The 143,445-nt window shown below is 44.3% G+C and overlaps 3 protein-coding genes and 1 long non-coding RNA gene across 11 annotated transcripts in view; 2 read left to right on the forward strand and 2 right to left on the reverse strand.

Moving 5' to 3' along the window:
- Nucleotides 1–7,621: 7,621 nt before the first annotated feature.
- On the reverse strand, nt 7,622–15,777 carry LOC129052111 (uncharacterized). The gene is made up of 2 exons (XR_008516898.1): nt 15,645–15,777; nt 7,622–7,792 (listed from the first exon to the last, which is right to left on the reverse strand). It is a non-coding gene; the product is annotated as an uncharacterized LOC129052111 (long non-coding RNA).
- On the forward strand, nt 15,712–76,957 carry CSNK2A1 (casein kinase 2 alpha 1). 2 transcript variants are annotated; one of them, XM_054541466.2, is made up of 14 exons: nt 15,712–15,849; nt 31,616–31,732; nt 50,938–51,147; nt 54,332–54,443; nt 59,623–59,724; nt 60,251–60,301; nt 61,782–61,841; nt 63,763–63,846; nt 67,181–67,291; nt 69,677–69,778; nt 70,781–70,881; nt 71,996–72,144; nt 73,120–73,206; nt 75,574–76,957. In XM_054541466.2, exons 3-14 carry the CDS (start codon nt 51,047–51,049, stop codon nt 75,687–75,689), a joined length of 1,176 nt encoding a protein of 391 aa, XP_054397441.1. In that variant the 5' UTR covers nt 15,712–15,849; nt 31,616–31,732; nt 50,938–51,046; the 3' UTR covers nt 75,690–76,957.
- A 20,123-nt stretch (nt 76,958–97,080) lies between these two features.
- Nucleotides 97,081–123,856, forward strand: TBC1D20 (TBC1 domain family member 20). Of its 2 annotated transcripts, XM_009233450.4 has the most exons (9): nt 97,206–97,311; nt 111,562–111,747; nt 114,515–114,595; nt 117,615–117,801; nt 117,969–118,070; nt 119,266–119,407; nt 120,359–120,546; nt 120,813–121,104; nt 123,787–123,856. In XM_009233450.4, the coding sequence occupies exons 1-8, from the start codon at nt 97,242–97,244 to the stop codon at nt 121,066–121,068; spliced, it is 1,212 nt and encodes a 403-aa protein (XP_009231725.1). In that variant the 5' UTR covers nt 97,206–97,241; the 3' UTR covers nt 121,069–121,104; nt 123,787–123,856. The 2 variants fall into 2 exon arrangements, with proteins under 2 accessions (XP_002830203.1, XP_009231725.1); XM_002830157.6 differs by lacking the exon at nt 123,787–123,856 and having other exon boundaries at nt 97,081–97,311; nt 120,813–123,383.
- A 4,836-nt stretch (nt 123,857–128,692) lies between these two features.
- The window catches only part of RBCK1 (RANBP2-type and C3HC4-type zinc finger containing 1), a 23,352-nt gene continuing 8,599 nt past the window's right edge, over nt 128,693–143,445 (reverse strand). For 3 of the 6 annotated variants that reach the window (XM_002830158.6, XM_063720762.1, XM_024238728.3), the window contains 10 exons: nt 141,776–141,869; nt 141,465–141,663; nt 139,914–140,035; nt 139,651–139,824; nt 138,432–138,592; nt 137,215–137,326; nt 132,219–132,398; nt 131,125–131,223; nt 130,621–130,764; nt 128,693–129,370 (listed from right to left, as the gene is read on the reverse strand). In XM_002830158.6, coding sequence (XP_002830204.4) covers nt 129,290–129,370; nt 130,621–130,764; nt 131,125–131,223; nt 132,219–132,398; nt 137,215–137,326; nt 138,432–138,592; nt 139,651–139,824; nt 139,914–140,035; nt 141,465–141,663; nt 141,776–141,869 — 1,366 coding nt within the window. In that variant the 3' untranslated portion in view covers nt 128,693–129,289. Of the gene's footprint in view, nt 129,371–130,620; nt 130,765–131,124; nt 131,396–132,218; nt 132,399–137,214; nt 137,327–138,431; nt 138,593–139,650; nt 139,825–139,913; nt 140,036–141,464; nt 141,664–141,775; nt 141,870–143,445 lie in introns of those variants that run through there. The other 3 variants (XM_063720763.1, XM_054541734.2, XM_063720764.1) reach the window with 3 other exon arrangements.

Genomic DNA, 143,445 nt, shown 5'->3' on the forward strand with positions numbered 1-143,445 from the left:
ACTCTGCCAGGAAAGCAAACTTCACATAAATTGGTGTCTTAGTCAGTTCGGGCCACTGTAACAAATTACCACAGACTGGTGGCTTATAAGCAACAGAAATTTATTTCTTACAGATCCGAAGCCTGGCAAGTCCAACGTCCAGGAGCTGGCAGATTCCATGTCTGGTGAAGACCGCTTCCTGGTTCATAGATGGCTTCTCACCGTGTCCTCACATGGTACAAGGGGCAGGAGAGCTCTCTGGGACCTCTTTTATAAGGGCACTAATCCCACTTATGAGGGCTCTGCACTCATAACCTAACCACCTCCAAAAGGCCCCATCTCCTAATACCATCACGCTGGGGATTAGGCTTTGACGCAATAGTTTGGAGGAGACAAACATTTAGTCTGTAGCGACTGGGAACAGAATGGATTGTGTTTGGTTCAGAACTTTACCTAGAACTGCTCACATTTCAGACTATCACAGCCATGCAGTCATAGTGCATGTGTTGCCAGTGCGGCGTTACCAATTCAGCCTGCAGATTCTCAATGATTACACCCAGAGCAGCGCCCACCCAACTACTTTGTGATGTTTTCTACACATTGTCCTGGAACATTTACATATTAATTTATTCTAAATTATTTTCATTTTATTTTCTTTTAAATTACAACTAGGACATTATTTATGTTTAAAACTATGTGTGGCTGGGCATGATAGCTCATGCCTGTAATCCCAGCACTTTGGGAGGCCAAGGCGGAAGGATCATGAGGTCAAGAGATCGAGACCATCCTGGCCAACATGGTGAAACCCCGTCTCTACTAAAAATACAAAAATTAGCTGGGCATGGTGGCACGCGCCTGTAATCTTACCTACTCGGGAGGCTGAGGCAGGATAATCACTTGAACCCAGGAGGCGGAGGTTGCAGTGAGCTGAGATTGCGCCACTGCACTCCAGCCTGGATGACAGAGTGAGACTCAGTCTCAAAAAAAAAATTATGTGCAACAGCAGGTTATGTTATTCATGTATTTTATTTTAGAAAAGAAGCATTATAACTACTATTAAAGGGAGCCTTGGGCCTCTAGGGTTTCAAGCCATAATCCAATGGCATGATAATAACAGCAACAGCAAACAATGATGGGTGCCAGCCACTCCAAAGGCTTGTAAATGACTCACATACACAAATCATTACATCTGTACGGTTCCCCTACCAGGTGGCTACAAGGGTATGCACTGTTAGCCCTGTTTTGCAGAGGAGAAAACCAAGGTTCAGACAGAATAAGGCCCCTTGGTGGGGCTGGAAATTGAATCCAAGCAGCCCATACCCCTAACCACTGAACTAACCAATCCTGGATTCCCTGGGCTTGAAACACAATGTTAGGTGAGTTAAGCATCCCCAGGACTGACGAGCCCAGGAAAGGTATGGGAGGCAGATGATGAAGCAGAAAGGTCAACAGGCCAGGCTCTGGCCTGGGTGCTAGTCTTGGCCGTGTCTTTACTCCTATATGACCCTAAAGAGCCACTTCCCTTCACTGAGGCTCAGTTGTCTCATCTGTTTTCTTTTGGGTTTTTTTTGTTGTGGCGATGGTGGTGGTTTTGTTTTTGTTTTTGTTTTTTGAGACAAAGTCTCACTCTGTCTCCCAGGCTGGAGTGTAGTGGTGGATCTCAGCTCACTGTAACCTCCACCTCCTGGGCTCAAGTGATCCTCCTACCTCAGTCTCCCAAGTAGCTGGGACTGCAGGCGCATGCCACCACACCCAGTTAATCTTCGTATTTTCTGTAGATTCAGAGTTTTGCCATGTTTTCCAGGCTGGTCTCAAATGCGTGGGCTCAAGTGATCTGCCTGCCTCAGCCTCCCACAGTGCTAGAATTACAGGCATGAGCCACTGTACCTGGCCTAGTTGTCTCATCTGTAAGAAGGGGGTGATGTCGCCAAAGTGGGTACTGTCCCTCTTCATGTTACAAGTGTGAGAACTATGGCTCAGAGAGCAGAAGAGACCTGCAGGGTTACGTGGGGATGATGGGATGATCCTCTAAGGACATGATCCACTTGCCCAGCAAGGTACCCATGGCTCCTTCAAAGCCCAATCTGAGACTCACGCATCACTAGACAAAAGTCAGAGGTCACCTGTCCTGGCCACTCATTCCCCAATGCAACCACCCACAAGTGTGACCCCACAGTGCAGAAGTATCTAAAAGCTTCCATTGGGCTAGGAGAGCTGGAGAGCTATCTTTGAAAGTACTGGGCCTCAGTTTCCCTGTGGTGAACTCCAGTTCCAAAATATGTCCCACATCAATCCACCTCTCTTTATCTGCACTGCTTCCATCTTAGCCTGTGCCACATCACCCCTCTCCTGGCCCACCCACTCCCTCCCCTGCTCCCACACCTCCACTCCTCTCCTGCTTCCCCTACTCCCACACCTCCACTCCTACCCCTGCCTCCCGTCCTCCCTGCTCCTGGCCCAGCAGCCAAAGAGGTCTTTTATAAATGTAAAATACTTTTTTTGTTGTTGTTGAGACAGGATCTCGCTTTGTCTTTGAGGCTAGAGTGCAGTGGGGTAATCTCAGCTCACTGCAGCCTCAACTCCTTGGGTTCATGCAATCCTCCTGCCTCAGCCCCCCAAGTAGCTGGGAATACAGGTGCATGATGCCACTCTCTGCTAATTTTTGTATTTTATATATATATATATATATTTTTTTTTTTTTTTTTTTTGAGACAGAGTCTCGCTCTGTCACCCAAGCTGGAGTGCAGTGGCACAATCTCAGCTCACTGCAAGTTCTGTCTCCTGGTTCACACCATTCTCCTGCCTCAGCCTCCCGAGTAGCTGGGACTACAGGCGCCTGCCACCACGGCCGGCTAATTTTTTTGTATTTTTAGTACAGATGGGGTTTCACCATGTTAGCCAGGATGGTCTCGATCTCCTGACCTTGTGATCTGCCCTCCTCAGCCTCCCAAAGTGCTGGGATTACCGGCGTCAGCCACCGTGCCCAGCCTAATTTTTGTATATTTTTTAGAAATGGGGTTTCCCCATGTTGAACTCCTGAGCTCAAGCAATCTGCCCATCTCGGCCTCCCAAAGTGCTGGGACTACAAGCGTGAGCCACCGCACCAGGCTGATAAATGTAAAACCTTACGAAATCATTCCCCTGCTTAAACCCTATTGTTCTTAAATCAGATTCCTCTACAGGGTGTACTGGATCCTGCCAACCTCTCCCATCTCATTTCCCACAATGTTCCCTCCCACCCTTCAGCCTCTCCATGTACGTCTGGACAACATTGGCCTCCTTGATATGCCATTAACAGTCATGTTCCTATCTTAGGACCTTTGCCCATGCTGTTTCTCCTCTTTGGTCAGCCCCATGGGCCACCCCCTCCTGACCTTCCTTGGGTAAACTCTTCTTCCCTCCCTCCACTAGGTCAGCTTTACTCTCATGCACTCTGATGCCCCGCCCACTAGTCTCTCCTGGCGATGATCCCAGTTTGCAATGCTAGATTTGTCTGCTTATCTTCTCCCCACTTGACTGAGCTCCACCAGGCCGGGAACACTGACGTGTTTCCTGCTGTGTACTGAGAACCTGAGAAAGTGTCTGTCCCGGAGTAGTATGTGCTGAGAATGACCTGCTGAAAGCCAGACTGCAGGCATGAACCAATGGCCACCTAAAGGAGACTGAAGGCCCATCTCCCTCATTGTGCGCACTAAGACATCAAAAACAGCTTGAAGGCAAGGAAGAAGCTAGGTTTTTTTGTTGTTGTTGTTTTATTTTATTTTATTTTATTTAGTATTCTTCGGAGGCGTAGAATGAAAGGCAGAGAGAACCCCAGGTACAATTTAATTCACTTGTTAGCAGAGGCTACATGTGCCAAATGCCATGCTACACACTGGGGACAGCCTATGTATGCTGGGTTGGTGAGAGAATAAGCTTTGAGCCACACTGCCTGGATGCAGAGACCAACTCATTACTCACTAGCTGTGCAAGCTTGGGTAAGTCAATAAACCTCTCTGAACCTTGGTGTTTCCTTGTCCTCACTTCCTTCTTTGTGGATTACAGCCACGGTATAACTTTATCCCCATTGTGCTGCATACTCCCAAGATCCCCCTGCCCCTCTCTGACTAAACATCTGTTAGTTGGTGCCAACTCCATATCCCTCTGTGTTTGTCCCCCTGCGGTGGAATGTGGCTGGAGAAAAACACACCACCATGTAGACTGGCCTCACTTTACTTGAATGATGATAGCTTCAGTGGTGTCTTTTGTTCTGCCTGACAATCACAGTAGATCCATTCATTTTCCCTAAGCACTTCCTTCCTATCTTTTCAAACCTCCATCACCTTCTCCCCCATTCTCATTCTTAGCCGAGGACCTTGCTTCCTATTTCACAGGGAAAATGGTAGCAATCAGAAAGCATTTCCACACATTTCCACGGCACAGCTACCTACCTACCAATCTGGTACCCAAATACTCTGCCCTCCCTTCTGTGACCATGGATGAGCCATCTGTGCTCCAAGGTCAAAGCCCCCATTTGTATACTAGATCCCATCCTTCTCTCCAGAGACACCATTCTAGCCACTTTCTTCTCTCTCTCTCTGCATTATTACTTTTTTTCCAATCTACTGAAGCTCTCTCATCAGCATAAAAACATGCTACAATTTCTGCCTTTGAACAACTTATCTTGACCCCATTTTGCTCTTCACCTGCCACCTGTCCTCAGTTCTACAGCAAAACTCCTCAAAAAGTTACCTGGACTCACTGCCTCCATGTCTCTACTTCCTTTCCTTCTATTCTCTCTTGTTAGAATTTATTTTGACATAATGTCAGTTACAGAAAAGTTACAAAGTAGTACAAAGAACACTCAAATATCACCAGCCACAATGGCTAACACCTGAAATCCCAGCATTTTGGAAGGCTGAGATGGGAGGATTGCTTGAACCTATGAATTTGAGAACAGCCTGGGCAACACAGGGAGACCCCATCTCTACAAAATATTTAAAAATTAGTCAGGTGTGGTGGTGAGAAATTGTGGTCCCAGCTACTCAGGAGGTTGAGGTGGGAGCATTGCTTGAGCCTGGGAGGTTGAGGCTGCAGTGAGCTATGATCACACCACTGCACTCCAGCCTGGGTAACAGAGTGAGACCCTGTCTCCAAAACAAAAACAGAATAGCCAAATACCCGTTATCCAGATTTTACCGTCTTTGCTTTATCATTTATTTCTCTTTGCTCCAACCCTGAACTGTTTTATGGTAAGTTACAGGCCTAAAAACCAGTACACGTTTCCTAAAAGGAGGGACATTCTCTTATAATAACCAAAATCGGGACGTTTTACACTGATGCAAAACCATTATCTAATCTACAGATCTTATTCAAATTTCACCACTCATCTAGTTAATATATTTTGTAGTAAGTGAAAATGATTTTTTCTTAATCTAGGATCTCACATTGCATTCAGTAGTTGTAATTACTTTATTCTCCTTCATCTAAAACTATTCCTCAGTCTTTCTTTGTCTTTTATCACTTCAACATTTTTAAAGAGCAAGGTTCTCTTGCAAAGATATCCTCACTTTGGCCTTTTTTTTTTTTTTTTTTTTTTAGACGGAGTCTTGCTCTGTTGCCCAGGCTAGAGTGCAGTGGCACAATCTCGGCTCACTGCAACCTCTGCCTCCCGGGTTCAAGTGATTTTCTTGCCTCAGCCTCCTGAGTAGTTGGGACTACAGGCGCATGCCACCATGCCCAGCTAATTTTTGTATTTTTAGTAGAAACAGGGTTTCACCATGTTGATCAGGCTTGTCTCGAATTCCTGACCTCGTGATCTGCCCGCCTCAGCCTCCCAAAGTGCTGGGATTACAGGCGTGAGTCACTGTGCCTGGCCACTTTGGGCTTTTCTAATGCTCCCTCATGAGTCAATTATGCCTCTTTGGCAGAAATATCACTGACGTGACGCTATGTCCCACTCAGTGCATCATCCCGGAAGCCACATGATGTCAATTTGCCCTGCTACTGGTGATGTTCACTTTATCACTTGGTCAAGTGGTGTTGGCTGTGTTTCTCCACGTAAAGTTACTATTTTACCCTTTGTAATTAATAAGTATCTTGGGGGGAGATATTCTCAGGCTGTGCAAATGCCCTATTTCTCATCAAACTTTAATCCACTACTGCAATGTCCATTAATGATTCTCTCCTATGGTGGTTGCCAACTCCTATTCTACATTTAGTCATTGGCTTTCTACTCTTTTTTTTTTTTTTTTTTTTTTTTTTGAGACGGAGTTTCACTCTTATTGCCCAGGCTGGAGTGCAATGGCACTATCTCAGCTCACTGAAACCTCTGCCTCCCAGATTCAAGCGATTCTCCTAGCTCAGTCTCCCGAGGAGCTGGGATTACAGGCGTGCGCCACCACACCTGGCTAACTTTTTGTATTTTTAGTAGAGACTGGGTTTCACCATGTTGGCCAGGCTGGTCTCGAACTCCTGATCTCAGGTGATCCGCCCGCCTCAGCCTCCCAAAGTGCTGGGATTACAGGCATGAGCCACTGCGCCTGGCCCAGCTTTCTACTCTTAAAAAGAGCTCTCCAGGCCAAGTGCGGTGGCTCACACCTCTAATCCCAGCACTTTGGGAGGCCGAGGCAGGCAGATCACCTGAGATCAGGAGTTTGAGACTAGCCTGGCCAACATGGCAAAATCCCATCTCTACTAAAAATACAAAAATTAGCCAGAGGTGGTGGCACGCACCTGTAATCCCAGCTACTCCGGAGGCTGAGGCAGGAGAATCGCTTGAACCCGGGAGGCGGAGGTTGCAGTGAGCCGAGATCACACTACTGCACTCCAGCCTGGGCAACAGAATGAGAATCCATCTCAAAAAGAAAAAGAAAAAAAGAGCCCTCCTTCCTTCCTTCCTTTTTTCCTTCCTTTCTATATCTATATTTATATTTTCTCCGATTCTCTCTTAATCCCACTCCAATCAGACTTTTGTTCCCACCAATCTACCTACACTCTCTCCTGTCAAAACAATGCCCTCCACTTTGTAAATCAGCCCTTTGTTCTTTTCTTTTCTTACCCCTCAGCAGCATCTGACACAGGGGATCAGGGGATCAACACTCCTTCCATGAAATACGTTTTTCACTTGGTCCCTAGGACACTTACCCCACTGGCTGCTCCTTCTCAGGCTCCTTTGCTGGTTGCTTGTCTCTTACTGTTGGATGCCCCAGGGTGCAGTCCTTGGTCCTCCTTCTCTGTCTACACTCATTCCCTGGGCAATTTCACCCAGACTTATGGCTATTTACTTATTTATTTATTTTTGAAACAGTTTCGCCCTTGTCGCCCAGGCTGGAGTGCAGTGGCTCGATCTCAGCTCACTGCAACCTCCGCCTCCCGGGTTCAAGCAATTCTCCTGCCTCAGCCTCCTGGGTAGCTGGGATTACAGGTGCACACCGCCACACCCAGCTAATTTTTGTATTTTTAATAGAGACGGGGTTTCACCATGTTGGCCAGGCTGGTCTCAGACTCCTGACTTCAAGTGATCTGCCTACCTCAGCCTCCCAAAGTGCTGGGATTACAGGTGTGAGCCACCATGCCTGGCCCCTCATGGCTTTAAAAACCATTTCTCTGTTGCTGACTCAGTAGTAGTCTGCTCGAACTACCATAACAAAATGCCACAGACTGAGAGGATTAAACAACAGTAATTTATTTTCTCACAGTTCAGCCTCTCACTGAGAGGCTGGAAATCTGAGATCAAGGTGCTGTCAGGGAGGGTTTCTGGTGAAGGCTCTCTGCCTGGCTTGTAAACGGCTGCCTTCTTGCTGTGTCCTCACACAGCCTTTCCTCTGAGCACCTGCATGGGGAGAGAATGAGCTCTGTTATCTCTTCATCTTCCTGTAAGGACAATAGTCCTGTTGAATTAAGGCCCACTCTATGATCTCTTTTAACCTCCTTAAAGGCCCTACCTCCAAATAGTGTCACATTGGGTGTTAGGGTTTCAATATATAAATTTGGGGAGGACACAATTTAGTATATAGTAACTCCCAAAAATTACGTCTCCAGCTTGGACCTCTCTCCTGGGCTCAGATTCATACATCTAACTTCTGATTAGTCATCTGCACTTGGAAGTCTCATAGCTCACTTAAATTTAACAAATCCCAAATGGAACTGCTAATTCCTCCTCTCTTTCTCCACCTGCCCCCAGAAGTTCTCTTCTATAGCCTTCTTCATCTCAGTTACTGGCACATTCCTTCTTTCGGTTCCTCAGGCCAGAAGCCTTGGAGTCATCCTCAATTCTTTTTTTCCTCAAACACCCCATACCAAACCTATCAGTAAATTCTTTTGATTTTACTTTGAAAAGAACCTCAGAGTCCAACTTTGGTTCAAACCAACACCATCTCTTATCTGGCTTGTGGCAGTAGCTTCTTATCTTTTCTCCCTGCCCTCATTCCAGGTCCATCTAGTCCACACTTAGCAGCTGGACAAATCCTATAAAAATGCATAGCAGAGCCTGCCCTCCATCTGGTCAAAACCCTCCCATAGCTCCCCACCTCATTCAGACCAGAAGCAAGTCCTCACGATAGCCCTACATGGCTGTGCACAATCCAGTCCCTTGTGAACCTCTGAGACATTGTCTTCCCCTTCTGTCCAAACCTCCTGCATCAAACAGGCTGGTCCCAGAAGAATAAAAGACACATGCAGTAGACCTGAATTTGAGTCAACCCCAGCAGAGCCGAGACGAGATCAGCCACTCACTTGGCTCAGCTGCCCTATCTACTGACCATTCCTGAAATTCACCAGGCATGAGCCTACTTCACGGTCTTTGCCCATCCTAATTCCCTCTGCTTGGGACAATCTTCTCCCACATACTTTCTGGCTCCCCACCTCACTTCCTCCGGGCATTTGGTCAAGTTTCACCTTCGGTTGAAGTTTTGTTGATAATCACATTTGAAATTTTAACCCAGCACTCCCTCTCCTTCCCTGCTTTATTTTCCTCCATAACACTCATCACCAGCCGCCATTCCATACATCTCTCCACAGAACATAAGATCCATGAGAACAGGGTCTTGTTTTGTTCACAGTTGCACCCCCAATAATCGTAGTTCACATGCATTACACCCTTGCTATATGCCAGTGTATTTTTAAGGCGTTTCCTGTATTCATTTATTTAACCCTGAAAAAAGCCCTATGATGTGAATCTGTTAGTTGGCTATTCCTATAATAATGTTGCATATCAAACTACCCCAAGACTCTGTGCTGACAGAAGCAAACATTGATTTCTCCCTCTCTCATATGTAGTCATTTGAGTTTGGCTGATCTTGGCTGGGCTCTGCTGGGGTTGACTCAATTTCAGATCTACTATGTGTGTCCTTTATTCTTCTAGGACTAGCCTGTTTGATGCTGGACATTTGGACAGAAGCTACTGCTTTCCCAAATTGAGACACAGCATTCTCTTCCCACCTCTTTAGCTTCCACTCATTCAAAAATACGGAGTTCACGAAAAACTATAAATTATAATTTAATTAATGCAAACTAAAACTAAAGAGTAAAGAACTATTCTTATCTCAGACTTGCCTACCACAACCTTGATTGGAAGTCTGTTTCAAAAGATCTAAGGCACCAATGACAGCTCGCCCTTCAAGGCAGAGGTGAAAATTCTAAGACAGCCAATTGAAAACGAGAGACCTCTTAAGGCCTAGGCTGGAATTTGCACATTGTCACTGATATGTATATTCCACTAACCAAAGCAAACCATATGGCCAAGCCTAATATTAATGGGGCAGGAAAATATCAATTGCCCCTGGCTGGGGGAGAAAGTGAACAGTCACTGAACAGTAATCTAATTTGCCACAAAATATGTAATGCTATATCGTTTTCTTTCTTTTCTCTTTCTTTTCTTTCTCTCTCTTTCTCTTTCTTTCCTTCTTTCTTTTTTTCTTTCTTTCTTTCCTTTGAGACAGAGTTTTGCTCTGTCACCCAGGCTGGAGTGCAGTGGCACAATGTCGGCTCACTGCAACCTCCACTTTCCAGGTTCAAGTAATTCTCCCTGCCTCAGCCTCCTGAGTAGCTAGGATTACAGGCATGTGCCACCATGCCCGGCTAATTTTTGTATTTTTACTAGAGACAGGGTTTCTCCGTGTTGGCCAGGCTGGTCTCAAACTCCTGACCTCAGGTGATCCACCCACCTTGGCCTCTCAAAGTGCTGGAATTACAGGCATGAGCCACCGCACCTGGTCTTTTCTTTCATTTTTTTTTAAAAAAAGATGTGGAAATTGAGGCTCAGAGAGATCTAATAACTTATCCAACTATATACTGCTAGTAAGTGACAGAGCTGGAATCCAACCAAGTTGGAGTCAAACTTACAAACACCCAATGTACTAGGCCAAAGGGTTTGGACTTTCTGTGTAGACAATGCAATACCATTGAAAACTCTTAGACAAAAATGGAACATGATGGTTAATCAGCTTTCCCCCAGCAGCAAGCAGGATGCACTGCAGAGGGAGAGAGGAAGGGCCCTCAAGGTGGCCACAAAACTTCGGGTCAGAATTGATAAGGGGTTGGGCTGGGGTGGTATCAAAAAAGAAAACAAAAAACAATAAAAATAAAACCAAATAGAAAAAGACATAGGTGAGAATCAAGTTGAAGGACATTTTAAAAGCATTTTCTTCTTTATAAGGTATTGAAATAAAAATTTATGATTGCTGTAAAAAAATTCAAAGAAGGCCAGGCTTCGTGCCAGCACTTTGCGAGGCCAAGGCGGGAGGATCACTTGAACCCAGGAGTTTGTGACCAGCATGGCCAACATGGGGAGACCTTATCTCTACAAAATATAAAAATAAATTAGCCAGGCATTATGGCACACACTTGTGGTCTCAACTACTTGGGAGACTGAGGTGCAAGGACTACTTCAGCCCTGGAGGTTGAGGCTGCAGCAAACTGTGACCATTGCCACTGCACTTCAGCCTGGGCAACAGAGCAAGAACCTGTCTCAAAAAACAAAACAAAAAAAATTCAAGCAATACAAACAGAGGTATTTAAATTAAGTTTTCTCCTTTTCTCCTCTTCAAAGATAAGCTCCATTAGTAGTTTGTAGTAAATTCTTCCTGAATTTATCTAAAACTATAAGACATACAGATCTACTAATTTATTTTATTTATTTATTTTTTTGGAGACAGAGTCTCGCTCTATCACCCAGGCTGGAGTGCAGTGGTGCCATCTCGGCTCACTGCAAGCTCTGCTTCCCGGGTTCATGCCATTCTCCTGCCTCAGCCTCCTGAGTAGCTGGGACTACAGGCACCCACCACCATGCCCGGCTAATTTTTGTACTTTTAGTAGAGACAGGTTTTCACCGTGTTAGCCAGGATGGTCTCGATCTCCTGACCTTGTGATCCACCCGCCTCGGCCTCCCAAAGTGCTGGGATTACAGGGGTGAGCCCCCGTGCCCAGACTACTAATTTTTATAAGACATAAAAGTTTTTATTCTACTAATTTTTATAAGACATACATCTCCAGCTGGGCGCAGTGGCTCATGCCTGTAATCCCAGCACTTTGGGAGGCCAAGACAGGCAATCACCTGAGGTCAGGAGTTCAAGACTAGCCTGGCCAACATGGTGAAATCCCATCTCTACTAAAAATACAAAAATTAGCTGGGCATGGTGGGCACCTGTAATCCCAGCTACTCGGGAGTTTGAGGCAGGAGAATCACTTGAACCCAGAAGGTGGAGGTTGCAGTGAGCAAAGATCGCATCATTGCACTCCAGGCTGGGCAACAAGAGTGAAACTCCATCTCAAAAAAAAAAAAAAAAGACACACATCTCCTAATTATTTAAATGTGCTTTCTAAATGTTTTCTGATCAAACTACTGTTTGTCTCTTGCTTTATATTGTGTAACAGAATGTCAGGGCCAGATTTCTATGTCAGGACATAATACTGTCCTCATTCTTTTCAATGGCTTTGTCAGTTGCTGTGTGACATTGGACTAGTTGTTTAACCTCTCTGAGACTTGGTGTACTTAATCTCTGAAATGGAGATTAAAAATGTACTAGCCACAGAGAGCTGTTTTGAGGATTAAATGAGTTAATAGATGTAAAGCATCTTGTACAGTGTCTGACACACATTAAGTGCTCGAAAATGTTAATTCTCATTGCTGTGAATAGCCCCATGTCTGGCTGTACCATAATTTCTTTAACCAGTTCCATGCCTATGGTTACTTATGTGATATAATGTTTGCAAAGGTGGCCACAACAATTTCACCCTCCTTATACACATGACTCCTTGCAGTATGATTTGATGTTTTTCTCATGAAGAGATGGAATCTATTTCTACTCTCCTTGAATCTGAGCTGGCCATATGACTGCCTTTGATTGATATAATACAGTGAAAATGAGGCTATATCATTTCTAAGCCTAGATCTGAAGAGATCTTGCTGCTTTTGTTTTCTTTCTTCTGGGGGCCATCATGTAAGGAAGCCTGAGTTAGCTTACTGAAGAAGCAACATGGAGGAGAACCAAAGCACTCAAGCCAACAACGCCAACCAACTGCCAGACGTGTGAATGAGGCCATAGAGTTCTAACCAGTTTGCTGACCTGTTCACTGACGGCAAATGTAAGAGTAAGCCAGGAAAGACCACTTGGAGCAGAAAAGAGCTGTCCTGGCTGAGACATGTCCAAACTGCCAATCCACACAAACACAAAATATTGTTGTTTTAAGCCACTATATTTTGGGGTTAAGCAGCAATAGAAAGCGAATACACTTAGGTTCTTAGTGCATGATTAAAACTTTTGCCTGTAATCCTAGCACTTTGGGAGGCCAAGGCAGGAGAACTGCTTGAGCCTAGGAGTTCAAGACCAGCCCTGGCAACATATCGAGACCCCATCTGTACAATAATAATAATAGTAATAAAAATACTACTAAATTAAAAATGAGCCAGGCATGGTGGTGCATGTCTGTAGTCCTAGCTACTCAGGAGGCTAAGGTGGGAGGATCGCTTAAGCACAGGAGTTCAAGCTTATAATGAGCTATGATCATGCCACTGCAGTCCAGCCTGGACAACAGAGCAAGATCCTGTCTCAAAAGAGACAGAGAGGGAGAGAGTGTCACTCTAATGGCCCAGGTTGAAATGCAAGCTCCATCTCCGGCATGTGACCTTGGGCATGGCCTGTGATCTCTGTGAACCTGAGTCTCCTCATCTGTACAGCGAGATACTTTTGGTTTCTACCTCATCAGGTTGACATGAGGATTAAGTGAGATGATGAACATTCAGTGTGTGGCACAGTGCAAGTACTCTCAACATCTTAACTCTTGCTTCTGCTGCTGTTGTTTGCAGAAAGACTAGCCTGAGAGGTGTGATGTGGGAGATCAGAGACAGTAAGAGTTAAGTATAAATGTTAAGTCCACAACTAGGTGAACACTCGGGATGGGAAGCCTCTTGAGATGGGAGACCTACATGAGGCTGGCGTAGTAGATGGCAGGAGTTGGGTTTCAATTATGTCCTGCATGAGTATGAGGGTTGTATATGTGTGCCCAGGTGAGCCCTCTGAATGAAGTCATGGATAGAGGCCAGAACTAGGAAGAAGAATGAAGAACTAATGCTGTGAGAGAGGCTGAGATCAGAAAGGCATGAAGACTAAGCAATGGGAAATATTCTCACTACACTCAGATGAAAACCCAGCTTCCTTATCATGACCTGAATGCCCTGCCCACCTCTCCCACCATATTTCTTCCTCTTCTTCCCTTTATTTGCAGTGCTTCAGCCACCATGGCCTCCTTCTTCAAACTTGTGATGCTCTTTCCTGCCTTGGGACGTTTGCACTTACTGTTTCCTTCTCAAAGAGACCTTCTGAACCACTCAAGCTAAAGCTCTATACTTCACAGCTACTTATCTTTTCTTTTCGTAGCACTTATTGCTACCTGAAATTACTTTGTTCATGCATTTGTTTACCTGTGCATTACTTGCTTCTCACTTTAGAAGGTAAGCTCCACCAGTGAGCAACTGGTGTATGTCTTGCTCATAACACATCCCCAGTACCTAGCACAGTCTCTGGCTCATAGCAAATGATGAATTGTTGTGAGTTAAACAAATGTGAATACAGTTGGGAAAAACAAAGCCACGAGAGCCAAAAAGATACGTTCAAGAGGTAGGTAGAAGGGTATCATTTCCCGGAAGATGGCTTCGCAGAAACTTTGGGATTATCTTGTATAACCTCCTCAGTCCACAAGTGGGGAAACTGAGGCCCAGTTACAGGATACTGAGAGAAAAACTGTTGTGGGTTCCCAGGCAATTGGGATCAGATGTCATAAGCTGTCTAGCAGATGAGGTCCAGAGAAGGCCACAGCCACCTCCCTGAGGCCATCAATATAAGTCTGCAGCCACCACCAGCCCTAACCCCACGTGGGGAGGAGGTGCCTCTTTGGGAGCAGAGGTACTAGTCAGCTGACAAACTGTGAAAGCAGGGCTGTGGAGGGTGGAGAGGCCCATTCCTGAGACAACCAGCTATTCTGAGACAGCTAGGGATAATGGTTGTACCGAAATAACCTGGCCTCCTCACCCTCGTTCCAGTGCTCACACCTCTGTCCCACCAGAGGTGAGACTAACACTTGAACTCCTTTCAGCAACTCTTAGACGCTTCAGCTTTTAGCAGGGCCTGCAAAGGAGAGGCTGATCATCAGACGGAGCCCTGTCCACTGAGGGCTCACAGTCTGATGGAGGAGACAGACTGAGGTCCTCAGGTTACTGACTGATAGTGGCTGGGTTGGAGGGAGTTAAACAGAGAGAAGACCCCTAGAGGAAAGGATCCCTGAATTAGTTCAATCGGCATACAGAAATTATCCAGTCCATGAGGTGACAGTAAGAGAAGTAACTGCCAGTGTAAAGAGAGGGAGGCAACACAGCTAAGTTCCAGGAATTGTTTGCAGTCTTAGTGGGTGGAATCTTCCGGAATTTGAGAAGAGAGTGGCAGAATAGGAGCTGGAAAGGAGGGTTTGGCCAAATTATGGAGGACTTTGAATGTCAAGTGAAGAGTTTGGGCTATCTTTGGTGCATAAAGAGGTCCATGGGAGATTTTTGACCATAAGGAGACCATGATGAGCTCTGCATGGTAGAAAGTGCTTTGTGGCTGTTTTGGGGAGGTAGCTCGGGCAAGGAGAGCGAGGGTGGGAGGCAGATAGAAGGAAAAAAAACACTGTATTTTGGACGCACAGCTCTTGGCAGGACTCCTGTAGGAGGAAGGAATTGGGCCTTGGTCTCTTGAGAGCTAGTATCCTCACTTCCCAGACTCCTGCGCCATGCCCCTCCTAGGGTCCAACTTTCATTCACTTCTTCCGAACTCCAAGTTTGAATAGAAAGTGTTGCTGAAACCCTAATTTTAAACGAGGGGTCAGAGCAAAAGAGACTTCAGCTCCCAGAATGCTTGGCTCTACAGCTCTGCAGGTCGCGCATGGTTCTTTTCAAGAAAGGAGGGGCCAGTTGGGTGAAGTGCGGGAAACCTGGGTACCGCCATCTTAACTTGGGTCAAACCAACTGTTCACCTAGTGGGAGGTTCGTGTTCTCTCTGTTGTCACTTGTTAACACTATTGAAATAAAATGCGCTTAACTATTGCAAGTCTCCTTATTCTGTTTTGCGTTGGGAATTCCTTCCATTTTGCACCCTAGGCCAGAACTGAATCCCTAAGGCTACAATAGGACATCCCAGCATGGCCGCACTCACAGAGATTCCTCTGGGGGCGGAGTCGGAAGCTGTCTCGCCCCGCCTCCTGGTGGGAGGGGGTTTCCGCTTCCGGTAGCAGCGGCTGCAGCCTCGCTCTGGTCCCTGCGGCTGGCGGCCGAGCCGTGTGTCTCCTCCTCCATCGCCGCCATATTGTCTGTGTGAGCAGAGGGGAGAGCGGCCACCGCCGCTGCCGCTTCCACCACAGGTACCTTGGGAGCCGCCAGGCGAGGTCGTTGGAGGGTGGGGTGGGCCCAGGATAGGGCAGCGGAACGCGGCCGACCCTCACGCTTCCAGCGGACTCCTGAGCGGCCCGTCGCCTTCCCCTGCCCCCACCTTCACACATAAACCAACTGAGGCCCCTGCAGCCCATCGGGGAGGCCCAGGGCCACCCCCCAGGGCGGAGGGCGAGGTTTGGGGGCAGAGGCCGATGTGAGGGTGGGAACCGGCTGCCGGAGTCCAGCTTATTGCAGAGGAGAGGGCTGGACTGGGTGGGGACTAGGGGACAACTTGGAGGAGGGGGTCGTCAGAGGGGGAAGGGAACTTGAGGGGTGGGGCCGCAGGGGGGTGCTGGGGGAGGGTGCGGAGGGAGTGGTGCCTGCTGGGTAGTGTGCAGTGAACCCTCCCGCGGAACTGGGCAGCTGGAGTAGGGGCCTTCTTAGGGTCCCTCTGGGCGGGGCTGAGCTTCCCACCTGCAGAGTGGGTGCGAGGTGGAGAGAACCCCAGGCGGGATTGCTGGGGAGAAAGGGGGAAGGGACCAAGATGTGGGGCAGAACGTCTGGAGTTGGAGTTAAGGACTAGTTAGGAGCCTGGATAGAAAAAGAGGTATGGAGAGAAAGCTTGGCTAAGAGTATACATATGTTGGTGACCTTTTGAAAGAGTAGGACTTTTCAATTTTGTTTTTCGTTGTATGTTTTTTGCAGTGTTGGAACATTGCTAGATTAAGCAGGTGATGGGTGGAGCTTCTGTAGTTTGTTTTGGGGAAGCAGAGTCAGGGTCAGGAGAAGTTGCATCTTGGCTGTTGCTTTGTGTGGAGGAAAGAGTTCTGAAAAGAAGGTGGCAAATTATTTGGGAAGACTTGATTACTTTTCAGTTGTTTAATTCTACGAGAATGGGACATGGGGAGAGGAAATGAAAACTAAGAAGAGAGGCCGGGCGTGGTGGCTCACGCCTGTAATCCCAGCACTTTGGGAGGCCGAGGCGGGTGGATCACGAGGTCAGGAGTTCGAGACCAGCCTGACCAACACGGTGAAACCTCGTCTCTACTAAAAATGCAAATATCAGCCGGGCTTGGTGGCGCGCGCCTGTAATCCCAGCTACTCGGGAGGCTGAGGCAGGAGAATCGCTTGAACCTGGGAGGCGGAGGTGGCAGTGAGCTGAGATCTGCCACTGCACTCCAGCCTGGGCGACAGAGCGAGACTCCACCTCAAAAAGAAAAAAGAAAAGAAAACTAAGAAGGGAAGATTTTTCCAAGAATTGGAGACTTCATTCCATCTGAGGAGTGCAGTATAGGCCCAGTGGTTAAAAACCACACTGCCTAGGTTCTCAAATATCAGGGCCATTGCTACTTAGCTGTGTGACCTAAACTCTCTAAGCCTCAGTTTTCCCGTCTGTAAAAGGGAGAGGTTGGTATTTTCTAGCTTGTGAGTTTATGGAGAAGAGTAAATAAGACAATTTGTGTCAAGTGCTTACTACAGTGTCTGGCAGGTAGTAAGTGTAGTAAGTAGCTTTTACCTGTCACTGTAAAGGGACTAGCTGGTATATTTGGGGCTCTTCTGTTGTAAGTAAAATTTATAGTAAAGAATTTGACTGTAGACAGGGCGTTAGAGTATTATCTTTGTAGTTGTTGTAGGGTTTTGTTGTAAGTCATTTGGCTTTACTGGCTTGGTGGACCTGGGGCTGAAAGTCCAGTACCAATACTAATTCTCCTCCGTGGTATTCTCAAAAGTTCACCTGCAGTCTTAGCAGGGCATGTTTTTGTCCTTCTGTGACTTTGAAATACTTGGCTTTGGTTTGCTATTGGGGGAGGGTGTATGACTTGAAGAAAGAATGCAAGATTGGAAATTTGCTTAGATTGAGTAATCAACTGATTATAAAGTTAGGTCCCCGTGAGGTGACTTTTCTTTAAAAAAAAAAAACAAAAACAATGCCTAGTTATGTACTCTTTTGTGGAATACAGAGAAGAGAAATACACATTTAAGGAGGAGCATGGGTTAGTTTCTAAATAGTTATGGGTGAAGTGCCTTGCAATTTGAGGATGAAACAGGTGGCAACTCGTTTTCCATACTGCGCGTTTAGTTCCTTTGCCTACTCACTTATCCAGAGTGAGTCCTTGTTTTTACTGTTGTCTCTATTTCTGAACATACATCTTTGTGTCACATAAGTAAAGACGTATGTATGTATATATACTTTACTTCACATAAGTAAAGTATATACATCTTTACTTCACACTCTGTTAAAGAAAGGGATGATTTTCTTTAGGAAGTGAGTTTAAACCCTTCCATAGGACTTGGATTTGTAGTAGGCAGAATTACATCTCCCTCTTCCCAAAGTGTCCGTACCTTGATCCCCAGAATCTGTAGCTATCCTATGTTACATGGCAAAAGGAACTTGGCAGGTGTAATTAAGGTTAGGAGTCTTAAAATAGAAAAATTATCCTGGATTTTCTGGGTGGGCCGAATCTAATCACATGAGTCCTTAAAAGCAGAGAACTTTCTCCAACTGGGGTCAGAGAAATGGGCAGAAAAGGAAATCAGAGATTTGAAGCATGAGAAGGACTTCATCTGCCTTTGCTAGAGAGGACCACATGGAAAGTTATCAGAAGGAATGTGGGCAGCCTCTAGTGGCAGAGGCCAGTCCCTGGCTGACAACCAGCAAGAAATGGGGACCTCAGTCCTGCAACCAGAAGGAACCTGAATTTGGCCAACAACCTGATTGAGCTTGGAAGTGAATTTCCCAGAGTTTCCACCAAGGAATGCAACCTTGAGACACCTTGATTTTTGCCCTTGTGAGACCCTAAGCAGAAGACCTAGCTAGCCAAGCCCACCCAACTTCTGACCTACAATAAGTGTGAGATAACAAATTTGTGTCATTTTTAGCCACTACATTTGTGGTAATTTGTTATGGCAGCAGTAGAACACTAGTATAGATTTTGGTACCAGGAGTGGGGTACTATTACCTAAAAATGAAAGTGGCAGTAGATAAAGGTTAGAATTGTTTTGAAGGGCATGATAGAAAAGGCCTAGAACACAGGAGGATCGCTTGAGCCCAGGAAGTCAAGGCTGCAGTGAGCGGTAATGGCACCACTGCACTCCAGCCTGGGTGGCAGAGTAAGACCCTGTCAAAAAAGAAAAAAGAAAAGGCCTAGGACAGACTTTTAGTAGCAATATGGATGTTAATGACTCTGCTAGTGAGGGCCCAGACAGAAGTGAGGTCTTTCTTATTGGAAACTGGCAGGAAGGGGATCCTTGTTACATAGTAGCAACTAAGTTTAGCAGAATTGTATCCTATGGTTATATGGAAAGCCAAATTTGCAAGTGATGAACTTGTATATTTAGCTGAGATTTCCAAGCAAAGTATTAAATGTGCAGCCTGGTTTATTTGTGAATGTGAACTTTAATGGAGTGAACCCCTGTGGAATACTTCCACAGCCCATTAGGTTCTTGAGAATTTTATGGCAACATAAACAATTCTAGTTTGGATTGAAAGAGACAGTAATAGGGCTGTTGGACCCCCCACATTCTACTGATAGGAAGCAGGCTGATAAAACTACTCACATGTGAATGTGTTGCTTTTCATAAAAAAAAAGCAGGGTGACTCAGACGGAGATAGGAGAGCCCAGAGGGGTGGAGCTAAAAGCTGGAGAGGATTTTTCCCAGGCTTTGAAATGGAATGGAGATTCCCTAGATTTTGAAACTGCTTTGGACCCGAGGCTCTGTTTTCTTTTACATTTTGCCCATTTGAACTGGAATGTCTATAACTGTTATTCTATACATGTCTCATAATGGTATGTTGGGAGTAGAGAACTTGTTTTCTTTAGGAATTGTGCCCCAGGAATTGGACTTACTGTTTTATCCCCAGAACCTCATCCACACCTGAATAGATGAATGAGATTTGGGACTTTGGAAATGATAAGCTTTAGATGGGAAACCTTTGGGACCTTGGGATGGGATGGATGTATTTTGCATTTGGGAGAGAGATGAATCCTTGGAAACCAGAAGGCAGACTGCGGTAAGCAGAATGGCTCCCCTACGATTTCCATACTATAAACCCTGTAACTTGAATATGTTAAGTAGATGTAATTAAAGTTAAGGATCTTAGGTAGATTATCTTGGATTTTCTGGGTGGGTTTATTCTACTCACATAAGCACTTAAAAGCCGAGAACTTTTTCTGGCTGGTGTCAGAGATGAGGCAGAAGGGGAAGTCAGATTTGAAGCATGAGAAGGACTCAGCCTGCCGTTACTGGAGGGGACCAGATTGAAAGCGTGAGATGGGGAATGCAGGCAGCCTCTAGTAGGAAAGGCCAGTCTCAGCTGACAACCAGCAAGGAAGTGGGAACCTCAGTCCTACAGCTGCAAGGAACTAAATTCAGCCAATAGCTTGAATGAATGTGGAAGCAAATTTTCCCCAGAGTTTCCAGCAGGGAACCCACCCACTGGTTACCCTCATTTAGCCCTTGTGAGACCCAGTCAAGCTCACTGACTTCTCTAAGATAATCAATTTGTGTTGTTTTGTTTGTGATAATTTGTTATGACACAATGGAAAACAAATACAGGGGTTTTGCTGGTTTTATTTCGGAGTCTTTGGGATATCATTTTCTAGAGAACAAAGATAGCAAAGATTCTATAAAATGATTTAGTCCTGGAAGACTCCACGGAATAATGGTGTTGAGTGGAACCTGTGCCTCTTTCTTGATGTTTGAATATTATTATTGTCCTTAGATGCAATTTGAAGGGTCTTGATGATCAGCTTAGTGAAATGTAGTTTCTGAAGATCTAGGACATTGGTAGGATTTCTGTAAATAGGTGGTTCTTCCATATCTTGGGTAAATGACATAATTTCTTCATTAGTTTTTATTGGCTTAATAATGGGTTTCTATGACAGCCTTTTAAGGCTTATTTCATATTTTTTTAGAGGAGATGGAAATGGGTGATACATTTTTGTGAATTTGTAACTGTCTCTCTGTTCTCTCACACCTCCCACCCCACCCCAGCTCAGCTCAAAGTTGTAAGATCTTTTCTCCCTGTCATTGTCTGTTGAGGTTGTTGAGTTTAAGAGTCAGATCTGGGAATCATCACTACAGAATGGAGTTTCTAGCTTTTAAGAAAAGTCTTTTGTTTTTGTTCTTTAACAGTATCCTATTAATTGGATTCATAAAATATGGACTAACTAAACTTTAGTAAGAGGGTGAAGGAAATGAGACCATTTCTTTTGTAATCACCTGAATAGAAAGGTGATTACAAGATTAGCATTTCAGGGTATGAAAGACTTTAGAGATTATGTTCGACTTTGGGTTTAGAGTAAGGGAAATTGGCCACATGAATGTTAACTGGTCTACTAAGATATCTCAGCCCTAGAGCTAGTCTAGAATCCTGGTCCAGCCAATAGAGAGTCATGACTTTTGAACTATGTTCCCTGAATACCCTTTTCTACTGTTGGCCAGGCATGGTGGCTCACACCTGTAATCCCAGCTCTTTGAGAGGCCGAGGTGGGCAGATGACTTGAGGTCAGGAGTTCAAGACCAGCCTGGCCAACATGGTAAAACCCCATCTCTACTAAAATTAGCTGAGTGTGGTGGCGCGTGCCTGTGGTCCTGGCTACTCAGGAGGCTGAGAATCACTTGAACCTGGGAGACAGAGGTTGGTTGCAGTGAGTCAAGATCACGCCACTGCACTCCAGCCTGGGGGACAGAGCGAGACTCCGACTCAAAAAAAAAAAAAAAAAGATGTTAACTGTCTGTAATATTCAACTATATGACAACTTTTGCATAAATATTACAGTATGATTTGTACAAGTTCAGAAACTGAAAACCAATATGATTTGCCATTGAATTAGGTAAGGGCTTAGTATTTTAAGGTAATAAATAATGTGATACTTGATTTGAAATGAGAAACTGGGTTTTGATCTGTCACAATTCGTGGGTAACCTGGATAAGGTTTGTTTCATGAGAGTGTTAATGTGTTCTTATACCTAAATTTCTTTGAACTTCTGAGACGGATAATTTCGAAAGTAGCATGTCATTTAGTTTATAGAGAAATCTAGGCCAGCCAGCTTTTCAAATGAAGAAATTCCTCTAGGATTATTAAGGAAAAGTAGCTGCTGTCATTGTAACAAAGGATGTATTTTCATTGGGTTACAGACAATTGGTAGTTTTCTTACGTTGAGTGCTCCCAGATGTACTTTTTTTTTCACATGTAGAAGTCAAAGATTGAGTCTTTTAAAAAGTTTAAGGTGAAAGCATTCACAGTATCACAAGATACTGCTAGGAGTGGCATTTTAACTGGTTTCTACAAATTCTGTCTTTCAGTCTTAGACATTAAAAAACCCTACGTAGCAACAGTTGCTATGGTGGGCAAGCTTCTTTACATTCGTGGTGATAATGTTTTCTTGCATAGAAAATATTGTGTTATCTGAGGTGACAGTTTTAGGGTTAAATACCAAGGTACAAGTTAGATTAATGTTTTATAATTTTTTATGTGTGACATCTTAAATGCCCTTATATTGGCTGCTCTTTTCTTTTTATACTTTCTTGTCTTGTGGGTTTTTCTGACAGGTTTTTATTAGCTGAAACATTTTAATTTGCTTGGAAAAGTGAACACTTGGCATTTTCCTGAAGTTATGACTAACGCTTTAATGGGCATTTCTCAGTTTAGCTATCTCATCAATGTTCTATAAATTTTAAGAAAGCTACCCTGTTTAAAATGAATGGGTAAATTATTTTCCAAAAAATGGTATCGTGTCATATCCAGAAGTACAAGATGGTCATTTTGGGTTATTGAATTCATAACCACTCAAAAGATGTTGTTCATTCAGCAGATCCTGAGTGCCTGCTACATTTCTGGCAGGTATTGTGCTAAAGATCTCCAAACTATCACTGCCCTCCAAGCTCAAAATTGAGTGACATTTTCTAATAATAGGCATATCATACCACAACTTAGTAGCTTTTGGAGGTGTTTTCTTATAATAACTCCTATTTGCTTTGTATCTTAGGTATAGTTTTTGAAACAGCTACAGAAATGAGAAGGGGGTAGAATAGAGAATTAATTGAGATTGCGGGTAGGGAGGGGAAGGCAACAGGTTAGTGGGAAAGAACTCCCACTTTGAGTTTGGGGAAGTTTACTTAACCTCTTCAAGTCTGGGAGTTCTTGTCTCTACAGTTCAGATAACAACTACCTTGGGCAACTTACTAACTTTCGGTTTCTTCACCTGTAACATGGGAATTAGTAGTCAGGATTTTTGTGAGGATTAATAACTAGAGTACTAGCTAGTATTATCATCTCAGGATTACTGAGGATTAAAGGAGAAAATTTATAAAATGTCTGGCATATAGGTGCCCAACATTAGTTATTTCCCTTCCCTTTCAGAGAAAAGAATATGTTTATTGCCAGTGCTGTCATTCTTCGTTCTTTATTTTCATTTTCTGCTGCCAAGAGTTATTTTTTTAATGAGACTTTTGACCTGTACTTCCTGTTTCTAATGTAGCCTGTTGGGTGGGTGAGGTATGAATTGCTGCCTAGGGGTGGATCAGTATGTAAGTCACGCCCAGTGTAGATTACCTCAATTACTTGTGTACAGTGTCTATTATCTAGTCTTGGTGAGTCTAGGATTCTTTTGCTTCTAGATAGAGAAGGTAATATTCCCATCTCAGACTCAGGAAAAGGTCTGCCTTTGCTCACCTATAGACTTGTGAATATAGATCAGAGGTCTTACTCCCAGTGGTTCTCTGATCACAGTTTGGGAATTGCTTGAATATTGTGTGTTAGGGATATGTTTGGAGAAGGCCAGCTCCCTGCATTAACATTTTCTCTATGTCTTGCTCTCAGGTAATCCACTAACTTGCTTTCTCGTTTGCTTTGTATTATTAAGTGATAAACTGTAGGCAGACCAGGAACTTGTATTTATCGGCACTTTAAAACTTTTTTTTTTTTTTTTTTTTTTTTTTTTTTTGAGATGGAGTCTCGCTCTGTCGCCCAAGCTGGAGTGCAGTGGCGCAATCTCTGCCTCCTGGGTTCAAGTGATTCTCCTCTCTCAGCCTCCTAAGTAACTGGGATTACAGGCACGTGCCACCCCACCGGGCTAATTTTTGTATTTTTAGTAGAGGCGGGGTGTCGCCATGTTAGCCACGCTGGTCTCAAACTCCTGACCTCAGGTGATCCACCCACCTCAGCCTCCCAAAGTGCTGGGGTTACAGGCGTGAGCCACCGCGCCCGGCCAGTGTTTAGTGTATTTATGATTATATAGAATGGCTACAAATGGCCAACTGCTTTGGAGTTGTCTACCTTTTGTAAAAAAATGAAAATAGACTATTGCCTGGCAATTAAAAGTATTCAAACATGTATTTTGCTACAAAATTTATTGTGAGAAGGTTATCAATGTCAAATAAAATGCTTTCATTATTTGCTTCTATTTGTCTGTCTTCCTGACCAGTTCATTTTTCCTTCCAGTGAAGCCATCTTGAGCTAGGGTTTTCTTTGTGGGTAGTTTTTAATTTTTTTTTGTAGAGACAAGGTCTCACCATGTTGCCTAGGCTGGTCTCAAACTCCTGGGCTCAAGCAGTCCTCTTACCTCAGCCTCCCAAAGTGCTGAGATTACACTCATGAGCCACCGCACTGGTCTGAAGAATTTTTTTTTTTTTTTTTTTTTTTTTTTGGGAGATGGCATCTCGCTCTGTTGCCAGGCTGGAGTGCAGTGGCACGACCTTGGATCACTGCAACCTCCACCTCCCAGGTTCAAGCAATTCCCCTGCCTCAGCCTCCCAAGTAGCTGGGACTACAGGCGCACGCTGCCACACCTGGCTTTTTTGTATTTTAGTAGAGATGGGGTTTCACTGTGTTGCCCAGGCTGGTCTCTAACACCTGAGCTCAGGCAATTCACCCATCTTGGCCTCCCAAAGTGCTGGGATTGCAGGTGTGAGCCACTGCACCCGGCCTGGTCTGAAGAATTTTTAAACACCACAGCTAAGGACCTGAGCATTCATCTGCAGCTACCTATATGCTCTTGTTACATACAGTTGTTATACTAGTGGGTTTTTCACAGCCATCTTTTATGACTGTTTGGAAAACATCACATTGACCTTCATACCTATTCAAAACTTTAGGCTTTGTTGCATCTGGAGTCCAACGCTGAGGCCCACAGATGTCACCAGCCCCCAGCCAACATGGTGGGGCATGTCTCAGTTGTCTTCCTTTCTCCTTTCAGCAGCCACACAGAAAAGCTTTTCCATCGTTTAAAATCTGATTTTTATACAATTGTGGCCTGGTGGCCAGCCCATTCAGGTAGAAGAATAATGAAGAACCCTGATTATTGAAACTCAGTATCCCACCCCCACCTTGCCTCCAAATTTAAAGCAGTTCATTTTATTATAGTGTTTTGGATAGGCTGTTAATAAATCAGTTTGGAGAACTAAGGAAATCGTATTAAATTTAATGAAAAGAACCTGTTTAGGCTTTGGATCCTAAACAGATCTGGCTTCCACCACTTAGTAATCCTGTTGTTTTTGGCAGATTATTTAACCTCTGAATCTGTTTATTTCTAAAATCAGAATATGCATCTGATACTGTGCCTGGTTTGTAAGAGGCATTCAAATGGTAGCAGTAGTTATTACATTCATAAGTGCTGAATTTTTCTTTAGATTACTGTATATCCCAAATGAAGTTTTCCATCTTTTGGTTCCAGCGGGTCATAGCCAGTGGAATAAAGTTTCACATTGTGACTTTATTTTGCTTATGTGGCATGGTAAAAAGGTGTATAGATGATGATTATATTATAGGAGACAGTACTGGAGTTCCGATTTCTCTTAGGTGTTTGGGGTAGAACTGTTAATCCAAATCAAACTGCTTGGATTTTCTTCTAATACCTCCCTTCATTGGAAGACCTCACACTTGTTGCTATGTCATTTATGTCACATTGACACTCAGATCCCTTTTCTGGGTTGAAGGTGGAGAAATGTAATTCACACAAAAGGCCCAAATGCTAATGTTTTTGTTTTACTGTACTTCCTGGTTGGTTTTATGGAAGTAATAGTTCCATGTATTGCTTTAATTTTTTTGTATGTATGTATGTATTTATTTTGAGACAGCATCTCGCTCTGTCACCCAGGCTGGAGTGCAATGACATGATCTCGGCTCACTGCAACCTCTGCCTCCTGGGTTCAACCTCTGCCTCCTGATGCTTCTGCCTCAGCCTCCCAAGTAGCTGGGACTACAGGTGTGTGCCACCACACCTACACCTGGCTAATTTTTGTATTTTTAGTAGAGATGAGGTTTTGCCATGTTGGCCAGACTGGTCTCAAACTCCTGACCTCAAGTGATCCACCCGCCTTGGCCTCCCAAAGTGCTGGGATTACAGGCGTGAGCCACCGCACCTGGCCTACGTGCATTGTTTTTAAAAACAAAAATGTTGTATGTTTTGTATGCAGGAATGAAAGCAGAAGGCCCCCAGGGGCATGTTAGGATTTATAATCTCCTGAAGTTAAATATTCTGCAAGTTTACACAAGCAATAACTTCATGAATTACCAAGTATTACTGAGAGTATTTATGTTCCAAATTCGAAGCCTTAATCAAACCAGAAAAAAAACATATTCTGTTGGGTTTGAACAGGTAGTTTTCTTATTCATTGTATACTTAGAACCTTGAGATTTGAATGAAGGTCAGAGAGTCAAGGGAACTGCCAAGGAGTTAGTTGCTAGATACTTTTTTATTTTTTTGAGCTGTATATATTTCCCCACTTGAAAAAACAAAAACACTACTACTTATATGGCATTAGTATGATAGGTGAGAGAGAATGTTGTTGGCCATGGTTACCACCTTAAATTGACATGGGAAAAGAGAATCAATATGAAGTGGAGGAAAAAAACAATAACTTCATTTAATCATACATTTTTACCATTAACCTGTTTTCTTTTGGCTTATCCTTCTGAGCTAGGGTAAGGAGGCTTGTTTTGTCTTTGTTGTTTTTGTTTTTCTGTGTCAGTGACCTCCAAATAGATGATCTTCCAGACGAAATGGTTGCCTGTTAGTACATCTGGTCTGTACTTGAAAGCTGCAAAAGGTGATTGCGTATCTCTTGAAATAAGGGGAATTGTGAAATAGTTGTTCTCAACCTGCTGCATGGATTTTGACTATTCAGGTCGTGATCTCCACAAGTTATTTAAACTAGAATTTCTCAACCAGTGTATTGTGTCAGGGTGCGTTACAGATGTGTTGAGATACTGGTCCCCTCACACCTCTGGCCATTCATGCAGAATATAGTTTGGATACAGCATCCAAACCAATGACCTCAGATGCAGAGCAGTCTTGATCATTTACCCCATTGTGCCATACAAATATTATTTTCTGTCTTGACTGTAAAAAAGACTGGGCGCAGTGGCTCATGCCTGTAATCCCAGCACTTTGGGAGGCTGAGGCGGGCAGATCACAAGGTCAGGAGTTCGAGACCATCCTGGCCAACATGGTGAAACCCTGTCTCTACTAAAATACAAAAAAAAAAAAAAAATTAGCCGGGTGTGGTGGTGCTTGCCTGTAGTCCAGCTACTCAGGAGGCTGAGGCGGGGGAATGACTTGAACCCAGGAGGCGGAGGTTGCAGTGAGCCGAGAGCGTGTCACTGCAGTCCAGGCCTGGCGACAGAGCGAGACTCCATCTCAAAAAAAAAAAAAAAGTTAAAAGTTACAAAAAAACTGCGAGCACTAATTTAGAAAGCTCAGTAATTGGATATCTTAACAGTTTTAAGAGTCAAGGTGGTAAACAATCTGAAAATAATCTTGGCTTTAAGTTTTTAAAGCCATTTTAAGGTACCTCTCTGACCCCCAAGTAATTCTCTTTGGACACATGATTCAAAGGATATGCTTTAAAATACAAGACTGTGAACGATTTAAGGTTGGACAGTAGTGGAGAAATTCAAGTTCTTATTTTCTAAGCAGTAATGTGAGGCAGAAGTAAAGTTCCCTTTTGTAGAACTGTTATCTCTACCTGACTAACTCTGAATGCCACTGTATCTTTTCTGAGGCTGACATTTTGTTAATCATTCATCAAGCTTGGGTCTCATACTCTGAAGCCTAGGATACATTGTCTTCTTGTCTTCCTTCAGGAAAGAATGGCATATACTTAGTTTGAGCAGTTTAATTTTTTAATATTTATGTAAATCACCAAGTTAGCCTTCTTAGATGAGTTTCTGTTTGTCTAACTCAGGAATTATTAATTTTGCTGGAGTTTACAGATTTCCTGAGCCTGTAATAATTTTCTTCTTCAAAAAAAGTACGTGTACATGCTACTTTATATACATTTACCAGAGAGTTCATGGCCATTGATCTCATTGTTGAGCTGCATTTTCAGTTCCAAAATTTGTGTAGTCTAAATAAGAGTTCCCCCATCTTATTATTTATAAATTTATGTGTTTAGTATAAACCAGGGATTGATTGCTCAAATGCCTTCAGGAGTGGAGCCAATAAGGTAAATGAAGAGTTGTCCAGATTTACGTGTGGTATCTCCATTGGGTGTCTTTTAAAAGAGCCATTTGTTGGACAGTCACAGCTTAGCATATCCAGCTGGTTTTTGTCAGTGCAGGAATGAAGAATCATTGTTACCAGACAGACAGACCTACCTGCCCTCCCTCCTGCTTTATTTCTTTTAAGAAATAGAAAGTTAAATTTTTTTTTAGTGTTGGTAACTGTCACTTTGAAAAATATTAATTATGAAAAATTTTAATACATAATTCAACTTAATACCTTTTGTTTTTTGTTTTTTGAGATGGAATTTCACTCTTGTCACCCAGGCTGGAGTGCAATGGCGCGATCTCAGCTCACTGTAACCTCTGCCTCCCAGATTCAAGTGATTCTCCTGTCTCAGGCTCCCAAGTAGCTGAGATTACAGGTGCCCACCACCACACCTGGCTAATTTTGTATTTTTAGTACAAATGGGGTTTCACCATGTTGGCCAAGGCTGTCACAAACTCCTGACCTCAGGTGATCTGCCTGCCTCAGCCTCCCAAACTGGTGGGGTTACAGGTGTGAGCCACTATGCCTGGCCCCTGATTTACTTTTTAAAAACAGTGTGAAGGCTGGACACTGTGGCTCATGCTGTAGTCCCAACACTTTGGAAGGCTAAGATGGGATGATCGCTTGAATCCAGGAGTTCAAGACCAGCCTGGGCAACATGGCAAAACCCTGTCTCTACTAAAAATGCAGAAAATTAACTGGGCGTGGTGGTGCACACCCATAGTCCCAGCTACTTGGAAGGCTGAGGTAGGAGGATCACTTGAGCTCAGGAGTGTGAGGCTGCAGTGAAGTGAACTATGATCATGCCACTGCACTCCATCCTGGGTGACAGAGCAAGGTCCTGACTCTAAAAAAAAAAAAAAGAAAGAAAAAGGAAAAAAAGTGAAAAACTTGTACACATATGCACCTAGCGACATTATTTCATAGTAGCCAGAAAGTGGAGACAGTCCAAATATCTGTCAATCAGTGAATGGACAACCAAAATGTGATATATTTATACAGTGAATTCAGCCATAAAAGGAAATGAACTACTGATACTTGCAACAACGTGGATAAACTTGTAGACATTTTGCTAAGTGAAAGAGGCCACATATTGCATGATTCCATTTGTGTGAAATGTCCATAACAGGCAAATACATGAAGACAGAAAGCAGATTATTGGTTGCCAGAGGATTGTAGGAAGAGGCTATTGGGAGTTAATCCTCTGAGGTACTGGGTTTCTTTTTGGGGCGATGAAGTATTCTGGAATCAGATAGTGGTGATGGTTCTGCAGCATTGTGAATATACGAAAACACACCATTTTAGGGTACAATCAGTTTTATGTTACATGGATTTTATCTCAATTTTTAAAAAGTAATATGTGAGCCAAATAGGAGATATACACACAGAGTAGTCCTGTTCCCGGCCATCTGTGGGAAATATATTCCAAGATCCCCAGTGGATGCCTGAAACCACAGATAATACCAAACCTGATTATCATCAGTTGGAACACAGTTTTCTGTTGATTTCTTCCACCCACAAATTTAATGCCTTTTCCGTTTTAACTAAGCATTTATCACATACTGCGGTCGTAACTTTTGCAGTTTGAGGTACAACAGCAAAACAAATGTGAATTTATTTTTCCCTCTTCACATTATCACTGATAGAAGATTCGTTCTTACCATAGATCTTAGCAATTTCCACATATGATTTTTTTTTCCATATTAAGTCAAGAACTTTCACCTTTTTACTTAAAGGAAGCACTTTACAGCTTCACATTGGCATTTCCAGATTCTCAGCATCGCTACTCTTGCACTTTGGGGCATTTCTTAAGTAAAATAAGGGTAACTTGAAGGCAAGCACTGCAATACCGCAACATTCAAGTAACCAAGAAGGCTACCAAGTGACTAATGAACAGGTGGCATATACAGCTGGACAAAGGGATGATTCACATCCAGGGCTGGATGGTACTAGATGGTGCAAGATTTCATCACATTACTCAGAACCATGTACAATTTAAAACATGGCTGGGTGCAATGGCTCATGCCTGTAATCCCAGCACTTTGGGAGGGTAAGGCGGGAGGATTGCTTGAGCCCAGGAGTTCAAGACTAGCCCGGGCAACATAGTGAGAAACCTTCTTCACAAAAAAAAAAAAAAAGCCAGGAGTGGTGGTGCATGCCCGTGGTCCCAGCTACAAGGGAGGCTGAGATGGGAGGTAGAGGCTGCTACAGTGAGCTACGGTTGCACCACTGCACTCCAGCCTGGGTGACTGAGTGAATCCTCGTGTCTAAAAACAAACATGGAAAATAAAACTTATGAATTATTTATTTCTGGAATTTTCCATTTAATATTTTCAGACTGCAGTTGACTGCGGGTAACTGAAACCATGAGTATGGGGGTTGGCTGTGTTTGTGGTCACCAGTTTACAGTCCCTTGCTGTAGAACAGAAGAATAGGCTGTGAATCTAGACAAATGTTTTCCAATCACTACCTCTGACATTGGGAAGGTTATGCAGTTTTGCCTTCTGTAAAATGAGAAAGACATTACTTAGGTCATGGACTTGCTGGTTTAACAGTGATAAATCTGGCTGGGCGTGGTGGCTCATGCCTATAATCCCAGCACGTTGGGAGGCCAAGGTAGGAGGACTGCTTGAGCTTAGGACTTCCAGACCAGCCTGGGTAACATAACAAGACCTCATCTCAGCAAAAAAAAAAAAAAAAAAGTAAAGAAAAGAAAAAAAAGACAAAATTTAATTAGCAGGGGACAGTAGCGTATGCCTATGGTCCCAGCTACTAAGGAAGCTGAGGGAGGAGGATTGCTTGAGCCTGGGAGGTCAAGGCTGCAGTCACCCACCCTGGGTGACAGAGCAAGACCCTGTTACACAAAAATGATAAATCCCAAGACTCAGTGACTGACATAGGCATTCACATAATATCTTCAGAACTGAAAGGCAACCAGTTTTTACTGCCCTTACTTCCGGCCTATGCTATTTTTGTCAGTTTTAGGACAACCTACCTTATTAGCTGTTGGTTATTGATCACCTGCAGAGATGACGGTTGTCTCCTATGTAACCTACCACCATGGCAGTAAAGAAGGGAGTGGGAGAAGGGTGATAATCCTTATATTCTGCAGTTTTCTCACTTTAATCAGGTAGGTTAAATAACATATCCAACATCAGATGTAGGTTGTAGTGGTTCTAGTGTACTTACTCTTTCTGCAACCTTATGATGTCTTTTAAATCCAAGATCCATTCAGTAATGGAGTACTGAACTGTTTTTGTAGCTGTATCAAGGCTTGTCAAGCAGTGTGCTCATCACATGGTAAATCATGCAGCCTGGAACCTCATAAAATCTCCAAGAAACATCATTCACCCATACTGACTAGTTTCACATCTCTTTGGTAAGTGATAGTAGGAAACCTTTTTCCCCTGGTTTAAAAAGGATGGATGCAATAACATTTATAGGTAAGACTGAGGAGCATTTTAAAAATCAACCACAGGCTGGGCACAGTGGCTCATGCCTGTAACCCTAGCACTTTGGGAGGCTGAAGCGGTCAGATCACCTGAGGTCAGGAGTTTGAGACCAGCCTGGGCAATGTGGTGAAACACGGGGCATCCACCAAGAGAAATAAATCAAAGTCTAAGTACTTGAATTCATAATCTGAGGAGAGAGGTGTATGTAAACAAAACACGTTCAGTGTGACAATGTCAGAGAGTATATGGGGTTGCTTTGGCCCTGTAGAAGAGGTACTTGGCCCGTTTTGGAGAAAGATGGGAATGCTTCATAGTGGATGTAAAGTTTGCTGATTCTTGAAGGGTAAGTAGGATTTCCCCTAGCAAGCACTATTGGAAGGCATAATCAATGTATAAAAGCACAGAGACCTGGAGAGGAGTGGGAAGCAAGTTCAGTCAGTTTAAACAAATGTTTTGAAAATGTTAATCTGTGCAGTTCAAAGACATTTGGATAGAACAGGTTGAAACAATACTGATTGAGTTTATTGGTTATGGGACTATTTATGGTTTTTATTTTTTGTGTCAGTTTTTGTTTTTTCTCCCTGAGAATCAGACTGGGATCTTGTATCAGTTTTGATAAATTATTTTTCTTCTGGGAATTTCAAGTTTGTGGGCACAAAGTTGTTCATGATATTGTCTTATCTTTTTACCATCTGTAGGATCTGTAGTGATGTATCATTTCCATTCTTGATACTGGACATTTACCCTAATTCATCCCTCACTCCCTCATTTCCATTCTTGATATTGGACATTTACCCTAATATTCATTCTCTCCCTCTCTCTCTCTCTCTCTCGCTCTCTCTCTGACTGTCTCTCTCTCTTTCTCTCTTTCTCTCATTCTTTCTTTCTTTCTTTTTTCTAGACAGAGTCTCACTCTGTCGCCAGGCTGGAGTGCAGTGGCATGATCTCAGTTCACTGCAACCTCTGCCTCCCGGGTTCAAGCAGTTCTCCTGCCTCATCCTCCTGAGTAGCTGGGCTACAGACGTGTGGCACCACACCCAGCTAATTTTTTATATTTTTAGTAGAGATGGGGTTTCACCATATTGGCCAGACTGGTCTCAAGCTCCTGACCTCGTGATCTGCCTGCTTCAGCCTCCCAAAGTGCTGGGATTACAGGCATGAGCCACCACACCTGGCCCTTCTTTTTTTTTCTTAAACCAAGCACACTTACATTTTGAATTTCTTCCCCCGCCCCCCACCCGCAGAGGCAGGGTCTTTCTCTGTCACCCTGGCTAGAGTGCAGTGACTCACTGCAGCCTCAAACTCCTGGGCTCAAGTGATCTTCCTGCCTTAGCCTCCTGAGTAGCTGGGACTCAGCTAATTTTTTCCATTGTTTTTATTATTAAAAACAATTTTTTTGAGATGGAGTCTCACTGTATTGCCCAGGCTGGTCTCAAACTCCTGGGCTCAAGCAGTCTTCCCACTTCAGCCTTCCAAAGTATTGGGATTACAGTCATGAGCCACCATGCCTGGCCTAAAATTTTTAAATTATTTTTGTAGAGATCGGGGGTTGCACTCTGTTGCCCAGGCTGATCTCAAACTCCTGGACTCAGACAATCCTCTGCCTCGGCCTTTCAAAGTGTTGGGATTACAGGCATGAGCCACGGGCTCAGCACGAGCCTTTTTAAAGACTCAACTGGTATCGTGGATCCTCTTTGTTTGTTTCATATTTCTTTGATTGCTGCTTTTCCCTTTTTTTTCCTTCTACTTTCTCTGGGATTCTGTTTTCAAATTTATTGAGATATGTGTAAGTTCTTAATTTTTAGTTTGCTTTTCTAAGTTCAAGTTTATGAATTTTTATTTTTGAATCAGGGCCTTGCTATGTCACCCAGGCTGGAGTGCAGTGGCATAGTTACAGCTTACTGCAGCCTCCACCTCCTAGGCTCAAGTGTTCCTCCCATCTCAGACTCCTGAATAGTTGGACTACAGGTGCATGCCACCACACCTGGCTTTTTTTCTTTTTTTTTTTTAATAGTTTTATTTTTAAGTTAAAAAAAATAGAGACAGGGTCTCACTATGTTGCCTAGGCTGGTCTCTAAACTCCTGAGCTCAAGCAATCCTCCCACCTTGGCCTCAGCCTCCCAAAGTGTTGGGATTACAGGCATTAGCCACCGTGCACAGCCTAATTTTTTTTTTTTTCCTTGAGATGGAGTCTCGCTCTGTCACCCAGACTGGAGTGCAGTGGCACGATCTCGGCTCACTGCAAGCTCCGCCTCCCGGGTTCACGCCATTCTCTTGCCTCAGCCTCCCAAGTAGCTGGGATTACAGGTGCCTGCCACCATGCCTGGCTAATTTTTGTATTTTTAGTAGAGACAGGGTTTCACCATGTTAGCCAGGGTGGTCTCGATCTTCTGACCTCGTGATCCGCCCGCCTCGGCCTCCCAAAGTGCTGGGATTACAGGCATGAGCCACCGCGCCCAGCCGATTTTTTTAATTTTTATTTTTATAGAGGCGAGGTCTCGCCATGTTGCCCAGGCTGGTCTCGAACTCTTAGGTTCAAGTAATCCACTCACCTCAGCCTCCCAAAGTGCTGGGATTACAGGCATGAGCAACCACACCTGGCCTAAGTTTATAAATTTCTAAGTCCTGCTTTAATTGTATCCCACGTTTTGAAATATCGTATTTTTATGAACAAACTATCTGTAGCCTATGTTTTATTTTATTTAAAATTTATTGATTGATTGATTTTGAGGCAGAGTGTCTGTCAGCCAGGAAATTTTTCTGTAGAGATGGTAGTCTTGCTGTGTTGCTGTGTTGCCCAGGCTGGTCACGAACTCAGCCTCAAGCCATCTTTCCTCTTCAGTCTCCCAAAGTGCAGGGACCCCTGAGCTGTGCCCAGCTCTTAATTTCTAATTGATACATAATTGTACATATTTATGGGATATATTGTGATGTTTCAGTGCATGTATACATCGTGTATATATACCCCATGTTTTAGATGTATCTTTTTTTTTTTTTTTTTTTTTTTGAGGTGGAGTCTCTGTCACCCACGCTGGAGTGCTCACTGCAACCTCCACCTCCTAGGTTCAAGCGATTTTCCAGCCTCAGCTTCCTGAGTAGCTGGGATTGTAGGCACCTGCCACCACACCCAGCTAATTTTTGTGTTTTGTTGATGTTGTTGTTTTTAAGTAGAGATGAGGTTTTGCTGTGTTGGCCAGGCTGGTCTCAAACTCCTGACCTCAAGTGAGCCACCACACCTGGCCTAGATGTATCTCTTATTTATTTGTTTTTTATTTATTTATTTATTTTTATTTTATTTATTTATTTTTTTTTTTGAGAAGGAGTCTCATTCTGTCTGCCCGGCTGGAGTGCAATGGCGTTATCTTGCTACAACCTTCACCTCTCGAGAGTTTCAAGCGATTCCCCTGCCTCAGCCTCTAAGAGCAGCTGGGACTACAGGCACACACCACCACACCCAGCTCATTTTTGTATTTTTAGTAGAGACGGGTTTCACTGTATTGGCCAGGGTGGTTTTGAGCTCCTGACCTCAGGTGATCTGCCTACCTCGGCCTCCCAAAATGCTGGGATTACAGGCGTGAGCAGCTGCACCCAGCCTAGATGTATCTCTTTTAGACAGCATGTGATAGAATTTTTTTCCTTTTTTAAAATTTTCTTTTTCAAATTAATACACAGTAAAATTGACTCCTTTTTGTGTATACTGTTCTATGAATTTTAATACATACATAGATTCAAGTAACTACCATCACAACTGGGACACAGAACAGTTATATCACCTTCTGCATGTTACCCTTGGTAACATACCTAGCCTCCCACCCCTAATCTCTAGCAACCACTGTTCTGTTCTGAGTTACTACAGCTTTTTTTTTTTTTTTTTTTTGAGATGGAGTCTTGCTCTGTCGCCCAGGCTGGAGTGCATTGGCGCGATCTTGGCTCACTGCAAGCTCAGCCTCCCAAGTAGTTGGGACTACAGGCGCCCGCCACTGCACCCGGCTAATTTTTTATATTTTTAGTAGGGACAGGGTTTCACCATGTTAGCCAGGATGGTCTCAATCTCCTGACCTTGTGATCCATCCGCTTCGGACTTCCAAAGTGCCGGGATTACAGGCGTGAGCCACTGCGCCCAACCTCACTGCAGTTTTATCTTTTCATGAATGTCATATAAATGAAATCAAACATTATGTAATATTTTGAGACTGGCTTATTTAATTCAGCATACTGCCTCTGAGATTCATCAAAGTTATTGTGTGTGTAAATGGTTAGTTCCTTTTTATTACTGAGTAGTATTCCATTTATGGATAGACTATAGTTATTTTTATCCATTCACTCCTTGAAGGACATTTTGGTTTTCATTCTTTGGTGATTATGAATAGAGCTGCTGTGAACATAACATTATAGGCTTTTGTGGACATAAGTTTTCATTTTTCTAGGGTAAATAACTGTCAGTTGGATTGCTGGGTTATATGAAAAATGTACGTTTAACTTATTTATAAAGAAGTTGCCAAACTGTTTTCTAGAATGGCTATACAGTACTATTTTGCGTTCACACTAGCAATGTATGAGTTTCAGTTTTTCCTCATCTTCTCTAGCATCTCATCCTCTTTAGCATTTCAAGTTAAATATTGGCAGTATTTAACTTGTAATGTTGAAAATTTTAGATTTACAGAAGTTACAGATAGAATCTCCATATATGCTTCCCTCAGTATCTCCTAATGTTCACATCTTGCCATAACTGTGATATGTCATCAACACTAAGAAACTGGGCCAGTCATGGTGGCTCACACCTGTTATCCCAGTAACTCTGGAGGCCGTGGTGGGGAGGATTGCTTGAGGCCAGGCGTTTGAGACCAACCTGGGTCTCAGAAGTTAGGTGGGCATGGTGGCATGTGCCTGTAGTCCTAGCTACTTAGGAGGCTGGGGCAGGAGGATCGCTTGAGCCCAGGAGTTTGAGGCTGCTGTGAACTGGGAGAGCTAGGATCACACCATCGCACTCCAGCCTGGGTGGCAAAGTGAGACCCCATCTCTAAAAATAAATAAATAAATAAAATAATTAAGAAATTAACATCGGTATAATACTATTAACTAAACTACAGGCTTTATTTGGATTTTACCAGTTGTATCCTTTTTCTGTTCAAGGAGCCAGTCCAGGATACCACATTAATTTAGTCATCATGTCTCCTTAGTATCCTCCAGTCTGTGAAGCTTCTTAATCTGTCTTTAATTTTCATTACTTGGAAACTTTTGAAGAAGACTCGTGATGTATTTTATAGAATGTCCTTCAATACAGGTTTGATGTTTTCTCAAGATTAAATTGTGGTTATGGATTTTTGAGAAGACTACCACAGAGGTGAAGTGCCCTTCTCATCACATTATATCAGGGGCATATGATGTCAAAGTGACTTAACACTAGTGATATTTCAGGAACGTCTGCCAGGTTTTTGTGGTTTTTCTACTGTAGAGTTGCTATTTCTCCCTTTCCAAGCCCATTGGACTTAGGAATACCCTTGTAATGAATAAGCATGGAAAGGGAGAAATTTAGGCTCTCTTTACATGCTTACTTATTTCCTTTTCTTAAAGGAGGAAAATTGAGCTCCATCTCCTAGATTCCTCACATGGGCAGTTCACAGTAGGGTTCTCCTATGAGAATCTAATGCTGTTGCTGATGGGACAGGAGGCAGAGCTCGGGCAGTAATGCGAGTGACTCCCGCTGCTCACCTTCTGCTGTGTAGCCTGATTCCTAACAGGCCATGAACTGGTACAGGCCCATGGCCCGGGGATTGGGGACCCCTGATATAAATGGAAGTGTACAATATGTAGCCTTTTGTTTCCGGCTTCTTCACTTTTAAGATTCACCATGTTGGTCAGGTGTAGCAGCTCACACCTGTAATCCTAGCACTTTGGGAGACTGAAGCCAAAGGATTGCTTGAGGCCAGCCTGGGCAACAAAGCGAGACCCTATCTCTACCAAAAAAAGAAAAACGATTCATCCATTTTGTTGCACAAATCAGTAATTTGTTCCTTTTTATTGCTAAGCATCACATGGCAAACTATTTGTTTATTCATGTAACTGTTGGACACCTTGGTTGTTTCTGTTTTTTCACAATTATGAATAAAGCTGCCTTAAATGTTTGTGTATAGGTTTTTGTGTAGATACGGGTTTCCATTTCTCTTGAGTAAATACCTAGGAGTGGGAATGCTGGTTGTATGGTTAAGTACATGTTTAACTCTATAAGAAACTGCCAAAAAAAAAAAAAAAACTGCCGAACTGTTTTCCAAAACCATTTTGCATTCCTACCAGAAATGAATTAGTTACTGTTACTCTGCATCCACACCAGCTTTTGGTATAGTCAGTTTTGTTTTCTTTTTTTTTTTTAATTTTAGCCATTTTAATAAATCTGTAGTGGTAGTGGTATGATTTAATTTCATTTTCCCTGCTGTCTGGCAGTGTTGTGTATCTTTTCATATACTTATCTGTATATCTTCCTTTGTGGTGTGTGTGTTCACGTCTTTTGCCCATTTTTAAATTGAGTTGTTTTCTTACTGAGTTTTTTATATGTTACAGATACAAGTTCTTTATTCAGATTTGTGATTTGCAAATACATTCTTCTTGTGTCTGGCTTATTTTCTTAATAGTGTCTTTCACAGAGCAGAAATATTTTAACGTTGATGAAGTTCAGTTTATCAGTTTTACAGCCCATGCCTTTAATGTCATGTCTTCACACTCTGCCTAACCCCTAGTTGCAAGAAGGTTTGATAATTTTACATTTATATCTTTTTTCTCCCCCCAGAGGTAGAGTCTTGCCTTGTCACCCAGCCTGGGATTATACAGTCATGAGCCACCGCATCTGACCCAAGTTTTACATTGATATCTGTGATTCATTATGAATTATCTTTATATAAAATGTGAGATTTAGATTGAAGTTTATGATTTTGCATATTGATCTCCAAGTCTTCCAAAACAATTTATAGAAAAGATTATTATGCCTGTAATCCCAGCACTTATTATTATGCCTGTAATCCCAGCACTTTGGGAGGCCAAGGCGGGTGGATCAGTTGAGCTCAGAAATTTGAGACCATCCTGGGCAATATGGTGAAACCCCATCTCTACTAAAAATACAAAAATTAGCAGGGCATGGTGACACACTCCTGTGGTCCTAGCTACTTGGGAGGCTGAGGCAGGATAATCACTTGAACCCAGGAGGCAGAGGTTGCAGTGAGCTGAGATCACGCCCCTGCACTCCAGCCTGGGCACCAGAGGCAGACCCTGTCTCGAAAAAAATACATATATATATATTTATATATATATATGTATATATGTCCTTTCTCCATTGAACTGCATTTGTACCTTTGTCAAAAATTAATTGGCCTTATTTGTGTGAGTGTATTTCTGTACTCTTTATTCTGTTCCCTTGATCTATGTTTTATCCTTTTGCGAATACACTGTTTTGACAACTATAGCTTTGTAATAAGTTTAAAATCAGATAGTATAATTCTTCCAGCTTTATTATTTTTCAGAATTGTTTGGATTATTCTGGTTCATTTGGATTTCTTTTTTAATCCAGTCTGATATGATAGTCTTTGTCTTTTACCTGGATAATTTATTCCACTTACATTTAATATAATTAATCATATTCCAATTCAACTTTTTTCCCCTATGTTTCTTATGTTCTAGATTTTTTTCTTCTCCCTTCTTAACATTCTTTTGGATTCTTTTTATGATTTTACTTTTCCCTCTTTCTGGTTTGGAAATACATGCTATTTTTATTCTGTAATTAGTTGTCATACATGTTGTGACTTGCAGCTATAACTTAGCAAAACCTGATATTATAATTTTATCTTCTTTTCATATAATAAAAGACCTTTAGAAAGAATACTTTGAGATCTCCTCAGTACACTGTGTTTTTGTTATGTATTCTATGTTTTAAAGCTCCTCAAGGTATTGTTATTCTTTTGTATAATCAATGTTTGTTTGGAGCTGTCTGTAAATTTTCCTCTTTTTTGCTCTTTATTTTTTCTTTCAACTCAGACCTTCCAAAATGGGATTATTTTTCTTTTTTCTTTAGAGACATTTGCTTGATAACAGAATTTTAATTTGGCAGCTATTTATTTTTTTCAGCACACTGCAGGTATTAAACTGTCTTGGCTTCATTGTTGGTTTTGAAAAATCAGCTGTTCTAATGTTGCTCTTTAAATGTAATCTGCCTTTTTCTGTACTTGCTTTTCTTTAGTTTTTTGTTTTTGTTTGAGACAAGGTCTTGCTGTTTTGCCCAGGCTGGCCTCCAACTCCTGGGCACAAGCAATCCTCCTGCATCAGCCTCCAAAATAGCTGGGACTATAGGCCTGTGCCATTACACCCAACTCATCTTTGTTTTTTCCTGCTATTTTGTGATTATATGTTTGGTTTTGGATTTCTTTTTATTGATCTTGTTTGGAAATTGTTTGCTTCTGGAATTTGATTGTGTCTAATTGCTTCTGGGATATTTTCAACCGTCTTCAGTTACTGCCTTTATCCCATTCTCTTCTTTTCTGCTAGTACCAATTAAAAGTGTATCAAACTGGCTGGGCACGGTGGCTTACGCCTATAATCACAGCACTTTGGGAGGCCAAGATGGGCAGGTCACTTGAGGTCAGAAGTTCAAGACCAGCCTGGCCAAAACATGGCAAAACCCCCTCACTACTAAAAATACAAAAATTAGCCGGGCATGGTGGCATGCATCTGTAGTCCCAGCTACTCTGGAGGCTGAGGCAGGAGAATCACTTGAACCTGGGAGGCAGAGGTTGCAATGAACTGAGATCATGCCACTGCACTCTAGCCTGGGTGGCAGAACGAGACTTTGTCGCAAAAAAAAAAAAAGTGTATCAAACAATTTCACTATATTTTTCTTCTTGTTTTTTGAGATCTGCTAGGGCATTGTATTTAAAAATAGATATTTGGCTGGGTGCGGTGGCTCACGCCTGTAATCCCAGCACTTTGGGAGACCAAGGCAGGTGGATCACGAGGTCAGGAGATCGAGACCATCCTGGCTAACACGGTGAAACCCTGTCTTTACTAAAAAAAAAAAATAAATAAATAAATAAATAAATAAATAAATAAATAAGCCGGGCGTGGTGGCGGACTCCTGTTGTCCCAGCTACTCGGGAGGCTGAGGCAGGAGAATGGCATGAACCCAGGAGGCGGAGCTTGCAGTGAGCTGAGATCAGACCACTGTACTCCAGCGTGGGTGACAGAGCGAGACTCTGTCTCAAAAACATAAAAAAATAAAAAATAATAAAAATAAAAATAGATATTTGTAGTAATCATTTGAGGCCCACAGTAAGGTACTTTTCTCCATGGAGAGCTTGCTTGTATCAGGTATGCATGGGCACTAATCCAGACCACCTTAAAACAAGCTTAAGATATGATATTCCCTTCAGTAGGGCTTTAATTCCTCCCTGGATCTTCCACTCCCCAGTCACTCTCACCATTAGGAAGTATGCCTCTGAAGTCCCACCTTAGGAAGAGGGCCTCCTGTTAGACTTTTTGTCTTGTGAGAGCCCTGGGCTTTGGTTTATGTGAGAACAAAATTCTAATTTTCAGGATCAACAAAGGCTTTCCAGGCTTCCTTGCTTGCTTATATCTCTGGGTTTGCATTTTCTATTCCCTTTTGGCTATAATTACTTCTCTGTCTTATTTAAAGATGAGTGGGCCAGGCGTGGTGACACATGCCTGTAGCCTCAGTTACTTGGGAGGCTGAGGTGGGAGGATTACTTGAGCCCAGGAATTTGAAGTGGCAGTGAGCTATGATTGTGCCACTGCACTCTAGCTTGGGCAACAGGGAACTGATTAGTGTTGGAAGTAGAGAAAAGAAAAAGAGAAAGAATTCCAAAGCTTGTGAATTAATGATATTGTTTGTTTTAAGCACAAAATGGTAACAGTCGAGTAAACTAATAGTCTCCAAATCAGATATTAAAAGTTTGCTGACCTGATGTGCAAAAAAAGCACATCAGGTGCTTTTTTACACCTGATGCCACGTTGCATGTGGCATCTAATGATGTGTTTCTTATAGAAGATAACAAAATGTGCCAGCCTTTGGTCATTTTAGGGTACAAAATTATAGGTCTTTGAAATTCTTAACTTGCTTTAAAGTGTTACGCTTTGCAATTTCTTGTTTTAATGTTTTCCATCTGAATAATTCCTGTGTGTACTTTAAGTGTAGTTTTTTTTTTCTCTTACAGTTTTTCCCCATTTTAGGTACTCCATAAATATTTGTTGAATGAATGATAGGTTGGTGATGGTTTAAATACCCTTCAACGTCTGTACACCACCATGACTTAATTCTTTCAAGCACTGATCACTTGAGATTGTAATGGTCTGTTTTCTTTGTCTGAGGGCAGAGATACTTTATTCTCCAGGGCCGAGAAAAAGAATGCCTTTCTGGCAGTGAGGCACACATTTCCTGGTATATAGTAAACGTTCAGTAAATGTTTGCTGTATGAGCATTCTGCTCTTGATTTGAAAGGAAGAAAGAAATTAAGGGTAAGTATGGACATTTGAAATAAGTAATTCAGGTAACATTAGCTACTTGTGCTTTGTTGTATTAAGTTGGCCTTCTAGTCAGTGCCCCTTTTGTAAAGGGAAATGGGCAAGTTTGACTGAATTTTTCTCTTTGCTTCTATAGCAAGGTAGAAAAGTATACATATTTAAGGTCTCCCTGAGTTCCACAAATCTTGTTTGTCTCTTACCAGTTTATGTTGCCTGATTGCTTGGAAAAAGAGTTCATTCTCTGCAGCAGTGCATAAAAGGTGTCTTCCTGTTTAGCTGCTTTTCCTCTAAACAAGCAGTCCTAAACCATGCAGTCAGTGCAATCTAAGCACATTCCTCATTCTTTACTATAGAAATCTTTGTCCTGTCTGAATGATGATGAGATCTTGTTCATTTGCTATGGTTCATTTAGGGATGAGAAGGAAATTTTTTTTTTCCTTTTAAGATGGAGACTAATAAACATTAGGGTTAAAAAGAACTAATTGTATTACAGTTCAAAAATTGACTTAAAGTTCTAGAATGATCTTTTCCATTTCTGATACTAGGAAATTCATCAATAAAAATACATTAGCAGAAATGACTAAGCAAACTTGTTTGTATAGTTTTCTGGTATTGGACTGTTACTAAGCCTCTAGTTTTCTTTTTAGTTGACAAATTGAAAAATAACAACTGAACATAAGAGATTAGAAGGAGGGGGGCTAGCTAAGGGCAAGAGGAGTTTTTATTGAAATTAATTCTGCTGTATTCAGTGTATATCAGTAAACTTATGATTTTGGCAATGGACAATTTTTCCTTATGGTTTAATGGCATTTTCTTTTTATTTACTTATACTTTATTAAAGAATAGGTCATGCAGACCCATGCAGTTGGCTTCGATGTGGTCTGACTTCAGTCAGGAAAAATTCATTGACATGATACTTTTTTCATAGCTGATTAATTGGCTTCTGTTAGGCTAAACATTGAGCATACAAGACCTAGCCATGTCTTCAAAGTCATTCTGACGGTGTTAAGGTAGATGTAGTGGTCTGAAATGGTTAGCCACTAAAGTTACACCTCCTTTTATGCAATTACATGGGAACAGTAAGCATTAAGTAAGACAGTTTAAAATGGAACTTAATAAGAAAGGCAGTGCATTTTCTGTTAGATTGCCTTAAGATATAGTAGTGTTATGAACAGTGGAGAGGAGAATTATTCTTCCAAATATCTAGGACTCAGGCACTTTCTCCATCTTCCAAATAAGCTGCTATAAAAATTGCTAAAATCAAGTTTCTTCAGTATTCTCTTAATTTGAATTATCGAGGGGAAAAAGACAAATCCTAGTTGTAGTCCTGTGATTTAATAGAAGCTGTAGTATTGGGAAAGAGAGAGGGAAGGGAACAATTACTCAAGAACCTTTGACTTGGTTTTCCAGTTCTCCTAGTTGTGTACCAGATGACCTGAAGTATTTAGGAACACCCTATACTTTGGATGCAACTTCATTTTCATTTCATTTTTAAAAAATAAACCAAGATTAATTTGATCACCAAATAGTGTTTACTGCATTTGCTACAAAATGCAAAGCCTTAGGCTAGGTACTGTAAATTAAAAAGGTAAATTAAACATGGTTCTTAACTTTGTAGAACTTAGGGTCCAATTGAGAAATTAAGATTTGAAGACGGGTGTGTGTGTGTGTGTGAATGTGCAGTAGAAAGTGATTGTGTTCTGTAGGAGTGAGAAGACTTGAACCTTGGAGGCCAACTCACTGTCTTTGAATCCCAACTGTAACTGTATTGGATATTCTTGGTCAAGCTACTGAACTTAGGCTGTTCTTATTTGTACATTAGAGAAACTAATGCTTGCCTCATAGAGTTGTTGGAAGAATTAGATACTTAAAGCTGAGAAACTCTTTTAGCTCCAGACTTGTAATATCTAACTGCCTATTCAGAATCTTCGTTTGAATGATTCAAAGCCATTTTAACCTTAAGTTCAAAACCTATCTTGTGCACTCTTATCTCCATGAATGGCACCAACAGTCTGTCAAGCAAGAAATCCAAGAGTCACCTCCCACTTCATACAGCATTTTCCAGTTCACTCAGAGCTATTGATTTTACACCATAAATTTTGTTCCTCATATTAGTCCACTGATCTCCACTGCCACCACCTTAGGTCATCATTTCTCTCAACATGTGCTACTGTAACAGCCTTCTCCCTAAGTCCTGTCCCACACTCAGCCAGAGTAAAAATTTTAAAAACAATATGTATGGGTCACTTTTCTGCTTAAAAGTTTTCAATGAATTTCTGTTACCCTTAGTCCATAGGTAAAATCTTTAATGGCATACTTGTCTCACCCCTTTTCTGCCTTGCTCACTTATATTCCTAAGGCCTAGGATAGTACTTTTTCATAGTAGATGGTTATATATTTAAGGGATGGACAAAATAAGGAATGTAGGGAAGAATCAAACCAAAAATTGAGAAATGTAGGCTGTGTGTTTTCTTCCTGTTAGCCTACATGTGATATACATATGCATTTGCAGAGACATAAGTGAAATACTATTTCTAAATAAGATAATGTTTATCTTGGTTGGGCATGGTGGCTCACACCTGTAATCTCAGCACTTGGGAGGATGAGGCTGATGAGTTACTTGAGTCCAGGAGTTTGAGACCAGCCTGGGCATCATGACAAAACCTTGTCTCTACAAAAAATACAAATATTAGCTGGGCCTGATGGCGTATAGCTATAGTCCCAACTACTTGGGAGGCTGAGGTGGGAGGATTGCTCAAGCCCAGGAGATGAGGTGGAGGTTTCAGTGAGCCGAGATTGTGCCACTGCACTCCATCCTGGGTGACAGAGCAAGACCCTGTCTCCTGTCTCAAAAAAATAATAATGATAATATTTGTCTTTGACCTCTCTTTTCTGTCTTTTCACATCCCCTCTTGTTTTTGTTTTTTGTTTGTTTTTGAGACAGGGTCTTGCTCTGTCACCCAGGTTGGAGTGCAGTGGCGAGATCATGGCTCACTGCAACCTTGACCTCCCAGGCTCAAGTGATCCTTTCACCTCAGCCTCCCAAGTACCTGGGACCACAGTTGTACTCCACTACACCCAGCTCATTTTTATGTTATTTGTAGAGAGGAGGTCTCGCTATGTTGCCCAGGGTGGTCTCAAACTCCTGGGCTCAAGTGATCCTGCCAGAGTGCTGGGATTATAGGTATGAGCCACCACACTGGGCTTCACATCCCCTTTTTATCACCATCCCTTAACCCCCAATCCCTTAGTACCCTTTTATCTATCTGACGTTACAGAGTCACAGTTGAAGAACCCTCTGTATTATTTTCCCATATAGTTAATGAAGGCCAGCCATTTGAAATTCATGTGAATACTTTTCTTACCATAAGCAGATTATTTGGTATGCATGACAGTAAGGTGAAGCACCTCTTTGGGGGTACTGCAAAAACAGTTAGCTTGTTGTCTTCCCAGTGGAGAATCAGATCTGCTAGTTCATAAATTAGGTCCCAGTTGATGAGCCCCAAAGCTTCAAGGGTCATTCAGACAAGTACTGGAGAATCTCAAGAGTTTCATTAGTAATTAGTCTTTTCCCACTCCTCACAGAGGATGCCAGGGCCTTGAAACAGCAGAAGACTGGGTGATAAGAATGTACATGACTAGTAATAGGAGTTGGCTATTCTCCATATGTCAGATGGTTTCCAGGGAGAAATGAGGACTCATTTTGTAATGTCATGTATACTTGGGAGTTAGCCCTCAGTGGCCGGGAGTTAACCACGGCTACTATAATTTTTGTATTTTAAAGAATGAAGATTCCAGCCTGTAAAGATAGGTTTCTGCTTATTAGCTTTCACTAAGGAGCTAGGGGATAGTAATTACTTAATACAAATTTACATGCATTTGGTGTTTCTAAGCCCTTTCTGGAAGATCATCTCACTTCATCTTCCCTTCAATCTGCAAGCACAGTTAAGACAGGTTTTATAAGTGATGAACCAAAGCTGGGAAAAGCCCAACAGAGAGATCACTTTTAAGCATAGGAAAAGGGCTTTGAGATCCACAGATGAAGGCTGTCTTACACGTATAACATGTTAACCAGAAGAGTAAAGTGGCTGTAAAGGTTATGTAGAGAAAGATACTGTTTCCTGTCAGAGGAGAGGCTGAGAATTTAAAAGTTTAGTATATTAAAAGTAATAAATTTCTGGGGACAGTATTTCTGTTGGGTTCATGCTGTTGTTTATACTATTTTGGCCATATTCACACCACACCTTTATCTACTGTTTTCCCAGTGTCTTTCACTGCTGTCAGTGCAGGCATAGTAGTCACAGAAAGTCACCAATCCTACAACATAGATGACCTTATTTCTTTGGGAAGAAGAAAAATTATAAGAAAACATCTGGTTTTTGCATGTTTGATGTGTTTGTGTGTGTGTGTGTTTACACTTTTAAGTGATATTAAGTGAAGATAGATTAGTGTCACCCAGGTTTTACAAAATCAACGAAATATAAATAATTTTAAAGACTTTTGGTACTTGAATTACGTTGTTGTTTTCTGGTCATTTAGTACATTTATGGAACCTCAGAAGGTTTGAGTTGAACAGAGGCAAGTTACAGGAGTTTTTTGGGTGGGAGAATTCATAAGTCAGCATGTGAATCTTTTGATCTCATATATTTGGAGTGGAGTATCATTAATTGTGTTTGTCATGGTTAAGGAATAGAGAATTAATCTCCATCCCAGTCTTGCTATTCTTCTGAAAGGCTTTAGCTGCTGACACCATGGGCATAAGGAGGTGTCTCTTCTGGCTTCTCTTTGGGTGTGGTAGCTAAGTTACAGCTTAAATACAGCCTTGGAAAGATGAGCAGTTTGTAAGCAACAAAAAAATAGTATAGTTAACAAATGCATCGTCAACAAACAAAACAACCCAATCAAAAAATGGACAACAGCTTTGAATAGACATTTCTCCAGAGCAAATATACAAATGGCCAGTAAGCATGTAAAAACATGCTCAACGTCATTAATCATTAGGGAAATGCAAATTAAAATCACAGTCAATGAGATACAACTTGATACTTATTAGGAGGGCTGTTACTGAAAAAAAAAGAAGAAGAAAAGAAAACCAGAAAATAGGCCAGGCACAGTCTATTTTGAGAGCACTTTGGGAGGCTGAGGTGGGAGGATCCCCTGAGGCCAGGAGCTCAAGACCAGCCTGGGCATAAGCAAGACCCCTGTCTCTATAAAAACAAGCAAAAAACAGAAAATAACAAGTGTTAGTAAGGATGTAGAGAAGTTTTAGCCTTTGCACTGTTCCTGGGAGTGTAAAGTGATACAGTTGCTGTATAGAAGTGAGCCACCGTGCCCAGCTTGTTGAAACAATATGCTGGTTCTTCAAAAAATTAACATAGAATTACTACATGGTTCAGCAATTCTGCTTCTGGATATATACATAAAAGATTTGAAAACAAGGTCTCAAACAGATATTTGTACACCTATGTTCATAGCAGCATTATTTACAATAGCTAAGCTGTGGAAGCAACTCAAGTGTCCATCAGCAGATAAATGGATAAGCAAAATGTGGTATGTGTGTGTGTATATATATATATATACACAGTGCAAAATCATTCAGCCTTTAAAAGGATTGGAATTCTAACACATGCTACAACATGGATCAACCTTGAAGACATTATACTAAAATAAATGAAACAAAGGACAAATAGTGTCTGATTCCACTTATATGAGGTTCCTAGAATAGCCAACTCAGACAGAAAATAGAATAGTGGTTGCAAAGAGTTAGGGGGAGGGAAAATTAGTGTTTAGTGGATACGTAGTTTTAATTTGGGATGGTAAAAATTTATAGAAATGGATGATCTGGTGATTATTGCACAAGAATGTGAATATACTTAATGCAACTGAACTTTATGTTTAAATGTGGATAAAATGGTAGTTTTTATTTTTTTTAGATGGGGTCTCTCTCCTGTCACCCAAGCTGGAGTGCAGTGGTACAATTACAGCTCACTGTAGCCTCGACTTCCTGGGCTCTGGTGATTCTCCTACCTCAGCCTCCGAAGTAGCTGGGACTGCAGGCACACACCACCACACCTGGCTAGTTTTTTGTATTTTCGGTGGAGATGGGGTTTTGCCATGTTGCCCAGACTGGTTGTGAACTCCTGGGTTCAAGCGATCCACCCTCTTAAGCCTCCCAAAGTGAGCCACTGTGCCTGGCCATAAAGTTTATGTTATGTATATTTTACCACAATTTAAAAAAGTGTTTCAACAAGCTGGGCATGGTGGATCACTCCTATAATCACAGCACTTTGGGAGGCTGTGGTGGGAGCATCACTTGAACCCAGAAGTTTGAGACCAGCCTGGGCAACATAGGGAGACCCCATCTTTACAAAAAAAAATTTTTTTTTAATTAGCCAGGTGTGGTAGCCCATGCCTGTGGTCTCAGCTACTTGGGAGGCAGAGGTGGGAGGATTGCTTGAGCTTGGGAGGTCAAGGCTGCAGTGAGCTGTGATCAGACCATCGTACTCTAGCCTGGCCTACAGAGGGAGACCTTGTTTCAAATAAAAAGATTTCAACAAAAAGTAAATAAAAATAGTACAAAGGGCATCTCTATTCCCTTTACGCACATTTACCTATTGTAATATTTCACCCAACTTGTTTTATCATTTGTGAGTGTGCGGTCATCTGTGCTGTATATATACACATGTAAACGTGTGGGCACATTTTTTTCCTGAATCATTTTAGGGTAGATTATATGCATCATGGCTGTTTACTTCTAATTACTTCAGGAAAATTTCTTAACAATAGACATATTCTTGGGCTGGGCGAGGTGGCTCACGCCTGTAATCCTAGCACTTTGGGAGGCCGAGGATGGCGGATCACCTGAGGTCGGGAGTTTGAGACCAGCCTGACCAACATGGAGAAACCCCATCTCTACTAAATATACAAAATTAGCCAGGCGTGCTGGCGCATGCCTGTAATCCCAGCTACTCGGGAGGCTGAGGCAGGAGAATCACATGAACCCGGGAGGTGGCAGAGGTTGTGGTGAGCTGAGATCATGCCATTGCACTCCAGCCTGAGCAACAAGAGCGAAACTCCATCTCAAAAAAAAAAAGAAGAATAGGTATATTCTCTTAACTATTGTGATTATGTACCAACTTCACAAATTTACATTGATACAATAATTTAATACCCTCTGAATTCCAGTTCTGTCAATATTGTTTCTTATAGCATCTCCACCTCCACCTCCTGCAGTATAGGATATAGTCTAGAATAGAGTATTGCATTTATGCAGTGTCTCTTTAGCCTCCATTTGTCTTTTATGCTATGGACATATTTTAGGAGTATAGTACCCCTTCCCCCTTTTTAAATAGACATGTCCTCTTTTTCTGAATGATTCCTAGTAATTGAATTGAAGTTGTGGCTGGGTGTGGTGGCTCACATCTGTGATCTCAGCACTTTGGGAGGCTGAGGTAGGAGGATTGCTTGAGTCTAGGAGTTCGAGACCAGCCTGGGCAACATGGTGAAACACCGTCTCTACTGAAAATACAAAAAATTAGCTGAGGGTGGTGGCGCGTGCCTGTAGTCTCAGCTACCTGGGAGGCGGAGGTGAAAGAATCACCAGAGTCCAGGAAGTTGAGGCTTCAGTGAGCCATGATCACACCACTGCACTCCAGTCTGGGCAGTGGAATAAGACCCTGTCTTAAAATACATACGCACATACAAATTGAAGTTATGCTGTCTCAGCCAGGAAACTGCATAAGTGTTGTATCCTTCTCACGTTATCACATCTAGAGACTCAATACAATTTCATCTAAATGCATAATGAGGGGAATCAGGAAATGCTGTAGGAGATAGGGAAGACATCATTGGAAAGGAACCTGATTTGATAGCATATTTCTAACATCTTACTTATTTTCCCCCAGTGTCAAATTTTGCATTAGCTCAGCTAATCTGTATTACTGTTTTATACCAGTTTTTAAGCTCCTGTATTAAATATAAAGAGAATATTACTGATTTCTGTTTTTAAATTTAATGAAACCAAGTGTGTCTTTCAAATGGTGATCAAGAGTCTACTGATTATTACTATAAGGTTCCCCCAAAAGATTTGGATTGGTATAAGATGACATGGAGCTTTGATGTATGAGAACAAGCCTTTATTCTCTTCCTGATTTTATCAAATATGAGTCAGACTGACAAGTTGTACTCTTAGCTTTGCCGCCATTCTAGAACCTTTTAGCACCCCTACTTAAGTTACAGAAAGCTGCTGAAAGGAAAGTATTTTTCTTGCCAATACCTTTTGTAGAATATATAACTAGTAGTAATGCTGATGTATCTATCCTCAATGCCATTTTTCCCTTCCAGGCAACCTTACAAAAATCATTCAAATTTTGCCTGCAGAGGTAACAGGATACTTGGCAAAATATGATTAAAGCAAATATCAGTTTACTGTATTTCTTGGGATTTTTCTTCTCATGTTATAGGAAGCACTGGTTGACAAAGTTGAGCTATATTTATTGGCTGTAGGTAGGAGAGCCAGAGGTATATTTCAGGCCATTAATATTTGTAAGATTATTTCCTTCCCATATACCTTCTGTAAATGATTCCTTGGACTTTGTGCATTTTGTTTCTGCAGTTTGAAGAAAACAGGTCTGAAACAAGGTCTTACCCCCAGCTGCTTCTGAACACAGTGACTGCCAGATCTCCAAACATCAAGTCCAGCTTTGTCCGCCAACCTGTCTGACATGTCGGGACCCGTGCCAAGCAGGGCCAGAGTTTACACAGATGTTAATACACACAGACCTCGAGAATACTGGGATTACGAGTCACATGTGGTGGAATGGGGGTAATTGTTTTTGTTGACTTTGTTATACTCACTCAAAGGGCTGAATCTTGTGGATCTGTTGAGTAGTTTTTGTCAGAAAACCTCCATGACTCTGTATGTGTATACCTCAAGATCAAAGCCCAATTTGTGTTTTCTTCTTTTGAGCTGAAAATTTGGTTTTGCAGTGAAGAAGCAGAGTTGCTTTGGCAAGTGAACAATTTTAATGGGCTTACCATTTAAAAATCATTTTAGTTTCTTATCCTTTTCTATGATGTATATGCAGTCATGCACCACATAACAACGTTTGAATTAATGACAGACTACATGTAGGACAGTGGTTCCATAAGATTATAAGAGAGCTGAAAAATTTCTGTGACCTAGTGATGTCATCATAACATCAGCAGTGCATTCATTACCTTTTCTATGTTTAGATACACAAATACCATTGTGTTACAATTGCCTGAAGTATTTATTACGGTACACATTTGTATCCTAGGAGCCGTAGGCTATACCCTAGGTATGTAGTATGCCATACCATGTAGGTTTGTGTAAACACTCTGATGTTTAACACATTTCTCAGAATGTCATTAAATAACGCATGACAGTATTCTGTATGGGCACCTGGCAACAAAAAGTTACCTATCAGCTTGCTTAGCAAGCCAAGGGCATTGCAGATCAGTGAGAATTGATACTTGAGAGACTTTGAAAACGCCAAAGTCTTACATAAAGTGTTTTTGAGGTAGAGAATGTTGTTTCATGTTAATACAGGAGGATGAAACAGTTCTCCAAAAAGGTAACTTCTTTCTGATGAGAAACAGAATGAAATTCTTAAACATTTGCCCTTATCCTGAGACTAGGCATGTCTTAGCATGGAATTCAGCCCAAATTCTATCTTGAACAGTTGTAGTCTGCCTGAACACCTGTGTTTGCCCTCCTAATTCTCTGTGCAGACTCATTTGGATGTTTGCATTTCCTGTCCCAATGTGGTAGACATTTAATTGGTCAGATCATACTTTTGTGATAAAAGCATTTTGACATTCAAGTGCAAAAGAAAGCAATTTGAAAACTAAAGCTGCAGCTCCTGTATGCTGTATTTTATATCTGACTGCATGTGATTTCCGTAACCTGTAAGTGGTTAGTGGATGGCTTCCCTAAATTGTCATAGGGCGTATTTTTAATCTTGAGTATGCCATGAATTTGTGTGTGTGTGTGTGTGGAAATGAGTCTTGCTCTGTTGCCCTGGCTGCAGTGCAGTGGTGTGATCTCAGCTCACTGCAGCCTCCGCCTCCTGGGTTCACGCGATTGTCCCACCTCAGCCTCTCGAGTAGCTGGGATAACAGGCACCTTCCACCCCACCTGGCTAGTTTGAGTATGCCATGATTCTTAACAGTAAATATGTTGCTTCTGAATACAGAGGCACTGTATGCTGTAAAGACACCATTAAATGCCAGTGTGGTTTAGTACCAATAAATGTTGTTACTACTGATAATCTAACAATTCTCCTCTTATGTCACAGGCTTTGGACTCTAGGTAACACTGTGTTTACTATAGGAATTTCAACTGCTATCTTCAAATTGAGTGCTTTGCACTTAGTTCTGCCTAAATGGCACTAAAGAACCCTTTTGGGCTTTTGGCATGATTCTGTTTGCTTGCTGGCATTTGTTTTGTATGCCCTCCCATAGGAAGAGAACTCAGCCAGAAGTAGGAGCATTCTTCCCCTAGACCTGCCATGATTATTATGCTGTCCATTGTTTTTAGTACCTTTTGTCTTTTCATTCACTTTCTTTTTAGCTGCTTGAGGAAAATGAATGGTTGAGATAGTTGATTTGGTTCATATTGGATACTTAGTAGGTCCAGCAGGAGTAGATAGAATTTAGGCCTTAATGGAACTATGTTTGTCATTCTTCAGAGGAAAGCGCTCTACATTGGAAGCAGGCAGGGGCAAGAGGAAAATGTTGGCATTTCCCTTATTCTACCTCTGTTTATTACCTCTGATGTTGCTTATTGGTCACAGAATATGGGTATAAGTAGAGGAGGGGACCGCTGATTATAGTTTACAATCTGTAGTGTGCTTTGTACTACACATGGACTATCCCCAGAGCTTTCCCTGGAGGGCAAATAGATTAAGTCTATACATTTGAGAGCCATTTACTTTCAAAGAGGCCTGTTAAAAATCAGCTGCTGCCAAAGTGTGGCTAGATTGAAACAGTCTTGCAAAATGTTTTTAGTTCCTGCTAAGTGCCAACACTGGACCAAGCACTAAGGGACAAGAATATATAAAAATTATTCTCCGGCCGGGCGCGGTGGCTCACGCCTGTAATCCCAGCACTTTGGGAGACTGAGGTGGGCGGATCACAAGGTCAGGAGATCGAGACCATCCTGGCTAACACGGTGAAACCCCATCTCTACTAAAAATACAAAAAAATTAGCCGGGCATGGTGGCCGGGCGCCTGTAGTCCCAGCTACTAGGGGAGGCTGAGGCAGGAGAATGGCATGAACCCGGGAGGCGGGGCTTGCAGCAAGCTGAGATCACGCCATTGCACTGCAGCCTGGGTGACAGAGCAAAACTCCGTCTCAAAAAAAAAAAAAAAATTATTCTCTTGGGGAAAGCTGTCTCTTGTTGGAGACAAACATATTTAGAACAAACCTTAATACAAGCTAGCTCCATGTCATGTGCCAATAACAGTTTGGAATTAGAAAGAATAATTGAAAGGTATAAGTTTTTCTAGTTATAGAATTTGAAACACATGTATTTTAATTGGCCTAATTAAAAAAAAAATACAATGGACCAGGCGCGGTGGCTCATGCCTGTAATCCCAGCACTTTGGGAGGCCGAGGTGGGCGGATCACGAGGTCAGGAGATCGAGACCATCCTGGCTAACACGGTGAGACCCCCGTCTCTACTAAAAATTCAAAAAATTGGCTGGGCATGATGGCAGGCACCTGTGGTCCCAGCCACTCGGGAGGCTGAGGCAGGAGAATGGTGTGAACCCGGGAGGCGGAGCTGGCAGTGAGCGGAGATCCGCGCCACTGCACTCTAGCCTGGGCAACAGAGCGAGACCCGTCTCAAAAAAAAAAAAAAAACAATTTGGGAATTGTTTGAAATACTTCTTATTTCTATTACACCTGCTGGTAATAGATTCCTGTAAGTTGAATTGATGCTGATAATTTGACTGTTTATAAGTCATTTTGTTTGTGTCCACAGAAATCAAGATGACTACCAGCTGGTTCGAAAATTAGGCCGAGGTAAATACAGTGAAGTATTTGAAGCCATCAACATCACAAATAATGAAAAAGTTGTTGTTAAAATTCTCAAGGTGAGTACAAGAGATAATTTCAGAGGTATTTGGAATATAGATTTTTAAAAATAGTTTTGAAGACTTTTTTAAAACAGCATTTAAAAGGTTTTTGGTGCCAAAGCAAATAAATAAAATTTTATTGTATCCTATGAACTCAATAGAACAAGTTCTGCTTATTTGACAGATCAGGAAACTGAAGCAAGAGAAGTGATTTGAGTTGACTCATATAGCTAGGTTGTGGCAGAGTGAGGGAGCAAAGGTACAGTCTCTTCTCTCCCAGTTCTTGCCTAATACTTATTTCCTTTACTTTTCATTATATAATGAGGCTTTTGTTTTCAATAAATAAATCATTGCCTCTACTTTGTAAAGATGAGGAGTCACAGGACTCGAGGGGGACAGACAGATGATATTAGTGCAGCTAGTCTGGTGTAATTGCCCTTGCTTAGATGATGTGAGTGATAGGGACTGAAACAAACTGGGAAACACATGCCTCTTCAAAAGGAGTTAGCTGCTTCTCAGCTAAAGCTGATGATTGCCTTGCAGTAATGCAAGTCCATTGTTGCTTGATACTCTGTTTTGCAAATAAAAGCCAGAAATTTATATTTGTATATGAATTTTCCTGACTTAAGTGTTGGCTCAAGATTTTAAAAAAACAATGCACAGGCCAGATTTGGCCTCTGGGCGACCAATATACAACTTTTAATTTAGTTATAACTATGCTGTGCGCTGTCATATATTGGGAACTTAGCATATAGTTCCTTACTACAGGAACTTTTTCATATTTGACACTGAAAAGTAGAAGTTTCCAAACTTTCTCAATTTATAACACTTATACTGTCTTTAATTTTTCATGGTACTCCTAAATCAAGAAATACCTCATAGTTCTCTGTATTAAGTAGCAAGGTCCAAATAGCTAAGTAAGTTTTGTTTTTTTTATTGTTTTTGTTTTTGTTTTGAGGAGGAGTCTCGCTCTGTCGCCCAGGCTGGAGTGCAGTGGCGCGATCTCGGCTCACTGCAACCTCCGCCTCCTGGGTTCAAGCGATTCTCCTGCCTTAGCCTCCTAAGTAGCTGGGACTACAGGTGCACACCAGCAATGCCCGGCTAATTTTTGTAATTTTAGTAGAGACGGGGTTTCACCATATTGGTCAGGCTGGTCTTAAACTCCTGACCTCAGGTGATCCACCCACCTCGGCCTCCCAAAGTGCTGGGATTACAGGCATGAGCCACTGCACCTGCCTGCTAAGTATTTATATTTTAGCAACTTGGTAGCCATTTAAAAAGTTACTCACATAAATTAAAAGAAAAAAGTTAATTTTATTCTTATATAACTATAATTTATTACTATTGGGTTATGTAAACCTGTTACTGCACAGCTTTTCAAATGTTGTAATTGGTTGGACACCACCACCCTCATTTCCTGTCATTGATTTTTGTGCAGTACTTGCTTTTTATCACAGCAACTACTGCAAACCCAGCTTCACAAAAATATGCCATCACAAGGAGTATAATACAATCTAATGTTGAAACTACGAACTACCTCAAGCTGGTAGTGCACCCAGTGTCTGGCAGATTCAACGATTGGTTGGTGTGTCTTCCTCAAAAATTTAAAGTATTCCACAGTACTCCTGTGCATTGCTGGGGTGCCTCACATGCCATTTGAGAACGAAAGAGTTTAAGTATTTATATCTATCTTGAAATATGTAGAAAGAGAACTAGGTTGGAAATCAAAACATGTGGGTGACTAGCCATAGTAGTCCTTTTAACCTAGGACATGTTTATCCATCTATTAAAAAGAATGTTGGCTGAGCATGGTGGCATGTGCCTTTAGTCGCAGGTACTCGAGGAGCTAAAGTGGGAGGATCGCTTGAGCCTGGAAGTTGAAGGTTGCACTGATCTATGATCAAACCACTGCACTCCAGCCTGGGCGATGAGAGTGAGACACTGTCTCAAAAAACAAAAAGGATCAAACACCAAGTTATGTGTATATATACATACGTTGGAGACTGGAGTTCTTTGTGATTGTATGGTGATATTCATGTGGAAAGGTATATGATAGAATGAGGTGATATATTATTATTTAGAGCCACATGAAAAGCATGAATAGTGGGTCTACAGTTCAGAAGAGGGTAGTAGTTAGGAAAAGCTCCCTGGAGCTGTCTTCAGGCTGAATGGGAGGAGGATTTGGATAGGTGTTGGGTGGAAGTGGTGAAGGGAAGCAGGCTGTAGGGTGCACCAAGATAAGAAAAGAGGAGGAGGGAAAAGTGAGAGAAAGATTTCATGTGAAAGATGTTATGTGACCATACATAGGAGTTGAACTTGGAAAGAGAGATTAAGTTGGCGAAGGCCTGGAAAAAATAATCTCTGCCATTTCCTTGCAGTCTTAAAATTATATGACTATCTCTTCTAGGTAATTGTGAGCCCTTGATGATTTTGAATGAAGGTTGATTTAGAAAGATTTTTTTCAGCTCAGTCTTTCTAACTGTATTGTATATTTTACTGTAACTGTGGGTAGGTGGTGTAAGTATAGATGAAGTTCCTTCGTAAACCGTATTTAAAATTTTTAATCTCCCCTATTTATTTAATAAGACAAAAGTTGCATTGATCACATTAAATTAGGGCCTGAGTCAGCTGCCTGGTCTGTCACAAACCAGCTTTTTAAGTTTATAGATTTGAAGGATTCTGTAGAGTAGTTTTGTCAACCAGAAGCCTTTTTTTCCACTAAAAAATCCAGCAGTTGGGTTAATGGAAAACAGGAGGTAAGTTGTTGGGTTAGTCTCTGCAGGGTGGAAAGATCTCCCAGATACTATAACAGTTTTTAAAGATCTGAATAGTTGAAGCAGGAAGAGAAGACTTATATTATCTTGTTTCTTAGGTAGATATTGTATTGGGTAAGAGGTCGTGGGTTGAATTCAATGTGGACTACATGGAAGTCATTAGTAAAATAGCTTCTATTTATTGGGTACCACTTTGCATTGGACCTGTTCTAACCGTGGTATGTAAATCACTAACGGGCGAGTATGGTCCCTTTCAGCAATGAGAAACATTTAAATGCTTTTCTGAACACTGCACAACCACAAAGCCAGGTTTTGAGAACTGTCAATGTTTCCAAAATCTGCTTGCTTTCTGCTACCATGTGCTTGAGGCTTAAGACAAAGTTAAAAGAATTTATAGTATTATTTGGTAGTTTCTGGACCTGGATCATTAGCCTGGAAAGTATCTAAAAATAAATCCCCCATTTCCCTCTCAAGATTTTGATTTAGTGAATCTTGGTGGATTCTGTGAGTCTGTATAGTAAAAAAAAATCCCGGTGATTGTTGGTCATCAAACTTTAGTAACCACCAATCTTGTTAATGAAGAGATGAGATGTACTTAACTTCTAAGAGTTATATGCAGTGCATCCAGTCTGAGGTGACCAACACCCTAGGAAAAGACCTGCACAGTCCAGTACAGCAGGCACGCAGGCCACATGAGGCTGTTAAGCACTTGAAATATGGCTGGGCTGAATTGAGATATGCTGTAAGAGTAAAATACATTAGATTTCAAAGGTTTAATATAAAAAAAGAAGGTAAAATAGATTAGTAATTTTTTATATTGATTTATATGTTAAAATAAGATTTTAGATTAATAAAGTACATTAATTTTGTCCTTTTTGTCCTTTTTAAAATTTTCTTGATGTGGCTACTAACACATTTAAAATTACACATGTGGTTTGTATTGTATTTCCTTTGGGCCAGCACTGTTTTTTAGACTATTCAGGAGAAGGCTTTATAAGCCCAGGCACAGTGGCTCATGCCTATAATCCCAGCACTTTGGAAGGCCAAGGCAGGCAGATCATGAGATCAGGAGTTCGAGACCATCCTGACCAACATGATGAAACCCCGTCTCTACTAAAAATACAAAAATTAGCTGAGCATGGTGGCTGGTGCCTGTAATCCCAGCTACTCGGGAGGCTGAGGCAGGAGAATTGCTTGAACCCGGGAGGCAGAAGTTGCAGTGAGCTGAGATCATGCCACTACACTCCAGCCTAGGCGACAGAGCAAGACTGCCTCAAAAAAAAAAAAAAAAAGGCTTTATAAAGGAGGTGCAGTTGGACCAAGGCCCTCCTCAGACAAAAATGAAAAGGATTCCATACTAGAACAGATGTGGAAAGGATGGGTAAGGACAAAGGAATGTTTAAGATACCCTCTGTAGAATACTCTTTAGAATGGAGGGATTCATTTATAAGAGTATTGGCACTTGTATTGGCACTTTGGGAGGCCGAGGCAGGCGGATCACGAGGTCAGGAAATCGAGACCATGCTGGCTAACATGGTGAAACCCCGTCTCTACTAAAAATACAAAAATTAGTTGGGCTTGGTGGCGGGTGCCTGTAGTCCCAGCTACTCGGGAGGCTGAGGCAAGAGAATGGCGTGAACGCGGGAGGCGGAGGTTGCAGTGAGCCAAGATTGCACCACTGCACTCCAGCCTGGGTGACGGAGCGAGACTCTGTCCCAAACAAAAAAAAAAGAGTATTGGTGATCAGGCTAGACAGTTACTATTATGTTATGTTTCAGCCATATTCCGAAATCTTTCAAATACCTCATTTTCTTGCAAAAATCTTATGAGATGGGTAGTCCTGTTACTCATTTTACACTTAACGAAAGGCTTAGAGAGGTTATGTAGTTTGCCATTAACAGCTAGCAGATAGTAAAGGTAGGTTTCACATTGGGCATTGTGACTCCAAGACCCACACTTTACCCTCAGGGTTATGCTACACAAAGATGTTTTGGCCATCCTTGTTGTTGGCCCTGATTAGAGGAAGAAATGGAAAGGGCCCATGTTTCATCCTAATTGATAAAAAGTTTGATATACTTTAGTATTACTAACCATTTAAATTGCTACTTTGTAAGGTTTTAAGACATTAACATGTTTAACATGTTTTAAAACATTAACATCAAGACTGATGATTGAAATGCTAATTCTGCAGAAGTGTCTGGTCTTTGGAATAGAAATCTTTTTTTCTTTCAATTCAACATTTGTAAGTACCTGCAGAATACCTGGCACAGTGCTAGGAGAAGGATTCAGAGACGAATGTGACACATTTTCTTCCTTCAAGGTGCTCATAAGTAAGCCATTTATGATTTATGTATTACACTATGTGTTGAAATACTCTGAAATTTTTTTTTTTTTTTTTTGCTGATGTACTTTTCCCCTTTCAGCCAGTAAAAAAGAAGAAAATTAAGCGTGAAATAAAGATTTTGGAGAATTTGAGAGGAGGTCCCAACATCATCACACTGGCAGACATTGTAAAAGACCCTGTGGTGAGTATAGTAGGTGTTAGCAAGGCCGCCAGAGCTGAGATGGTGTTTGACCTGGAGCACAACTGGCCTCTTTTTGTTCCCTCTCCCAACCCTCATCATTAAGTCCTGCTTTGAAAGTGCTTAATCAGATATACCATTTAACTAGCTTGGGTCTTTCTTTCAAAGAGACCTCCACCCACAGACTATTTCTTATTCTTCTAGGCTAAGAGACTGATAGCACTGGAAACTGAAATGTGTTAATCCATTTTGCAAACTCAGGTCCGATGCCGATGGGCGATGGGCGCATTGTCGGGCTGCCTAGAGCCTGGTGAGACTTCAGCTCCATGTCTTCTGTTTGAAATCCATCCCAAAAATGACCTAAGTGTGGTGATGATCAGAGCGGGGAGGGCTTGTAGCAATAGAGGGTTTCTTACTACTGAGGCGAGGACTGCCAAATTTCACCATGCAGCATCCGCAAACATTGTCCCCACTAAAGCTGTCAGGGCTATTGCTAATGTGTGTTTTTGTTTTTGTTCTTTTCCCCTAGTCACGAACCCCCGCCTTGGTTTTTGAACACGTAAACAACACAGACTTCAAGGTATAATATATAACCAACTGTTTCGGGCTAGTGGGTTTTTAGACCACATAGCCTTTGGGGATGATGCTGTTAGGAGAGCTTGCTTCGCATTTGTTTTTAAAAAGATTTTCATCCTTACAGTGCAAATTTTAAGATAGAAGAACTCCTATATAAGCAGTGCCCACTTGCTGCATCTTGATATTTTGCCCATTTGTTTAATGTTCTTTTTAATGACCAACACATTTACTTCTCACTACTTAGTTGACAGTTTCTCCTGATGTTCAACCTAATGAAGGCAGCAACACATGTTCACTTAGGATCTGGCCATATGGCAATTCGCTTTAAACAATAGTGTTCAGGAAGAAATATATTGTATATATAAAAGTAGGGACTGCTTATTTCTTAGGATTCCTCATAAACTGTGGGCTATAGATCTTAAAAGGCAGGGATCGAGGAAGGATAATGTCAAATTCTGCCATAACACAAACCTCTATAAGAGATATCTCAGAATTCCATTCTATCCAGTGGCCTACTTATTTCACACAGTTCCAATTTTACAGAAGAATATAGTTACTCCTTTGGAGTAAAAGTGGTAAAGATCTTTGATTTGCCTTTCCACCAGTCCAGTATCCGGAATGTTATATATTAATAAATTAGTGAATTCTTTTGCAGAGATAGGGAAAAAGGAAGAGGAACTGTTTTAGAGTCAGAATGATAATTTCAAGAAAAACTTTGTCAGAAGACATTGCTAACCATTTAAAGAGACGTACCCGTGGCTGGGCATGGTGGCTTACACCTGTAGTCCTAGCTACTGGGGAAGCTGAGGTAGGAGGATTGCTTGAGCCCAGTAGTTTGAGGTTGCAGTGAGTTATGATCGCAGCACGGCACTCCAGCCTGGGCAGCAGAGTGAGACCCTGTCTCCAAAAAAAAAAAAAAAAAAAAAGATATGTCCATGTGAAAAAACATTCTGCAACTCTTTGGAAACTGGAAAGGGTACATAACAGTTGTTCACAGAGTTTACTTTCCAATTCGAGCAAGAATAGTTTTGTTAAATTGACTCAACAGGTTCGGCATCATGCCATCTGCATACCCACTGGTGATCTGCAGGGCCAACTATGTAAGCCAAAGATGAGTTAGTTCCCTACTAAGGAGGCAGTATGTTTGCCAAAATGCCTCTTTTGAGAAGGTCTGAAGATACATGAAAAGCAAACTAAATTATAGGTGTGTGTCAGTGCATATTAACGTATCTAGATCAGTATGTTTCTAACAGTGGATTATAGCTTCCGCAGTATATGTTTAAGTAATTCTTCACTTTTAAGAGTTGAAGACCCAAAGCATCTCTTTAAAGTTAATGTAATGTTGGAGAAATAGAGGGCAGTGAATGGACAGATCTTGGAACAACGGTAAACGAGCCAAGTCTTGGTTTGAATTACTGTGAGTGAGGGTGAAAAATGCCTTTCTGTCAGCATTATTTCATGGCTCAAACATTTGTCTTTAACAGCAATTGTACCAGACGTTAACAGACTATGATATTCGATTTTACATGTATGAGATTCTGAAGGTAAGTGAACCTTGAATACTAAATATTTTTTAAATTGGTCTTCTCTTTGTTAAATAGTCAATTGATGGTAGAAAAGCCAGCAGATTAACTTTGTAAAGTATGTTGAAAGAAGGGACCTCTATATAAGTTTTTAATAAGTTAATAGTATCATACCTGTAATCCCAGCGCTTTGGAAGGCTGAGGCAGGAGGATTGCTTGAGGCCAGGAGATCAAAAGACCAGCCTGGGTGACATAGTGAGACCCCCATCTCTACAAAAAAATTTTTTTAATTACTTGGGCATGGTGTGCACCTGTAAGTCCCAGCTACTTGGGAGGCCAAGGCAGGAGGATTGCTTGAGGCCAGGAGATCAAGACCAGCCTGAGCAACATAGTGAGACCCTGTCTCTACAAAAAAATTAAAAATTAGCTGGGCATGGTGGCTTATGCTTGTAATTCCAGCTATTTGGGAGGCTGTGACAGGAGGATCTCAGGAATTTGAGGCAGCAGTGAGCTATGATTGTCGCACAGGCTGGAGTGCAGTAGCCCAGAGTAAGACCCTGTCTCTAAATACATAAATAATAAAAATTAATAATAATAGTATCAGAACCCTTGTGCTAAGGGTTATGGAATGGGGTCTAGTGGGAGTATAATTTAGAACAATTTGAAAAAGAGTATTTGTAAGATAGTTAGCTGGGACTGACCCCTTAACAAATATTTGTAATTTCTGTGTGCCCCTACATAAGTTAAAAGTAAATTTTTCAAAACTCATGAAAACACCTGATGTGCTAGCTTCTGGTATACTTTATCTCACTTAAGATTCAACAAATAAAACAGTAAACTTCAACTCAGTTCTCAAAGGGTAATTGTCCTAAGGATTGTGTAAATTTCTGCTTATAGATTGCTAATTGAAAATTTACTTTCATTTCTAAAGTGGGGTCACCAAATATCTTGTTCCCAGTAGTCACAAGATCAGCTTCCTAGATGAGAGAATTGCTAAAAGTTGGCTAAGCTTTCTTACTAAATAAGAGTTGACATAAAGCCTGCCGTTGGAGCCTTAGAAGTCCCCTGAGGAGATTGTGCCAGCAGAGATACTTGATCTTTCCATTGGCTCATGCAGTTTGTGGCGAGAAAGGCTTTAGAAAGTTACAGATATGATTGCCCAGCCCTGGGAACTGTAGGAACCCAAGTTGCCCTTCAGGAAGGACAAGAATTTGGCCAACGACATCGGCTGACTGAAAGGCTGGGATTAACAAACCCCAAAGATTATACTACTCAGTTCCCTTTAGTTTGAGGTTGGAAACATTTCAGATTGGATTTGATGACCTAAATCAGGCATTGGCAAACTTCTTTAAAGGGCCAAATAGTAAATATTTTAGGCTTTGTGGGCCATGTAGTGTTCGTCACACTATTCAACTCTGCTGTTGTAGCACAAGAGCAACCATAGACAATATGCAAACAAATAGGCATGGCTATGTTCCAATAAAACATTATTTACAAAAGCAGACATCAGGCCAAATTTGGCCTGTGGTTTGCCAACCTCTGTTATAGACTCTTAACTGCTAAAGAATTAACTGTTCTTAGAATAAGACGTTTGTAGTAAAGATCAGTTTTCTTTCTTTGAGGGGTCTGTGAAAAATAATCTAGGATCTGGACAAGACAGAAAAATTTGAAGTGGTGCAATTTGGGTATACTTTGGGTCTTTAGGACAGAAAACATGTTGAAACAACTATGTCAGAAAAAGATCTCTAAGCTCAGAGAGCTGAGTTTGCTTGCTTATGAGATCATGAACAAGTCTCTGAAGCATTGCTGTGGAAGTGACTGTGTCCTCAGCTTGAATCCCAGGGGTATTGTGAGGCTAAAAGAAAAATTTACACGGAGGGAAAAGGAAAGGACTCTTACCTATTATTCATGCTAACTCATTTCTGACCTGTTCTTCCCACAGGCCCTGGATTATTGTCACAGCATGGGAATTATGCACAGAGATGTCAAGCCCCATAATGTCATGATTGATCATGAGCACAGAAAGGTAAAGTGATAGGCTGACAAGTGTTATTTATCTACGTGATGTAGTTAATTGCCCATCTTCAACACTTTATCCCTTGTATTGTCACAGACCCTAGTACCTATTTGGCACTTGAGAAATATTTGGTGAATGAATGTACGAATTTACAAATCAACATGTTTGAACCATTATTTATATTCCTAAGAATATTACCAAGAAGGAAACATTAGTATAGTGGGCAAAATGTTCATCTTCTAAGCCCAGAAACGTGGCTTCTAGTCTTGTTTATTGAATAACTAGTTTCCTGAGCAACTACTTTCTCTCCATTTGCCTTCTTTTTCTTACCTGTACAGTGTGGGTAATAATAGCCCTGCAGGCGACTAGGTATTCATGAGAATTAAATGTGCACAGTTAAGTGGATGAAATATACAGAAAATGCTACTTTTGTTTATTGGATGTCATGAGGGCCCTATTGTCTGCAAATGCTTTTACATGAGAGCTGTAATGGCCACATGCTTTAGCATTTCAGTTTTTTAAGGTGACCAAGCTATGATGACTTATCTGTTGTGGTCTTTGGGGAGGTAGGTGATTTATTTATGCAACTAAATTTTTTTTAGACACATACTATGTCAGAGGCACCATTCTAGGGGCTAGGGATATATAAGTGAACTAAACATACAATAAATGCTTGTCTTTTAGGAGCTACATTTAGGGAGCCTGGTGGGATAGAAAGTTATTTTGATGTAGAAGAAAAAACAAGAATAGGGAATGGCAAGAGGATATTTGCAGTTTTAAACCAGTTATAAGGGAAGGTTTCATTGGAAAGGTGACATTTTAGCACTGGGAGGGACCCAGCCATGCAGTCTTATGAAGAAACATGTCCCAAGGCAGAGTAAATAGCAAGTACAAAAGCCCTTCAGGTAAGGATATGTTTGGCATGTTGGAAGAGCAGCAAGGATAAAGCTGAGACAGAATGAATGCGGGGAAAGAAGAAGGAAATGAGATGAAAGAGATAAAACCAAATCATGTAAAACCTTATTGGTCATTGTTAGGCCTTTTCTCTGAAGATAGAGAGCTTTTGCATATTGTAAGCTTTAGCATGTTCTCACTTGAAATTTAAAAGTTAACTACACATCTATTAGAACAGCTAAAATAAAAAATAGTGATGGTACCAAGTGCTGGCAAAAATGTGAAGAAACTTGATCTCTCATACATTGCTGGTAGGAATGCAAAGTTTGGCATTTTGGAAAATGCTTAACTATTGTTTTATAGTTGGTTGGTTTCTTGAAAAGCTAAACATATGCTTACCATACAATCCTGCAGTGGCATTTATCTCAGAGCAACAAAATCTTAGGTCCACACAAAAGCCTGTATATGAATGCAACTATATTTGTAATAGCTTAAAATTAGGGGAAAAAGCTGGGTGCGGTGGCTCACACCTGTAATCATTTTGGGAGGCCGAGGCAGGCAGATGATGAGTTCAGGAGTTCAAGACCAGCCTGGCCAACATGGTGAAACCCCGTCTCTACTAAAAAAATAGAAAAATTAGCCGGGCGTGGTGGCGTGCACCTGTAATCCCAGCTACTCAGGAGGCTAAGGCAGGAGAATTGCTTGAACCCCAGAGGCGGAGGTTGCAGTGAGCCGAGATCATGCCACTGTGCTCCAGCCTGGGTGACAGAGCGAGACTGCGTCTCAAAAAAAAAAAAAAAAAAAAATGGGGAAAAGTGCCCTTCAATGAGGGAATGGTTAAACAAACTGGCATATCCATACCATATAATATTATTATGAAGTAGTATTTCTCAGCAATAAAAAGGAAAGAAGTATGATACATGCAACAACTTGGATGGATCTTATGCTTAGTGAAAAAAGGCAATCTCAAGAAAAGTTATATGCCAGTGACTCCATTTTTGTAGCATTCTTAAAATGATAGAGATAAAGAGCAGAGGGGTTGCCAGGGATTGGGCTAACACACAGGACATGTGTGTGGTGATGGAACAGTTCTATATCTTGTTGAGGAGATTATATGAAGTTACGTATGTGATGAAATTGCATAGAAACACACACACAAACACAAGCGTGCATGTAAAACTGGTGAAACCTCACTAAGATCTTTCTGAATTGTGCCATTGTCAGTTCTTGATTTTGATATTGTACTGTAGTTATGTAAGATGTTACTATTAGGGGAAACTGGGTAAAGGGTGCAGAGAATCTCTACTACTTTTTCAATTTCCTGTGAATCTATAATCTCTCCATAGCAACCTGAACAATCCTTTTAAAAAGCTGTTTAATTATTTTTTAAATAACTATTAAACTATTTAGTATGTATTAAACTGTTTAGACTACAGGGCAAGAGTGAAAGCAGTGAGACCAGTTAGGAGAAGGGGCTATGGCAATATATCAAACAAGAGGTGGTGGTGGCTTGGATCGGGGCAGTGGCAGTGGAGGTGATGATAATGGTCAGAATGTGGTAGAACCTTCAGAATTTTTTGATAGATTAAATGTGAGGTCTGAGAGAAACAAGAATCCAGGGTGAATCTTAAGTTTTGGCTTGTATGACAGGGTGAGTATCACCTTTAACTGAGCAGGGGGAGACTATGAGTGGAGGTGGTTTTTGCAGGGAGTAATCAAAGGTTTAGTTTTGAGATACAGGCAGTAAACTTAGTGCCAGAGCAGTCCTATGGTATTCCTCAGGGCCTACTGCTGGCACTTCAGATCATGGTCATGCTATGCACGGTGGGCAGATAAGCTTGCCTCTTACCCCTTTTTCCATGTTTAGGACACATTTTGGTAAAAGCTGTATTGTATGACTTTTCTGTTATTTCATCTATCCAGCAAATATTTATTCATTTTTCTCCTGTATACCAGGCATTATGTTGAATTCTGAAAATTACAAAGGTGAATAAAACAGTCCCTACCCCCAAGGAGCTTGTCGTCCATACTGAAAAAGAAAGGTAGAAAACATAAAGAGTTTAGGTTCTGTTAAAGAAATATATTTAAAATTCAGGGGGCTGAAGGCAATGATCAGACTTCATTGAGAAGCTGACTTAAATATCCCAAAAGTTAAGGAAATGCTTACCAATAGGATTATAGGCTGGGTAGCAGGGACATTTTAGTCATTGAGCAGTTTTAAGAAATTTGTAAAAGCACAAATGAGATTGTGTCTTTCAGGAACAAAATCATGGAGAAAGTGGTATGTCAAGCTAAGCAGTTTTATTTTCATCCTAAAGGCTATAAGTAGTCAGTGGAGGGGTTTCAGTAGAGAGTGACGTATCTGGTATATTTTATCAAGAGTATGCTAATGGCACAATGTGGGTAGCTTAGAGAAAGATAAAATTGCTCATGATTTATTCTTTTTCAGCTACGACTAATAGACTGGGGTTTGGCTGAGTTTTATCATCCTGGCCAAGAATATAATGTCCGAGTTGCTTCCCGATACTTCAAAGGTCCTGAGCTACTTGTAGACTATCAGGTGAGACCAGAAGGGCAGGCACAATTTTGGTCCTGTGTTTATTTTGCACATAATTTACCAAAAAAAAAGTATCATTTTGTGCATTTAGGTAGGCCACTTAATGCACATTCACAGCTGTCCTTTTTATATGAAATGTAAAATATAAATCACCTTAATTCATGTACCATAACTTACATTACTTTTATTGTCATAATGTCAGTAGAATATGAATAGGTTTGCATTTGATCCTAACTTGAGGGAAAGTAGCCAAAGACACGTTCTATAATCAGCAGTTCCAGAACTGTTTTGAGAATTGTAAGCTGTTTTGTTTTTGTTTTTGTTTTTGTTTTGAGATAGAGTCTCACTCTGTCGCCCAGGCTGCAGTGCAGTGGCATGATCTCGGCTCACTGCAAGCTCCGCCTCCCAGGTTCACGCCTTTCTCCTGCCTCAGCCTCCCAAGTAGCTGGGACTACAGGTGCCCACCACCACCCCAGCTAATTTTTCTTGTATTTTTAGTAGAGACTGGGTTTCACTGTGTTAGCTAGGAAGGTCTCGATCTCCTGACCTTGTGATCCACCCTCCTCAGCCTCCCAAAGTGCTGGGATTACAGGCATGAGCCACTGCACCCGGCCTTTTGTTTGTTTTTTGAGGCAGAGTTTTGCTCTGTTGCCCAGGCTGGAGTGCAATGCCATGATCATAGCTGACCGCAGCCCCGAACTTCTGGGCTCAAGTGATCCTCCCAGCTTAGCCTCCTGAGTAGCTGAGACGACAGGCGTGCACTACCACACCTGGCTAATTTTTAATTTTTTTGTGTGTAGAGAGAAAGTCTCACTATGTTGCCCAGGCTGATCTCAAATTCCTGGGCACAACCCATCCTCCCACCCTGGCTCCCCAGAGTGCTGAGATTACAGGCAGGAGCCACCATGCCCATCCTGTAACTAAGTGTAACCAGTCTTCAGAGTGAATTCAAGAATGTTTTCTTGTTCTTCTGAACTGTATACTAAATAAAAAGGTCTTCTCCCCAACTCCCCCAAAAAGCCTTCTTCTCACAGAAAAAGGAGAAAGGAACCAAATTAATAATAGATTTGCCAAGTGTTTAAAAATCTAAAGTTTTCTTGGAAGTATCTTTTATGCCCAGTCTTTCCAGGTTATGACCGGTTGATTTTAAAAGTTTCAGACTCTTTGTTCTTGTAGGAATTTCTTTCTTGGGGTCTTAAGGCTATAGCCTGAGTTCAAAAAGCATTTTATGCATAAAAATAGTTTTTACAGTATTACTAATAATTGTGAAAAACAGAACACTGTCCTATTATAGGAAAATTAAAGATTGAATTCTAAAACATTTATGTAATAAAATACTAATGATACACATTGGATGGTCTCCATGGGCTAACAATTTGGAGGTTTTTTTTTTTTTTCATGTAAGTGAAGAAAACAGTTCAAAATAGTATATGTATTAGCTGAGCATAGTGGTGTATGTCTGTAATCCTACCTACTCAGGAGGCCTAAGCCCAGGAGTTGGAGACTGCAGTGAGCTATGATCACACAACTACACTCCAGCCTGGGCAACAGAGCAAGACCCTGTGTCTTTAAAAAAAAAAAAAAAAAAAAATGAGCCAGGCACAGTGGCTCACGCCTGTAATCCCAGCACTTGGAAAGGCCGAGGCAAGTGGATCACAAGGTCAGGAGTTCAAGACCAGCCTGGCCAAGATGGTGAAACCCTGTCTCTACTAAAAATACAAAAAAATTAGCCGGGCGTGGTGGTGGGCGCTTGTAATCCCAGCTACTCAGGAGGCTGAGGCAGAGAATTGCTTGAACCTGGGAAGCTGAGGTTGCAATGAGCCGAGATCACACCCCTGCAGCCTGGGTGACAGAGCAAGACTCTGTCTCAAAAAAAAAAAAAGTAAAAATTGTTTTAAAACCGAGTGAAAGATGCATAAAAGAAGAGACGAGCCAGGCATGGTGGCTCATGCCTGTAATCCTAGCACTTTGGGAATCTGAGGCGAGCAGATCATGAGGTCAGGAGTTTGAGACCAGCCTGGCCAACGTAGTAAAACCCCATCTCTACTAAAAATACAAAATTAGCCAGGCATGGTGGCACGCGCCTGTAGTCCCAGCTAGTCAAGAGGCTGAGGCAGGAGAATTGCTTGAACCCGGGAGGTGGAGGTTGTGGTGAGCCAAGATTGCGCCACTGCACTCCAGCATGGGCAGCAGAGTGAGACTCTGTCTCCAAAAACAAAAAAAAAGAAAGAAAGAAAAGACTAAAAAGAAATATATGAAGATGTTATTAGTGTTTTGATTTTGAGTCAGTGGAGTGATTTTTTTTTTAATTTTAAAAATTAATTTTTTATTTTGAAGTGACAAGCCTGAGGATTCACAGATAATAACAGTGAGTTTACTTTTATGCAGATGTACGATTATAGTTTGGATATGTGGAGTTTGGGTTGTATGCTGGCAAGTATGATCTTTCGGAAGGAGCCATTTTTCCATGGACATGACAATTATGATCAGGTAATATATGTTATACCCATTGAAAATTTTACTGGTCTAATGCAATGATAGCCAGAACTGCCTATAATTTTCAGTTCACTGTTTGTTCAGCCACCGTGATATTGATCCTTAGATTGATGTTTTGGGAGCTACCAGCTTAGCCTTTTGAAATCAGACTTTCCCCCCTAGTCTTTGTCGTTTGCATTGCTTGTTTTATTGTGAAGAATACAAATAAATTGTCATCCAGATTTTTAAAATAGGACATTACCTTAGAATTCTCCTAATAAAACCTTATTCTCCAATATGGTGTTTTCTCCAATATGTTATCCCATATGTGGTATTTCTGTGATCCTTTTGTCTCTTTATATGGGTTGAGTTATAGATGTTTCTTAAACTAACTCCACTTCCCCCTTGAAGATCAAAGGGCTCTTTCATTCACAAGAACCTGGAATGATTCTAGGACCTTGTGGAAGGTACCATTGCCTTGTTCCCTTTGAGCACCATGTCCAATTTTAATGAGTCAAAGAATACAACCTGAATTCCATTAAAGTCAATAACTCTGTATCAAGTGTCATGCAGTACTGAGGAATACAGAAAAAAGAAAGAATAGTTTTCTTCCCTCAGATAGTTCATAGTTGATCTTGTAAGGGAGTCAAACATACAACAAAATAGATTACAGTCATAACTTCAGAGTAGAAGTGTGGACAAGGCACAAAAGGCCGTAGTGGTGAGTAGTTTGAGTGTGCAATGGGAGCTTCCCAAAAGAAGCGACATCTTCAATTGGGTTTTGAGGGGAGAAAAATAAGAGTTCACCAGGGTGACATTTCAAGAGGAAGAAACCAGTTTATAAAGTAGTTTGCTTTTTCTAACACTATCACATTGAGTTGAAGTCTAAACTGTTAGGAGGTAGCATTCATACCTGTAGACGTGATGACCCGTTTATGTAAATTCAATCATTGTTAATTGTTGATTTGTTAATATAATATGCTTGTGGTATGAGTTTTTGTCTTTCTTTAATACTAGTTGGTGAGGATAGCCAAGGTTCTGGGGACAGAAGATTTATATGACTATATTGACAAATACAACATTGAATTAGATCCACGTTTCAATGATATCTTGGGCAGGTAAGTCATGAAACAAAATATGTGCATCTGTGGCTTAAGCACTTTGAGAGTGAACTGACACTTAGGATCTTCAAAACAGTTATGTTCTCTTTGCCAGCACTGTCAGGATGTCAGTGGTTCAGTGCCACAGGATGCTGCATTGAGCAGGCCTCTGATAAAGGCATTGGATTGAATGGCCCTTTATTCAAATTAACTTACAGGAGTCTGATGGAGGGGTTATAGCTAGAGGATTCCTACAAAATGAATGAAGTGTAGATTCTAGTAGAAGGGTTACAGTTGAGGCAAAAATCAAAATTTACCTTGCTTCTTTAAGTTAAAAACCTCTCTCCAAGAGAAAGAAATTGAAGTGGAAAATGCATGCTTTAAGACTGATGTGCAGGCTGGGCACAGTGGCTCATATCTGTAATCCCAGAACTTTGGGAGGATCACTTGAGCCCAGGAGTTGGAGACCAGCCTGGACAGCATAATGAGACCCTCGACTCCTTGCATGGTGATGTGTGGCAGTAGTCCAGACTACTAGGAAGCTGAGGCAGGAGCTTCCCTTGAGCCCAGGAGGGAATGCTACAGAGAGCTATGAACATGTGGCTGCACTCCAGTCTGGGCAACAGAGTGAGACCCTGTCTCAAAAAAAAAAAAAAAAAAAAAAAAAGACTATATGCAGACAACCGACTCTTAACAGTAGGGACTAGATACAGTACTTATACACTTAACCACTTAACAAGAGGAGATGGACTTTCCTGATGCAAAGGCTTTTGCTAGCCAAGTGGCAGAGATGCCAGGAATATGTGTGGGGATGGGAAATAGGCCTGGTGAGCTCAGCCACCTGACCCTCCTTGCTACACAGAAGCAGTCACGTCCTGTCAAGTAATCTGAATTATGTTTCTTAAAATTGAGAGAACTCAGATGTCTTTTTTTACTCTAGCTGTGTTGTTTCCAGTCTCCAGTTAGCTTTGTTGTCCCACTCAGTGGCAGAGTGGTGCAAGACTACTCTCTTGAGTTTGGATCCCTCTTTGCTTTTGTCTGGGCTATTAGCCACTAAGAAAAATGTAGGAATGAAATGTTGGGCTTCTGTGCCCACGTGGCCCATTTCTCATTCCCTCTTTTGGTCCTGCAGACACTCTCGAAAGCGATGGGAACGCTTTGTCCACAGTGAAAATCAGCACCTTGTCAGCCCTGAGGCCTTGGATTTCCTGGACAAACTGCTGCGATATGACCACCAGTCACGGCTTACTGCAAGAGAGGCCATGGAGCACCCCTATTTCTGTGAGTCCAGATATCTAGCCCACAGAGTTTGTGCAGGCGCAGAGTCCTATAGAACAGAGTCGTAATCCCAGCTCCTGTCAGCTTGCTGCAAAGTTAATTCACCCATGCTGAGCCTCAGATTCTTCCAGTGGGGATAGTGATGGCAACTACATTGCAGAATTATTGGAAGAATTCTTCTGTAACAGAATACATGACACAAGAACATTCCGAAATAAACTTTTTTCATACTGTGAGGATGACACTTCTCAGTGCCTCAGTCTGGAATGGTTGAATTAGAATACATAGCCCTATATCTTTCCTGTCTCTAGTAATCATTCATTGGAAAGAGGTAATGAGGCTTACAAATCTTAGAATTGTATGAACACCTTGACTTAGATTTGTGAGTATAGCCACCTGTGCCATCCTAAGTGAAAATACCACTTAGACCCACCCCATCCTCACCGTGGTGTTAGCTGCAACATTACATTTTTCCTTCGGTAATAGTGTGATGGTTTTGTACTGAATCATTTATACTTTTGCCCAGTCTCCTGTACCTGAAGCAGACAGATAGGCTGATTGAGATAGAGAATGTGGTCATAGCCCTAACCTACATGGACCTATAGCTTTGGCCTACTTGGTACTGGGCTGTGGACACACTGGTAATATATTACCATCTTTGCCGAGTTACAGTGTCTTGTCTCCATTAAACCTCAACAGGACCAGCTTCATTAAATTAGCTCTACTATAAATAATTACCTCATCTTTCCACCATTTGATTGAAAGGTTAGCTTTTACCACAGTTTGATAGGAAAGCTATTTCTGTTTTGTACCACTTGTCTAATTCTTGGTGAAGGCAATTGCCACCTTAAGTTCTTTGGGAAATAATGTAGAGTATAAATAAATGGCAAAGAATGAAGCTGACTGCTTTCAGGCTTCCAGACCATTAGTTTAATCTTTCAAGCAAAACAGAACCTAGCCTTTTTGTCTCTTTTCTAGACACTGTTGTGAAGGACCAGGCTCGAATGGGTTCATCTAGCATGCCAGGGGGCAGTACGCCCGTCAGCAGCGCCAATATGATGTCAGGTCAGTTCACTGGTAAATTTTCTTTAAAAAAATGTGGAAGTCAATTACTGTTCTTAGCTTTGTGGTCTGATTTCTTGTATACCTTCTCTGTACTGGTAGCCTTACGACTTTTTTTTAACCAGGTTTCAGCATGCTTGACACTTGGTATACTTTAGTGATACTGTCTTCAGTAGGGTTTCCCCTTCTAGGCTAGAATCCCAGCATTCCTGGCTGAAAATTTCTGGCATAGGGGCTTGAAAGTGCCAAGCCATGAAAAGGAAAAATACACCATTTCATCTTATAGTTTGAAATGACAGTAGTTACATGGCCCTTAGAAACAATGTTAAGAAATGGGGTATAGAGGTGGGGTTTATACATAGGTGTGTATGTGTACAAGGACAGTTCTGTGACATTTGCCAGAGCAACTATAGAGTGCCTATCAGTTGTAAAAACATAAGTAAAATGGTTTTTCATTATTGAATCATTGTGATATATAGTGAATTTTTGTAGAGTACCCAGTTATTCCAAAGGAACTACAGGCACATAGCATAAGAATTATACATGTAGGCAACATCCAAGTGGGTGCACATCTGGTAGTGAAGGCATTTACTTACATACCCTCAAATAATTGCTGTTGCCCTCCCCTTTTTTAAGAAAAGAACTAACTGCCTTCTGGAATTTACCCCTTAAGTATCCTACCTCTGTACAGAGTAATGTATATCCAAACTTACTTGTAGCCTTATTTGTAATAACAAAACATTGAGAATAGCTATCAGTAGGAAACTGGTTAAATCAGTTATGGTATATCCATTTAATGGAATGTGGTGCAGCCAGAGAAAAGAATGAATAAGAGTTTCATGTTCTGTTAGATCTCCAACTCCAATATAATAATGTGAAATTTAAAACTCAAGATGCAGGGCCAGGTGCAGTGGCTCATGCGTGTAATCCCAGCACTTTGGGAAGCTGAGGCAGGTGGAACACTTGAGGTCAGGAGTTCGAGGCCAGCCTGGCCAGCATGGCGAAACCCTGTCTCTACTGGAAATACAAAAAATTAGCTGAGCATCGTGGTGGGCACCTTTAATCCCAGCTACTTCGAGGCTAAGGCAAGATAATCGCTTGAACTTGGGAGGCAGAGGTTGCAGTGAGCCAAAATCGCACCGTTGCCCTCCAGCCTGGGTGAGAGTGAGACTCTGACTCAAAAAAAAAGTGAGATGCAGAGCCATGTCTAAGAGGAGTGGAGAAGAATATATAATAATGTTCTCATATATTATTAGAACAGGAGTGGAGAAGAATATATAATAATGTTCTCATATATTATTAGAGCAGGAGTGGAGAAGAATATATAATAATGTTCTCATATATTATTATTATTTATTTATTTATTTATTTTTTTTTTTTTTTGAGACAAGGTCTTGCTCTGTGGCCAAGGCTGGAGTGCAGTGGCACAATCTCAGCCGCTGCAGCCTCCACCTCCCAGGTTCAAGCGATTCTCCCACCTCAACCTCCCAGGTAGCTGGGACTACAGGCTCCCGCCATCATACCCAGCTAATTTTTGTATTTTTAGTAGAGATGGGGTTTCACCATGTTGGCCAGGCTGTTCTTGAACTCCTGACCTCAGGTAATATGCCCAGCGTGGCCTCCCAAAGTGCTGGCATTACAGGCGTGAGACACTGCACCTGGCCTTTGTATACTTTTTTGAACCTTTTGTATTTTGAACCATGTGAATATATTACCTGTGTGTACACACAAACACACACACACACACACACACACAAACATGATGAGAGAGGTGGAAAAATCGAATGGAAATAAATTCCAAAACACCGTTTTATCTTAGAAAGTGCTCTTTCGCCATTCAAATTGACTTTCAGTAATTTTGAAAGCTGCCAGCTATCAAGACAGCATGGTATAAGAGCACATGAGCTTTGACTGCGGTCCTGTGCTGTTCATTATGGTAGTGACTAGCCACATGAGGCTATTTAATTACAATTGAATAAAATTTAAAATGTAGTTCCTCAGTTGCACTAGCCATATTTCAAGTGCTCAGCAGCCACATGTGGTTGGCTACTGGTCACCAGGGTGGACATCTCTGCCCTAAACAGGCCTGGGTTAGAATCCAACCATGGTTGCCACTTGCTAATCGTGTACTTTGGACAAAATCCTTAAATTGTCCAAGCCTAGATTTCTTTACCTGTCTCTTAAATTGATTAGGACTTGCCACTTTAACTTGAATTTGTGAGGATGAGACTTGAAGTATATGTAAAAATCCATCTAAGAGGAAGTCTTCAATAAAGAATTATTGTGTTCCTTTTGCAGTGAGTGCTATGAGAAACTGGTAAGATTGCCATGGTTGGTGTCTTTGGCTCACTGACAGCTCTTTTCTTTCAGGGATTTCTTCAGTGCCAACCCCTTCACCCCTTGGACCTCTGGCAGGCTCACCAGTGATTGCTGCTGCCAACCCCCTTGGGATGCCTGTTCCAGCTGCCGCTGGCGCTCAGCAGTAACGGCCCTATCTGTCTCCTGATGCCTGAGCAGAGGTGGGGAAGTCCACCCTCTCCTTGATGCAGCTTGCGCCTGGCGGGGAGGGGTGAAACACTTCAGAAGCACCGTGTCTGAACCGTTGCTTGTGGATTTATAGTAGTTCAGTCATAAAAAAAAAAATTATAATAGGCTGATTTTCTTTTTTCTTTTTTTTTTTTAACTCGAACTTTTCATAACTCAGGGGATTCCCTGAAAAATTACCTGCAGGTGGAATATTTCATGGACAAATTTTTTTTTCTCCCCTCCCAAATTTAGTTCCTCATCACAAAAGAACAAAGATAAACCAGCCTCAATCCCGGCTGCTGCATTTAGGTGGAGATTTCTTCCCATTCCCACCATTGTTCCTCCACCATCCCACACTTTAGGGGGTTGGTATCTCGTGCTCTTCTCCAGAGATTACAAAAATGTAGCTTCTCAGGGGAGGCAGGAAGAAAGGCAGCAAGGAAAGAAGGAAGGGAGGACCCAATCTGTAGGAGCAGTGGACTGCTTGCTGGTCACTTCCATCACTTTACTCCATAAGCGCTTCAGTGGGGTTATCCTGGTGGCTCTCGTGGAAGTGTGTCTTAGTTACATCGAGATGTTGAAAATCTACCCAACATGCAGACAGATACTAAAAACTTCTGTTCAGTAAGAATCATGTCTCATTGATCTAACCCTAAATCCAACTCATTTATAATTTTAGTTTTAGTTCAGTTTAAAATGTTGATACCTTCCCTCCCAGGCTCCTTACCTTGGTCTTTTCCCTGTTCATCTCCCAACATGCTGTGCTCCATAGCTGGTAGGAGGGGGAAGGCAAAATCTTTCTCAGTTTTCTTTGTCTTGGCCATTTTGAATTCATTTAGTTACTGGGCATAACTTACTGCTTTTTACAAAAGAAACAAACATTGTCTGTACAGGTTTCATGCTAGAGCTAATGGGAGATGTGGCCACACTGAGTTCCATTTAAGCTTTCTACCTTCTTTTCCTCTGACCTTCCCCTTCCCTTACATGCCATCCAGTGAGAAGACCTGCTCCTCAGTCTTGTAAATGTATCTTGAGAGGTAGGAGCAGAGCCACTATCTCCATTGAAGCTGAAATGGTAGACCTGTAATTGTGGGAAAACTATAAACTCTCTTGTTACAGCCCTGCCACCCCTTGCTGTGTGTATATACATAATACTTTGTCCTTCATATGTGAAAGATCCAGTGTTGGAATTATTTGGTGTAAATAAACGTTTGGTTTTATTTATCAAGGTTAGATTTAAGTTCCCTGTGTAAAGGTCTTGCTGGGTGGGTGTCTCATGTTCACATCTGAGGGGCCTGCAGCCCTGTACCGTGGAGGCTTCCCAAGGCCCCCATTTTTATACACCCCTCGTTCGACCCATGGTACCGGGCAGGGCAGAGAGGCCTTAAAAAAAAAGCACCACAAGCCAAAGCGTCTTTGGGGATTAAGGATCCTTTGCCATAAAACTCATTTTGTGTCTCAGCAGTGCAGGGATTGGGGATGGAAAAAGTCGCCAGTTTTTGTGTGTTTGTGTGTGTGTGTAAAGTGGACTTTCCACTGTAATCCAACCACCTAAGTTTATCAGGTGCTTCACTGAGGAAGCCTAGTTTTTTAAGCACAATAGCAAAACCATCAGCTCTGTATTTTCTCCTGTTAATTTCATTACAGTAGCTGCTTGTGGGAACTAGGAATAATTCTTCCAACATATTTTAAGGCCTAAAATCTTAGTTCCCCATTCTACCTTTATAGATTCACAGGCCTTTCTCGCCTAGGCATCATAGGTAGACGTAATTGTTTGGGGAGTTGAATTTAATGAACTTACCTAACTTTGTAACCCATCTTGGCTTTAGTAACTTTATCAAGGTGGTGGCTTTAGTGAATATAATGGTAAACTTCAGAGGACGCTGAAGCCTCCTTTTATAGCGCTTCTCAACGATAGGGAGAGCTGAAGGGGAAACATTCTGACTGTGTGGCAGGGTGATTTTCTTCCTTATGACCACTTACAGTGGATATTTATTGTACTTGACCCTTTTATGCCCTAGAATGCTGTGAGGGTTACCATGTTGAATTTGTGCAGAAGCTAAAAGCACCAGATGTGCCAGAGATGCAATTTGTGATTATGTTTGCACTGGATTGTGATTTGAACAGGACACTTATAACTAATGAGTTCTTTCTTTTGAGGTGGGGAGAGGGTTGTAAATCAAGACTTCATACCCTATCCTTGTAGCTCGGAAATTTAGGTGTAGCTTAGGCTGATGCGGAGAGCTGCAGACAGCTGGACCTCCTTACACCCATCAGACCTTGGAATAAACCGAAGGTGAATGCAGAGGACTCTGAGGTGCCACCCAAGAGCCTTTTAAAATAAATAGAAGTTTTAAAAAATGCTACTTAGAGTCACTGCAGAAGCATGGAGAGAGGAAAAAAAAAAAAAAAAAGACCCAATTGGGTGGGGGGTGGGGGGGAGGCAAGGGTTTACAGAGTAACAACTTATGTGTTGTTGTAAATTACCTCATCTGTATACCTTGTATTGGGACACTTTATTTCTCAGCACTGCCTGTGTCTGCATTGCTTAGATGGCAGGAAATGGAATGGCCAACATAAAAAGTTATGTTGACAATTACTCTGAAAGATTTTTTAAAGTATTTTTAAACTTTGTTTGAAGTGGTCCCTCCCCTCTTCCTCTGCTTTTTTTTAAGTTTGAAGCCAGAAGACCCTCCCCACCTTGATTTATTGGTTGTAATTGTATTGTAATTGGTATAACTAAAACATAACTGTGCTGGGAAGAAGTTGTGCCATGAAGGTCTTTAATTTTTTTTAATAAAAACATTTAAATAAATGAAATGTCCCTGCAGCCTGAGCAATATGCTTCTCCAACCGACACCGTGTGTGATAGATGGCTCAGTTTTCATGTTTTGAATTCTGTTTCTTGTACTTGAAATGCCTGTCCAACTTACATAAGATAGATTAAATTGTTAGAGTGGGACTGTCAGAGGAATATATTTTGTAAAGTAGATTCTCAGGGTATGGCTAATTACTATAGTCCTAAAGTAGCAGAGAAAATTAGAGATTTGTTGACAGATTTGGGAATTTTAATTTCTTCTTAGTTTTTAACTTTCATCTTTGCTTCACCTTTTGACAAGTATGGTTATAATTAGAATTGACCATTTAAGCATCTCTTGAAAAACCTGATTTTGTCCCACCAGCAAATTCTCTCCCAAGATTGGAATTGGGTTTGCATAGTAGAGAGGCTGTCTTCCCAGGGCCTTTTCCTAGTTAAAGAAACACTTAACTAAAATGGCTGTATAGTAAGGTCATCCTCAGTTCTCAGTTCCTTCCTCAAAAAATGAGTCTAAAATTTTTTTATCCTGAATCCAACTTCCTCCACTGTCATCACTTACCCTTGCCCTTCTTTTTCCTCAGAACACCTGAACTTTTGTTGTATTATTTTGTGTCTCCCCACTTGCATGTAAACTCCCTGGTGACCTTGCACGTCTTATGCAATCCTCATTAAAACCTTTTGTTTTGTTTTTTAAGTGGGTTCGTTTTCCCTCAGGATCGAAGAGTATTGAATGGAATGGCACGAGGAAAATGCTTAACACCCTACTTGGCTTGTAATAATAGGTGCTTAATAAATTGTAGTTCCACTCTCCACTCCATTGCCCCCCTTTTCTCTCCACACACACACAACACACACACACACACACAGAGTAAATGGAAGTATTGTTGCATAAAGAGCATCTCAAAATCCTAAGAACTTTGCCCTTGAGTTTGCAGCCACAGGCCAGGCTGAACTAACATGACAAGTAACTTTATTTAATGAGACCCTGATAAATAGGTATCTGAAGACTAAGGAATGATCCTGGCCAATTTAGTAGACTTAGATGCTGCAGTCTCCCTGCTTTTCCCCTGCTGTATTACTTGTATGTAATATAGGTTGACTATCCCCTATCCAAAATGGTTAGGACCAGAAGTGTTTTGAATTTTTTTGGATTTTTGGAATATTTGCAGAATACATACCAGTTCAATATTCCTAATCTGAAATTTGAAATATTCCAAATGGCATTTACTTTAGGCGTCATGTTGATGCTCAAAAAATTTCAGATTTTTGAGGATTTTGTGTTTTCAAATTAGAAATGCTCAACGTGTAATATGAAATTCAGACTATTCTCCAAGTAAAACATATGTAGATGGTGTCACAAGATGTTCTGGACTCAATCCTATGTAAATAAGTACTTCCTAGACTTTATTGCTCTCCTTTGATTCTGTGCTAAATTTAACCATCAGAGAAGCAATGTAATGTTACTGCAAGTGGTCCACCTCTAATAGAATTCTGTCTGGCAGTGTGATTTTTTTGATCAGTTAACCTCTCTGAATCTTTTCTTCACAGGTGATTTAAATTGTTATTGTAAAACATTTTAGGCATGTACCAAATTATAAAGAAAGCTGTAACACACCCATAATCCTACCACCCAAGTTGAATTTCCATTACCAATACAGACCAAGCCCCCTTTTTGCCCTTTTTTGGTGATACCCTCTTCTTCCTCCCTTCCCCAGAGGTCCCAATATTTCCTATCTGTTAAATTGGGGTATAAGTACTGATTTCATAGAGCGGTTGTTCAGATTCTATGACAGATGCCTGGTATATGGTAGAGTTACACCAAATGTTGGTTTCTCTTCTAAATTGTACAGTTGTGCAGACTGTGTACAGTAAAAGGATGCTACGTTATAGGGAGGCCATAGATGTTTGCATTTGGAAAATTTCTGACTCTTTTCCAGCAGATGGCAGTAAAGTGTCTTTACTAGAAGAAAAAATATCCAAGCATTAAACATGGCAGGTTTTCAATGGGTACAAGTCAAGTTTCTGATTGCATGAAGGCCAGCATTGCCTTGTTCCCACTCCCTCTACGGAAAGCCAGATATTTTGCACTGTAGCAAATTACAAACTGGATTTGTCTCCCTGTGGCTCTAATCACTAGAAGTTTTTTGTTTGTTCTGTTTTTTGATACGGGTCTTGCTCTGTTACTCAGGCTAGAGTGAAGTAGCGCCATCACGGCTCACTGCAGCCTCAACTTCCCAGGCTCAGGTGATCCTCCCACCTCAGCCTTCCAGGGACTACAGGCACGAGCCATCATGCCTGGCTAATTTTTTTTTTTTTTTTTTTTTTTTTGGTAGAGATGAGGTTTTGCCATGTTGCCCAGGCTGGTCTTGAACTCCTGAGCTCAACAATCTACCCACCTTGGCCTCCCAGAGTGCTGAGATTACAGGCATGAGCCACCACACCTGGCCCACTAGGGATTCTTATTGGCCTCAATGTGAGAAGCCCTTCCCCAGGTACCTCCAGATGGAAGCTTACAGGATGGTCAATCCATTTCTTAGAGAAGTTCCTGAGGGGATTGAGTATTTGAGTCAGCTTCACTCTTGCATCATCTGCTTTGACAGTTTTCTTGGCTCCTGTAATGAGAAAAAGGGAAAAAAATGTAGCAGCAGCTGAGGCTGGCTTCCTGATCCCACCCTGGGAATCAGTCTCAGCTATTGATAAACATTTCTAGCCATACCTGAAAGGAGAGGACCTTGCTTCTGTGTGTTGAACAGTTCCAAGAACTCCATGGTAAACTTCCTATGAAGAACCCTCCATAACCCTCAACCCTTCAAACCTGACGGCGTACCTCATTCTGTTCCCCCGTCTCTGGCATTCCTCACCCACCCACGCTGACTGGTCTTTCCAAAGTTCATTTCTGTAATATAGGATGTCTTTGGTTTCAACAAACATTTGTAAGTGCTCCTGAGCCTGGTCCTTTGCTGTACACTGGGGATTGAGAGGTGAGACACAAGCCCATGGGGAAATGTATGTTAATTAGAAAAGTGAAAAAAATTGTGTATATGGGATAATTCCAACTGTTTAAAAAAAAAAAATCCTAGGAAAAATGCAAATGCCTATTTCAGAGAAAGAAATGGAAATCCCAAGGTGGCAAAAAGGAAGGCAATTCATCCTGAATGTAAGCGGGGTTTTTTTGTTTTGTTTGTTTGTTTTGTTTTTGAGACAGGCATGGGATTACATGCACCACCACGCCCAGCTAATTTTGTATTTTTAGTAGAGACGGGGTTTCTCCGTGTTGGTCAGGCTGATCTCGAACTCCCGACCTCAGGTGATGCACCCACCTCAGCCTCCCAAAGTGATGGGATTACAGGTGTGAGCCACTGCCCCCAGCCTGAGTGGGTATTAAAGTCACAGTGCCTCCAAGACACTAGGTCTGGGTATAGGTGGGCCTCAGGCTATGGACTAGGGTTTGAATGCCCCCAGGGAGATAGGACACAGACTCCGGGCTTTCTAAGATAGAAACTGAAACAATGCTGTGGCACTTGGAAAGGCTGCAGGGGCGGGATTGAGGTGGTGGGGGAGGTAAAAACTGGAAGAATACTAGCTGTTGTTGCTTCTGGGAGATGAGGTTAAGATACCATGGAAGGCCTACACGCCTGTGGTTGTGGAACACTTTGGGAGCCGGGAGTCCCAGACCAGCCTGGACAACGTGGTGAAAACCCATCTCTACAAAAAATAGATTAGCTGAGAGTGGTGGTGTGCGTCTGTGTCCTAGCTACTGGGGAGCCAAAGGATGAGAATTCATTGCCTGAGCCCAAGAAGTCAAGGCTGCAGTGAGGTGTGATTGTGCCACAGTACTCCAGCCCAAGTGACAGAGCAAGACCCTGTCTAAAAAAAATTTTTTAAAGTCACAGAAGCTGGGCGTAGTGACTCATACCTGTAATCTCAGCTCTTCGGGAGGCTGAGGCAGGAAGATTGCTTGAGGCCAAGAGTTGGAGACCAGCCTGGGCAACATAGGGAAACCCTGTCTCTACCAAAATTAAAAATTAGCTGGATGTGGTGGCACATGCCTGTAGTGCTAGCTACTCTGGAGGCTGAGGCAGGAGGATCACTTGAGCCCAGGAGTTGAAGGCTGCAGTGAGCTATGATAGTGCCAGCGCACCCCAGGCTGAGCAACAGAGTGAGACCCTGTCTGTAAAAGAAGTTGTTATTAATTGAAAAAAAGATTTAACAGGCTGGGTGCAGTGGCTCACACCTGTAATCTCAGCACTTTGGGAAGTGGAGGCGGGCGACTCACTTGAGCTCAGGAATTCAAGGCCAGTCTGGGAAACATGATGAAACCCTATCTCTACAAAAAATACACAAATTAGCTGGGCATGGTGGTGCATGCCTGTAGTCCCAGCTACTTGGGAGGCTGAGATGGAAGAATCGATTGAGCCCAGGAGGTTGAGGCTGCAGTGAGCCATGATTTCACCACTGCACTCCAGCCTGTGCAACATAGGGAGACACTGACTCCAAAAAAAAAGTAACAGAAAAACTCACTAGGTGCCGGGCATGGTGGCTCACGCCTGTAATCCAGCACTTTGGGAGACCGAGGCGAGTGGATCACCTGAGGTCAGGAGTTTGAAACCAGACTGAACAACATGGTGACACCCTGTTTCTACTAAAAAATACAAAAATTAGCTGGGCATGGTGACGTGTGCCTGCAGTCCCAGCTACTTGGGAGGCTGAGGCAGGAGAATTGCTTGAGCCTGGGAGGTGGCGGTTACAGTGAGCTGAGATCACGTCAGTGTACTCCAGCCTGGGTGACAGAGCCAGACTCCATCTAAAAGAAAAAAAGAAAAACTCACTAGGAAGGAATCTTGAAGTCTTGGAGAAGAGAGAATGGTCCATGAGGCTTCACAGGAGGGGCTGCCTGAACTGGCTAGGGAGAGGCCCAGCCTAACAAGTTTCAGCTGCCAAGGCCCATGCCTGGGATCAGAACCCTGTCTCCTGGCTCAATTTTGCTTGCGGGGCTGTTTTTGCACAGCTGTGTTGCCAGGAATCTGTCCAGGTTCCTAGCCAGTCATTGCAGATAAATTTTTTCTTTCTCTTGCTTTTGCTCTCTGTCTAGTCTTAGTCTCACAAATTTCTAGGGCAACTGTGTGTAGTTCAGCTGATAGATCAAGTTCAGCCCAAGCAGCTGTTTTTCAGGTTGTGGGTCGGCTGGGCTGGGCACCTCCATGTGAATTGGATTCAGGTTTGCCCAATGTGGCAGAAGTTGCAGCAGCTACCCAGGGCGTGCTCTTCTCATGGATCACAGAAACTTATAAGAGACCAAATGAAATCACACAAGCACATTTCAAGCCTCTGCTGTGTCACAAGCACTATCATCCCATTGGCGAAAGCAAATCACATAGCCAAGCCCAACATCAGTGCAGTAGGGAAGTATAGAGCCTGTGTTGGGAAAACTTTATGAGGTTATATGGCAAAAGGTGTGAATGTTTAGTCTTATTACAGGGGAATGAAGAAACAAACCAATAATGCAATCAGCCATACTATTCATATATATCAGTAGGAACAGAAGGCAACCACATATAACATCTATGTATGTATATATATGTGTGTGTGTGGGGTGGGGGGGGAAAGGATTACACCAACTCTTTTTTTTTTTTTTTTTTTTGAGTCGGAGTCAACTCTGTCACCCAGGCTGTAGTGCAGTGGCATGATCTCGGCCCACTACAACCTCCACCTCCCAGGTTCAAGCGATTCTCCTGCCTCAGCCTCCCAAGTAGCTGGGATTATAGGCACATGCCACCACACCCGGATAGTTTTTGTATTTTTAGTAGAAACGGGGTTTCACCATGTTGGCCAGGCTGGTCTGGAACTCCTGACGTCAAGTAATCTGCCTGCCTCGGCCTCCAAAAGTGCTGAGATTATAGGCGTGAGCCACTGTCCCCGGCTGAGAATACTTGTTTTCAAGCAACAAAAATTGAGAATCAGTCTTTCAGACTCCATGGCCAGAAACAACACAACATTCCACTGTACACAGGGTGCTTCTGGGGATCCTCGGTGTTGTGTTTATTGGGGTGGTAGTTACATATTGTATTTGCTCTATAATTATTTGTTAAACTCTCCATTTATGTTTGGGGCACTTCTCAGTATATTTGCTAGAGTTCAAATGTTTAAAAGTTTACAAAATGAAAACTGAGCAGAGTAAGACAAGCCAAAAAAGTATTAACTCAGCAGGAATGGGAAAAGTTATGAAAGGAAGGACAGCTAAATATCATACTGCTGGTTCTGCTGTGATTAGAATTTACATAGTCATAATGGAAACACTGAATACTCGTCTCACCAGGATTACAGTATGATTACAATGGAAAGAGGAGTGATGGGAAATGCTGGCATGTGCGGTAGTGTTGGTGACGGGACAAGCGGTCTAAGCTCTAAACTCTCATCATTTATAAGGGGAACTAATGCCTAAAATTGAAAAATCAAACAGTTGCATGTTATTTTGAGACTTTTTAAATTACTGTTAACATAGCAGTATTTACTTTTAAAACTGTATTTATGTATTACTCCGGTGAAAAAGCAACTACTTTTAATAAATGGATATTTATCTTGAATGCATCCACTTCCCACCATTCCAGTTGCCAAATTCCTCATCCCAGCCACCATCCTCTCTTGCTTGCAGTATCATAGCAGATAACTGGTCTTGATGCCTTCCCATCTTGTCTCAATTCCTGATTCATCTGACACCTGCAACCAGAGATCTTTCAAAAATAAATATTTTAGGCCAGGCACAGTGGCTCATATCTATAACCCCAGCATTTTGGGAGGCCAAGGCCCGATGATCACTTGAGGCCTGGGTAACATAGCGAGTCCTCTTTTCTACAAAAAATAAAAGTGAAAACATTAACTAGTGTGGTGGTGTGTGACTGTAGTGCTAGCTACTGGGGAGGCTGGGTGGGAGGATACATTGAGCCTGGGAGTTGGAGGCTGCAGTGAGCTGTGATCACACTGCTCTCAGTGAGACCTGGGTGACAGAGTGAGACCCTCTCTCTTAAAAATAATAAATAAATAAATTTTATCTCAGTCCCTTGCTTAAAAGCCTTTCAAAGACTAGATCGCAGGCAATGTTGTTGTCTCCTCCCAAGGGAGTCATTCCTCCTTTCCTCTTTGTTGACAGAGCCCCAGTTTGAGAGACAGCAGGATATCCACCGTGCTGCTCTGAGACTCGGGCAGTTGTGACTGGTTTAGAGGTGGACACATAGGGAGAGGTCTTCTGGAAACGGTCTTCTGGAGAGCTGAGATCAGAGGACAATCAACTGGCTTCAAATCTGAGGAGAGACAGGCACAAAATGGAAGAGATGACATGGGCACTGGTTACCTGGTAAACACAAGTGGACACTGGTGAGGGACTGGGTCATGGAGATTGCAGTAGTCTTTACCCTTTTCAGGGTTTTTCACCGAGAACCCCACTGGGAGCACACAGAAGACTGGAGAAAGTTTTAATAAAATGTCTCAAGATCTGGAAGAAAACAATGGCAGCCGCTGTGAAAGGATCACAGTGCTCCACCCAGACCCTTACCTGTATCCCCTGCTGAACAAAAGCCTTAGTCTGTGGAGGGAAGGACACCAAATCCTGTCACCCCGTTGGATGAAGCCCCCTTGCATCTGGGGGAATGAAACAGGAACAAAACAAAACTTTCCCTGGGCAGGGGCAGGAATACACACTGGGCCCAGAACTGGAGGAGGAACAGGAGCACTAAGGAGGCCATAACCCCAAAATCCAGAGACACAAAGGGCCTGACAGAGACTGAGGCTTGATCAGAACAGAGAATTCCCTCCTCCCCCACCTGCCAATGGTAAGCTGACAACCCTTGAGTAAAAGTAAAAATGTTACAGGAGATGGACAAGAGCGTGGGAAGAAGATCCTTTCTGAGGGTCACAAAGGGAGGACCTAAAGCTGATCAGGGAGCACACATGGAAGGAGGAAAATCCCTCTGGCAGGCCAGCCTGCACCCTCAGTCCAAGGTGTCATTGGAGGAACTTGAAGCTTCTGCATTGGGGGTAACCATAGCAACAATAAACCTCAAACCTAGCCCAACTCTTTTTTTTTTATTTACTTTTTAGAGACAGGGTCTTGCTTTGTTGCCCAGGCTGAAGTGGAGTGGTGTGATCGCAGCTCACTGCAGCCTCAAACTCCTGGGCTCAAGCAATCCTCCTGCCTCAGCCTTTGTAGGAGATCGGTCAGGGTGGTGGGAGAAATTATAGGAAAGACACAAACCTTCTTGGAAGGCCAAGAGGTTTTGCAAAAGCTTCAGAAGGAAATTATGGCTGAAGGCAGCCAAATTCTTATCTGGAGCCTGAGAGCAAAGGGTAGATAAAAAGGGAATTGTATGGGAACTTATCTAGATAAATTTGTTTATTCCTGTGTCCAGAAACCAACCTTTGATAATTCACACACAGGACTGCTCTCTACTCGGGATGTTGACAATGTTTATTACGCACAAATTGTGTTTGCTCCAAGCCTTTGTCATTAAATTTGTACTAAATAAATGTGAGGGCCACCAGCTTAAGGGGACTGCTAACTCTCTTCAGCCCCTAGTGCCAGCAGTCCCCTAGCCTGCTCTTTCACTGAATATCTGTGTCTGAGTACTCCTTTCATCTGTCACTCGGCCAGAGTCTGTGGGACAGACTCAGCAGGTGATTCCCTGTGTGAGGAATGCTGCAACAGATCACGACGGAACCCTCGAAAATGAAGGTGAAGCGACTGTGCAGTCAGTAAGTCATTGGTGCCTGTTCAGCGTTTCCAAGTTCAAGGGAATTGCTCAAGCTAGGGACGATCATCATGGGATGACAGTTGTCAGCTCAACAGCAACAGTAGATAAAAGTAGTAAAACAGCTGCTGAAAGTTAGCAGAGCCTCAGTTTCACAGGCTCAATTATGGGACCTAATGCAAACTGTTGTTTCCCATAACCCGTGGTTCTCGGAAGAGGGTACACTAGACGTAGAGCTCTGGGAAAAAGTGGGGAGAAATCTTAACGTCATGAGCAATGGGTCCCAGTAACATCTTTAACGTTATGGGCTTTAGTTAGGACTGCTTTGGTCCCACTCTACACAGAAGAGCCTAAAAAAGTAAGGGAGGTGGAACCGTCACCTACTCTACCGTCTCCTCCTTCTCCCTCAGCCCTGCCATTAACAGGCAAAAATAACAAAGAGGAAACGGAGGTTTTGCCTGAGCCCTCTCCTCCAATAAATTGGAAAAAAGACAAGGGATACACTACAGCTTTGGGACCCTGTCTTAGGCAAGCGGCATCAGAAGGGGAGCTCTTAGCCTGCCTGGTAATGCAAGATCGACAAGGCAATCAGATATATGAACCCATTTCTTTTGACGCTTATAAAGAGGTAAGAAAAAAAAGTTAAAGAAAATGGAGCTGCTAGCCCATTTATGAAAGGAATAATTAAAGCCATAGCAGACAACTTCTCTTGACGCTTATCAAGAGATAAGAAAAAGCATTAAAGAAAACGGAGCCACTAGCCCATTTACAAAAGGAATAATTGAAGCCATAGCAGACAACTTCCATATCACTCCATGGGACTGGTCAGTGCTAGCTAAAACAACTTTAAAGGCCAGTCAGTACCTCCTCTGGAGGGCAGAATTTGATAAATTGTGTTAACAGCAAACCTTTCTGATAATGGCCACTGTTATTCCTCCCCCACCCCTGATGTGGCTCTTGGCCATTTGGGTAAAATCCCATTTGGGTAAAACAGTAGCCTTTAAAGAGAGAGAAATTACAAAAGGCCCATTAATTAGTTGAAGAACCATTAAAAGCTGGCCATATACAATTGTCAAACAGCCCTTGGAATTCACCCATTTTCTTCATTCCCAAAAGGTCTGGCAAATGGAGACTTTTGCATGACTTACGGGCTATCAATGCTAATTTGCAACCTATGGGGCCCCTTCAACAGGACCTCCCTTCCCCCTTGAGGTGATTCCTCAAGATTGGCCTATAGTCATTATTGACTTAAAAGACTGCTTTTATACTATTCCCCTTGCAGAACAGGACAGAGAAAAATTGGCATTTACAATACCAGCTATCAATAATGAGAGGCCAGCTCACTGATTTCATTGGAAAGTACTTCTTCAAGGGATGCTGTTCAGTCCTACCATGTGTCAGTATCATGTAAATCAGGCTTTGCTCCCTAGTAGAAAAGAATTTCCTAGTTGCAAGATTATTCATTTTATGGATGATATTTTACTAGCAGCCCGAACAGAGCCAGTGCTTTTAAGCTTATATGCCTCTGTTGTAAAGAATACACAGTTAAGAGGTTTAATCATAGCACCTGAAAAAGTACAATTGGAAATATCTTGGATACATACTAACTTCTGGTCAGTAAGACCTCAAAAGGTTAAATACTAGCGATTTACACACCTTAAATGATTATCAAAAATTACTGGGCAATATTAATTGACTTCGCCCCACGTTGGGCATAACTACTGATAAGTTACAAAACCTGTTTTCTATCCTAAAGGGCAATACAGCCCTAGACTCTCCCAGGTATTTGACTCCTGCAGCAAAAAGGGAAATTGAGGAAATAGAGCAAGCTATTTCTCAGAGGCAACTATATCACATAGACCCCCGATATTCAGTTCAATTGTTTGTTTTTCCTACTAAACATTCCCTAACAGTATTAATAGGACAGATGACCCCAGGACTACGCTTCCTAGAATGGGTTTTTTGCTCACATACTGGGACTAAAACACTATCTTCCTATATCCAATTAGTTAGTAAAGTCATCTATACAGGCCGCAGACAGTGCAATCAGTTGCTAGATTATGCCCCTGATGTCATAAGAATTCCTTTGAGTAAAAGGCAATTTGGATCAGTATTGCCCCTATCTCTAGATCTTCAGATAGCACTCTCAGATTACACAGGCCATATAGAGCATGCCCTTCCTGCTGACAACCTAATTCAGTTCTTATCTCATACTCCTGTAGTTGTACCTACAAAAGTAGTTCACTCCCCCATACCTCAACGCTTTAACACTTTTTACTGATGGCTCTGGTAAAAACAGAAAAGTGGCTATTTGGTGGAGACTGCAGAATTTCCTCACTCATTCTGGATTTACTAGCAGTCAGAGAGCTGAGGTTGGAGCCTTAATATTGCCCCTGGAGAACTTTTCCGCTCTGCCTATCAATATTAGTGACTCTGCTTACTCTGTTTATTTATTGCAAAACCTTAAAACAGCCCTCATTAAGTCCACTCTCAAGCCCATCCTGTGTGCACTTTTTCTTCAACTTCAGCAATTGCTGGATCAATGTACACATCCTATTTTTATCACTCATATTTGAGCCCACAGCTCACTGGCTGGCCCACTGGCTAATGGCAATGAACAAGCAGACCTGCAAGTTATGATGTCACTGCTTGACCAAGCCATGCAGTTGCATCAATTTTTCCACCAAAATTGGAGGAACTTAACTAAACAATTTCAACTTAGCCAAAGACTAGCTAAACAAATTATCCTGCAATGCCTGGATTGCCAGCTCACAGGCATGTCCTCTCCTTCAACAGGCTTTAACCCTAGAGGACTAGAACCTAATCAGTTATGGCAAACAGATGTTACTCACGGCCCTGAATTTGGAAAACTAAGATATGTACATGTATCCATTGATACCAATTCTCACCTAATTAGCACACATGCTCTTCCTGGAAAGTCCACCTGATATGTTATTAACTTCTCTTAACTTTTGTGTTTATGGGGCGGCCCACAAAAATTAAAACTGATAATAGTCCGGCTCGTGCCAGCTCACAATTTCAACAATTTTGTCACACGTGGAACATCCAGCATTCCACAGTCATCCCGTATAACGCCCAAAGACAGGCCATAGTAGAATGTGTCCCCTCTTAAAAATATGCTCAAAAAACAAAAAAGGGGGAGTATGAGTAAGGACCCTGCAACACTACTAGCAAAATCTTTATTTACCTTTAATTTCTTAAATTTAAATGATAAATTTCAATCAGCTATAGAAAAGCACTTTGCTAAAACCTCTCAAGACATAAAACCCACAGTTTTATGGAAAGATGTAAACAGTAATGTATGGTGTGGTCCAAATGAGTTGCTAACATGGGGAAGAGGATATGTTTGTGTTCACATCACCTCAGGTCCTCTTTGGATTCCAGCACAATGCATCAAACCTTAACATGGTGTGGCTAGGACCCAACCTGGTACCAGAAATGAAGGAAATGTCCCTGCAGGACCCACAGCCCTGGATGATGCAGCTTCCTCGGACGACACAAGCCCCGGCCATTACCTGGGGGATGCTGAAGAAGACAACTCAGGAGGCTGAACGAATCCTGCTCTGGACACAAACACCATTCACTCCAGATAATTTATTCCTTACTATGCTTTATTAACCTTGTTTAATTCCCTCACTCTGCCTGCAACCAGTACCTGCTACACTTTATCGGGCCCATCTTCTAAATCTGCTTTTCTTCCACCCTATTACCTGGGCAGACACCCCCTTCCCAGCCTCTAATAATGTAACTGCTTGGCTGGAAGGGGTTAACATACCCCCAGTGGGGTTCCTTAGTAATGGCACACATTGAACTGAGGTGGCAAGTAACACTACATGTCACTCCTTGATTGGAAAAGAATGTTACTGATTATATTCATGTTTATCTTATGTTATTTACTAATTCTAGGATGCGAAGCCGAAATACAAGCAGTGACCACTACACCTGACATACCTGTTGCTGCACATCTGTACTCTTCAATTAACAAAACTGATGCAAAAAACAGAAAAGGGGGAGATGTAGGAGATTGGTCAGGGTGGTGGGAGAAATTATAGTAAAGACACAAACCTTCTTGAAAGGCCGGGAGGTTTTACAAAAGCTTTGGAAGGAAATTATGGCTGAAGGCAGCCAAATTCTCCTATCTGGAGCCTGAGAGCAAAGGGCAGATAACAAGGGAATGTAAAGAAACTTATCTAGATAAATTTGTCTACTCCTGTCTCCAGAAACCAACCTTTAATCATTTGCATGCAGGACTGCTCTCTACTCGGGGGGTCAACAATGTTTATTACCCACAAATCGTGTTTGCTCCAAGCCTTTGTCATTAAATCCGTACTAAACAAATGCGAGGGCTGCCAGCTTAGGGGAACTGCTAATTCTCTTCGGCCCCTAGTGCTGGCAGTCCCCATCCTGCTCTTTCACTGGATATCTGTATCTGAGTACTCCTTCCATCCATCGCTTGGGCAGAGTCTGCAGGACAGACTCAGCAAGCCTTCCCAGTAGCTAGGACAACAGGCATGCACCAAAAATGCCTAGCTAATTTTTATTATTTTTTTGTAGAGGTAGGGTTTCACTATGTTGTCCAGGCTGATCTCAAACTCCTGTGTTCAAGCAATCTTCCTGCCTTGGCCTCCCAAAGTGCTGGGATTACAGGCATGAGCCACCCACCCAGCCTATCACAGCTCCTAACTAGGTTAATTCAAACCCCTACACTAAAGGCCTAACAGAAGGAAAAGTGCGCCCATTTCTACCCAAAACCCATTTCCCTGGGCCTCTACTATCCTACACAAGATGTCCAACTTTCACCAACACTTATGAAGCAAGAGATAAATGACATACTCCCAAGAGACAAAGCAATCTTCAGAACCAAACACAGATGTCAGAGCTATCTGATACAGAATTTCAAATAACTAATATGGTAAAAGGTCTAACAGTAAAAGTAGACAACATGCAAGATCAAAAGTGCAATCTTGGTAGAGAGATGGAAGCTATGAGAACCAAATGGAAGTGGTCAAAATAAGAAACACACTAATGGCCAGGCGCGGTGGCTCACGCCTGTAATCCCAGCACTTTGGGAGGCTGAGGCAGGCAGATCACGAGGTCAGGAGATCAAGACCATCCTGGCTAACGCAGTGAAACCTCGTCTCTACTAAAAATACAAAAAATTAGCTGGGCATGGTGGCGGAAGCCTGTAGTCCCACCTACTCAGGAGGCTGAGGCAGGAGAATGGTGTGAACCTGGGAGGTGGAGCTTGCAGTGAGCCAAGATTGCGCCACTGCATGCCTGGACGACAGAGCGAGACTCCGTCTCAAAAAAAAAAAAAAAAAAAAAAAAGAAACATACTAACAGAGATGCAGAGATGAAGAGTGCCTCATGGAGCTCATCAGTGGATTTGACACAGCCAAGGAGAGAATGAATGAACTCAAAGATAGGTCAAGAGAAATTATTCAAACCGAAACACTGGGGAAAATGGGCGAAGGGAAAAAAAACTGTCAAAAGAGAACATCCAAGAGTTGTGGGACAATATCAAACATTCAAACATATGTATAGTTAGATTCCCAGAAGAAAGGAGACAGAACAGGTAAAGAAACATTTGAAGAATTAAAGGCTGAGAATTTTTCAACATTAAAGACAGAGCAAACCACAAAATCCAAGAAGCTTGGAGAACATGCAGAGTAAACTTATATATATGTATACACATAAAATTAGACATATTCGAAATGCTAAAACAAAAGAAAATCTTAAAGGCAGCAAGGAAAAAGAAGACATTGCATACAGGGGAAGCTAAGAATTATGGAGACGTCAGAAACTATGCAAGCTAGAAGCCAATGGAGTGACTTTATTGCTGATGCTGATAGGGGAAAAAATACATACACACAGAAAAACTGCCCACCCAAAATTCCAGAATCCTATACCCAATGAAAATGTCTTTCAAAATAAAGGAGAAATAAACCCTGTTTCAGATAAAGAAAAACGGAATTCATTGCTACTTCTACAAGATACTAAAGGAAGTTTTTCAGGCAAAAGGAATATGATACCAGAAAAAAACATGGGTCTACACAATGAAATTAAGAGCACTGGAAATTGAATGAAGGTAAGTACAATTAAAATCTTTTTTAAATTACCTTAGAAATAACTGAAGTGAGCTGGGCATGGGGCTCAAACTTGAAATCCCATCATTTTTGGGAGGCTGAAGCAGGAGGATCCCTTGAGGCCAGAAGTTGAAGGCCAGCCTGGGCAACAGCCCTACTACCCCCATCTCTACAATAGAGGGTCACAAAACTTTTTTTTTTTTTTTTTTTTTTATGTGGAGTCTCACTCTGTCATCCAGGCTGGAGTGCAATGGTGTGATCTCGGCTCACTGCAGTCTCCGCCTCCTGGGTTCAAACGATTCTCCTGCCTCAGCCTCCTGAGTAGCTGGGATTACAGACCTGTGCCACTATGCCTGGCTAATTTTTGTATGTTTAGTAAAGACAGGGTTTCACCACTTTGGCCAAGCTGGTCTTGAACTCCTGGCCTCATGTAATCTGCCCGCCTCGGCCTCCCAAAGTGCTGGGATTACAGGTGTGAGCCACTACGTCCTGCCAATCTTTTTCTATACAGGAGCAGATAGGCCGGGTGCAGTGGCTCATGCCTGTAATCCCAGCACTTTGGGAGGCTGAGGCGGGCAGATCATCTGAGGTCGGGAGTTCGAGACCAGCCTGCCCAACATGGCAAAACCCCGTCTCTATTAAAAATACAAAAAAATTAGCCAGGCATGGTGGCGGGCTAATCCCAGCTACTCGGGAGGCTGAGGCAGGAGAATCACGTGGACCCGGGAGGCGGAGGTTGCAGTGAGCTGCGATCGCGCCATTGCACTCCAGCCTGGGCAACAAGAATGAAACTCCGTCTCAAAAAAATAGATACATACATACACACATAAAATAAATAAATAAATACATAAAGGAGCAGATAATAAATATTTTAGGTTTTGTAGGCCATATCTCTGTTGCAACCACTGAACTCTACCGTTGCAGCATGAAAACAGCCATAGACAGTAGGTAAATGAATGGGCGTGACTCTGTTTCAGTAAAAGTTTATGGACGCTGAGATTTAAATTCCATATAGTTTTAATGTGCTACAATTAACTTGTGAGTTTTCAACATTTATAAAGGTAAAAGCCATTCTTAGTTCATGAGCCGTGCAAAATCAGGCAGTAGAGTGGTTTTGGCTTGCAGGTGGGCAGACCATCTTTTTTGCTAACCGCCTGGTCTAAGGCAAGCATATTAGCAATGAACGGTGTACTTGCAGCACATGCAAAATTTTAAAATACTGATAAATGAATCGTGGTATATTTCTAAGATGAAATTTTACTTAATAATAAAAGCAAATGAACTATTGATTAATGCAACGTGATTGCTTGTAAAATAATTATGCTGAGTAAAAGAAGCCAGACAAAAAAGACTACATACTATATGATTCCGTCCATAAAAAATTCCAGAAAACGAAAACCAGTCTATAGCGACAGGATGTAGATCGGTGGTTGTTTGCAAGTGGTTGGTGGGTAGAGGGGAGAAAGTAAGAGAAGGAAGGGATTTTAAAAAGTAAAATGTAGGACAACAGCAAGAAGAACAGGAGGGAAGAAATGGGAATCTATTGTAAGGTCTTTATATTATACATGAAGCAGGACATTTTTTGAAAGTAAATTCTGGCCCAAGCTTCACAACAACCACACAACTGTTTCGTCCTAGAGTTGTGGTGGTGGGAATGGGATGGGGGTCACTGTTTCATCACTACCAAAAGCAAGAACCCAGCTGGCTGGATGACCAGCGCAGTAAACTGAGAAGGGAATAAATACCTCAAATTGCTTGAGCAGGTTACTCTTAAACTGGATGACTTAATTCTTCCTTCAGTGGGCACTAAGCATCTTTTAACCTCAATGATGTTTTATTTCATTTTATTTATCTATTTTATTTATTTATTTTTTGAGAGGAGTCTCGCTCTGTCTCTCAGGCTGGAGTGCAGTGGCACAATCTTGGCTCACTGCAACCTCTGCCTCCCAGGTTCAAGCAATTCTCCTGCCTCAGCCTCCCAAGTAGCTGGGATTACAGGCAAGCACCACCATGCCCAGCTAATTTTTGTATTTCTAGTAGAGATGGGGTTTCACCATGTTGGCGAGGCTGGTCTTGAACTCCTGACCTCAAGTGATCTGCAGGCCTTCACCTCCTAAAGTGCTGGGATTACAGGCATGAGCCTCAAAGATGATTTAGAACAAAGACTAGAAATGGTTTCAAACTTCTAGTGTTAATAATTTTGCATTAAGGCCTCTGTGTAAATGTGATACTTTAAATTCCTATAATGTTCAAGATAATTTCAAGAGCTTGGCACTGTGACTCACGCCTGTAATCCCAGAGCTTTGGGAGGCCAAGGCAGTTTGAGACCAGCCTGGGCAACATAGGGAGATTCCCCACCCCCTCTATAAAAACTAAAAAAATTAGCCAGGCATGGTAGTCTGTGCCTATAGTCTCAGCTACTCGAGAGGCTGCAACAGGAGGCTAGCTTGAGCCCAGGAGCTTGAGGCTGCAGTGAGCTATGATCACTATTGCACTCCAGTCTGGGTGACAGAGACTCTGTCTCAAAAAATAACAGATAATTTTGAGAATTCTAACAGATTATTCTTGTACTAATTACAAATATGTATTTGAATAATAGATTTAGACTTTTGATTTTAAGATGAAATCTCGTTTGTACTGACACATTTAAAAGCACTCATGACTCAGTATTCTTATAAATTTATTACATTTACAAGAATTACACAAGGACTTGAAAGGCTTTGTTAGACAGAAAACTGTGATACTTAGAAAAATGAATTAAATTTATAAATGCAATTTCAAATGTTCAAAGGATTTTAGCTTAATTTATTAATGGGACCCAATAAGTGATATAATTCACTAGATTTATGAATAGAACTGTAAAATTTGGCCGTGCGCGGTGGCTCACGCCTGTAATCCCAGCACTTTGGGAGGCTGAGGCGGGCGGATCACGAGGTCAGGAGTTTCATGGGCTGGAGGTCTCAGCATAATAAAGAACTGTTGTGGTTGGGGGTGGGAGGTGGAAGAGAGTCATCAAGCAACTGGAATTACGGGAACTTCAGCATGAAGACCTAGCACTAGAAATTCAGGAGGCCACAATCACATATCAGGGATGTAACTAAGGGAATGGATGTCCAATTGGAAAGAAAGGAATGTCACTGGAGACGAGAAGGGAATCACAACTGATAAGCCAGAGTGCTACTTTAGATGAGTGGCCACTATTTCGCACAAATTAAGGGGGGCACTGTTCACATGAACGTCTACGTAAATGGCGCTCCCAGGCCTTGTGCAGTGCATAACCTGCGGACCCGTATGAGATGAACCTGCTAGATCCCCAAGTACCCAAGAACTGATGACAGGAGTTCGTGTGGGGAGATGAGACAGGAGGTTAAAAAAAATAATCCTTGGTAATCAAAAATTGGTCATAATTGTGGAGTATTTACTATATGCTTGGTAATGTCCTAAACACTCTCAATAACCTTGTGAGTTCAATATTTTTATTATCATCAATACTATTTTACAGATGAAAGAAGCAAAGGAAATGACAGCTGGTCTTGAGGACACTCGCTCAAGAGCGCCACACTCTACACCGTAGAGTCTACATCGCAGACGAAACTAACTCCTCAGAGCCCCTCACCGCGCTCTTTCCGCAGCTTCCCCGGCCGCCGGCCAGGCGTAGCGCAGGATCACGTGCCGGCGCGGGGCGGGGCCAGCGGGGCGCCTGCGCGCCTGCGCGCTGCTGGCCGACGGAGCGGAGCTTGCCGATGCCGAGCGGGCGCTACGTCCAGCGGTCGGAGCCGCGTCTTCTCCCGGCTCCGCCACCAGCCGGGGCTCGGGTGGGGGCCCGGGGCCCCGGGGCCCCGGGGCATGGCCCTCCGGACTGCGCAGGGCGACGGCCCCACCTCCAGCCACTGGGACGGCGGCGCGGAGAAGGCAGGTACGGAAGCCGACCGGGGCGCCGGGAGCGGCCTGCGAGGGCGGCCCGGGGGGCAGGGGCAGCTGGCTGCGGAGGCGGCGCCGGAGGGGCGCGGGCTGGGGATCCGGGGCTGCGGCGGGGTTCCGGGCGGCGAGAGAGGAAGAGGCTGAGAGCCCGGGGCACGTCTGATGAGGAGAGGGCCTGGAACTGGGGGAGGCTCGGGCGGGTGCCGAGCTGACCCTAGGGAGCCTGGAGGCAGAGTCGCGTCCCCAGGCAGAAGAGCGGGCGGGGGCTTCGCGCCCCGGCTTTCTTCCATCTGGAGAGGACTGGGACTCCCCGAGCGCGGAGGCCAGGCCCACCCCGTCCCAGGCGTCCGCCACGTCCGCAGACTCCCGGAGCCGCCTCCCCGAGGGAAATCAGCTCTCCCGAACTTCATTCACTGTCGCCGGCTTGATTGACGCGCTGTCCGCGTACCGCCGATTTAATTACCATACAGTTCTCCCTTTAAGGTGCACAGTTCAGTGAGTCTTAGAAAATTCACAAAGTTGTGCAGCCATCGCCGCTGTCTGATTCCAAAACGAAACCCTTACCCATTAATAGGCACTCGCCATTCCCCAGTATTCACGACGCCTGGCAACCACGAATCGACTTTCTGTCTGTCTTCTGCCACCTATTTTAATGTTATTCAATTGTGTAAAAGCAGCCGGGCGCTATGGCTCGCGCCTGTAATCCCAGCCCTTTGGGAGGCCATGGTTGGAGGATCGATTGAGGCCAGGATTTCGAGATCAGACTGGGAAACATAGCGAGGCCTCATCTCTACAAAAAGTTTTTTTTAAAAAGTTAGTCGGGTGTGGAGGCTCGAGCCTGTGATCTCAACGACTCCGGAGGCTGAGGCAGGAGGATCGCTTGAGCCCAGGACTTGGAGGCTACTCTATGATTGCGCCACTGCACTCCAGCCTGGGTGACAGATGGAGACCCTATCTCAATAATAATAATAAGTAAATAATTGTATAAAAAGTGCTTCTATTTTTATACTCTTAGTTTGGACGATTTCTGTGAAATCATGTTTTTGTTGCACATTATGTTCTCAAATGTTTTTCATTCAATAAATACATGACAGTTAAAATTATGAATGTACACCGTGAACCAAGTTAAATAATCTTTTTTCCTTGAGGAAGACTAAGGTGACTTTCCCCATTTCCAGTCCTCTGATGGATGGTGCCCATAACAGAGCCAAATACGTTATTAATACAACCCCCGTATTTTGAGGAAGCTCCTGGTATCCATATTTTATTTTGGCTCATTTTCTGTTTTTCCCTTTTTCTCATGTTCTGATACTGAATGGAAGTGGAGCTCTGAACACTTTGGCACCGTAACCCTTTCATTACTGGTGTTTGTGTGATGTCTGTCCTCATGGCATAATAGTCAATGCCCTAGGCAACATGGGTCTTGTGACCTGTTGGCAGTGCAGCTGTGTATCTGTTGCAAGACTTTACCCCTCTAGTTTCCTTGATTTTGCTTCTCTGGATGAATGGGACAAATTTAAAGATGAGATTTTTTGTTTTTGTTATTTTGTTTTTTAATCATATCAGAGTATCGTTGGCAAAGTTACTAATGCTAGAATCCCTCTTTTGTAGCGTTTACGGTCAGATTGGTTTACTTACTAGACTGTTTTTTTCCATTGTAGGGGTGAAACATTCTTTCTTGGTAGCTGCTTTGTTCCAGGTAGTTAACAGAATCTTTGCTAATTTGGATACTGTTTTGTAGAAACTACTAATTAAGACCTCCAAAAACAGAGGCTACTTTGTTTTATTTTGTGTTTAATAGGACTCTTACCCAGACTGAAATAAGGTTTTCCTCTCCTGCTGTGGTCCTCTGGTTACAGACATGGAGTAAAGCATTTTTTTTTTTTTTTTTTTTTTTGGTTGAGAGATGGGATCTTGCTCTGTCACCCGGGTTGGAGTGCAGTGTCACAGTCAAAGCTCACTGTCATCTCCCAACTCCTGGACTTAAGTGATCCTCCCACCTCAGCCTCCTGAGTACCTGGGACTACAGGCATAAATTTTTAAGTTAATTTCCAATGTCAATATCAGGAGTTGTGGATGGGTGTAGGAGTATGTCTGTCTCCCTCCCTCCACACAAAACGTCCCCCCCCCCTCCATTGTTTTAAGACTGGCATTGCTTAATTTGAGCTTAACTTCAGTTTAAAGACTGTAAAGCTTTTATGATAATGCAAGCTTAAACCAAATAATCAGTATGGAATTTTGTACTCTTACACGAGATTCCATTGTATAAATTAGTTGATCCAAGTTAGTATTTGTTTTGGTGATATGAAAAAATATATAAAAAAACTTTTAGAGGAGGCATGGATAGTGGTCATCTTTAGTTGTTATTGTCCCTTCCCTGTGTATTAATTGCCCTAATCCAGGTGATTTTGGACATGCCTGTTACTCTGAGGAGGAGAAATCTTTACCTGGATTCTGTAGCCAGAGTTGGGAGAAGTTTAAGCCAATAGTGGGTTGTGTCATCTTTATCTGAACCATTAAGAACCACAGTTCAGATAAAGTGTCCCATTGTTAAAATTAGCATTTTAGGGAGTTGAGTCTGATCTCCCTCCCTGACTACAAGACCCTGTTGCAGTTGTTTCTGTACCTATTGCTGTGGTGCCCCTCAAATAAAGTCTGCTTTGCCCTCTTTATAAATAAATAAATAAATAAAAATAAGCGTTCTAATGAAGAGTAGGCCAAAGTCATACCTGTCTTCCTTTGTTGAATGAATTACTTTTCAGGCATCAGGGATTTATTTATAGCAGTCTTATATTTTGCAGCCAGCTGTAGGACAGTCATTTCGTTCCATCATGGTTATGATAGCCAAGACCTCTACTAGAAAGGAATTTGGAAGGTATCAGCTTTGGAATAATAGTGCACTCTCTTGTAAGTGGGGCAATAAAGAAATTGGAGAAGAAAGGATTGAGGGAGATTAGAATGCCATACATTCTACCTCTAGATGAAATGTGGGCTTTTGTTCCAAGCCAGATACAGCATTCTCAAGTCCAGAAATGTGTCCTGCTCTAAATCTATAAAGTTTATCTTGAAATACAATAGATAATAGGCATTTATTTTAATCTTTTCCTGCACATCCCAAGAATAGCTCTATGATGTTTCTCTTTCGGAAATAAACAGGATGTCTGTGAATTTGTTTTTCAGTGGAGACGCTGCTACCTCCCTCCCTGTGTTGTCTATCAGTTGATCTCACTCTGTAATTCATACATGTTTAGCTCACTTGAGTTTTCTGTTTCCTCTTCCCTTTTTATGTCACAGTGAGAGCCTATACATTTAGTTGGAATAAAGTATTTGTCAGAGTGGCGCACGTGGGAGTGCTTTCTCCATCTGCCACTGATATTTAATCACTAGGGTGTGGGGTTGAGGAAGGTGGTGTTGGGGCCTGAAAAAAACAGCAGCCGAAATCCACACTGGGGCAGCATCCCACTCTGGGAAACACAGTAGTCTTAGAAACAGGCCAAAGAGTCTGCAGATCTGTTTAGAGAGTTCTGTAGTGAGCATCATCGTAACAGTATGGGAAAAATAATGTCATTTACTGCAAGCCGGTTTTTTCCAGAGGAACAATAACTAAACTACATCACTTACTATATTCTGCATGTATTTGTTGCGTTCCCACAGAGTGCCAAAAATTTTGAAATAGTAAGTAAATTTTGAAATGCAGGATTAAAAATAGAATTGGAGGCCAGGTATGGTGGCTCAACGCCTGTAATCCCGGCACTTTGGGAGGTTGAGGTGGGTGGATCACTAGAGCCCAGGAGTTTGAGATCAGCCTGGGCAACACTTTTTTTCTCTACAAAGTATATATACGCAGCTGGGCCAGTGGAGCTTGTCTGTGGTCCCAGCTACCTGGGAGGCTGAGGCGGGAGGATCACTTGAGCCCAGAAGGTTGAGGCTGCAGTGAGCCATGATTGTGTCACTCTTCTCCAGCCTGAGTGACAGAGTAAGACCCTGTCTCAAAAAAAAAAAAAAAAAAAAAAAAATTGGAACAAGAGTCTTAAGAGAAATGAGTTATGGGAGGTATGATTTGAGGATCTGAGTTCAGAATTAAGTAACATTCTGGCAAATGGTTTGCCAAAACCTCATGGAAATTCAGTTGACTGCATAGTGTTTTTTTTCCCCAAGATACAAGATTTCCTTTCCCCCAGATTGCCAAATAGCTTATTTAGAAAGAGAGATGGGGTGGAGGTATGTCTAAACAAACTGAAGAAAAATTATCATACTCTTAGCAAATAGGTTAACAAGACTTCTGAATATCAGCTTCCCTCAAGCAGTATTCAGTATTGCCGCTCAAGTGCTGTCAATTTGTGATGTGTGGAAAGTGCAGGGGTACTCCCAAATTAAAAAAAAATTAAATATGTTAGGTTTTTTCTCTTTGTTGGAAATTAAATTCTTCTCATGTTTTGCCTCCACTGATGTTATATAAAAAGTCTTCTCTGTTTCCTACATGTTTTTGACCCCTCTTGAAAACGTACAGCCTGGTCTTCCAAAGGATGGCCCTCAGGCCCAAAGTAAAATCCCTCCCTGTCTTCCTCCTGAGTGCAGGATAAACCCAGAGTCCTTTGTGGGATGAATCCAGCCCAGCCTCTTTTACTGCGGTGCTACCTGCTTCTATTCTCTTCCTTTACCTGGCACTTCAGCTTCATAGTACTCTTTGTTTCCTGGACATGGCGTTTCTTTCATGTGACAAGGTCTTTGCACGTAACTCTTCTGCCTGGAGTACTTTCCTCTTAACACACTCTTCCCTGTGGCAAAATTTTCTTTAAGAAGGTACCAGAGCCCAGTGTGGTGGCTCACATCTGTGATCCTAGCACTTTGGGAGGTTGAGGCAAGAGGATTGCTTGAGCCCAGGAGTTCAGGATCAGTCTGGGCAACATAATGAGACCCCAACTCTACAAAAAAGTTTTTAAAAATTAGGCATGGTGGCACAGAAGGCTGAGGTGGGAGGATCGATTGAGCCCTAGAGGTTGAGGCTGCAGTGAGCTATGATTGTACCACTGCACTCTAGCCAGGGCAACAGAGTGAGACCCTGTCTAAATAAATAAACAAAAATTAAAAAGAAGGGCCAGATGCGGTGGCTCACGCCTGTAATCCTAGCACTTTGGGAGGCCGAGGTGGGCAGATCACCTGAGGTGGGGAGTTCGAGACCAGCCTGACCAACATGGAAAAACCCTGTCTCTATTAAAAATACAGAATTAGCCAGGCGTGGTGGTGCATGCCTGTAATCCCAGCTACTCGGGAGGCTGAGGCAGGAGAATCGCTTGAACCTGGGAGGTGGAGGTTATGGTGAGCTGAGATCGTGCCATTGCACTCCAGCCTGGGCAACAAGAGTGAAACTCTGTCTCAAAAAAAAAAAAAAAAAAAAAAAGAAGGATCCAGAATATATTCTTGGTGAAGCCTTTCCTGACTGCTTTAGAAGCAGTCATTCTTGGTGTGAACCCGGGAGGCGGAGCTTGCAGTGAGCCGAGATCGGGCCACTGCACTCCAGCCTGGGTGACAGAGCGAGACTCTGTCTCAAAAAAAAAAAAAAAAAAAAGAAGTGGTCATTCTTGGCCGGGTGCGGTGGCTCACTCCTGTAATCCCAGCACTTTGGGAGGCCGAGGCAAGCGGATCACATGAGGTCAGGATTTCGAGACCAGCCTGGCCAACATGGCAAAACCCCATCTCTACTAAAAATACAATAAGTTAGCCAGGCGTGGTGGTGCATGCCTGTAATCCCAGGTACTTGGGAGACTGAGGCAGGAGAACTGCTCGAACCCAGGAGGTGGAGGTTGCAGTGAGCTGAGATCGCGCCACTGTGCTCCAGCCTGGGCAACAAGAGCGTAACTCCGTCTCAAAAAAAAAGAAGAAAAAAAAAGTCATTTTTTCCTCTGGATTTTCATAATCCCTCAGATTCTATTATATATAATAATTGTTTGTGTCCCTACTGTGAGCCCTTCAAGGGCTGGGAGGGAGTAATTCATCTTTTTATCCCCAGTACAGTGCTTAGTAGAAGTAGACACTCACTGATGAATGACTGGACAAATGGGCAGGCGGATGAATGGATGAATGGATGAAAGGACACACCTGAGTCAAGAGCTTGACACATTTCATGAACAGTTGACTAGGTGCTATGCTGACAGAAGAAATTGGAGATTTTTTTTTTTGTTTTTGAGACAGAGTCTTACTCTGTCACCCAGGCTAGAGTGCAGTGGCACAATCATGCCTCACTACAACCCGCCTCTGCCTCCTAAGCAGCTGGAATTGCAGGTGCACGCCGTCACGCCCACCTATTTTTTGTAGAGAAAAGGTTTTGCCATGTTGCGCAGGCTGGTTGCTCTTGAAATCCTGGGGTCAAGCAATCCGCCCACCTCGGCTTCCTAAAGTGCTAGGATTATAGGCATGAGCCACGTCTCGACTAAAAAACATGCCCGGCAGTGGTTTTTATTTTATTATATTTTTATTTTTATTTTATTTGTTTATTTTTTTGAGACGGAGTTTTGCTCTTGTTGTCCAGGCTGGAGTGCAATGGCGTGATCTCAGCTCACTGTAACCTCCGCCTCCTGGGTTCAAGCGATTCTTCTGCCTCAGCCTCCCAAGTAACTGGGATTACAGGCACCTGCCACCACACCTGGCTAATTTTGTATTTTTAGTAGAGACAGGGTTTTGCCGTGTTGGTCAGGCTGGTCTCGAACGCCTGACCTCAGGTGATCCGCTTGCCTCGACCTCCCAAAGTGCTGGGATTACAGGCATGAGCCACCACGCCTGGCCTATTTTATTTTATTTTTTATTTATTTATTTTATGAGACGGAGTCTCACTCTGTTGCCCAGTCTGGAGTACAGTGGCGTGATCTCGGCACACTGTAACCTTTGCCTCCCGGGTTCAAGCGATTCTCCTGCCTCATCCTCCTGAGTAGCTGGGACTACAAGTGTGCACCACCACACCCGGCTAATTTTTATATTTTTAGTAGAGACAGGGTTTCACCATGTTGGTCAGGCTGGTCTCGATCTCCTGACTTCAGGTAATCTGCCCGCCTTGGCCTTCCAAAGTACTAGGATTATAGGCGTGCCCAGAAGGGGTTTTATTTTTAATGATTTCTAGGTAGGGTAACCATTTAATTTGGCTTCCAAACTGGGACATATTTGAGAATACAGGGAGCAGAAAGGGTTTGCTGTGAACAATTGTGCCAGGACTCTAGGTAGAAACCAGGAAGATCTGACAAATGAGGACAAATGGTCACCCTACTAGGTTACCAGGAAACAGCAGTCAAGCCAGGAGGACAGGTTTACCGAGGTGAAAGTTACTTCTGTTATCTTTCTGTCTGCCCCTCCAATTGCACATGGCTCCCAACCAGTTAGTGCCTCTGTTTATGTGGTTTTTGTGTTTCAGGTCTCATAGGTAGCTCACCTGTGACTTATTAGTACCAACTTTAATTTATGTTAATAATGGGCCGGACGTGATGGCTCATGCCTGTAATCCCAGCACTTTGGGAGGCTGAGGCAGGCAGATCACTTGAGGTCAGGAGTTCGAGACCAGCCTGGCATAGTGAAACCCCATCTCTACTAAAAATACAAAAAATTAGCTAGGTGTGGTGGCAGCATGCGCCTGTAATCCTGGCTACCTGGGAGGCTGAGGCCCAAGAATGGTTTGAACCCGAGAGACAGAGGTTCCAGTGAGCCAAGATTGCTTCATTGCACTCCAGCATGGGAGACAAAGCAAGACTGTCTCAAAAAATAAAAATAAAATAAAAATAATAATAATGTACAGCTTTGTCATAGAAACAGTTTGTAGACTCACTATGGTCTCAGACTAGAACATTGCTGGGGAAGATGCTTGGTGTCCCTTCTAAAACCTGATGTACCTTCTGTTAGTTCTTTCTAAAATCTGCCCTACCTTCTGTTGTTTAATTAGTCTATTTACTGTCAAATGGAAGGGCCATATCTCCTGGCCTTTCTTCTGTACCCTTCATCCCAGCCCCTGAATGTCCTCCCTTTCCTTTGTGTGTATACACATTTAGTTTTATTGTAACAAGGCAACTTGTACACTTTTTTTTTCCTTTTTTCTTGTGTAAGCAGGTGAATCCATGTTCTTTCTGCTTTTTTTTTTTGGAGACAGAGTTTTGCTCTTGTCATCCATGCTGGAGTACAGTGGCATGATCTCTGCTCACTGCAATCTCCACCTCCCAGGTTTAAGTGATTCTCCTGCCTCAGCCTCCTCTGCTGAGTAGCTGGGATTACAGGTACCTGCCACCACGCCCAGCTAATTTTTGTATTTTTTTTTTTTTGAGACGGAGTCTCACTCTGTCACCCAGGCTAGAGTGCAGTGGTGTGATCTCAGCTCACTGCAAGCTCCACCTCTCAGGTTCACCTCGTTCTCCTGCCTCAGCCTCCCGAGTAGCTGGGACTACAGGCACCCGCCACCACGCCTGGCTAATTTTTTTGTATTTTTTTAGTAAAGATGGGATTTCACTGTGTTAGCCAAGATGGTCTCGATCTCCTGACCTCATGATCCGCCCGCCTCGGCCTCCCAAAGTGCTGGGATTGCAGGCGTGAGCCACCGCACCTGGCCTAATTATTGTATTTTTAATAGAGATGGAGTTTCACCATGTTGGCCAGGCTGGTCTCAATCTCCTGACCTCAGTGATCCACCCACCTTGGCCTCCCAAAGTGCTGGGATAGGCCGGGTGTGGTGGCTCACGCCTGTAATCTCAGTACTTTGGGAGGCTGAGACTGGCGGGTCACGAGGTCAGGAGTTCGAGACTAGCCTGACCAACATGGTGAAACCCTGTCTCTACTAAAAATACAAAAAATAAAAATTAGCCGGGTATGGTGGCACGTGCCTGTAATCCCAGCTACTCAGGAGGCTGAGGCAGGAGAATCACTTGAACCTGGGAGGTGGAGATTGCAGTAAGCCGAGATTGCGCCTCTGCACTCCAGCCTGGGCGATAGGGCGAGGCTCCGTCTCAAAAGACAAAAAAACAAAAAAACAAAATGCTGGATTACAGACATGAGCCACCGTCCCTGGCTGCTTTTTTGTTGTTGTTGTTGTTGTTTTTTGAGACGGAGTTTCGCTCTTGTTGCTCAAGCTAGAGTGTGGTGGCATATAGCATGATCTCAGCTTATGTAGCTGGGATTACAGGCATGCGCCACCATGCCCGGCTAATTTTTTGTATTTTTAGTAGAGACGGGGTTTCTCCATGTTGGTCAGGCTGGTCTCGAACTCCCAACCTCAGATGATCTGCCCACCTCGGCCTCCCAAAGTGCTAGGATTACAGTTAGGATTACAGGCGTGAGCCACTGCGCCCAGCCAGTTTTTTTTTTTTTGAAACGGAGTTTCACTCTTGTTGCCCAGGCCGGAGTGCAATGGCGCGATCTGCAATCTCAGCTCACCGCAACCTCCACCCCCTGCGTTCAAGCGATTCTGCTTCAGCCTCCTGAGTAGCTGGCATTACCGGCCTGCGCCACCACGCCCGGCTAATTTTGTATTTTTAGTAGAGACGGGGTTTCTCCGTGTTGGTCAGACTGGTCTCAAACTTGTAATCTCAGGTGGTCTGCCCACCTCAGCCTCCCAAAATGCTGGGATTACAGGCTTGAGCCACCGTTCCCGGCCTTGTTTTTGTTTTCAGAAACAGGTCACCAGGACACCTTCCTCCTTTTCCTGCCAAGCCCATTCTGCTGGAGTGGAAAAGTCCAGTGCCTTGATAATAGGGTACTGCTCTGTCGCCTAGGCTGAAGTGCAGTGGTGCTATCATAGCTTACCACAGCCTTATACTCCTGGGCTCAAGTGATCCTCTCGCTCCAGCCTCCTGAGTAGCTGGGACCACCATGCCTGGCTAACTTTTTGTACTTTTTGTAGAGACAGGATCTCACTTTGTTGCCCAGGCTGTTCTCAATTTTGTGGGCTCAAGTGATTCTCACACCTCGGCCCTCCACAGCACTGGGATTACAGGCATGAGCCATTGTACCTGGCTTCCTTAACTCGTACACTTTTTGTTTGTTTGTTTTTGAGATGGAGTCTCGCTATGTTGCCCAGGCTGGAGTGCAGTTGTATGATCTTGGCTCACTCCAGCCTCTGCCACCGGGGTTCAAGCAATTCTCCTCTCTCAGCCTCCTGAGTAGCTGGGATTACAGGCATGTGCCACCAGGCCAGGCTAATTTTTGTATTTTTAGGAGAGACGGGGTTTCATCATGTTGGTCAGGCTGGTCTCGAATGCCTGACCTCTTGATCTGCCTGCCTCGGCCTCCCAGAGTGCTGGGATTACAGGTGTGAGCCACTGCGCCCGGCGTTTTGCTCGTACACTTTTAACATTTAAAACAGAGCATCATCTTTACAGTGAAACAAAAAATAAAATTTAAAAATGAACAGGAACAAAATTACAATACAGAATTCAATTCCAAATGAGATTCTACAGGTTATGCTGATTGTCCTAATCAAGTGGTGAGGCTCAAACCATCATTAAGAGAGAGAGAATTGATTTATTGATTTATTTAAACTATATATATATGGTTGAGGCTGCAGTGAGCCATGATTGTGCCACTACACTCCATCTTGGGTGACTGAGCAAGACCCTGGCATCAAGGCATTGGACTTTTCCACTCCAGCAGAATGGGCTTTGCAGGAAAAGGAAGAAGGTATCTGGAAGCAATAGGAGACAAAAGTGAAGAAAAGGCAGATGTGATGGGTGCTGCTTTGGGTTTAACTTGAGAGACCAAAGATAGGTAGGTCTGAAGCCGAGACAGTTTATTTATTTATTTATTTTTCTTTTGAGACAGAGTCTTGCTCTGACGCCCAGGCTAGAGTGCAGTGACGCTATCTCAGCTCACTATAACCTCCACCTTGCGGGTTCAAGCGATTCTCCTGCCTCAGCCTCCCGAGTAGCTGGGACCACAGGCACCCTCCACCATGCCTGGCTAGTTTTTTGTATTTTTAAAGTAGAGACAGGGTTTCACCATGTTGGCCAGGCTGGTCTCGAACTCCTGACCTCAGGTGATCTGCCTGCCTTGGCCTCCCAAAGTGCTGGGATTACAGACGTGAGTCACCGTCCGCGGCCAAGAATGTATTTTAAAAAGGTCGTCTTACACTGCAAGGATGTCCATTAAACATCACAATTAAGCATGTCAAGAGAGTTTTGCTCCTCTTCCTTTTTAAGGTACACTTCTCAGGTTAGCTTGGCCCTGACCCACTGCAGTCTCTTTGAGCTCTTGGCCATTATTGTCTGCACGCACCTTTTTTGACAATTATAGTCTACTGCCTTGTGACGTTTGGTGTTGTCTTGTGTAACATTTCTTGTGTTTTTGACATATTTTCTCAATGTTACTGGCAACTAGAAAGAACCGAAATACAGGCATCATCCATTTAACTTCCACAAGCCATCCCTAAAAGTAGACATTCTGCATGCAAACTTTCAGAGCCTTTTACTCCTTTATCTCCCCTGATCTTAGCCAAAAGGCCAAAAAGCAATAGTCTGTTATTTCATATAGAAAAATGATATGATAGCTACTAACCACAAATTCCCAACCAATTTCCTAAAAGAGTTATTTATTTATTTATTTGAAGGCTAGTCAAGTGAAGCAGTGGGGGTGGAAAAGGAACAAAGAAATCTAACTGATTGTAATCAATGAGTTGTAAACAGCACCACTCAGGGACCAGTCCTAAAAAGTAATTTAAACATGGCAAAATGCCTGTGAATAACAGACTATCACATAAAGATGTAAGATGCTTAAAACATTACTTACTATGGTTTTTAAGAAACAGTTCCTTTGTATGCAGTGTCACAGCCTCTCACCCCACCAGCCACACTGGAAACCCAAGTACCCTTTGACACTCTGGTTTTGAAAACATCTCTGTGTTGGCCAGGCGTGGTGGCTCACGCTTGTAATCTCAGCACTTTGGGAGGCTGAGGCGGGTGGGATCACTTGAGGTTAGGAGTTCGAGACCAGCCTGGCCAACATGGTGAAACCCTGTCTAAAAAAAAAAAAAAAGTTAGCCAAGCATGGTGGTGCATGCCTGTAATCCCAGCTACTCAGGAGGCTGAGGCAGGAAAATCACTTGAACCTGGGACAGGGAGGTTGCAGTGAGCTGAGATCGTGCCACTACACTCCAGCCTGGGCGACAGAGTGAGACTACATCTCAAAAAAAAAAAAAAAAAAAATCTCTATGTGATTCTAATGTTTTTACCAGTTGTAGTAGCATGTAACAGGAGACCTTTTCATGTGGTTTTGTTTTCAATGTAGTATCGAGTTTTGGTGACATGCATTTTTCCTATATAAACAACAGGAAAAAATTGTTACAGTAAGAGATGTATATGCTCTGTGAAGTTTGGGAATTAAGAATGAACAGACATTCTTTTATGAAAACATTGACACTAACTGCTAGATATGCCTGAATTTACTGAGCGTTTATTATAGTTGTAATTCCTTGCTTGTTACTTACACAGTATATCTCCTTAGTGCTTTGCGTATTACGTACTAATTAAATATTTGTAGGTTGATTTGTAAAATACGTGTTGTTTCAGAGTGAGGAGGAGAACTAATATTTAGTAAGTATCTGCTGTGTACCATGGTAACTATCCTGACAAGAGGGTGTCAGTCCAGAGGCCCAGAGCAGGGAAGTCATCTGTCCAAGATTATGGATCAGATAAGTGGCAGAGCCAGGATGTGAACCAAGATCTGTCTGATTTTAACACATTTCTTTTTTCACTTATCTTTTTTTTGAGACGGAGTCTCACTCTGTCGCCCAGGCTGGAGTGCAGTGGTGCGATCTTGGTTCACTGCAACTTCCGCCTCCCGGGTTCAAGCGATTCTCCTGCCTCAGCCTCCCGAGTAGCTGGGATTACAGGTGCATGCCACCACGCCTGGCTAATTTTTGTATGTTTAGTAGAGATGAGGTTTTGCCATGTTGGCCAGGCTGGTCTCGAACTCCTGACCTCATTATCTGCCCACCTCGGCCTCCCAAAGTGCTGGGATTACAGGCATGAGCCGCCATGCCCAGCCTCACTTACCTTTTTTTTTTTTTTTTATTTTTAATGTATCTGGAAGCTGAGGCAGGAGAATCACTTGAACCCGGGAGGCAGAGGTTGCAGTGAGCCGAGATCATGCCACTGCACTCCAGCCTGGTAACAGAGCAAGAGTCCGTCTCAAAAAAAAAAAAAAAAAAAAAAATGTACATATAGGCTGGATGTGGTGGCTCACATCTGTAATCCCAGCACTTTGGGAGACTGAGGCAGGAGGATCATGAGGTCAGGAGTTCATGACCACCCTGGCCAACATTGTGAACCCCATCTTTGCTAAAAATACAAAAATATAGCTGGGCGTGGTGGTGCATGCCTGAAATCCCAGCTACTTGGGAGGCTGAGGCAGGAGAATTGCTTGAACTGGGACCTGGGAGGCGGAGGTTGCAGTGAGCTGAGATTGCGCCACTGCACTCCAGCCTGGGCTACAGACCGAGACTCAGTCTCAAAAAAAAAAAAAAAGTACATATAATTATTTCTGGGCCAGGCATGGTGGCATGCACCTGTAGTTCAAGCTATCTGGGAGGCTGAGGTAGGAGGATCGGTTTTGCCCAGGAGTTTGAGGCCAGCCTGGGCAACTTAGAGAGACAATGTCTCTTTTTTTTTGAGACGGAGTCTCGCTCTGTCATCCTGGCTGGAGTGCAGTGGCACGATCTCGGCTCACAGCAACCTCTGCCTCCCGGGTTTAAGTGATTCTTCTGCCTCAGCCTCCTGAGTAGCTGGGACTACAGGCGAGCACCACCATGCCCAGCTAATTTTTGTATTTTTAGGAGAGATGGGGGTTCACCATATTGGCCAGGCTGGTCTCGAATTCCTGACCTTGTGATCCGCCCGCCTCGGCCTCCCAAAGTGCTGGGATTACAGGCCTGAGCCACCACACCCAGCCGACACTGTCTCTTAAAAACAACAACAACTAATAATTATTTCTAGTCTGTGCCTATGATTTTTGGTTCAGACCTATAAAAAGAGACTTATCTTTTTACAAATCGGCGATTTAAAATCTGTTTTATAATGGGCTCTCCAAGCCTCCCACCATGAGGCCCAGTAGACTGGGCCCGAAATGAATAGTGCATCTCTGGCTATGAGACTTTATGCCAGCAGGCAGTCTTAGAGCTAAGAGCAGATACTTACCTGTACCTCATATCAAAAGGGAGATTGAGTCCTAGGCAGAAAACATGCACGTGCTGAATGTGCGCCTAATTCTTCCCTATCCTTATTTTCAGACTTTAACGCCAAAAGGAAAAAGAAAGTGGCAGAGATACACCAGGCTCTGAACAGTGATCCCACTGATGTGGCTGCCCTTAGACGCATGGCTATCAGTGAAGGAGGGCTCCTGACTGATGAGATCAGACGAAAAGTGTGGCCCAAGCTCCTCAATGTCAATGCCAATGACCCACCTCCTATATCAGGTAAGGAGAGTGGGGGAGGCTGTGAGGGGAGCTTATCTAGGAGACAGGGAGAAAAGAATTCCAGGATCTTTAATTTTTATGGTCCTTTCAAACCAAGGGTATATGAATAAATCTAGCGTGTTTTGGGAAATGCGTGGACCCACTCTGAAAATAAGGCCAAACCGATAAGTAGAATTTTATTCAAAAGTGGAATTAGTTCTTTTTTTATTTGTTTTTATTTTATTTATTTATTTTTGAGATGGAGTCTCTCTCTGTCGCCCAGGCTGGAGTGTGGTGGCACAATCTCAGCTCACTGCAACCTCTGCCCCCTGGGTTCAAGCAATTTTCCTGCCTCAGCCTTCCTAGTAGCTGGGACTACAGACATGTGCTACCATGCCCGGCTAATTTTTATATTTTTAGTAGAGATGAGGTTTTGCCATGTTGACCAGGCTGGTCTGGAATTCCTGACCTCAAGTGATTAGCCTTCCTTGGCCTCCCAAAGTGCTGGGATTACAGGCATGAGCTACTACGCCCAGCCAAGTTCCTTTTTTATTAGGGATTAAAATATTGGCTAGGCAAGTGAGTTTATTAAAAATGCATATGCTTTGTTCTACATACTTGCTTGGCAAGTGTTTTTTTAAAATGCATATTTTGGGCCGGGCGTGATGGCTCATGCCTGTAATCCCAGCACTTTGGGAGGCTGAGGCGGGTGGATCTTGAGGTCAGAAGTTCAAGACCAGCCTGGCCAAGATGGTGAAACCCCATCTCTACTAAAAAAAAAAAAAAATACAAAAATTAGCCAGGTATGGTGGCAAGTGCCTGTAATCCCAGCTACTCAGGAGGCTGAGGCAGAGAACTGCTTGAACCCGGGAGGTGTAGGTTGCAGTGAGCCGAGATTGTGCCACTGTCCTCCAGCCTGGGTGACAGAGTGAGACTCCGTCTCAAAAAAAAAAAAAAAAATGCGTATTTTGTGGCTGGGCAAGGCGACTCACACCTGTAATTCCAGCACTTTCGGAGGCTGAGGCAGGAGGATCACTTGAGACTGGAAGTTTGAGGTCAGCATGGGCAACATTGCGAAATCCTGTCTCTACAAAAATTTAAAAACTAGCCAGACATGGTGGTGCACGGCTGTAGTCTTAGCTGCTTGGGAGGATGAGGCAGGATTACTTGAACCCAGGAGTTTGAGGCCAGCCTGGGCAACATGGCAAGATCCAATCTCTAAAAGTAAAGTAAAATTAAACACACACAAAAACACCCTCTTTTGTCCGGGCACAGTGGCTCACGCCTGTAATCCTAGCATTTTGGGAGGCTGAGGCAGGTGAATCACTTGAGGTCAGGAGTTCAAGACCAGCCCGGCCAACATGGTGAAACCCCGTCTCTACTAAAAATACAAAAATTAGCTGAGTATGGTGGCGCACACCTGTAATTCCAGCTACTAGGGAAGCTGAGGCAGGAGAATCGCTTGAACCCAGGAGGCGGAAGTTGCAATGAGCCGAGATTGCGCCAGTATACTCCAGCCTGGGCGACAGAGTGAGACACTCAAAAAAAAAGAAAACACCCTCTTTTTATTGGGAAATACTGAGATCCTTTGGAGTTCTAAAATCCTGTAATTCTGTGAAAAGAGTTACCTAACTAATGTGCAAGGCCCATGTGGTAAAAAGCGTTCCTTGGAATGCAGTTCAAAATAGTAAAAGTCCTGTAGAACAGTGAATCCACTCTGCCGGTCATTCACTCAGTGCACTCACTTTGTAGCTTTCCTGCCATCATGGCAAAATGCCAAGTGCTGAGGATTCTTTCATTCAGTTGGTAAATATTAGTTGTGCTATGATTGCCAGGTACTGGAGATGATTGAAACGGGACTTCTGCCACCAAAAAGTTCACAGCATCATGATGTCACCCAGTAGGTGTTGAGTTGCCACTTGTTATTATCCTTGGAATTGGCTGCTTCAGAGCAGTCAGCTTTTTGTTGGAAGGCTAAGGCAGTGCCATATTCACACCCTGAATCCTGAGATGATGTTCTTCTATCAGGTTCCAAACTTGCCTCATCTTTTTATACCATGAAGCCTGCGTGTGAGGAAGTGTTGCCCAGCCTTACTAGCTTTTGATTTGGGTTGCGAGGGAAATGTACGCTTATTATACAGCACTTGGTTTGGTTGGGGGAAATGTACACTTGTTATATATATAACAGCTAGAGACTGCCTCCTTACTTTCACACTGTATTGGACTTAGCAGCTGAACACAAGGACTGTCTCCTCTTTGCAGCATCTTAGTTTTAGAATTGCTGAGTCAAGAGATGTTAGGTGGTTCTTTGTGTGAGTCTCAATATACCTTTCTAAACAGCTTAGTGCTCCCACAACTTTATAGGTGTTAGGGTTTTTTTCAGTGGTCTGTTGTTCCCACATTCATGATTTTATTTGATCCTTGGAAGGGAATATCCTCATTTTGTAGCTGTGGACTTTGAAATTCAGAGCAGTTCCCAGTGATGCACAGTGGCCTTCTGCACGAGGCACCTGGCCTCCTTACGTCTTTGCTCTCCTTCCCACCCCGCTGTATTGTCTCCTGGGCAGTCTGTGCTCCCTTCTCTTAGGGTCATTGTGACTTGCAGGAAACGTAATGTTTGGAACTAAACTAGGGATTCCCTGCCAAATGTTGTATCTTGAGTCATATCCTCCTCTTGAGGAGAAGCTGACATGTGCCCTCTAGGCCTTTTGTGTCATCCCAGAATGTTTTGCTTCTGGTCTGGCTTCTCAGGCATTTTCCTGCAATAACGTTCCTTTTCCTTCAATAGGGAAGAACCTACGGCAGATGAGCAAGGACTACCAACAAGTGTTGCTGGATGTCCGGCGGTCGTTGCGGCGGTTTCCTCCTGGTGAGAAGCTCTCCCGGTCCTGCCACATTTGGAAAGACTGTATCTGTTCCAGGTCATACCATGTGACCTAATATGCTGGACCCTGCCTCCTCAGGGACCTTCAGAGCTCTCCTTTTGCTGAGTCATCCTTTTCTTGACTGGTCACTTTCAGACCCCCACTGTGAAAGCCTGAACTAAAAATAATTTCTCCTGGCCTAGAGGTGGTGGATGAGAGAAGAGGTTTTTGTTTTTCCTTGAAGCCACAAAAAGGAGTTAATAAGGATTGTTAGAGCCATCAGTCTGGCGTTAAAGAGCAGATTGGTGTGGAATTGGGCACCAACAAGAATGAGTAATATCTTAATTAGGTTTAAAAACAATGATACCTTGCACATACATATGTAAGATTCCTTAGAGGGAAGAGAGGCCATTCCCTGTTTGTGTAAGAGTATATTCCTTAATTTGTTCAGCAGCAATAGATAAAAAATAAATAAATAAAAAGAAAACAAACAAAAAATAAAGAATGTATTCCTAAAATTACCTCTTCATTTCAGGAAGAAAGAAAAGAAGGACCGTTGTCTCAGTTTTCACAGTGAAGGGAACTGGGCAACAAACCTCACATGGATGACCTATTTTTCTTCCTCTGGAAACTCCACCTTTAGCTCATGAAGAGAGGAGAATTGCTAAAGGGAACAGGAGCCTCTAAGCTGGCTGCCTCCCTCTTCTGCACTGTGCTCTGGTCTGGCTTTTGTTGTTGAAAGGGCTGCTTTCCTGCTGGCATTCTTGCTCCCTGGACAGACTCTTGCAATCCCCAGGTAGCAGTAGCCTGCCAGCGTGGTTTTGATAAAAGCACATGCCCACGGTCCATTCCCTTTTCCTAGCCTGCTGGTTTGGATGAGATCACATAGGACAGATGCCCCCCCCTTTTTTTTTTTTTTTAAAAAAAAGACAGAGTTCTGCTCTTGTTGCCCAGGCTGGAGTGCAATGGCACTGTCTCAGCTCACTACAACCTCCACCTCCCGGGTTCAGGCAGTTCTCCTGCCTCAGCCTCCCAAGTAGCTGGGATTACAGGTGCCCACCACCACACCTGGCTAATTTTGTGTGTGTGTGTTTTTAATAGAGATGGGGTTTCACCATGTTGGCCAGGCTGCTCTCAAACTCCTGACCTCAGGTGATCCACGTACCTCAGCCTCCCAAAGTGCTGGGATTACAGGCGAGGGCCACCGTGCCCAGCCCCCATTTTTTCCTAGGTAACCTGTTTTCCCTCTGAACCCTTTATTCCTCTTCCATTGATGTAATATCTGTGATATTCTTTCTGTAGGCTGAACTTACAGTGTGGCTTCATATTCTTTTTCCATTCATGGTCTTCTGGGCTTGGCTCACTGCTTTTCTGCTGAAAATTCACACAGGGTTTTAATTTTTACTCTCACTCCTTTCACTGCTTCACCTCTCAGCAGCCCTGAGTTTGCTTCGTTTCCTTATTTACCTTTTAGGGTATGCTTTTTATTTGAGAAGGGGTGGGGTAAATATGGGCAAGAGTGAGTTTTGCTCTTACCTGCAATCCTTTGTCCGGTTTAGTTTGGGCCCTTACCTCAGCTGCTTTCTCTCTCTGAGTATGTGTTTGTAACTAAAAGCTAATGGTGTGGAGAAGCTGTGCATGTGCCATCCTTCCAACGTGGCTCAGAAGGCCAAGGCTTGGCGTTTTTACCGCTGGCAGCGTGAGCTCAGCAGTGAAAGAACTCCCGAGACAGGCTTCCCTGTTTCCAGCTGTAATACATCTTTGGATCAAGAGGATCAGTTTTTCCCATAACGTTTGCTTTGGTTTAAAGGGGACCATGTAACTTTAAAAATTTTTTTATTTTTATATAATTTCATACTTACTGAAAAGTTGTAAAAATAGGACAAAGAATTCCCCAGATACCTTTTACCCAGATTTCCTTTTGTTTTCACATTTTACTACATTTGCTTTTTTTTTTTTTTTTTTGGAGACGGAGTCTTGCTCTGTCGCCCAGGCTGGAGTGCAGTGGCGCGATCTCAGCTTACTGCAAGCTCTGGTTCCCGGGTTCACGCCGTTCTCCTGCCTCAGCCTCCCAAGTAGTTGGGACTACAGGCGCCCGCCACCACGCCCAGCTAATTTTTTGTATTTTTTATTAGAGACGGGGTTTCACCATGTTAGCCAGGATGGTCTCGATCTGCTGACCTCGTGATCCGCCCGCCTCTGCCTCGCAAAGCTCTGGGATTACAGGCGTGAGCCACCGCGCCCGGCCTACATTTGCTTTTTTAGCTGCTTTCTGTCTTTCCTTCACTTTACACATAGACATACACTTTTTCTCTGAACTATTTAAGAGTAAGTTGCAAACATGACATCTTATTACCCCAAATATTTCAGGATATATTTCCTAAATATAAGGCTCTCATCTAATCACAGTACACTGAGCAACATCAGTAACAACACGAAAGATAGTTAACTAATTAATCCACAGATTTTATTCACATGTCACCATTTCTTCGAGTAATGTGCTTCACTGGAAAAGGAAATATAGATTTACGCGTTTCTCATGCTGTCATCATATATCTTTAGCCATTTTTAATCTGGAACAGTTCCTTTGTATTGTATGAGAGTTAAATTTCTCTTACTTTGGATATATTGGGTATTTCTTCATTGTGAGATTGAGGTCTGTGCGCTGTTGATAGAAATCCTGCAGACATGATGCTGAGCTCTGTCAGTGCATCACATCGGGAGGCAGAGGCCGTCTGCGGCTCCCATAGTTGAAATACTGCAGTTAAATACTGTGTCCCAGCAGTATGAACTGCAGCAACTTGGTTAAGGTGGTGTCTGCGGCTTCCCCCACTGGAAAGCTAGCGGCTGCCTTTTCCTGTATGCCAGGTGGTATCAACAGTGGATCTTGATATGTGTTGCCAAATTATTTGTAATTCATTTTCCTTTTTTCTCTGAAAATTCATTGCTGGCCTTCTTCGACCTCCTTGTTAACTAGGCTGCTTGGTATGTTCAAAGGCATCTCCTCTCTGTTCCTGTCCCCAGGCATGCCAGAGGAACAGAGAGAAGGGCTCCAGGAAGAACTGATTGACATCATCCTCCTCATCTTGGAGCGCAACCCTCAGCTGCACTACTACCAGGGCTACCATGACATTGTGGTCACATTTCTGCTGGTGGTAGGCGAGAGGCTGGCAACATCCCTGGTAGAAAAATTATCTACCCACCACCTCAGGTACCAGTAGAGAGGAACATGAGACGATGGGCATCACTCCTCAGCCGTCCTGGGGATAACTCACTGGCCCGTTTTCTGGTCAGCTTTTTTAGGAGTTTGAGCCCTCGCCACTCCCAGCCCTGATCTAAGTGTTTGGTGACCAGGCTTATTGAATTGTCTCCCTCCAGGGATTTCATGGATCCAACAATGGACAACACCAAGCATATATTAAACTATCTGATGCCCATCATTGACCAGGTGAATCCAGAGCTCCATGACTTCATGCAGAGGTACATATGTGTCTGCATTTCTGTGTGCATGCATACACACGCCCACACCCCCCACACCTGAAACACTCCTCACAAGCCGAGCGCAGTTTCCTCATTGTCTTGGGTGGATTTGTTAAGTTCTCCCGAGTTGTTCTGGTCACCAGCAATCTGGGTAATTCAGTTGTTGGAGCATTTTTGGGGACTGTGCTCTTTGGGGGACATAGCCCATCCCTTGAGTTTACATCTAGTGGGGAGAGGTGGATAAGGTATGTATGCCAAGGTAAGATGTTGAGGTTATTGCCACAAGAGAAACACAGAGTCCTGTGGGATCCAGCGGCGAGAAGGAGAAGGCCAACAATGGGTTGTTTTATTTCCGAAGTACCAAAGAGAAGAAATATTTTTTTGCAAATCCCATGTGATGTTTTGTTTCTTCTCTGTTTAGTTGGAAATGTGTTCTTGGCCAATGCCTCTTTTTTAAAAATTTTTTAAAAGCTAATGGCTATGCCTTCTTTTTTTTTGAGATGGAGTATTTGCTCTTGTTGCCCAGGCTGGAGTGCAATAGCATGATCTTGGCTCACTGCAACCTCTATCTTCCGGGTTCAAGTGATTCTCCTGCCTCAGCCTCAAGTAGCTGGGATTACAGGCATGCGCCACCACGCTCGGCTAATTTTGTATTTTTAGTAGAGACGGGGTTTCTCCATGTTGGTCAGGCTGGTCTCGAGCTCCCAATGTCAGGTCATCCGCCCGCTTTGGCTCCCAAAGTGCTGAGATTATAGGCGTGACTCACCGTGTCTGGCAGCTACATCTTAAGATATTTCAGTTGTCTCATATTAATTGAAAAATTAATGCAGTCATGTTTTCAGGCTTGGGAATATGTATCTGTGCCCCCCAGAAGGGTAAGAACTACTCAGAAGGAGAATCATGGCGTAGTTCTCTGAAAACAACTGCTTCTCGTTCCTGTAGTTGACATTTGTTGGCCATTAGAAGAGCACCCAGTGAGATAAAGCAGCCAGGACCCTGTTGTGGTGTTAGTGTCGTGTACACCTTAAAGACTTTGTATTAAATATTTTGTGAAGAGAAGATGCTGAATTTCTAGGTAACTGAATTTTCGAGAAATCCTATTGCTAAATGCTTCCTTCTTACCAGCACTGTAAGGCCCAGAGAGAGGCAAGGGATGGCCCACAGGACCTGACACCTGCCTTTCCTTTGTTTCTAGTGCTGAGGTGGGGACCATCTTTGCCCTCAGCTGGCTCATCACCTGGTTTGGGCATGTCCTGTCTGACTTCAGGCACGTCGTGCGGTTATATGACTTCTTCCTGGCCTGCCACCCACTGATGCCCATTTACTTTGCAGCCGTGGTAGGTACAGGCCACGAGCCAGCAACTGGGTTCACTATCACCCATCCCACTCTGGTCATTTTCCCTGAAGGGAAACCTGGGGATTATGGAAAGATGCAAAAGACAGCACTTCCCAGGCTGGTGTCCCTGGACACCATTCTGTGCAATATTAATGGGGGTGTCACACACAAAAAATAGTAAGTTGGCAAATGCTGGGTGTAAACAAAATCAGATTTTTTTGCTGCATGACACTTCTGAACCTTTAAAATGCTAATCTGCATTGTGAATTGTCAGGGTTCCTGTTGACATTGTCTGGAATATATGTTCAGCTGATGAACACAATTAGGGAAATAGTAGTATAAGCTGTCAACTCCAGATTTAAGAAAAGAAGAGATCTGGTGTCATGACAGACAAGGGAGGCGGCTTGCGGTGGAGGGTGGGGACTTCAGTTAGTAGAAGGGCCTTGAGGGATGGGGTGGAGATGGGAATTCAGGGAAGTCCTTCAATGACCACTGGTCCCTTGAGCATCTGTGGGTTTGTGGACCAACAGTCAGAAGGAAGATGCTTAAAGGGAGCAAGACTGTTCTTTCTACTGTTTTGAACCATTTCTTCTATGCTGGAGCTCCAGGAATCTCCCAGTAATTCTCCTCCTTTCTCCTAAAAGAATCTCCTTCATTTCTTTCAAGACTTAAAGGGACACCTGAGCAGCCCAGCGTGCCGGAAGGACTTAGATTGTAACTGGTCAGCCTTTCATGTCATGTGGTGGAAGTTTGCAGGAAGGGCCAGACAGCAGGAGTAGCACTGAGCGTATATATGTTATTACGTCCTTGATGGATACAAGAGTTTGCTGAACATTTGGGCTGAGTCCTGTCTGTTACCAGTTTAAATTCATCTCCAAGGATAATGGAGTGCAGGTGGCCCAGGCTCTGTGTGTCTGGCCTCTGACTGCAAGGCTTTACTACCTCCCCACAGATTGTGTTGTATCGCGAGCAGGAAGTCCTGGACTGTGACTGTGACATGGCCTCGGTCCACCACCTGTTGTCCCAGATCCCTCAGGACTTGCCCTATGAGACACTTATCAGCAGAGCAGGAGACCTTTTTGTTCAGTTTCCCCCATCCGAACTTGCTCGGGAGGCCGCCGCCCAACAGCAAGCTGAGAGGTGAGCAAGGCTGGGACACTGGTTGAATGGGGGTGGCTGTAAACGAGCAGAAGTGAGGGAAGGTTTGTGTCTGGTGGGATAAGGTTGGGGCATGTTTCCAGAGATCTGAGCTTAGGCCAGTGGAATCCCCACTGTAGATGTATGGGTCTTTATCAAAAAGAGCTTTCCCAGCGATGAAAGGCTCTGCCTGCAGCCTATGTGGTTTAGTTTTACTTTCCTCCTCCTCTTTCATACCACTTCCTTCCTTCCGTCTCTTTCCCCTGCAGGACGGCAGCCTCTACTTTCAAAGACTTTGAGCTGGCATCAGCCCAGCAGAGGCCTGATATGGTGCTGCGGCAGCGGTTTCGGGGACTTCTGCGGCCTGAAGATCGAACAAAAGATGTCCTGACCAAGCCAAGGACCAACCGCTTTGTGAAGTTGGCAGTGATGGGGCTGACGGTGGCACTTGGAGCGGCCGCACTGGCTGTGGTGAAAAGTGCCTTGGAATGGGCCCCTAAGTTTCAGCTGCAGCTGTTTCCCTGAAAGCCAGAGAAGACCTTCCTCTTACATCACATTAAGGTCTCACCCTTCCATGGAAGGATTGGGAGGGGTGGAATTTCCTTTATTAAAAGGGTTTCTGTCCAGAGTTTTTTATTCCTGCCACCCTGCCCTGCCCGTTTGTGTTTGCCTTTACTTCAGAGGCCAATAGCAGAGCCTACCTGACACAGAGGGGACTTGGGGGCCTGGCACAGAATCTTATGCCCCTCCCAGTGGGCTTTTGGATGGGCTCTCTGCCACCTCCCCTGGTGTTGGAGGAAGTGGGTTTCTGAAGCTTGCAGCTGCCTTTGCAACCTGCTGGGCCTGGGCTGCCCTAGTTACCAGGAACCTCCTAGTCACCCCGTAGAAAGTGAGCTGGAACATGGGATGCCCTCTTACTGCCCTTGCTTGCCTGCATCAGATGGACACAGAGGGAGGGAGCTGCTGCTGAAGGAGTCAGGCTTGGGTTGGAGAGCAAGAGGCCAAAGGACTCGTCTGGGAGCGTGATTGGCCCCTCTTACTAGCAGCTCCATCAGCTGGTCAGAAATCAGAGACAGAAGGGAACTAGGTTACTCGTTAAATCCTACCTATTTTCAGCCTAGAAATCACATGGGCATTTCCAGTCAAGTGGGAAGGAATGCTCATTTTTAGGGCCTAGACCTAGACTAGTTTTGCCTGCCTTTTTTTTCCTCCCTGTTTTCTTCTACAAGCCACACAACATTGCTTATAAAAGGTACTTTTATTACTATTTTTAGAATACATACACCCCATATGTAAATTACCCTCACTTTTAAAGTAATAATAGTTCCTTCACGGAAAAAAAATAGTGCTCATCAGAAGGATGAGCTTCTAAGATCCTGAATTTTACTTTGTACTTGATTAACATTTTCGCTTTAGCCGGAGTTGCTATTTGCAAACAGCTTTCCACTTCCAAAGTGCCACTTTCTGACCGGTTTTTCTTCCTGTTTTCCTCAAATCATCCTACTCCCAAATAGGCACCCACTCACTACCTTGGTGTCATTTTTGGGGTCTGATTTGTCTCGTCAACTGCTGGTCTCTCCCACCTGGTTGGAAATGTCATTGGAAACTTGCAAAGACTCTCCAGACCTTAGGGAACAAGAGGCATCACTCAATCCTTCTGGGACAGCTTCCCTGTAAGCAAAGCCAGGTTTGTTTTAGATTAACTCTGGCCTGAAAAAAAAAGTGCCTTTTGCTGCTTTAAAGAATTGGGGTGTATGGTATGAAGCAGCCATGTACTTGTATTTTCCTGGTCTTTCCTGGGCACTCTTCTCTCTTGGCAGGTGTTTTCTTAAAGTGAACACACCAGAAGCACTCCACCCCACCATATCCTGTCCTCTTTGCATGCCTGTTGTGTGCAGGGTGGAGGGTGTCCCACATGCCAGGCAGCTGGCGAGCCAGAGCAGCTGGGAGCCCTGTCCGCTGAGTTACACTAAGCACTTTATTTTTATTTATTTTATTATTATTTTCTTTTTTCTGAGATGGAGTCTCACTCTGTTGCCCAGGCTGGAGTGCAGTGGCACAGTCTCAGCTCACTGCAACCTCCGCCTCCCAAGTTCAAGCAGTTCTCCCTGCCTCAGCCTCCCGAGTAGCTGGGCCTACAGGCACCTGCTACCATGCCTGGCTAATTTTTGTATTTTTAGTAGAGATGGGGTTTCGCCACGTTGGCCAGGCTGGTCTCGAACTCCTGACCTCAGGTGATCTGCCGATCTCATCCTCCCAAAGTGCTGGGATTACAGGCGTGAGCCACCACGCCCGGCCACTACGCACTTTAAAACCAAAAAAAGCTCAAAGTGATGGATCATTGTCCATGGCTCAGGAGCCCCACCTTGGGGTGAGTGTGATATAGATGGATTAATTTAGACAGTGGTGTATTCATCAGGGCAAAGGAAATTCTTCCAGAGGTGATGATGCGGCAGATATTCCCAGTGCTCTCCCAAAGCAAGCTGGCCCTCTTATCATCTCAGTGGGCGGCACCAGCTGCCCCTCCTTCCACAAGCACTCAAGCCTGTTTGTAAATACTGAAGGAATTGATGGGGTTGAGGAAAGGAGGTGCATGTGACCAGGGTCCCAAGGCCACAGCTTTTCAGATCCTAGGAAGCAAGTGGCATTTGCTTGAGTTGTGGCCTCGGAAGGAGAATGTTTATCTGTTTTCTAACTTTGCTGACACCAGGATTCTCCCTGTCATTGAGAAGAAAGCATTATCTAATTACCTTCAGGTGGTTTACTTATTCTGTAAAGAATATGTGTAAATATTTTGTACAGAGCCCTGTATCAAATAAACAGCCATATGTGGTTACTAATCACCTCTTCTGTCATTCCGTCCTTGGCCACCGCTCAGTGGGAATGGTCTCTGATCTGGATGCTCCCACCTTCCATGTCAGGCCCAGAACTGTGCCATGGTCTGTGGACTCCTGGTCAGCCTTGACTGGCTAGGAGACCTTGGGCAGTACCTACAGTCTTGCTGTTTCTGTTTCATCTGCAAGAATTATGACCCACACACTCCAGCTGCAGCCCAGGGCACTGTGATATTTTATACGTGTGTGTGTGTGTGTAGATGTTTTCGTCCACAGTTCCTGGTTCATCACTCCCATAACCCTTTGTTATATGTTGGGGCACTGCAGGCCTCAGAAAATGGAATCTCTGTCTGTGACCTTCTCCTGCCCCATTTCACTTGCTCAACACCAGACTTTTATCTGACTGTAGCTCATAAGACCCTCATTCCAGAGAGGGTCCTGCCCCATACTCGGAAGGAGGAACGCTGCACAGAGAGGCCAAGAAGCATCTGGACAGACAGGCCTTGCTGGGTTTAGACCTTATGCTTTTTGTCCAGTTTCATCTCAACACGGTTGCCATGCTTCAGCCATGCCTATCCGATGACGTCTTCATAAAAGGCCCAGGAACACAAGAGCTTCTGAAGAGCTGAACATGTGGAGGGAGGGAGGGGAACGAGAACTTGTCCATGTGCCAAGAGGGTGGCGCACTCCCACTCCATGGGTACAGAAGCTCCGGCATTTGCCCAGGACCCTTCCAGACCTCACCCTGTGTGTATCTTCATCTGGCTGTTTACTTATTTGTATCCTTTCTAATAACGTTTGTAATAAACTGGTAAACATAAGTTTCCCTGAGTTCTGTGAGCCACTCTTGGCAAATCATGCCACCCAAAGAGGGTGGTCAGTCCAATGTTGTGGCGGAGGTGGCGGTCTTGTGGGACAGAGCCCTGACCCTGTGGATTCCATTTCCAGATACTTTAGGTAGGGTGAGCACTGAATTGAATTGGAGGATACCCAGCTGGTGTAGGCTGCAGAATTGCTTGCTTGCTTGCTTTGTGTCAGGGGAGAAATCCCCAACACATTTGGCCACAGATGTCTGTTGGTATTGAGAGAGCAGCGGAGGAAAACACAATTTGAGTTCATGTTTTTTCCACTCTGGGTACTGTCACAGTTGACACAACTGGTGCGGGTCTGGGGTGCTCTTGGCTGCGTTTCACACCCTGGTCTGGGGTTCCTAGGAGCTGGCATTTGGTTTTGGATCCTAACCAGAGCTTGATGTGCCGCTTCTCCACATGCCCTTTCTGTCCACAGAGGAGCTGCTCAGCCTACTCTTTCCAAGCTTTCCAGTATCCTCCAGACAATGCTGGCTGCTGGGGAGCGCGCGCGCAGAGCAGTGCCCGGCGCAGAGCAGTGCCCGGTGCAGGGCCTCCACCCTGGGGATGGGGCCATTAGGGAGACACTGTTGTCTGTGTTGTTTGTTTCCTTGGCTCAGAGGGGAGATGCACAGGTTCCCAGGGCCAAGCCAGTGGCACTCAGCTCCTGCCACTGTGGGCCAGGGTCACATTGCCCTTTGCTCTGACAGTCGTGGATTACGCAGGGCTGCCCAGGGCACTGCGCTGCCTCTGTAAGCTCACACCAGAGCTGCACTCCAGGAGCAATCTGTATCCTGCAGCAAATTCAGGGCACTTTCATAGAAGGTGAGAGTGGAATGTGAAGAAGGATGAATAGAATTATGATAATTGGAGAACTAAAGGAAGGGTATGTGTGGGATACTAAGAAATATTTGGTCTTCCTCCTGGGTTCCTAACACGGGGCTCCTACGACCCTTGGAATTTCGTGAGTGGTGAGTGTCTTTTGTTATTCCTAACCCCTTTCCAGCCCATTTGAGTTCATGCTAATAAATTCGTTAGAGCAGGGCCCCTAGATTGCCTCGGGGTCGCTCCTGCACCAGAAAGACCAGGTGATTCGAGGGCGGAAAATTTCAATCCCAAGCAGTGACTCCTGGGAGTTGGGGTGACGGAGGTGGAGCACTTTACAAACTTGAGATTCAGGGCTGGGCGCGGTGACTCACGCCTATAATTCCAACACTTTGGGAGGCCGAGGCAGGCGGATCACGTGAGGTCAGTAGTTCGAGACCAGCCTGGCCAGCATGGTGAAATCCCGTCTCTACTAAAATACAAAAATTAGCCAGGCATGGTGGCAGGTGCCTGTAATCCCAGCTACTCGGGAGGCTGAGGCAGGAGAATTACTTGAACTTGGGAGGTGGAGGTTGCAGTGAGCCAAGACTGCACCACTGCACACCAGCCTGGGCGACAGAGCAAAACTCCGTCTCAAAAAAAAAAAAAAAAAAACCCCAAAACTTGAGATTGCAGTGGCTGCCAGTTGCTCCCATCCCTTACCCTGTTCCTCTCAAGCGTGGCTTTTCCTGCCCACACTGCATCCTTGAGGGCACCACGCCAGGAAGCGTCAGGGAAGGGTGATCTTCAGTTCTGAGTTACTCGGGCAAATTATTGAACGTTAGGGGGTGGAGTCATGGGAACCCCTGAATGTGTAGTTGGCCAGGAAGTGTGGGTGGCCTGGGCACCCCATCTGTGACTCCATCGGAAGTGTGGGACTGAGCCCTTTAATCTGTGGGACCCGACGCTAGCCCCAGTTGGTGTCAGAGAGCTGGAAAAGTGGTGTCAGAAAACACCACACAGTATGCAAGGCTGAGGGGAAACGCCAGTGTAAAAATAACACATAACAAGTGCAGGTGGTTTGGGGCCAACAAAGCCTAGGAGGGCTCAGGTTTAGGGTCTGTGGAGCACTGGGGCTGGGCAGGATGGCTGTAGTGCTGGGGAGAGGAGTTGAGGCTGCCTTAGGGGTGATTTGGGGGTGAAGATAGACCTTGACCCGCGCTGGGTTTGGAGGGAGAATTATTAGTGGCCTGATGGGGTCTTAGACTGAGGGTCAAGTGTGTCCCTTCCTTCCTGGCTGGGTGAGCATCTAAGAAGTCACTGCCTCTTGGAGGCTCACGTCCATAACAGTAAAGCAGGGATGTTCTTGTCCCTCCTGGAGGGCTTCCTGCAAGGGTGTTGGTGAAATGCGTTTGTATTTGTGAAGCTGTGCTAGTGCTGTTGCCATTTTTCATGAGCAGTTATCAATCAACAAACACCTGTAGCCAGCCCTGCACCCGGCCCATGATCACCCAGGGATGAAGTGGTGACCGAAAGCAGGAACAGGCCGGAGCCTTCACCAGCTAAGAGGTGACGGGGCTGAGACCCAGCCTGGCTGTATCTTCCCCCACCACCACTGTCCCCTCTGGTGTTCTGCTGGCGGCCCCTGCTGCCAATTCCTGATCCTCACGAGGGCCCCTGCTCCCTGGTCTTTTCTCCAGACTTCCTCATGGTTGGCACTTGGGATCACCAGGCTGCGGGCTCACCTTCAGCTGCCTGCATTTGAGCAGATTCCATGCCAGCGCCAGGCACTAGAGGAAGACACCAGTGAGCGCGGGCATAGGCCGCGGGGCTACCCTCAGTGGCAGTTGCTCTTTATCTGAGCAATGGGCTTCCACTCACCTTCCCCTGCCCCTGTCCTGCCCCTGGGGAGAGAATGATCATTGTGTCACTCAGGTACATTTGGGACCTCCTGCTGCTTCCTCTAGATGGTTTGAGTCCAAAGCCCTGGGGTTTGGTTTTCATTCTGCCCTGGAGAGTTGGTGCTGGCCTCTCAAGGTCTGGGCCCCTGGCATGGGGTGAGCCTTGGGAGGTGGAGGCACCTCCACCTGACCCTGCAGTAGGTGCCCTGGGCCTGCTCGTCTTAGACCTTTCACTTGCAGGTGCAAGGAGTGTGGAGCTGAGGCAGGAACCGGGGTTGGCCCTACACAGCTCCCTGCCCCTCCGCACCACTGCAGCATGGACAGGGCGGGCCAAGCAAAGCCACAGCCAGCACAGCCCTCTCTGCCCGTCTCGCCCTCACCTGTGATATGCCGTGCGTAGAGATCCACTTCATTTTCCTCTTATGAGAAAAAGGATGGTGCAAGGGCACTGGAAAGGCCTCGGCATGAGTCCTGGGGTGGTGAGGACTGTGGCAAACTGGAGGGTGTACACCCCATGAAGAGATTTGACATCTCTGCGACTCCATTCCCCTCAGGTGGAAGTGAGGACCTGGCATTACCAAGCTTTGACATTTTCAAGAGAAGCTGGGCATCTAGATTTTAATGTGGTAAAAGATGTTGCCAATTTAAAAAGATTGGCAACCAATTTAAATTTCTAAAACAACACTGGGTGGACTGGTTACAGCCTGTGGCACCACAAGAGAACAATCTCTGCTTTTGTCTGGTGCCCAGGCTCCTGAAAGACACCAGGCCAGGCCCTGGCAAGAGAGGGGAGAGTTGGTATGAGACAGCATCTGCCTGAGCTGGTCCCATCCACATGCCTGCAGCCTGGCTCTCCTCTGCTTTTTCTGTTTCCTCCCAGTCGTGATTCTGCCTGGGCCTTTCTGCTCCAGGGCCGGGGAGGCTGCCTGAGTGTGCCCCTCATCCTCTGCGACGGTTGGCTGCCCTGAGCCAATGCAGGCAGTGCCGAAGGACCCAGTCCACTCACACATTCTCAGACAGCTCTGTGCACAGTGACTAGGGCCAGCTCTTGAGTCTTGGCATCCAACGGCAGGTGGCAGTGCCTTTCCAGGGGCTAGAACAGGCCCTTCCCCACAAAATCACAGGCCTTCAGCAGCAGAGGCGCCCTCTGCCTGCTATGATGATGGTCACATCACAGCATGGACAATGTGTTGGGCATCAAATACCAGATCTCAAAAGGGGAAGGGGGGTGGGTCACAGAACGGAGGAAAAACTTATAGAATGAACATCCCAGGACCATGTTTTAGTAACCTCTGACCAGCACAGAGTGGGTTCTAATAAATCCTGCTGAATCGATACTTTGCCATCTTGCTTGAGATGAGAAAATTAGGATGGACAACCTCACCCCTCAACTGCAGCGGCTTCGTTCCTTCTTGAACTATCTACCTGCCAACCCTAGATGCCTGCTGAGAGGTCAAAAGGGAGCAGGAGTGGCAAGACTTCCCCTCTCGCCCCTAAGCCCATCCTTCTCTGCAGACTTGACACACTGCACACTCCACCTGTCCTGGCTGACGGTGACCCAAGAGCATCCTTGCCCCTGAGGCTGGGCATGGGGTCCACATCTGGTAGAAAGGTCCCAGTGCTCAGTCACAGCCTCATTCTACCATAGATGGACTGACAAGTCAACTTTCTGATGCAGTTCCCAGAGACCTCAGGATCCTGCCTGTGTGTAGAGTCCCAGCCCAGGACATTCACTTCCTCTCAAGGATATCACACTCATCCCTTCCCGGAAAACCATTTTAATTATAATAGCTTACACAGGCTGCAGAGAGGGAGATGCAGAGCCGGACCTGACGGGCTGTGCTTTCAAAACTGCGCATTCTCCTTCCTCGCTCTGAACAGGTTAGCAAGAGTTCTAAGAGGCCCCAGGCCTCCAACCACAAAGGCAGAGAAGTTAGCCCCAGAAAGCTGACAGGGGAAGGCGGGGAGGCTGAGAGTGCTTGGTGTTCGACAGATGAGTGTTGTGGTGGGAGGAGTACGGAGTCACACAGAGGCTCCACTCAGCAAGGCCTCTGGCCAGGGGCTATGTTTAAGGCTGGGGTCAGGCAGAGGTGGGAGCTGCAGGGGAGAGAAGTCTGGCCGGCAAGCCCCAAGGGAAGGACAAAGGCACTGGGGCAGATGTGACCGTGGACAACAGCAGTGCAGGCAGGGCCCCTACAACGCTACAGCAAGCAAGGCTGTCCACGAAGCTCAGGGACTTGGCCTCTGCACAAAAGCATCTCCCAGCCAGAAGTTGGAGCCAGAGCCCCAAGCCCAGCCCTGCCCCATAACAGAATGTGGATGTGGGGCTGGGTCAGCATGTGGCCCCACCATCTTTAGCTCAGTGGCAGTTCTGACAGCTTGGGTGGCAAGGAATCCCATTTACCCTGCAGCGGCAGCCCCCGCTGGTGTCTCCTGGGCCCTAGAGGATGGGAGGAAGAGAAGAGAATGTCAGCGCAGTGCAGAGAGACTGCCCCCACAGCCGAACACTCTCCCACCCCGGGCCTTTGTCTCTGCAGGTCCTCCTGCAAGAATGGCCTTGTCGGCCTCAGCTACCTGATGGAGAGTCACTGAGGCCTTTTCTGGGCTCCCACAGCACTCAGTCTACCCACGCCTAGATCCAGGAACAGGCCAGGGAGAGGATCTGACCACTCTGCATATTCTAGACATGTCAGCATGCAAGAACGCAGTTTCCTCTGCCTCCACCTGTCTGAAAGTCTACCTGAACATAACAACAGGCCCCCAATTCCAGAGCATACCCCTAATAATGACAGCTACCGTCTGCAAGAGTGCTCACCAAGTGACAGGCTCTCTAAGCACTTCTCTTGCAATTTTTCCACTTGATTCTGACAACAAGCCTGAGATAAGCCCAGCTATCATCTCCATTTCACAGAGGAAATGGGGCTGACAGAGGTGAGTGGCAGCCTAATCGCACAGTCAGTATGTGCCAGAGCCAGGGGCCAATCCACCTCCGACTCCAGATCGAACCTTTACTTGCTGTCCTCTAGGGCAGGGGTGGGCAAACCTTTTCTGCAAAGGGCCAGTCATTTTGGGCTGGGCAGCCATACGGCCTCTGCCTCTGCAGTGTAAAAGCAACCACAGACAACATGTGAATGAATGAACATGGCTGTGCGCCAAAGCACTTTACCTACGGACACTGAAATGTGGATTTCATGTAATTTTCACATGTCACAAAATAGTCTTTTGGTATTTTTTCAACCATTTAAAGATGTAAAGAACATTCTTGCGGCATGGTGGCTCACGCCTGTAATCCCAGCACTTTGGCAGGCCGAGGCAGGTGGATCACCTGTGGTCGGGAATTTGAGACCAGTCTGACCAACATGGAGAAACCCCATCTCTCCTAAAAATACAAAATTAGCCAGGCGTGGTGGCGCATGCCTGTAATCCCAGCTACTTGGGAGGCTGAGGCAGGAGAATTGCTTGAACCCAGAAGGCGGAGGTTGCAGTGAGCTGAGATTGCGCTATTGCACTCCAGCCTGGGCAACAAGAGCGAAACTCCGTTTCAAAAAAAAAAAAACATTCTTGCCTCGGGAGCTGTACAAATTCAGGTGCTGGGCTGGATATGGCCCATGGGCTGTAGTTTTCCAAGCCCTCCTCTAAGGCAAACCCCACAAGGGCACCCTCTCCACACCACCATGAGCAAAGACTCACCCCAGGGCCCCAGCGTGGGCCCTTGGTGACCCAGCAGATCTCGGTGTGGCAGACGGTGCAGCGGATCCAGTCGCAGCCGTCCTTCTTCTGCACCACGATCTGGCACTGGGGGCAGTGCATGGCCTCGCCCTGCTGCAGCATCACCTGGAGTGGGGCAGGCGCTGGCCTTGGGGCGGGGCTGGGGCAGTCACCCAGCCTGGCCCCTCCCCATGCCAGGGAGAAGGTGGTGACCCTCTAGAGCTGTGGAGTCTCTCCTGTGCGGCTCTGCCAGGCCAGGCTCCATCCAGCAACCCCCTCTTCATTCCTGTGTCTCCACCCTCCACCTAGACGCTCTTCCTGACATGACCATTTGGCCTAAGTCCCACCTCCAGATGGGAGTGACAGCCAGAAGGGAGGTCAGAGCCTCCAGGGATGTGTGAGCACAGCCCTTACTGAGAAGCCCCCAGCCCCCACCTGGATCCCAGAACTTAAAATCCCTAGGCCTCAGCCCTGTCCCAGCCTCACCTTCAGCATCTCTGTCGTCTGCCGGGCAGCCACATCGTTCTGAGCCCGCAGGGCCAGGTCCTCCTGATACTCCTTGCAGTTCATCTGCTCATGGATGGCCTGTAGCAGGTGAGGGGCTCAAGGTAAGAAGGTTCCTCAGGGGGTGAAGAAGCTGGGAGAGGTGAGGCGCAGGGCAGGAGTCCACAAAGGCACGTAATGCTTCTAGGTGTAGTCACTGGCAGGACCTCACTTTGTAATGCATAAGCCATTTTACAGAAGAGGATACTGGCGCCTGGGAGGTGAAGTCAAGGTCATCACATATGCTAACAGCAAAATATACCTCAGCCTCCTGAGTAGCTGGGACCACTGACACGTGCTGCCGCACCCAGCTTATTTAAGTTCTGATGGGCACAGAAATCCCTTATACCCCTAGGGTGAGACCCCTGCATCCCTGCCAAGGGCCTGCCCGGGGTCACAGGCCCAATGACCCCAGACCGAGCTTGCTCAGGCTGAGTCTGAGACCAGGTTCCAGACCTGTTCACCAGCTCCTCGCCTTCAACTTTTGAGATGAAGCAGCGGGGACAGGCCTAGGGGAAGGATCAGGTAGGGCTGTCTAGGTTTGGGGTCAGCACTCAGTTCAGGACAGGGGTGGAGACGTGGTATAGGGCCAGGGTCAGGGCTTAGTCTGTGACAGGTTCAGTCAGAAGCCAGGGTCAGAGCTCGGTTCAGGGTCTGAGCTGAATATGGAACCACCTTAAGTGACAAGTGCAGGGTCAGGTTTGGTCAGAGGCCAAGTCTGTGGACTTGGATGGGGTCAGGGCTCAATGTGGGACTGGGATTCAGTCTGTGACTGAGGTCAGACTGTTCCAGGGTCAGGGATCCATTGTGAACCAGGGCTGCCTAGGTTTGAGGATCCATCTGGGGCTGGGTCTGGGACTCCGTCTGTGGGGCCAGGGCTCGGTTCAGACTCAAGCCACGCTCTCCCACTGACATGCAGCTCTAAGTCATGACTAGCAGGCCAGTGTCACAGCTCCCTTCCCAGGAGAACAAGCACTGCAGTGTGGTGAGCTCCAGGCAAGATGACAGTGACTAGGCGGGGTGAGTCCCTGCCCCACCTTGCAGAGCAGGCAGTTGACGTGGAAACACACAGGGCAGGTGAACTCATTGACATCATCCTCAAAGAAGCACCATCCCTTGCAATCTGGGGTCTTGCAATGGTAGCTGAAGGCACTGCGGTTTTCAGCAATGGAGATGCCCAGGTCTAGAAATCGCTGGTAATCCTCAGGGGTCAGGAGCTGCCAACATACCATGTCCTTGCTGCTCAGGATTCAGAACACCTGACCTATGACCCCTGACCACCAAATACCCTCCAGAAAGCCCCCAGCCCATAAACTCCAACCCAGGCCCAGGCTTTTTTCTTCATGTAATCCTCACAGTGTTGAAAAACTCCATTCAAAGAGTGGATTTTAGGCCAGGTGTGGTGGCTTACACCTGTAATCCCAGCACTTTGGGAGGTCAATCAAGGCAGGAGGATTCCTTGAGGCCAAGAGTTTCAGACCAGCCTGAGAAATACAGTGAGACCTCATCTCTACCAAAAAATTAACAACAACAACAGAATAATAATAACCAGGTGTGGTGCTCACACCTGTAGTCCCAGCTACTTGGGAGGCCGGGTTGTGAGGATCGCTTGAGCCCAGAAAGTCAAGGCTGCAGTCAGCCATGACTGATGCACTGCACTCCAACCTGGGTGACAGAATGAAATCCTAGCTAAAAAAAAAAAAAAAAGGAAAAGAAAAGTAAAAAGAAAGTGGGGGGAATTTCTAAAAGTTTTGGAGGTGGATGGTGGTGATGGTTGCACAACAGTGTGAATGTACTTAATGCCACTGAACTGTACACTTAAAAACTGGTTAAAATGGTAAATGTTACGTCTGTTTTCTCACAATAAAGAAAAGAACATAAATAATAAGCAATGTTGGGAAAGACATGATGAAACTAGTATCCTATAAAGAAAACGTGGTACATATATACAATGGAGTACTATTTGGCCACAAAAAAGAATGCAATCCTGTCATTTACAGCAACATGGAAGAACTGGAGGTCATTATGTTAAATGAAATAAGCCAGGCACAGACAAACAAACGTTATATGTTCTCACTTACTTGCAGATGCTAAAAATCAAAACAACTGAACTAACGAGGACAGACAGTAAAAGGATGGCTACCAGAGGCTGCAAAGGGTAGTGGGGTGTGAGAGCGGAGTGGGGATGGTAAATTGGTAGAAAAAAATAGAATAAGACCTAGTATTTGATAGCGCAACAGACTATGGTCAATAATTTAATTGTACATTTTATAATAACTAAGAGAGTATAACTGGATTGTCTGTAACACAAAGGATAAATGCTTGAGGGGATGGATTCCCCATTCTCCATGATGTGATTATTACGCACTGCCTGCCTGTATCAAAGTATTTCATGTACCCCAGAAATATATACACCAACTATGTACCCGCAAAAATAAAAAATAAAAATTAAACAAACAAACTAGTATGCTCGTACACAGCACTGAGAAAGCAATGTGGCAATAACATTTCAACCATCCCAAACTTTTCTGACCCTTTGGTACCCATCCCACTTCTTTAACTTTATCCCAAGAAAATAATATATAAGATGCACCAGCCAGGAACGGTGGCTCACGCCTGTAATCTGAACACTCTGGGAGGCCGAGGCGGGCGCATCACAAGGGCAGGAGTTCAAGACTAGTCTGGCCAACATAGTGAAACCCCATCTCTACTAAAAATACAAAAATTAGCTGGGCATGGTGGCGTCTGCCTGTAGTCCCAGCTACTTGGGAGGCTGAGGCAGGAGAATCGTTTGAACCCAGGAGGTGGAGGTTGCAGTGAGCCAAGATCACACCACTGTACTCCAGCTTGGGCGACAGAGTGAGACTTCGTCTCAAAAAAAAAAAAAAAAAAAAAAAATACACCATGTAAAACATTCCTTGAAGGAGTATTACAAACTGAGAAACTAGAACTAAGAGGTATAAACAGTATATGTGCTATTGAGATTTGTAATAATCTTTAGAAAAATTCTATAGCAAAATAACAAAAGCTAAAGCTATTGTATCCATGCTGGTTACAATGACGCAGAAATCATGCCTATGTTATATGTAACAGTGGCTGGTGGTTACGAGAGTTACATTTGTTAAAATTTACCTGACTGCATACTTACAATGAGTACATTTTACTGTGTGCAAAGTATACTTAAGTAAAGTTGACTTAAAAAATCATATCTGGCTGGGCACGGTGGCTCACGCCTGTAATCCTAGCACTTTGGGAGGCCGAGGTGGGTGGATCACCTGAGGTCAGGAGTTCAAGACCAACCTGGCCAACATGGTGAAAACTCGTCTCTACTAAAAATACAAAAATTAGCTGGGCATGGTGGTGTGAGCCTGTAATCCCAGCTACTCGGGAGGCTGAGGCAGGAGAACCGCTTGAACTCGGGAGACAGAGGTTGCAGTGGGCTGAGATCGCACCATTGCACTCCAGCCTGGATGACAGAGCGAGACTTCATCTCAAAAAGGAAAAAAAAAAAAAAAATTTGCCCAGAGATACTGAAGGAAATAGGATAAAATGCAATTAGAGGATTTCCTGGGTTTGTGGGTGATTTTCTCTCTGATTTCTGCTCTGGTTCTGTGTGGTGAGGCATATTTTTCTGTTTTTGTAAAAACAACCTCCACTACGTTACTTGGCTGATCCCTGCCCCCTTCTCTCTGTCACACTTGACCATTTTCTGAGACTCACGTCAACTCCAGTGGGCTCCAGGGAAGTTCATGCAGCCCTTTGGCATGAACCCTGGCCCCAGCATAATGCCCCTTGGCTGGGGTGAACTGCACAGGGAAACCTCTAAGCAAATGGCTATGGCTGCTGGGGACATATGGAATGACTGGTCATGAGGTCTCTCCAGGCCAGAGCAAAGGAGCCTCAGCAACCACCCAGAGACAACAGAGAAAAATGGGGCTGCTCTTGATATCATTTCCCAGCAGTTTGAAAACCATGAATCAAGCCCAACTGTCCACTTTTCAGATGAGGAAATGGAGGCCCACAGAAGGGAAACAACTTGCTAAAGATCACCAGCAGTCAGGCAGAGAACCTGCTAATGAATTCATGAAGAGCGCCAGCGGCAAGCACACACGTACGCAGACACACATAACGCTGTGACAGACTGGCGGAGTGGTGACTCCAATTTGTTTCTGTCTCCCCGATTCCACACTTTTGGGTGGTCCCTTCCCAGTGGACTCTGTGCTTGAGCATGGGACTTGCTTTGGCCAATGGGACAGTGTCAAGTGAGAGATGAGCAGACTTAGAAAGTACTCATGCACTGGGGCTCCCCATGGCTGCTCTTGGAACCCCAAGATCACCATGACATGAGAAGGTCCGGGCAGCCCGCTGGTGGATGAGACACTGAAGTGGAAGGAGGCCCCGGTCATCTCAGTTATCACAGATGAGACCATTATAAACCAGGCCACCGCGGCTGACCCACCAGCTAGGCCCAGGTGAAATCAGCGAGGCCCTGCCCAGACCAGAAGAACCATCCGGGTAAGTCCAACCCAAATTATAGTCATCCCTTGGTATCCAGAGAGAATTGGTTCCAAGATCCCTGCAGATACCCAAATCCATGGATGCTCAAACCCCTCATATAAAATGGCGCAGTATTTGCATACAACCTACCAACATCCTCCCATACACTTTAAATCATCTGTAGATTATTTATAATACCTAATATAACATAAATGTTATACAAATAGTTTATGCTGTACTGTTTTTTAAATTTGTTTTTTATTGTAATTTTTTTTTTGTTTTTTTAAGAATATGTTCTATCCACTGTTGTTGAATTCTCCAGCGTGGTACCCACAGATACAGAGGGTCAACTGTCCTAACTTGCAGATTTATGAGCTAAATAAATGACTGTTGTTTTGAGCCTGCAGTGATTTGTTACACAGTAAGCGCTAACAACAACAAAGGCTTACTATGTGACAAACGCTACTCTAAATATATATATATTTTTTGAGACGGAGTTTCGCTCTGGTTGCCCAGGCTAGAGTGCAATGGCGCGATCTCAGTTCACCACAACCTCCGCCTCCCGGATTCAAACAATTCCCCTGCCTCAGCCTCCCGAGTAGCTGGGATTACAGGCATGCGCCACCACACCCGGCTAATTTTCTATTTTTAGTAGAGACGTGGTTTCTTCATGTTAGTCAGGCTGGTCTCGAATTCCCGACCTCAGGTGATCCACCCGCCTTGGCCTCCCAAAGCGCTGGGATTACAGGAATGAGCCACTGCGCCTGGATGTACTACTCTATATACTACACATATCCTCTACTGTAATCTTTGCAATCCTGGAAATAGAAGCTGTAACTCTGACTCTAACAGAGATGAGATAGAGGCATAGAGAGGTTAAATATCTGACTTATGGTCACACACCCAGGCCACCAGGCTCCAGAGTTCCCCGACTAATTTTTTTTTTCTTTTTTTGAGGCAAGGTCTCACTCTGTCGCCCAGGCTGGAGTGCAGTGGCACAATCACAGCTCACTGCAACCTTGACTTCCTAGGCTCAAGCAATCCTCCCACCTCAGCCCACTCATCCCAGACCCCGCCCAAGTAGCTAGGACTACAGGCGCATGCCCCCGCGCCTGGCTGTTTTTTGAATATTTTTTGCCATGTTGCCCAGGCTGGTCTGGAACTCATGGGTTCAAGCAATCTGCCCACCTTGTCCTCCCAAAGTGCTGGGATTACAGGTGTGAGCTGCCACGCCCAGCCGAGTCCCTGACTCTTAACAACTCTGCTGTCCTTCCTTCATAGATGTGGTTTCTTGACTAGCTACTCCCCTCAATTCTTTTTCTGCTTGGGGTCTCAACACCCCACATGGACAAAGCTCTTGAAAAATGTCTGGGGGGCTGAAGATGAATAATCGCTCAAGCCCAGGAGTTTGAGACCAGCTTGGACAACATAGTGAGACCCCATCTCCAAAAAAAAAAAAAAAAGAAAGATGTCTGCTGCCTGCTCGGGGCCCAGTTCCTTAGGACTTGGGGTATGTCGCCCACCCTGAGGCCTTACCGCCTTGATCTCCCTCTCCAGCAGCTTGCCCGAGCAGGAGTAGGTGTTGTCAATGAAGGGGCAGGAGACCTCCGCCTCCTGGCTGTTGCGGATGGTGCCCTGCAGGCACTCCCTAGCGGAGGGGAGGGGAGAAGAATTAGGATCATAGGAACCCCCTTCACTGGGGACTCCACCCCTCACATGGCAAGGCCTGACCCCAGGGGCCTCAGTCAGTCACCCCAGGTGGACTTCTCCTCAATATCTCCTTCCTTCCCATCCCTCTCACCAACCCATCACCAAGGCCTCCACCCTGTCTCCATACTGCCGCTCTGATTCTCTGGTCCAGGCCCAACATCCCCCACCTGGGTGACTCCAGGAGCCTCCTCACTGGGCTCCCTGCATCCATCTGGCCCCTAAAGTCTATCTCAGAATAGCAGCCATGTCTCCCCAGTGACCCCCATCCCACCCAGAACAAATCCCAACTCCTCACTGCTGCTCACGGACCCAACACCTCTCTATCCTGCTCTGATTACCCCCTTCATCCCTCTGCTCCAGCCACCAAGAGACCTCCTCGGTCTCCTCCAACAGGCCAGGCCCACACCCCACACCTACAGCAGGCCTTCCGGTCCCTGCTCTGGAGCTACCTCCTTGGAAGCTTCCAGACCACCCTCTCTGGGAAGGACTCCTGTTGTCTCTTAATGTACTTTATGTAGCATTTGACACAATTCACAAAGACATCAACCAGTGATTATCCGATTTACATCAGCCTCTCTGTTGGAATGTAAGCTCCAGGAGGCAGGCACGGAGCCTGTCACCCAGGGGCTGCTCCACAAGGGTCCGCTGTGGTGAGTGGGTCTGTGTTGCCCACATACAGGGGTGGAAGGGCCACGACAGGAGACTCAGAAACTGGCAGATGCCCACAGCGAGGCTGAGAGCAGCGTGGCTGCAGGAGCCTGGGCGGTGAAAGGTAGAGGGGAAGGGAGGCTCTGGAGTCTCTACCCATGCCTGCGTTCACGTCTAGGCTGCTTCTCTTATGAGCCATGTGGCCTTGGGTAAGCTGCTGGGCCTCTCTGTACCTCAGGTTCCTCATCTGCAAAATGGGGAGACGGAGCCTACCTCGTAGGTTTTCGCGGGCGTCCAATGAGGTATCAGAGCACAGGGCCCCACCCACGTCCAGCCCTGCGTAATTGGCGGCTTTGATAAAGCTGCATTGCCGGGGATGGGATTGGGGGCCGCACCTGCAGAAGGTGTGCAGACACTCACGCAGCACCACGGCCTCGCCGGGCGCCAGCACCGAGTAGCACACGGGGCACTCGGCGGGCTCGGTGTTCAGCACCAGGCTCCTCTGGTCCAGCTGGACGTGCTGCAGGTAGTTCCCCTCCTGCTGCTGCTGCTTCCGCTGGGCACACGGGGCGGGGCCACGGGGCGGGTCAGGGCCTCGGGGGCGGGTCAGACCACGAAGGGGGAAGGGCCAGGGGGCGTGGTCAGGGCTGGGTCAGACCAGCAAGAGGCAAAGCTGGGAGCCCGTCGGGATCGGGGATCGGGGATGGGGGTGGGCAGGCGCAGGCAGGTTGGGAGGGGCGGGGCTGGGAGCGAGGCCAGGCGGAGGTGGGGAAGCCAAGGGAGGGGAGGCTGGCCAGGTAGCCAGGGAAGGCGCCAGGAGAGGGAGCAATGGCAGCAGGGTAAGGGAGGGGGCCGGGGTCTGAGTGGTGAGTCAGGTAGCAGGGCAGGGCCCGGGCCAGGGCTGGTGGAGCCAGCTCAAGGTCAGGGGTGGCGAAGTGACAAAGCCGGGGAGCTGAGACGGGAACAGGAGTGGGGTGGCCAGGGGCAGCACCGGGTCCAAGGAGAATGCAGGTGGGGCCAGGGGTGAGACCAGAATGGGGAGCACTCGGGGATCAATGTCTGTGTCATTAGGGGTGTGTCACGATGGGGGCGGGGGAGGGCTAAGGAAGGCGTAGGACCGGGGTTAGGGGTCATCCCCCTAGGGAGCAGTGAGGGGCCAGGCCAGGCTCTCAGGAAGTCAGGGGTGGGCCAAGCCCGAGAGGGAAGAGGTCAGGAGTGGGAGAGTCCAGGGTGAGGTCACCGCGAGGTGGAGCAGGATTAGGTCACAGACAGGTGGGGGTGAGGTCCGAGCTGAGGTGTGGTCATGGCTAGGGTGCTGGGGTCATAGCTAGCCATACTTGGGTGGTGCGTCAAAGCTGGGGATGGAGCCACAGCCCACGTGGGAGTGGGGCATGTGAACCTGGATGTGCGCCACAGCCAGGGAGCGGGTCTCAGCCACAGGGTGACCTTTGAGAGAGGGCAGGTCACAGCCAGGTGCAGGGTCACTGCCAGCAGCATGGTTGGGAGGGGCAAGGCAGTAACGGAGAGGAGCGGCAATGCGCAGGTGTCTCCCTTCCTGGCCTACACCTCCCCCGTGCGGTCTGCAGGTGTCTGTCCAGGGACTTCCGCGCCCACCTGCTGGTACTGACGCAGCGCCTCCTCCTCGCCCGCCAGGCGCGCTCGCTCCTCCTCGTCGGGCTGGTATGAGGCTGGGACCTGGTAGGCCTCAGGGCGCGCCCGGCAGCACATCTCACAGCCAGGCCGCGTGGGCTTGTTGATGAAGGTGCACCCGGGGCACTGCCAGCCCACCTGGGAGCAGAGGGTGCTGTGAGCCCGACTGGGCAGGGTGGGGCAAGGGAGGGGCACAGAAGAGGATACTGAGGCCAAGGACAGCTTACCGGTGGGGGCTCAGGCACTGCATCTGGCTGCCCCCGTCCGGGTTCCTGGGGAACCCCGGGCTTTGGGGGGCCTGGCTCCAGAGGGCCCCGCGGCTGCAGTGTGAGGTCCTTGAAGCCCAGATCTGTGGAGGAGGGTTAGAGGGTGGTGGTTCCACGCGGCCCACTTGGTCCACACCCATGGGAGTGGGTCTCCCTGAGCCAGCCAGGCAGACCCTCCCCCTATCCTCTCCCTCCTCCCTGGGGGTACCTCCAGCTTCCATCTGGCCAAGTGGGCATCCTGGCTCCCCCAGGGTCAGGGTCCCTATTCCACTGATAAATGCTTCTATGTCCTCTGAGCTTCAAAATCCAGCATAACACCTGCCCTTCTGTGCCTCCTGAAGGATGCACCAAGAGGGACCCAAGAGCACCGCTGAGGCGGTCCTGCCAAAACAGTGACTCGATCCATTCCGGAGGAAACATCAGCCCCCAATCCCCGCCAAAAAAAAGAAACTGGCCTGGACTCTTTGAAAGGGACTGAGACATGACAGCGGAATGCCAAGTCTTTTGCTATAAATGACAATAGTGGGACAACTGGTAAAATCTGAGTAAGATCTGTAGACTGGATACCAGTACTGTATCAGCGTTAAGTTTCCTGAGTTGGAATGTTATACCTAGTAATGTAAGAAAATGACCTTTCTTTTCAAGGAAATGCACACTGAATTATTTAGGGGAAAGAGACATCATGTCTGCAACTTACTCTCAAAATGGTTCAGAAAATAAAATAATTTTATATAGAAAGAGAATGATAAAAGAAAGCAAATGTGGGCGGGGCGCGGTGGCTCATGCCTGTAATCCCAGCACTTTGGGAGGCCGAGGCAGGTGGATCACAAGGTCAGGAGATCGAAACCATCCTGGCTAACACGGTGAAACTCCGTCTCTACTAAAAATATAAAAAATTAGCCGGGCGTGGTGGCGGGCGCCTGTAGTCCCAGCTACTCCGGAGGCTGAGGCAGGAGAATGGCATGAACCCGGGAGTCGGAGCTTGCAATGAGCCGAGATTGCGCCACTGCATTCCAGCCTGGGAGACAGAGCGAGACTCCGTCTCAAAAAAAAAAAAAAAAAAAAAAGAAAGCAAATGTGGTAAAACCCACATGAAAGGTACACGGGAATTCTTTATATACTACTTTGTAAAATTTGGCAACTTTTCTGTAAGTCTGAAACATTTCAGAAGTTAAAAATTAAGAATAAACACTAGTTATCATCATCACCGTCATACCCAATTTATGATTTTAGCAAACTGGGCGGCAGATAGGAGCAACCTTGCCCAAGGTCACACAGCTGGAAATGCCAGAGCCTGGATGGAGTCCACCCCTCCCCATGCCAGCTGTTCTCATGATGGGTCCCTGAAATGCTCCCTCCCATGTATCTTAGGTCCCCTCTTCCCCACTTGGATAGGGTCCTCTGGGTGAGTCCCTGACTAAAAACCCAGGGGCTCTGCCCCTGCTTGCCCTACGCCCTCAAGTGAGTCCAGGGCCCCCGCTGGGTCCTGCGGTGCTCAGGGCAGAGCCTCACCTTCCAGCATCCGCAGCTGCCGCTCCCGCTGCAGCTCCTGAGGGTTGAGGGAAGTGTTGCGGGCTGACAGCAGATAGAGGTAGGCACTGTCCCCATTCTGCCGCACCCCATGGGAGTGCAGGGTCTCCTGGTCTCGTGCCAGGCGCTGCCCAATCACCCACTGCTGCAAGACTGGTGGGAAGCCATAGTCCAGAAAAACCTGGTGGGGGCAAAGAGAGGGAGAGTGGGAATGGAGGGCCAGAGGAGAGAGAGGAAGCAGGAGTGAAAGGGAGAGCCTCCACCCCAGTGTCGCCCTCAGCCTCCTCACTCACCATGTCCTTGAGGGACGCCACTGTCATATCAGGGCGCACTGTGAGCCAGATGGTGACGGTGTGCATCTGAGCATCCTCCACGCTCACCCACAGCCTGCAGAGAACAGCAGGGGTTCAGCATGGGCTCTGGCCAGGAGTCCAGCCTCAGCCACCGGCTACAGACATGTACATATTTGCACACAGGCGCATGGCCATGCACACACACACACACACACACACACACACACACACACACACACACACACACACTTGCACACAGGCGCATGGCCATACACACACACACACACACACACACACACACACACACACACACACACACACACACACACACACACACACACACACACACACACACACACCCCAGTCTGGGGTAGGCCCCACCCATGCTTCTTCCTTTATTAGAACCCACCAGTTAGGCCCCTCCAATGGCTCCATGCTACTCTTAGAATTAACTCATGGCAGCACACGAGGGCCGCCATGATCTGGTGCCTCCCTGACCTCTCCACCCTCTTCTATCTTCTCTCCCCTGCTCCTTAGTCAAACCACCAAAAGTTGTTGTTAACTATGTGCTAAGACTATTTAATGCACTTAATGTGTATTAACTCATTTAATCCTCTCAACGAACCCATCAGACAGGTACTGCTGTATCCTGGTTTTACAGATAAAAATGTGAGGCACAGATAGGTTACAGTGACTCTGCCAAACTAAGCAACTAATAACTGTTAGAGGCAGGATTCATTTGTATGTATTGATTTAATTTTAAGACATAGGCTCTCTTTCTGTGGCCTAGGCTGGAGTGCAGTAGTGCTACCTTGGCTCACTGCAGTGTCAACCTCCTGGGCTCAAGGGATCTTCCCATCTCAGCCTCCCAAGTAGCTGGGACCACAGGCTCATGCCACCATGCCTGGCTAATTTTTTAAGTTTTTGTAGAGACAGGGTCTCACTATGTTGCCAAAGCTGGTCTTGAACTCTTGGCCTCAAGTGATCCTCCTACCTTGGCCTCCTGAAGTGGGATTACAGGAGTAAGCCACTGCGTTCAGCCAGAGGCAGGATTTAAATCCACATGGTATTATTCCAGAGAAAGTGGTTTTAACTTTCTTGAGGATCCTCCAACATGTTTGGAAAACCAAAAGCATGAAAAGATGAAAAAACAGAACTGACTCCAAAGGAAACAGAGATCATTTAGGGTATGGAACAATAAGCAACAGTAAAGTCTAACTAGTACTTTCAGAGAGATTTGGGAAAACATTGCATTCAGAAAGCAAGAAAAAGCACGAAGCAACCAAAAAATGAGGAAGAGTTCCTGCACATTAAAAGTGACTGCTGAATCCCAGCACTTTGGGAGGCCGAGGTGGGTGGATCACGAGGTCAGGAGATCGAGACCATCCTGGCTAACATGGTGAAACCCTGTCTCTACTAAAAATACAAAAAAAAATTAGCCAGATGTGGTGGCAGGCACCTGTAGTCCCAGCTACTCAGGAGACTGAGGCAGGAGAATGGTGTGAACCCAGGAGGCGGAGCGTGCAGTGAGCCGAGATCGCACCACTGCGCTCTAGCCTGGGCAACAGAGTGAAACTCTGTCTCAAAAAAAAAAAAGTGACTGCTGACTAACTGAACCTTTATTTCTAACTACCAGTTACAGGAAAAACGGGAGACAGTAAATGACACCA

The sequence above is a fragment of the Pongo abelii genome, chromosome 21 (genome assembly GCF_028885655.2).
Source record: "Pongo abelii isolate AG06213 chromosome 21, NHGRI_mPonAbe1-v2.0_pri, whole genome shotgun sequence".
Classification (NCBI taxonomy): domain Eukaryota; kingdom Metazoa; phylum Chordata; class Mammalia; order Primates; family Hominidae; genus Pongo; species Pongo abelii.

Excerpts from the sequence above, each read along its gene's own strand:
- CSNK2A1 (XM_054541466.2), top strand. The coding sequence starts at position 51,047 with ATGTCGGGACCCGTGCCAAGCAGGGCCAGAGTTTACACAGATGTTAAT. Across the intron at positions 63,847-67,180 it reads TTGATCATGAGCACAGAAAG|CTACGACTAATAGACTGGGG; the intron begins GTAAAGTGATAG and ends ATTCTTTTTCAG. Across the intron at positions 69,779-70,780 it reads GACATGACAATTATGATCAG|TTGGTGAGGATAGCCAAGGT; the intron begins GTAATATATGTT and ends CTTTAATACTAG.
- TBC1D20 (XM_002830157.6), top strand. The coding sequence starts at position 97,242 with ATGGCCCTCCGGACTGCGCAGGGCGACGGCCCCACCTCCAGCCACTGG. Across the intron at positions 97,312-111,561 it reads CGGCGGCGCGGAGAAGGCAG|ACTTTAACGCCAAAAGGAAA; the intron begins GTACGGAAGCCG and ends CCTTATTTTCAG. Across the intron at positions 119,408-120,358 it reads CCATTTACTTTGCAGCCGTG|ATTGTGTTGTATCGCGAGCA; the intron begins GTAGGTACAGGC and ends ACCTCCCCACAG.